Here is a 144,179-nt window from a genome sequence, read left to right on the forward strand (position 1 = left end):
TGCAATAAATAAATTTAAAAAAAATAAAGTAAACATTTAGTATTACAGAAGGATCTTGGGTAGCATGATAATGATAAAACATGAAAGTAGCATAACAAGCAGATATTGTAAGACAATTCTGGATATATGTGGAGGCGTTCACATTTGTTGCTCTTTGTGGTATGCCTTGTTAAAGAGATGGGTCTTCAGTAGTTTGCAACCTAAAAACGATCTATGAAGTTAGTTAGTTCATAGATCGTTTTTAGGTTGCGTGGCAACGCGTTCCAGAATTGAGTGCTCAAGTAGGAAAAGGTTGACGCATTGTATTTTAAACCTTTGCAGTTAAGTTCTGCTGACTAGACCCAGTTAGCACTGGACAAGCGATTTATTTAAAATATTTTTAGCCCATCTAAAACTAGGTGGCAGTGGCGTAGCAATGGCGGTGGGGGCGGTCCGCCCCGGGTGTCAGCTGGTGGGGGGGGGGGAGTGCTCCGCTCCTGCTGCTCCCACCCTACCTTTAAAAACAAATCTGCGATTGAAGCGGCGTGGCAGGCAGCGCCTCGCGTCTGCCTTGCTTTTAAAAGAAGCAAATCTCTCCTCCTCATCGTCGGGCCTTCCCTCACTGGGTCCCGCCCTCCTCTGAGGTAACTTCCTATTTCCGCGAGGGCGGGGCGGGACCCAGTGAGGGAAGGCCCAACAACGACGACGAGGAGAGAGTTGTTTCTTTTACAAGCAGGGCAGACGCGAGGTGCTGCCTGCCACGCTGCTTCAATCGCAGATTTGTTTTTAAAGGCAGGGTGGTGGCAGGAGAAGAGGGCTGGGTCGGGGGGCTCAGATGGGAGAAGGGGGTGGGGAGAGAAGGGGTTCTCAGATGGGAGAAGGGGGTCTCAGATGGGGGTAGGCAGGGGGTTTTCAGGTGGGAGAATGGGTCTGGGGCTGAAAAGGGGGGCCCTAATGCAAGGCATGTGGATGAAGGGGGCTGGAACTGGGGGCTGAAAAGGAGGGTAGGTGGGATAAGGAGGAGTGGCCTAGTGGTTAGGGTGGTGGACTTTGGTCCTGGGGAACTGAGTTCGATTCCCACTTCAGGCACAGGCAGCTCCTTGTGACTCTGGGCAAGTCACTTAACCCTTCATTGCCCCATGTAAGCTGCATTGAGCCTGCCATGAGTGGGAAAGCGTGGGGTACAAATGTAACAAAAATAAATAAATAAATAAATAAGGGGGCTAGTACTGGGACTGGGGGCTGAAAAGGAAAGGGCAGGGGCTGAAACTGTGGGGACTGGGGGCTAAAAAGGAGACAGGGAGATGTGGCTGGGGCTGAAGCTCGGGACTGGTGAGAGAAAAGTGCTGGGGTTGAAACTGGGGGCTGAAAAGGGGACAGGGAGAAGTGGCTGGGGGCTGAAGCTCGGGACTGGTGGGAGAAAAGGGCTGGGGCTGAAACTGGGGACTGGTGGGATAGTGGGGCTGCAACTGGGGGCTGAATAAAAAGGGGCAGAGAGAGGGGACAGATCCTGGATGGAAGGGGAAGCGAGAGGGAGGGCAGACCCTGGATGGATGAGAGAGGGAGGGCAAATGGTGGATTGAAGGGGCAGAGATAGAGGGCAGATGTAGATGGAAGGTGCAGGGAGAGAGGGCAGACACTGGATGGCAGAGAGAGAACAAAGACAGATAGATGCTGGATGGAAGGAAGACAGTGAAAAGAAGATGAGGAAAGCAGAAACCAGAGACAAAAATAAAATATATATTTTTTATTTTTTTGCTTTAGGATAAAGTAGTATTGTAGCTGTGTTAATAAATGTTTATAATAGAACATGTAAACAAGGTAATCTTTTTATTGGACTAATTTTAATACATTTTGGCTAACTTTCGGAGAACAAAACCCCCTTCCTCAGGTCAGGATAGGATACTGTAACAGCACTATATTGTATTGACCTGAGGAAGGATGTTTTGGCCTCTAAAAGCTAAATGTATTAGTCCAATAAAATGGTATTATTTTATTGTCTATATTTGTTTTATTTCTATTTGTTAATTTGTAAAGTGGTGATTGATACTTGTTAGTTTTTTTCAAATTTACATCTGCTGTCTTTATATTTTGCACAGTACTAGGGGACATTTTCTGTTTCTGTGGTGTTGCATTGTATGCAGAGTCTGGCATCTTGGGGGTTCAGTTTAATATTTGTCTAAATAGAAAGTTTATTATTACTTATTCTATAGTGGATTAGGGTGTATCTGTGTTTGTGGAAAAAGACATGGCTTTCAGTTGGCATTGACTGTGCAGGATCAATGATCTGTACTATTCTGTCTAGTTTCGTTTTATAGTAGGTGAATTGATGTTCTAGTGCTCACTGTAGTGTTTAAGATGCTTTCCTTTTCCTTATGTGATTTGTAGAAATGACTGCTTATGGTATGGTAGAATTGCTCTATAGGTCCTGAGTGTTTTGTATTCTCGGCTTGCCTAGTACTAGATTTTGGAGGGGGGTGTTAAAAAATGACCGGCCCCGGGTGTCAACTACCCTAGCTACGCCACTGCTAGGTGGGTTACAAAAACACATACATAATAAAAAAAAATACAAAAGGATAAACCATAACAAACAAATGCAACCTGTTCCTAGTCATCACCAAAACATTACACTGTCTGAAAGTCAAACTAAAATTTCCTGTACAAACAAATGTGCGCCTTCACTTACCTTTTAAATTTAGAAAAATTAGCAAGCAATCTCAGATATCCTGGCAATCCATTCCACAAAAAAGGGCCCTACAATTGATAACCCACATACCATCTTCCCCCCAACACAAACCACACTGTATAGGTACAGACCTTAAAGCCACGGTAGGCCCAAGAAAGTGTACTAAATCCCCATATCGCCCCCCTCACAGCACCACTTCAGTCAGGTTTATCCCACCGAATTCCGGGCAGGTTTGGGTTGTTCTTTCCATCAGTCACTAAAAAAAAATAATCATCTTGTATTTTCCGTGTGATCGAATGCATGATGCAGAGTGTTTTCTTTTCTATCATTTTATGTAATTCCTTTCTTTATGTATTTAGTGTGTACACTGCTTTGTCCTGCTGGTCAGTTAAAGTGTTATAGTAAATTCCAAATAAATAAATCTGAGACATCTCCAAATTCCCCCTACTGCTCTCCCAGTACACCCCAAGTCCATCCTAAGGAGCATCTTAGTTGCAATCATGTCATCGGGACAAAGTGCGCGCACAGCACCTCTGCAATGTGTCCTGCACTAAAGAAGCTGCACACCCATTTCTGCCTGTTTAAATCACTTTGAATATCCAGCTTGGAGAAAAGACAGCTGAGGGGAGATATAATAGAGGTATATAAAATACTGAGTGGAGTGGAACGAGTAGATGTGAATCGCTTGTTTACTCTTTCCAAAAATACTAGGACATGGGGCAAGCAATGAAGTTACAAAGTAGTAAATTAAAATGAATTGGAGAAAATATTTCTTCACTCAACGTGTAATTAAACTCTGGAATTCGTTGCAAAAGCAGTTAACTTAGCGGGGCTTAAAAAAAAGGTTTGGCTAGCTTCTTAAAAGAAAAGTCCATAAGCCATTATTAAAATGGACTTGGGAAAATTCAGTGCTTATTTCTAGGATAAGCAGCATAAAATGTATTGTACTGTTTCGGGATCTTGCCAGGTACTTGTGACATGGATTGGCCACTGTTGGAAACAGGATGCTGGGCTTGATGGACCTTCGGTCTGTCCCAGTATGGCATCACTTAAATTATGTAAATAAAAACCTAGATTTTAAATTCTCTTGCTGTTTTCCTATGAAACCCTCTTGTCCTCCTCAGCTAGTGTGAAGGCTTTGGCTGGTGCAGGAGAGATGGGATAGCTTCAGGTCCTGCAGTCAGAAGCATAAGGGCTTGGGCCTGTCCTCTTTTGTCTCAGGGCCACTCAGCAGCAGTGTGCCATTGATGTATCTGGTAAGGAGCCTAAGCTCCACCAGCTGAAGACATTTGCAGCCCACTGAAGCACAAAACTCCAGTCAGAAAACTGCAGCAGTCAGTGGTGGTGGTGGTCTGAGCTGCCGACAGTGGCACACCATGCAGAGTATATACCAACCCCATTAGCATGTGCTAACCTTTAATAAATATCCCCTTTTATATATCATTTTTAGTATTTTTGCAACATTTCCTGACTTTTAGCTATCTCTAACATCATCAAAACTGATCAGTTTCAAAATATTCTTAGTTGACACTGATGTTAAAGCATTAAGGTGTTCTTTTTGCATTGCTGTGGGCTCCTGATGGCAGCAACTCTTGTCCAACCGGTCCTTCTGGCTATCAGAATGGATCTACTCTTTGGGATCCTGATAGATACCGGTGACCCATATTGGCCTCTTTTGGAGACAGGAATGCTAGGCTTGATAGATCCTTGATCTGACCCAGTATGGCATATATTATCCTATATAATAATTCTCACCTGGAACATTCTGAAGCTCACTCTGTGGGAGGGAAACACTGAAGGCTAGGCTGCCAGCAACACTCACTCTCACTCATGCACCACACTCACTGTCACTCAGGACCCGCCCTCAGCCATGCCCCTTCCGGATATAATTTGCAACCCCAACGTTCTAAATGAAGCCTCAAAAGCCCCTCTAAACCGGAACAGTGAGGTGCCAGAGATATTCTGTTTGCCCATGCCTGCAAATCGGAAGTTTGAACTGTGAAGCGCCATATGCCCCGCCCTCATGTCACAACGTCATGACGACGAGGGTGGACCACACTGCAGGAGAGAAACGCGATCTGCAAATCGCAAGTCTTAACACTGAAGCACCGTATGCCCCGCCCTCGCGTCACAACATCATGATGACGAGGGCGGACCACACTGCAGGAGACAAACGCGATCTGCAGCGCCCCACACTTCACAAAAGTAATGCGCCATCTCAACGGAAACACCATCATGGAGCTTGCAGGTGCCTCAAGGGGGGTTGGGGGACAGCTGCCTCCATGATGGCCGGGGGGGGGGGGGGTTGGGGGACAACTGCCTCGCTGACGGCCGATCGCGAAGCTCCAAACACTATCTCCCCGTGCCTGCAGGGTGCTTCGGGGACAGCTGGCTCGCTGAACATGCCTCTACAGGCTGCAAACCCCATCTCCCCCTGCCCCAAAACCTTGCTAGTGCCCGTTTCATCTCTCCCAGAAACGGGCCTTTCTTACTAGTGTTCTCATATTTCAGACAGCCCTAGTGCTATGATGAGAGTAGTTTGGGGCGTACCTAGGTTGTCCCCTACTTGGTTGCTATTGTCACAACTCCATTGACTACCAGTGGCAATACATTTGTGTTTTAAGCTAATGGAAGTGACTTTTTAAGTATTGCAAGATAAATGCCCTGATTATTTGAGAGAGAGGATCGAATGGTATTCCCAGGGAAGGCACAGACATCGAGTCATGGTCTGCTGCTTGGAGACACCTCCAATAAAGAAATGAAGGGGGTGCATTGTTAGAACATTTCTTGCTTACCTTTTGTAGTCCTAGGTGGAAAATGTGTCTCCCTCACGCCATCATGGAATGATGTGGCAGGTGGAGAAGGGTGATTAGCAGTGGGGAGACATTGGCAGATATTTGTGCCAATGTCAGTGTTGAAAAAGTAGGGGCTGGCCTGACCAGGTTGCATTGACAAAATCACGCAGATAGCTTGCACATCTCATTCGGCACTGTGTCTGGCTCTTATTAATGCTATTTATCATTTTCATGTACTTTAAAACTAGCAACACAAAAAAGACATATTTATTTTTATCCTTCACTTTTTTTGAGTTCTATCACATCATTTGTACTGTGTATATTTATTTGTTTGTTACATTTGTACCCCACATTTTCCCACCTATATAAGGAGAGCAATGCCAATTAATTAGAATCTACATACCCTTTGCATTTGATAGGTGCATACTCTAATCAAGTTTAATTTCCTTTAACTACTAACGAATGCTCTCATCTCTTGTCCTCGGTCACGGTGAGTCTGTCAGTAGAATAGCTTAGACCGGACTCTTTTTCTGCTGTGTCATCGTTTTTATAAGAAGAAAGAATGGAAATGCATGAAAAGCAGCATGGACAGGGCTTTCGCATGCATTAGATCTCCTCAGCTGACAGCCTTAATTGCCCATTTACTGATGGATGACCCCAGGAAACATTCTGAAAACTGGAATCAAACCAGTCCTCTGAAAACACGGATATATCATAAGATACCTCGGATCCACATTTGCAGGTAGCCTGTAGGCACTGTTGTTGTCCTTTGGAGTAATAAAACAGTTATCAGAACATACAAACAGCAGCGGTGAGACTAATAATTGGGTATCATCTCATGTAATTAAAATACATGTAGAATGCTGAGATGCCTCTAATTTCCAGTGGGTTGCAGCCATTTTCTCCTCTTCACAGAGGTCCTTTTTCTAAGGTGCGCTAATGGATTTAGTGTGTGCTAAACGATAAGAAGCCCATTATATTCCTATGGGCATCTTATCATTTAGTGCACTAAATCTGTTAGCACACCTTAATAAAAGGACCCCTTAATTGCTCTTTACCTGCTGCTTCCCAAAGGTTTCTGGGATTTGTAGTCTGTTTTATGTCAAATGCAACAAACCTGGGTTTAGTGCATTCTAACATGGAACTTTCTCACACATGTAGCCCAGATTTAGTGTGGCATACTTGTAGGATTTTTTTTTCCAGTGGTCAAAGGAGGGGAGGAGTGGCCTAGTGGTCCGAGCATCTCACTGCTTCTCCTTGTGATCTTGGGCAAGTCACTCAACTCTCCATTGCCTCAGGTACAAAATTAGATTGTGAGCCCTCCAGGGACAGGGAACTACCCAGTGTACCTGAATGCAACTCACCTTGAGCTACTACTGAAAAAGGTGTGAGCAAAATCTAAATAAATAATGTTTCAAAAAACACACAGACAAGTGGGCTGCAAGATCCAGATCAACAGAAAAGAAACGCAGACTCATGTAGTGAGATAAACAGAATTTATTCAGCACGATATATAAAATCAGCATACAACTTTTTTCTAACCTCTCAACATGGCCACGGGTCACCCTGTCAAAGGCTGCGTCAGGGGCTTAACATAAAATTGTAAGATAAACACATAAAAAGCCATCAGATATATTTTTTTAACTACAACTTAATACACCTTAAATGTGTGAAACAACTAAAAGCAACAACTCATTCATAGGTACAAAAAAGCAGCATTACATACCCACCATGAGCAGTCCAATGTTTATATTATTTTTAGGACTAACCAGACAGGGCAAACATTGGACTGCTCCTGGTGGACATGTAACACTACTTTTTTTGTACCTATAAATGAGTTGCTGTTGCTTTTAGTTGTTGCTGATCGATATAGGTCTATGAACTCAGCTTGGAAAGGTGAGTTATGAAATCCAAATTCATATCCTCAACCCTCCCCCATATCTTCTCTCTCTCACACTCATCCCCCTATCCTGCTTTATCTTCTATCAATCCTCCCCTGCTCCACCTCCTCTCTGTCTCTCATCTCCATCCTTTCTCACCATTCTTTTTCAACCCTCTAGCACCCCACCTCCTTTCTGTCTCTCATCTTGCCCCATCATTGTCTTTTAAGCTTCCCCCCACCTATATCTCATATCTCTATCCTACCCTGCTCTTCTCTCTCAGTTCTACTCTGTCCTCAGCTGATCTCTGGAGCTTTGAAGGTCTTATATATCTGCCCCACTGCCCACATGACCTGCTTGGGTCTGGAAAGGTCTCTTTCTCAACCATGCTACTACTTGTGATCCCATGAAGGCTGCTGGAAGAGGTACAAGGACCAGCAGCACACACAGTTTGCTTATTTTCCATGGTCCCTTATATTCACTGCACCAATCAGTTATGCTACTGTTTCCTCATCCTTTCTGCTTGTGTGGACTAATATGAGACTTTGATTTGTCCTATGGGACTTATAGGTCTATGACATCACCTTCAATTTAAAAAATAAAGTATGCTCTTGGGTTGCATGGGAGTCACCACTGGCTCACACACACTTTATAATGATGAAACCTGAAGCAGAGGACATTAGCAGCCAATGTTTCAGGTATGTGAGCTAAGATGTCAAATATCATTACTGACAGGACACTGACCTATATGCTATGGCTTTTACTAAGCATTTTGGGAGTAATTCTATAATCATGTGTCTATATATATAGGTGCCTAGAGAGTGCCTGATCTAGCATAACCAAATATATATGTGTGTGTTGTTTGCGCCTGTTCTTGCTGCGCCCCGGAGTCCAATCAGGCCAGCAGTACTACGCAGACAAATCCTCTCAACTGTTATCTTAGAAACCGGACAGCTGGTTAAGGACTATTTACACTACAACAAGTAAAAACAAAAAGGGAAAAAAACAAGAGAAGCGCTTCTCGGGTAACACTGGTTTATTTCTTTATCCAGAGATTTAGGATAAATAATAAGAAATAGTCATAGATATAGTCTAGAATAGGACAGAAAAGAGAACATATACAGAAATGAAATTACAATGGAAAATGATCAGGGCAGTCCCTCAGTTCTCTGGCGTGAGGCCAAGAGCACTGCACACTGACCAACCTCCTATCCAAGGTTGCCAGCTGGGAAAATTTTCCCAGCCCAAAACCAGCCGTAAACCCGCCTAAAAACAGCCCGCAGCCAACCCCCATCTCCTGCATCACCGAACCCTGCCCCCCGCGTCACCTAACCCCGCCTCCCGCGTCACTAGCCCCGCCCCCGATGTCACCCCTGATGTCAACCCCGCCCCCAAAAGGCTTCTATTGGACCAAATTGGACCAATAAAAGCCCCGGAAAAGCTTCTATTGGATCAAATTGGACTAATAGAAGCCCCGGCAGCGGGAAAACCGGCCAATCGGCGGCCACGAAAACCCACCCAATCCCACACTGCGGCCGCTTGAAAACCCGCCCAAATCCCCGCAACCCAAGCGATAAGAAAATTCCCCGCAGCCGTTTCCGAAAAGCCGCCCAATTCGGCGGCTTAACCGCAACCCTGGCAAGTTTGCTCCTATCTGGCAGAGAAATATTATATAGGGTTTCTTTTCCCTTTTAATACAAAAGGAGCACAAGAAGGAGGAGGGTTTCTCCCTCCCCCTTAATTAGCATCTTACAGTCAGTCAGGATCTCCTGTCAATAAAGAAATACATAGCATCTGTTTACATTTCCTTTGAAGATGCAGTTGGTCTGTTGTCCAAATGTTTTGGATCATTATATCTCTTCTATTCATCTTTACAGCTTTTCTCACACAAGAATATATTTCTCAGAACCTTTGATTCATTGTCTCATCTTTATTCTAATTCTAAGAGGAGGCAAGAGTTAACTACTTTCTTATAGAGGTGATAGATTTCTCTCCTGTCAGCCCAGACCCTGTGTTTATGTCATAACATAGATTTTCTTATGTTCAAAGAGATGCGTAATAGAACTATTGCTGTTGGTCCCGGAGATCTGTCTGTCAGGGAGATATAGTGTTTGATCTTATTGTTCTAGGAGGGAAAGAAGTCTTCTGCAAGGTGTTATGTCCTCTTATAGTTACAACAAAAAGAGTCTTTGAAGTGGCCTTACCTCAAAGGACATGGGGAAAGAACTCTGTCTCCTGAATTCCTTGAGGCCTGACCATATTCAATGGGAGAGATCGTGGGCAATCAGGTTCAATTACCTGACTTGGCAAGAAGAGGGGTAGAGAGTAATTGCTATTCCAGCAAGCTTTTCCCATGATGAGAAGGAAAGAAACCTTCATTTCTCTCTGTCCAAAAATATGAAGAATTAATTCTATATATTAAATAATTGGAAAGCCTTCCGCCTCCTCCAACAACTCCGTCCCGCCCCTGCAATAATAATTACTGCCTCATGCTTCAGTGACCAGGTGCAAAGGGGACTTTTAGAATGCAGAGCCCATGTCTGTAGCTATTGAAAAAATATAGGCACTTCAAGGAGAGAGAGTGCAACCAGAAGAGGAAAATTAATTAATTAAACACAAGCAGAAGGACTCTGTGTATCAGGATCTGTAGTAAGTGTAGTGGTATAAAAGTTTCTTGGAGTATAATTATGTGCAGTATTTGCATAATTTGTGTAAATAGGGGAGATGCAACAGGATTAATACAACAATAACGCATAACAGTCCAATAAAAGAGAGCTGAAAGTACCACATAAATTAGAGAACCAGGAGGTGAAAATATCCCACCAGGACATGTCTAATAGACCTTTGTAATTGTACCTTTCCATTTAGGAGGCAAGGCCTGGTAAGCCCAAGAGCCACAAACCTAATTAGTGTCCCACTAAAAATATAGTAACGTAGTAGATGACGGCAGAGAAAGACCTGCTATGTGTTACTCCATGTGCATACCTGACCTTGATTTGTATCTGCCATTTTCAGGGCACAGACTGTAGAAGTCTGCCCAACATTAGCCCCGCCTCCCAACTCCCAGCCTCTCTACCACCCATCTGGGGTTCATAACCTAGCATGTGCATTAGCTACATAGACAATACAACAGATGTGCATTCATTCCAGAATCTACAGAATAAAGTGCAGACTGTTGGAGGAGGTATACAGCAGGCCTCCAATTATTTGACCATGGAAAGGCCAGGATTGCCAGTACGGACATTGTGCATATTAGAGGCTGCCAAGCAGGCAGTGAGGGGGGGGGGGGGGGGGGTTTAGGTAACTGGAAAAGAAAGCAGAGTGATTAAGAGATGGCTGGGACTGCCACGCACCATTAGGAAGAGGGTGCATCAGACAGACAGGAGTATCAGTATTGCCCAGAGCAGGGCCTGAGCCATTGTTGGTAAAGCAGAAAAGAAAAAAAGAAGCAAAAGAGAACAAATTAAAGGAAGACCAGAACTGAGCATGTTCATACACAGAACCACTATGACATGACATAGAGTGCAAGTAGGGAAAACATCTGTAGAGAGACAACAAGTTAAATTATCAGAGATGGACTAGGAGGCAGGGGGATGGCCAAGTTAGAACTAGGCACCAAGGGTGCACAGCCCACACAATCAGAGAGATGCGCAGGACTGGCCAGGCATGGGATCTATAGGTCATTTTATTCCAAAAGGTAGAGCAGCAAAGGGATAACAAAGGGCAAAGATAAAGGTGAGAATACATGACAGGAGTAGAGGATAATTTGCCTTTTGTTTCTCACATTTAGAGGTAATTCAGTAATTTGCAGGCAAACATAACCTTCCCAGAAAACCAAAATGTAAAACCAGTGAGTGTCCAGAAATTTAAATGTGGCATGAGGGCTGTGCAAGGGAGGTCCACACAGAAATAAATATAACACAGGGCAAAAGAGGCATGAAAAAGGAATGCAGCTACCAGAAAATAAAACTTCAACTGATTCACAGAATATTGTAGCTTAAGAAATACAAAATCAGGCAAAATAGTACTGAGAAGGAAAAGGGCAGTGGTCATTTGAATGAGTCCATTAAGTCCACAAAGAGCAAATAACATTCTGCAGCGGTAGCGTATAAAGTATTTGGTGTAAAATGTCCAAAATGTAAGATCATTCTGGTGCAGGCTGTGCAGCGTGGAAAAGTGGTAGCAAGCATCAGAGTTCTGGACAGCAAAAGGTGTGGACTTGCAGACTTTCAGTGGGCTCTTAAATCAAGTTTAGTTCATAGGCGGGATCGGAGGTTTCTCAGGTAGGCCCGATCCGCAAGTTGGTAGGAACAAATTGGCACCAATGGTATACACACAGAGCTAGTGTTAAGTGCTTGTCCCTTTAACTGGCAGAAATAGGTGAATAACTGCCCATGATCCACTCAGCCTCTATCTATGTGCACGCCTACCTATAAAATACAGGCAAGGTAAAATTATGTCTTACCTGATCATTTTCTTTCCTTTAACACAGCAGATGAATCCAGGAACTAGTGGGTTAAGTCCGCCTACCAGCAGGTGAAGATAGAGATAAACTAAAGGCAGTGATGCCCGACGGCCAGCTCCTTCCTCAGTTAGTATGTCATTCTTAAGCATTTGCCAAGGCCAAAAATATGAAACCAATAACAAAAAGAAACCATCCTCACTATGAAAAACAGAGAGCCAAATAAGAACTTCGAAATAACTGCAACTTGATCCAGAAATCAGAATCCTTTCCATGTTCCCATATCTGTCTGAACTCTGCAAAAGATAACTCAGAAGGAAAAAATAGACACACTGCGCAGAAAATGAAAAAAACGTCGGCTGAACTAGGGAGGGATCCTGGATTCATCTGCTGCGTTAAAGGAAAGAAAATTATCAGGTAAAACATAATTTTACCTTCCTTGTCACTTGCAGCAGATGAATCCAGGAACTAGTGGGATGTACCAAAGCATTCCTTAAGTAGGGTGGGAAGCAGACACTCCCTGCGCCAACACTCCCACCCCAAAACTTGCATCTTCCCGAGCAGACACGTCTAGCCTGTAATGCTTCGCAAAAGTATGATGGGACGCCCAAGTAGCCGCCTGGCAAATCTCTTCCAGAGATAAGGCCGACGCCTCCGCCCAAGAAGCCACCTGTGCCCGAGTAGAATATTCCTTCATGGCCACTAGAGACGCCCACCCTTGTAGCAGATATGCCGTTCCAATGGCTTCCCTAATCCAGCGAGCAATGGAAGCCTTAGAAGCCGCCTCACCTCTTTTTGATCCCAACAAGAGCACAAAGAGATGATCTGAGTGTCGAAACTCGTTAGAGATCTGCAAGTACCGAAACAAGGCTCTCCGCACGTCCAGGAAACATAGCGAGGCAAACTCTCCCGGATAATCCTCTCTTCGAAAAGACAGAAGATAAACTGCCTGATTGAAATGGAAAGCCGAAACCACTTTAGGTAGAAACGACGGCGCCATCCGGATCGACACCCCTGCTTTCGAAAACTGCAAAAAAGGATCTCTGCAAGAAAGCCTGATTTTCAGAAATCCTCCTAGCCGAAACAATGGCCACCAAAAACACTGTCTTAAGTATTAGATCCTTCTCAGAAACCTTATTCGATGGCTCAAATTGTGGTGCCTGGAGGGTTCGCAGTACCACATTCAAATGCCATGCTGGGCACGGCTGCCATAGAGGAGCCGAAGAGCCCCGCATAGGAAACAGACCACATCAGAGTGAGCTGCTAAAGAGGAACCATCCAGTTTGCCCCTAAAACAAGCTAGCGCAGCCACCTGCACTCGAAGGGAATTATATGACAATCCCTTTTGAAGACCATGCTGAAGGAACTTCAGAATAACCGGAATGTCCGCCAGAAAAGGCAATTCAGCACAAAAGCACACCACGCCGAGAAAGCTTTCCACACTCGCACGTATGCTGCTGAAGTAGACTGCTTCCGTGCCCCCAAAAGAGTGGCAATGACTGGTCCTGAAAATCCCTTCTGCCGCCTCTCAATAGCCAGGCTGTAAGACCAAAGTGGGAGGGATTTTCCATCTGAACTGGCCCTTGATGCAGCAGATCGGGAGTCACCGGAAGTCGCAATGGTGGCTCTGAGAGTGCTCGAACGAGATCCGCATACCACGGGCGTCGGGGCCAGTCTGGGGCCACTAGAACAACCATCCCCCGATGCTGCCCTATGCGACAAAGAACTCTCCCTATCAGAGGCCACAGAGGAAAAACATACAGTAGCTGTTGTTCCGGTCATGGCTGGAGAAGAGCGTCCAATCCTGCGGATCCTGGCTGCCGTTTGCTGCTGAAGAACTGAGGAACTTTGGCACTGCAAGCCATGCCCATGAGATCCATTACTGGTCTTCCCCAACATTGACAGATCAGCCAAAAAGTCGAGTCCGACAGCATCCATTCCGCTGCGTCCAAAAGAGTCCGGCTGAGAAAATCCGCTTTAACATTGTCTTGACCCGCAATGTTCGCTACCAATAGACGCTGAACATGCGCTTCCGCCCATATTAGAAGACGAGACGCTTCCACTGCCAAGGGAAGACTGCGAGTGCCCCCCTGCCGACTGATGTAGGCCACCGTTGTGGTGTTGTCCGAGAATACACGAACCGCGTGCCCCTATAGAAGGTCCTGAAAACTCCGCAGTGCATTCACAACTGCTCGCAACTCCAGACAATTTATAGGCCAAGTCGCTTCAAGAGGGGTCCACGAGCCCTGGGCTACTCAATGAAGACAATGGGGTCCCCAGCCTGCAAGGCTGGTATCCGTCACGACTACCACCCAATTGGGAGACGCCAGAGAAACGCCCTTCTGCAAATTGGCTGACCAGAGCCACCACTCGAGACTGTCCCTGGCCCGACTCGACCAAGGAAGGCATCGTTGATAATCCAGCGACGTCGGCGACCATCTGCTCAAAAGGAAATTCTGAAGAGGCCGCATGTAAGCCCTTGCCCATGGAATGACCTCCAAGGTCGCCGTAATGGAACCGAGGAGCTGAACATAGTCCCACACTCGGGTAGCGCGACGACTCAATAAGGTCCGTACCTGAGAAAGCAATTTAATCCTTCGCCCCTCGGGGAGAAACACCTTCCCCCGCTTCGTATCGAATTGCACTCCAAGATACTCCAGACTCTGAGTAGGAACCAGATGACTCTTGTCCATATTGACCATCCAACCTAAGGATTGCAACAGCGCAATCTCTTGGTCGGTGACCACTCAACTCTCCTCTGCTGTCATTGCCCGAATCAGTCAGTCATTGAGATATGGATGCACTCAAATCCCCTCCTTCCGCAGGAACGCCGCCACCACCACCACCACCACCATGAACTTGGAAAAAGTGCGTGGGGCAGTGGCCATTCCGAAAGGAAGGGCCCGAAACTGGAAGTGCTGACCCAGCACCGCAAATCTGAGAAATCTCTGATGGAGCTGCCAAATGGGAATGTGCAGGTAAGCTTCCCTCAAATTGAGAGCTGTCAAAAACTCGCCTGGTTGAACAGCAGCAATAACTGCCCTTAATGTCTCCATGCGGAAGTGACGAACCCGCAAAAACTGGTTTACTTTTCTGAGATCGAGAATAGGCCGAAAAGCCCCTCCCTTCTTTGGAACCACAAAGAAGATGGGAGTACCGACCTGTGTGCCTTTTGAGAGGAGGTACAGGCACGATAGCCCCTATCCCTAGCAGATCTCGCAAACACTGCAGAACCGCTGTCCTCTTGGCCTGCAATATACAGCGGGACTACAGAAAAAAATCTGTGATGGGAGAGAAGAATTCTAGCTTGTAACCTTCTCGCACACCATAGAGGACCCACTGGTCCGAAGTAATTCTGGCCCACTCTGGAAGAAACAGAGAAAGCCGACCACCAATCTGCTCTCCTCCTGAGTGGACCTGCGCCCCATCATTGGGAGACCCGAGAAGGAGCCCCCTGCTGAGAGGGGGGTCTAGCCGGATGCTTCTCTTTGCGAAAGGAAGAACGCTGCCCAAAACGAGGACGCTGAAAGGCTGCATTGGACCGCCCCGGGAGATACCGTCGCATCTCTCTGAAACATGACCTCGAGGCTCCCTGCCTGGAAGTAGACTTGGGTCTATCCTCCAGAAGACGCTGAGATCTGGAATCCCCCGAATCTTTACCAATCTTTTCTAGGTCATCCCCAAAAAGCAATTTCCCTTGGAAAGGCAATTTAATGAGCCGTTGCTTAGAGGCCATATCTGCGGCCTAATGTCGGAGCCATAAAAGACGCCGAGAGGAAACGGTCAAGGCCATGAGTTTGGCCGAAGCACAGACCAAATCATACAAGGCACCTGCCAAGTACGCCAGCCCAATATCCATCAGCGACATCTGAGGAGTTCCCGGCATATCATACTCCGAAATCGAATACATGACAGATTGTAGCCAACTGAGACAAGCTCTAGCCGCATAAGAACTACAAACAGAAGCTTGAAGTGTCAAAGCAGCCACCTCAAAGGCACGTTTTAAAGAGGCCTCTAGCCGTCTGTTTTGCATATCCTTAAGTGCCACACCACCTTCCACTGGAAGAGTAGTCTTAGTGACCGCCGTCACCAGGGCATCCACCTTAGGTAGAGCAAACTGCTCTAAACGGTCCGCTGAAACCGGATACAGCCTGGCCATAGCCCTGGCTACTTTCAGCCCCCCATCCGGATCTGCCCACTGGGCCAAAATCAACTCTTCAATAGCTTCATGTACCGGAAAGGCCTTAGAAGGTTGTCTGGTACTAGCCATCTTGGGGTTGACTGCCTGAGAAGCCACAACCTCAGGGTCCTCTATATTCAGGGCTTCCAGCGCCTGAGAGATAAAGGAGGACAACTCCTCCTTATGGAAAATCCTCATGGCGGAAGAGTCCTCCGGTTGGTCAGTGAGGACACAGTCCTCCAGGTCCTCTACCCCCGTCTGCTCCGAAAGAGCCACCACGGAGGAAGCTGCAGGCGACAGTATGCAGGACCCCTCCTCAGACCCCACAAAAAGCCTAGGCTTTTTAAGGGAGGAGAAATACTCTGGGGAAAAACACAAAATCTCCCCAAGAGGATCAAAGGCCGAAGCTGTCGCAGCCGCGTGAGGAGGGAGCAAGGCCCTTTTCAACAAAAACGCCTGATGGAGTAGCAAAATAAACTCTGGTGAAAACCCATCCCCCGCAACGGAGGTCGCAGCCATGGCACCTGCACCACCGCCCACAGTGCCTGACGGCCCCCCCCCCCGACTCCCCTACCAGCAGAGAAGAAGCTTTGCCCAAAACCGCTACCAGAGCCGGCTCTGTGACTGATCTCAAAATGGCGCGAGAATCGCCAGGCTCCGGGCAGGAAAGCACGCTCTCGGGGGGGGGGGGCTACTGCTCCGTTGAGTCCTGCCAAATCAGCGCACCCTGCGCTGCAAAGGTCCACCGTCGAACGCCGTTCCCCACATCAGGAACAGCATTTTACCGCCTCTGCTGTCATCGCCCGCCCAACAGGAACCCAGCAGGACTTACCCCGGACCGGGAAAGTGCGGAAACTGACAGCTGAGCTGAAGAAAAAAAACTCTCCAACTCCACTTCGAGGCAGCCTCAGACAAGTAGGCAACAGAAAACAGGACTCGGATAGCAGTAACACAAACCTGCTCTCAGCAAAAACACACTTCTCTGTGCTTCTCTGGTTTTTTTTATTGAGGAGGCAGAAACAAACAGGGAAGGAAAGGAACAGGAAAAGCCTGTTCAGAGAGAATTTGAGGTGCAGCAGGGACCCAGTAACTGAGTATGCTGCCAAAGGGGACACCACAAGTCCACCACCCCCGGCTCAAACTGGCCACCGGCCCAGGAGCACTCTCAGAGGCCTTGGGCCCAGGAGCTGGAGAAAAGCCATCCACCACCTGCTGAGATAGAGACATACAGGGGAAGGAGCTGGACGGGCATCACTGCCTTTAGTTTGTTTATCTCTATCTCCACCTGCTGGTAGACGGACTTAACCCACTAGTTCCTGGATTTATCTGCTGCAAGTGACAAAGAATGTAAGATATGCTGTGGATTTTCAGCATATACCATGTCATTGCCAGTGTTCTAAACATTGGTGTGTGTTATCAGCCTGTACCTTTTAGTACCTACTTTATAGAATTATCTCCTTTAGGCATATTTGTAACAGGGGGAGGAGAAGTAAGAAGCAAGTAACTTTTTTCATACATTTTTAGGAGAATTTTGTTGATCTAATGTGCTTATTGCATTTGCTGTGTCTTTCCGTCCATCCATCCATGTATGCATCAGTGCTGCTCGTCGGGAAGATTTGGATGAACTTACTAAGATTTCAGGACTTCTGTTAAATACATCACTAGTGAGCACTCTTAATACCCGTGCAGAAGATCAGGGCCTGGAGGCAGGATGGGGGGGGGGGGGGGGGGGGGGGGGGGGGGTGAGAGAATAGATGAAGGGAGGGGGCTACAGAAATAGTTGAAAAAAGTGATCAAAGATGGGCATTGGGAATAAAGGTAGCACCCAGGAGTGAGAAGGCATGTTTACTTAGATTTAGCTGTGAAAAGGAGAGATGCAAGCTTCCTCAGTAATATGATGAAAGGCAGATGGAACAGCAGACATTTCTCCAACTTGTTCATCTCTGGATACATGTAGGTCTAGGCTAAAGCATGACAGAAACACATCACAAGTGTATACACCTTACTCAACTTCTAGTCCTAAAAACATCAGTAAAGCCCACAACTTACAGAGTCTTGAGCTCTCTACTTTTTATTTGTTGCATTTGTATACCACCTTATGCCACCTCTTTGCAGGCTCAAAGTGGCTTACAATACATCATGAGTAGTGGAAGATTGTTAGTAAATAAACATTTAGTATTGCAGGCTCTTGGTCAGCATGATGATAATAAAACAAGGTAATAGTATACAAGCAGATATTAAGAAGCAGTTCTGAATATAGATGGGCGAGTTGTACATATTCACGTTGGTTGATCTTTGTGGTACACTTTATTAAAGAGATGGGTCTTCAGTAATGAGCGGAAGTTCATTCTTTCGTAGATCGATTTCAAGCTGCGTGGCAGTGCGTTCCATAACTGCGTGCTCAGGTAGGTAAAGTTTGACGCATGCATTAGTTTGTATTTCATTCCTTTGCAGCTGGGGAAGTGCAGATTAAGGAATGTGTGGGACGATCTTTTGGCATTCCTAGGTGGTAGATCTATCAGGTCTAAATGTGGGAGAAGATCCGCCAGAAAAGCGGAGAACTCAAACACCCCACGGTAAAGACAATGTTACAGAAAAAGTGGGAGAGCGACCAAGGATGCCAGAAACTGGAGGATGTTGAATGATAAACAGTTTAATTGATAAATTTGAAGACTCGACACAACGTCGTGTTTTGGCCGTCAGGCCTGCATCAGGAGTCTATAAAAAACATACATTTATATAAGGAAATGGAAACAACAAAATATAATACACGCAAAAAAATATATATATAAAACAATAGATTTGTAAATTAAATAAATTTATAAATTATAAAATTTATATATATAGGTCTTTTCAAATAAATTTTTGAAAAGTGCACACAAATATACAAGCATAAAAACGTACTATATGTAGAATAGTGATATAATAGATGTGTTAAAAAAGCAAAAAACACCATGCAAAAACGCACATAAAATTGAGCGAAGAATAGCAAATAAATATAAAGCAAACGTGTGTTAATTAGAAAAACGAATAAATTAAAACGTCTTGGCATCTTAACATAAAAACTTAGGTGCCATTGTATATGCCGCATGAGAATAACATACATATTAAAACTATTTGATATAAAATACATATGATATGATGTCACTTGAGCGACAAGATACAAAGTTGGTGGGTAAAATTATGTGGAAAATGGCAAATTTAGATATCTAAGATGAGGGTGGCATCAGACAAGAAATAATAGAAATTACAGATCAAAAACACCAAATTTCCATTTAAAGCTAAACTGCTTTGCGCTGTACTGCGTAGCAATGGACCTATTAAAGTTTTACAATTAACTGTCAGAAGATATGAAACATGAAATATAGAAATGAATGACACCTGGTAATTTGATATAAAAGTGGTATGATATTATTAAGAGACACTAACCTCTGGGACAAAATATTACAAAATAACGTTGAAAATAATTGTTCAGACGTAACCATGGGCGTAGACTGGGGGGGGGGCGAGGGGGGGCAATGCCCCCCCAAACGCAGGGCCGGCAACAGGCAGATCTCCCTTCACCCCACCCTCTCCCCGTTCCATCTCCTCCCCCCCTGGCCCCCCCCCGTGAGCCGGCTCTCCTCCCTCCCTCCGTATCCGTCCCTCACTGACCTGATCTTCGAATCCTTTGCCTGCCCGCTAGGCGCTAGCGCTCTCTCCCCTGCTGGTTCGCGCTTTAAAAATGGCCGCCGAGACTTTCAGAGGCGGCTTCGCGAGAAGTCTCGGCGGCCATTTTGAAGCGTGAACCGACAGTGGAGAGTCAGCGCTAGCGGACCGGGCAGGTGAAAAATTTGAAGATCGTTGGTGAGGGACGGATCCGGAGGGAGGGAGGAGAACTGGCTCGCTGGGGGGGGGGGGATTAGGAACGGGGAGAGGGCGGAATGAAGGGAGGGGAGAGGAGGGTCACTGCTGGACTAAGTGGATGGAGGGCAGGGGAAAAGAGGGCCACTGGGTATGGGGGCAGGGGAGAGGAGGGTCACTGCTGGACTGGGTGGATGGAGGGCAGGGGAAAGGAGGGCCACTGGGCATGGGGGCAGGGGAGAGGAGGGTCACTACTGGACTAAGTGGATGGAGGGCAGGGGAAAGGAGGGCCACTGGGTATGGGGGCAGGGGAGAGGAGGGTCACTACTGGACTGAGTGGATGGAGGGCAGGGGAAAAGAGGGCCACTGGGCATGGGGGCAGGGGAGAGGAGGGTCACTACTGGACTAAGTGGATGGAGGGCAGGGGAAAGGAGGGCCACTGGGTATGGGGGCAGGGGAGAGGAGGGTCACTGCTGGACTGAGTGGAAGGAGGGCCACTGGGCATGGGGGCAGGGGAGAGGAGGGTCACTACTGGACTGAGTGGATGGCGGGCAGGGGAAAGGAGGGCCACTGGGTATGGGGACAGGGGAGAGGAGGGTCACTGTTGGACTGGGTGGATGGAGGGCAGGGGAGAGAAAAGAAATGCTGGACATGGATGGAGGGGAGGAAAGAGTGAGGAAGGAGATGAGATGAGGGAAAAGGAAGAGAGGAGAAAAACTGCACATGGATGAAGAAAATAGGCAGAATCTGAGGACCAGAAATGAAGAAGAAAGGAAGAAAGAAATAAATGGAAAGGAAGCCCTGGAAACGGAGTTAAGAGGACAGATAGCAGCAGAATCAGATACTGCACCAGCATGATCAGAAAACAGTCACCAGACAACAAAGGTAGAAAAAAATCATTTTATTTTCATTATAGTGTTTGCAATATGTTCACTTTGAGAATCAGGTGCTCAACATTAAAAGTTTATATTTACTTATTTATACCCCCCCCCCCCCCCCCAGGCTCTCTCCCCGGCTATAGCCAGCTCTGCAATTTGGGGGGGGGGGCGCAGAGGGGGACTGGGGGGAGAGCCTGTTGTTAAACATTTGCCAGCACACCACTGCCTGTCGCCAAACCCGCTGCCTCTCTGATTCAGTGGCTATCCATTGGCAAACGAACACTGGTTATTCCCAAAAAAGCCAGCTCTTGCTCCCTTCCTTCCTCCATATTAGCATAATTTGCATATACATATATGCAAATGAATATGCTAATATGCCCCGCCCCTTCCTTTGCCCCCCCAAATGAAACAGTCAAACTACGCCTATGGACGTAACGTTGTAGTCTGTTGAAAAAAATAGATAAAGGATTATGTGCACAACTGAATGTGCTTAAAAAACAGAGATTGCAAAGGGTTGAGAACCAGGGCACTCAAACGTTGCCAGAAATGTAAGAGAACAGGGACAATGGTTATTTGAGTGCCCTGGTTCTCAACCCTTTGCATTCTCTGTTTTTTTAAGCACATTCAGTTGTGCACATAATCCTTTATCTATTTTTTTCAACAGACTACAACGTTACGTCTGAACAATTATTTTCAACGTTATTTTGTAATATTTTGTCCCAGAGGTTAGTGTCTCTTAATAATATCATACCACTTTTATATCAAATTACCAGGTGTCATTCATTTCTATATTTCATGTTTCATATCTTCTGACAGTTAATTGTAAAACTTTAATAGGTCCATTGCTACGCAGTACAGCGCAAAGCAGTTTAGCTTTAAATGGAAATTTGGTGTTTTTGATCTGTAATTTCTATTATTTCTTGTCTGATGCCACCCTCATCTTAGATATCTAAATTTGCCATTTTCCACATAATTTTACCCACCAACTTTGTATCTTGTCGCTCAAGTGACATCATATCATATGTATTTTATATCAAATAGTTTTAATATGTATGTTATTCTCATGCGGCATATACAATGGCACCTAAGTTTTTATGTTAAGATGCCAAGACGTTTTAATTTATTCGTTTTTCTAATTAACACACGTTTGCTTTATATTTATTTGCTATTCTTCGCTCAATTTTATGTGCGTTTTTGCATGGTGTTTTTTGCTTTTTTAACACATCTATTATATCACTATTCTACATATAGTACGTTTTTATGCTTGTATATTTGTGTGCACTTTTCAAAAATTTATTTGAAAAGACCTATATATATAAATTTTATAATTTATAAATTTATTTAATTTACAAATCTATTGTTTTATATATATATTTTTTTGCGTGTATTATATTTTGTTGTTTCCATTTCCTTATATAAATGTATGTTTTTTATAGACTCCTGATGCAGGCCTGACGGCCGAAACACGACGTTGTGTCGAGTCTTCAAATTTATCAATTAAACTGTTTATCATTCCTCAGGTCTATCAGGTCTGACATGTAAGCTGGTGCGTCTCCATGGATAATTTTGTGAACTAGTGAGCATATTTTGAACGTGATGCGTTCCTTAGGTGGGAGCCAAGGAAACTTATCAATTTATCAAGCTCTTGCTGTCGATAAATTCAAACTGTCTTTGCATTTCCTAACAATCTACAGGTTTTTAAATGAATTAAATGACGCTAATCAACTGCAACTGCTCTATAACCAAATAACTGCTCTGTGATTTTATGGCCCTTCGGGTAGTAAACAGAACTTTCTTCAGAAGTGCGGGAGCTCATGGCTGCAAACACAGAATAATAAGGAAAGTTCAAAGAACAAGTTCAATCTGCGTTTCTAGAGATAAGGCTTTCCTCCCTCTCCCCCCCCCCCCCAATTTATAAAAAATTTCTCAATGCAAATTCCTCTGTGTCCCATGTTCAAATGTACAGCCCTAGTCTAAGCAGAATATTTAAAATAGCCATATGGCAGGACCTGGGTAAGACTTACAGTCCCAGTGAAATGTGAATGATTAGCTAGATCAGGGGTAGGCAACAACCCTGACCTGCCTGCGGCTCTCGAGGACCGGAGTTGCCTACCCCTGAGCTAGATCATGCACTAGAAGAGAAGAGCACCCAGCTAAAGCAGCAGTATCCTGCTCTCTGGAACTTCTGATTGGGCTTGGTGGAGGGATACATGGAAATCTTTTCAAAGATGATCCCTAGTTCTTCTCCTTGCTTCAGCCTCATGTCATCTGAGAGAGTTTGGCTTCTAATCTCACTTTAGTTCCTACCCTTCAGTCCTATGATGATCTGAAGATACTCCTCCTGGAGCAGTTTTCCTCAGGCTGTAAGAAAGTGCATCCTAGAGATTTGGTTTACTGGGGTAGAGATTCATTGCTGTGTATTTTTGCTTATTTCTAAATCTAGCAAAGATTGGACATCTTGACACAAATGTTTGGATCAGCATAAGTTATGGGAAAAGCCTGCAGCTTGAAACACTTGAGGGACAATTTCTGTTGCCTCTAGGGGGTGCAACTACCAGAAGCAATATAAAAACGCGTTCTTAAGTCATTGCATAAGATTCGAAAAGATGCCTTAGCCCACCTTCCCTTCAGCATGTCTCAGGAGTACATTTGATTCTGAATTGATAAAATACTGAAATAGCAATTTTTTTAAATAAATAAAGTGTAAGAGAAAATAAAGTGAGACCCTTTCACTTCTCCTGTGGAAAGTGGAGAATTAACCGCAGTGGGCACGTTATCCTGCGGTAGCTCTTCTAGTCACCAAGAAGAAAGATTCGGAGAGCACTTTAGTGTAGAGAGGATATTCGGCTGAATCTCTGATCTGCATGGTCAGCTCCTTGTGCCATGGACCGTCTGTGTGACTTTGAGCAGGTCACATTTTCAAACTGTTTTGCAGTTTACTCCCTCGTTTGTTCCCTCTCCTTCCCTGCCCATGGATGAGCTTTCATGCAGTTGCCTAGCAAGTACGGCCAAGTTATCCACCTTGGAGAAGGCTGCATGTGTGCTTGACAGGCATGCTATCTTCTGATCACACCATTCCATGAGTGACTCTGGCCATTGCTAAGGTCCCATGAATCTGGCCGTATAGAAGAATGTAGAATCCTTCACCCAACTCCAAACAGGGCAATTTTATAAATTGGTTCCTCAGTTTTGGCATCCCATTGCCATGCATTGAGCACCAATTCTATAATCAGAACCTTGGCATCAAGATGCCATTATAGAATACTAGCAACCATGTTTAAGTGAACCCTCTTATGCTATGTCAATGGTAGACATAAGTTAGCATGTTTAAGTGCACCATGTGGCATGCATAATTTATAGTATTCTATAAACTACAGCTGTAACTGGGAGACGTGCCTGTGGCCCGTCCCTGTACCACCTACATGTACATGCCCTTGAGTTAAGCACTGTGGACCAGATTCCACAGCAAAAAAAAACCATGCTTGGCAGTACTCTATAAACCTTGCCTAAAGTTAGGTGCGATTTGTAGCATACACGTGGTGACCATCCTGCAACTAAAATTTAAGCACATGTATTTACGCCAACTAAAACCTGGTGTAAATGCCCACATCTTATTTAGGCACGGATTGGGAACACCCATGACTTGCCCATGCCTGTGCCCCCTTTTATGAGCCATGCCTTAGAATTTATGTGGGCCACTTTAAAGAATATGCTTAGAAATTTGCGTGTGTAACCAGTGCGTTTTTGCTAGTAAAAAAAGGTGCCAGTACTGAAATGCTAGGCCACTCTTCAGGGGTGGGGTAATCACTGAGGGACCCATTCCACAATAGCCAAGCCCCCTGCAACCGGTCACAGAATGTATGACAAGGCAGAATTGGTGTGTAGAGCCTAAGCTCTTTCATTAAACCTTGGGGTCCATGGGTCAATTTTAGCAGACAACGGAAAAGGCGCCGGTACTCAGTACCCCCTCAAAAAAAGCCCTGTGTGTAACATCAGTGCTGATCAGTACTTGTTATTGGCCAATTATCAGCACTGATCAGCCAGTTAAACAATTAAGTTGTGTGCAGATTTGCATGTTTACTTAGGTCCTAGTGCACAGAGGTGCCTGTCAATTAGTGGCACCTTTGATGCGCGAAAGTAATGCCCACATCTAGGTGCCACTTTATAGAATCACCCCTAACGTCTTCCACATCTTGTCTTTTTCTCCTCCCTCATTTCTATTTTATTTTTCTACTAGCCGTTAAGCCCGTTAAAACGGGCGCGTATTGGAATGTTTTTTTTCCCAAGGCCCCCCTCCCGTTGCAGCTGCAAGGCCCCCTGCCATCCTCCTTCCCTGCCAGCTCCAAGGACCCCTCTGTCCCTCCATCCCAGCTCCAAGGCTCCAGTCCTCCCCCCTTCCCAGCTGCAAGGCCCCCTGCCCGCCCTCCCTCCTTCCCAGTTCCAAGGCCCCAGGCCCTCCCCCCCAGCTCCCAAGGCCCCCTTCCCTCCCTCCCAGTTCCAAGGCCCCCTGCTCTCCCTCACAACTGTAAGGGGCCCCCTGCCTGCCTGCCCGCCCTCCCTCCCAGTTCCAAGGCCCCCCACCCCACCCCCGTGCCTTCTTCCCAGCCAGCTGGAAGGCCCCCTTCAGTCCAGCCCTCCCAGCTCCAAGGCCCCCCCTCCTTCTGAGACCTCCCATGTCCCCCCCCCCAAGGTAGCCGCTACCGCCCCCCCACCCCGGAGTCGCCCCCCCTTCACCCGGCCCGGGCCCTCTCTTCGTTATTCAACTTACAGCAGCGCCAAAACAGCAGCAAGCAGCAGCTCCCGTTGGCCTTCCTTCACTGCCTGTGCCTCGCCCTCGTGTGACATCACGTCGGCGAGGGCGGGGCACAGGCAGGGAAGGAAGGCCGACGGGAGCTGAAGCTGAGCTGCTTGCTGCTGTTTTCGGCGCTGCTGTAAGTTGAATAACGAAGAGAGGGCCCGGGCCGGGTGAAGGGGGGGTGGTGGCGACTCCAGGGGGGGGGGGGCGGTAGCGGCTACCTTGGGGGGGGAGCGGTAGCGACGTCAGCGGTTCCCTCCCTCCACTTCCGCGCAGTTTCCCTCTCTGTCCCGCCCCCCTCCCCTCGTCATCACGTCTTGACGCGGGGGCGGGACAGAGAGGGAAGTCTCTACTGCGCATTTGCAAGTGAGTAAGGTCACTTGCCTTTTATATGTTTGATAATTTCTCCGTTACTATGTCAGCGGAGGAAGTCAAGAAAATAGCACATTCCAAAAAATAGTTAAACATGAGGTAAGTTTAGAATGTCATTTTAATGCATATACAGCCACATCTGAGAATTCATAACCTCACCTAGAATGCCAACTGGCAAAAAAAAAGGTATGCAATATCACAGGGTGATGTGTAGTTGCTGGTTGGTGTGTATAGAAGAAGGGTTTTGGGTGGGCTATGGGTAGAGTTGGGGCCCGATATTCCGCTGGACAGCACTTTTGCTGTCTGCTGCTACCAGATCTTCAAAGCCAGACTATTTCTCTGTATGTATTTGCAGCTGTCCACACCTACATGGGAGGTGAGATTGCTGTTGTGTGTGTGCTAGTGCATTGGTTCCCAAACCTGGTCCTGGAGGCTGCATGCAAATCTATCTCATGAATATTAATTGTGGGTATCCTGAAACCTTGATTGGCTGGGGTGTGTTTTAAAAACTAGGTACAGTTATAAGATTACATTAATAAAGTATATGTACACATACACATATAGAATTATAAATAAATATACAACTACAAAATGGCAAATGGTGAAGGACTGTTTAGCACATTTATTCAACGAAGCTTTTTCTCAATTCATATCCCTGAAGGTGTTGGGTCATGTTGCTTCTTAAGTAGAGGCACTTTGAGACTGGGTGACCATCAGAGCCACCCCTGGTAAAGCAAGGTGATGGTAAAAGGTATTAATAGCTAATCTGTTTGTTTTTATTGGGCATTTCACTGCCTATTGTAGTAACTGATGTACTTATAGATTCTATATGTGTTTTTTGTAGAGTATGTGAACTGTAAATGTTTTAAATATATTAATGGGCAGCAGTTAACAGTTTTACCAGCAAATGCCTTCTCTGACAGGTCAGTCCATGCTCCTTGCACCAATGTGTCCTTTGCCAGCATAGCCCTGGCTGCATGGTTATGTTCAGAGGTGTGATACACATGGCCTGTCCCCCATTCTGCTTCCATATATATAAAAAAAAGCTTAGTACCTTCAAAAGGTAAAACCATTGCTTGAAATTTAAAAGAAAAATGAGCGATTGGTTTGGGGCAATGCTGTGCTTTGGCTAGGTAGGCAAATTCTTACATGTATTGTGCTCCCTCTTTACAACAAAAATCCGAGAGTGAAGAAAAGAGAAATTATATTGAAATGTCACTGCTGCAGCAGAGGACAATGTGGAAGGACTTGCTATGGAGGGCAAATGACACCTTACATTTTACAAATGGAACAAAAAAAGTGATATTAAAGCATGTTTCTCAAGATAAAAGCCCCATTCTGTGGACAGAAGGTTCCTTTGCTCTGTTACTTTTATACTGCAGAGTACAAAGCTTGCTAAAGAAAACATGGATGTTATCATTGATACTGGGGCATAATTGACCCATTCAACTGACAGCAAGGGTAGCTTCCGGTTATTCTATGAACTTAATGGTGACATTAGGACAAATAACACCCGACTGATTTATCTCAAGTCTATAATATAGGAGAAGCAGAGGGACTTTCTTTAAGAAATACACATAACACCAAGGCTCATTGGCAGCAAAATTGACATAAAAAAATAAAAACCACGACCGAAAGTGTAAACAATAGGGTCATCTTAAAATAGAAACTAGAAAAGAATTGCCTTTTGTACTTGGAGCATATCATATACTGTTTTCCCAGAAATAGTACATATTTTGACTATTTTTCTCTTTGCAGAGGTGAGCACACATGAGTAAATTCCCTTGAAGCCACAAGGTGAAACAGGAAACCAATTGGGATTTACCAAGGTTAAGTGGACGATACCATAAAAGATAAAAAAAAAAGAAAAAAAGGGGGGAAAAAAAGGTGATGACCAAATTAAAACACTAAATGTTGAAAATTGGGAGGTTTTTGGCCAATGACTGTATACATTTGTTGTGACTATAGCTATCTGTGAAAGATACCACAGACCATTTTTCGAGGCCTTTTCCTCCTGTTTTCATTAAGATTTTGAACAGGTTTTGATTCAGAATGTTATTAATATTAATTCAACAAGTCTAGTAAGTATCATAGAGTGAACCAAGGATTGATAAGTCTTGTATATTTTATTTCTTTATTATGGCATTTGTATCCCGCATTATCCCAGAGTTTAGGTTCAATGTGGCTTACAATCTAATTATAAGCAGGTACTGTCTCAGTCTATAAAGGGCTCACAATCTTGGTTTTTGTACCCGAGGCAGTATATTGCATGTAGTGGATGCAGCAAGGTAGAAAGGATGGAAACATCTGGATGTCATCTTTATTGCTTTTAACTTTTATTGTTTTTTTTTCCTCTTGCTCCAGCCACAAATGTCACAAAACATGTATAAAAGTTGAAAGTGGGGGGACTGGGAACCAGCCCTGTGATGATATAGAGAATTCCAGGATATACTTAACATGCTACAGACCCTAAAACAAAATTCCACAGTGGTTAATTACCAATCAGTTCAACTCACAACTATAAAGACTTTTATAAACTATTTATTCTTATAAAATCCAGCAACCAAACAGCTTCCACACTATACAGATACATACATAGTAACATAGTAAGCAACAGCAGATAAAGACTTGAATGGTCCATCCAGTCTGCCCAACAGTCACATTGAAACTCGCAGAAAGTTTGCAGTTAACATATATAAACCTGAAATACAAACTGCACATCATTCCCTCCATCCATCAAGATCAATACCAAGGAAAAAGAGGGGTTATCAATCTTGTATGAGTGTCTTGCAAACAGAGAATTACTCACAACAGCACGGAGTTCCTACTTTGCCCAGGATGCATGGTGGCTCGTCATATGCCATTCCTCCAAATTCCTTAATCAAGGGTGAACAGGTAGTTATTTGTCTTCTGCTCCCTCCCTTCCCTTGGTCCAGTGCCAGGATGCAACAGAGTGATCAATGCACAGCTACAGCTGGTTGAAGGGGACCAAATCCATTCAACAGTTGATCTGGTTCCATTTTACCAGCTTAAGCAAAGCATTTTCTTCAGGGGAGCAGAAAGCTCCATTGGTTCCTTGGTGTGAGTAGCTTCACTACAGCTGTCACCTTCTCTCTTGGCATTTCAGGACACAGGCTACATTCGTAGAGCTTTGATTCAATGGACGTCATTCTCAGGCTTCTAGGATTTGAGGGTTTAATATGTATTTGTTTGTTTTATTTTTGACTTGCATTGCTCATTGCTCACAGACTCATCCTGTCCTAATTCTTTCAGACTCACATGTCTCTATTTCCATTTCACACTTACATGGATTCATGTCTAAACCTTATTCCCATGCAGACTTACTCTGGGAACCTCTTCTGCTGCTCTGAGTTTTGGTTCTTTGTCTCCCACTTGCTTCCATCTCATCCTGATTAATACAGCATATAAACTCCGAGAATCACCGCACCCCTTTGCGATTTGCGTGCAAATCTCAGCTTTGTAAACTGCTTATGCAAGATAAATGTTTAAGTACTGCTTTCTGCGCATATCAAAACGTGAATAGGGCTTGGAAAATGAGGGCCGATGTCAGTTGGTGACCCCTGAATTCTCAAGGGTCTGAAAATAGGATGCTTTAATAGTACTAGAACAAATAAAAAACACATCAAAATAAGGTAATGCAGTTGTCAGTTGCTAAATTAAAAAAAAAAGTCGATTGCTTTTACTATCCTTATTTTTATTTTATTCCCGAGAAGAAACATGATTCTAAAAACATTTTTTTATTTTTAAATGTTTTGCACCTAGACACTCCCATCATTCTTACTCCAATCAAATCTTGGGGTGAGGCTATACTGATCAGTCGTAAGCCAGTCAGTCGTGGCATGACACAAGTGATGCAGGATGAGAGATGAGAGATAACAACCCTGGTGTTAAACTCCAAATGTACCTGAACATATGATCAAAAGGAGAATGAACATTAAGCAGTATGCAGGCTGGTATTTTACTTAAGTATATAAGTATTGCCATACTGGGAAAGACCAAAGGTCCATCAAGCCCAGCATCCTCTTTCCAACAGTGGCCAATCCAGGTCACAAATACCTGGCAAGATCCCAAAAAAGTACAAAACATTTTATACTGCTTATCCCAGAAATAGTGGATTTCCCCCAAGTCCATTTAATAATGGTCTATGGACTTTTTCTTTAGGAAGCCGTCCAAACCTTTTTTAAACTCCGCTAAGTTAACCGCCTTTACCACATTCTCCGGCAACGAATTCCAGAGTTCAATTACACGTTTGCTGTTTACATATGAGAACATTTCATACAGTAAGTCATTACTGCCTTTAAAAGGTAAAAATGCTCTCATTTCTTCATTCACTGATTTTTTTCCCATGCTGAATAAATCTATAAGAAACCTCAGAATGGATACTAAAATGTGAATGGCAGTGTCTGTGCCATGCTGTAATTAGATACCAATGTATGTTCCGAGAATGGCTTAGGGGTCCTTTTACTAAGCTATGGTAGAAAGTGGCCTCAATGCACCCTTATGAAGGTCTTTCCCACATGCTAAGGCCATTTTTACTGCAGCTGTAAAATGGACAATTTTTTATATTAATGGTTATGTGCTAATGTTGCTATTAGCATGCAGCCATTTTTAAAAATTACCACATGAATGCTTACTGCCATCCATTTTGTAGGTGGTAAGGGCTCACTTAGTATTCCTGCGCTAACCAGTTAGAACATGCTAATGTAGATGCACTGTTTCGCGCAGGAACGTCCACTCTCCACCTCAGACATGCTCCCCTCAAAATAAATATTTTTTACCACGCAGGTTAGCACACACACATTTGGTAGATACCACAGAACGCCTGAGCGCATCCCCCGGTTAGCCATTTTAAGCTGCATTAGGCACCTAACACAGCACTGTAAAAGAGCCACTAAGGGGGGGGGGGGGGGGAATTCATCAAGGTTCAGTAAAATGTTTGCCTTTTACTGCATCTTGATTTCCCATGGGATTCAGCAACTTGCAGGATCCCAATTCCGCAGGTTGCTGAATCCTACCTTACAAGAATAACGCTGCTTTGCAAACACCGTTATTCCCATGGCCCAGAAGCCGATGCTCCTGGGCTTCCAGATCTTCCAGCCCTCCCCGCCTTAAGATGCGCCCCCTGACTTCAGCCCCCTCACCCCCAAAGGGGTAACCTTCATAAATCCTTAGTGGTCCAGATCACCTGCATGTCACAAATCAGCGCCAAAGATATTTAGTGTTATTTGCTGAAACAGTTAACAGCCTAACTCTTTTTAGTGTGGGAGAAACTAGGCCAGATCCACTTCCTAGTAAAGGCCTCTTCAATTTATCACCATGCAGATGCTACCAGTGAGAAAAAGAATTCATCATTATTTGTCAATAATCCTGATGAACTGAATGATTCAGCAAGTGACTGAGTTATCCAACACTGAGCCAACCAGATGATAGCAACTTCTGTGGACCCCAAGCTCTGCAACTAAAGGAATGAACAAACACATCTGGCACCCTAGCCAGCTGTTCACTGGCAGTGGAGGGTATAAGAGGAGCTAGAAATAGGACTGGGACCTTTTCACCCTCTGAATGAGAAGATCAACGTTACATGGAGGTCTATTACCAATTTCTGGTTCTAAAACTCTGTCCAAATTAACTCAAGAATACAACAAATTAATTTATTAGAGCCTTATCATGATGAAATGCACTTTCCCGTAAGTAGCTTAATTTGTTTTCACTCAAATCAATGTGTAATGTGATTTCCATCTATTGCCAAATACTAATTCTACCCTGTAAAACCCTCCCCCAACACACACACACACACAAATTCCATACTACATGATTAAGTCCATACTGCACAGAAAAAGACAATTCATTTGCTGATCAGCAGCAACAGGTCCAAACATAAGAACATAAGCGTTGCCATACTGGGACAAACCAAAGGTCCATCAAGCCCTGTATCCTGTTTCCAACAGCGGCCAATCCAGGTCACAAGTACCAGGCAAGATCCCTAAAAAGTAGCACAGATTTTATGCTGGTTGTGCTGGTACCGATCCTTCCTGCACCAGCTGAACTGCAAGAAATCATCAATAAAGAGAAGATGCAGTTTGGAGATTCACAGAATCCTAACGGGATATGAGACCATTTACCCCCCCCTTCCATACCCAGATCAATCAATACCTTAGGACCTTACTTACTGTATATGCACATATAAGAAAATATCAGAGCAGACAAGTGGGGTGGAGTAAATCAGGCCACAGCTTCATTTATTGGTAAACATTGACCCGAGCTACAACATGGCAAAAATTTTATATGGCAATCCAAAGTGGACTACCTGCCATCAGCAGCTGGGAGTCCAAGAGTCATAATAACAGGAACTTATCTAAACAATACCATAACAGCTAGACGGACCTAATGATAGGCAAGGATATCCATGCTTGAGTTCCAGAGCATGGGCCTAACATTCACCACTTGGTGAATATTAAAAGCCCTGTTCTAAAAGACCTCCTGCAGAACATACTCTTAGCTCGGGTACCCCTGCACCCCTAGCTACGACTAGAGAATCACTGAGAAAAAAAAAATCAGACCATCACAAAGCATCGATCATCTGAGAAAAGAGGGGGGGTAAGTGATCCACCTCTGAGGAATAGGAAGGATCCTGAGCCTCAGAGGTGCTTACATAAATATAACAGCCTGAAAGTCCTCTCCAGGGAAAAAGGAAACGCTCCTCATTGGGAGAGGATTTCCCGCCAATGTAACTTAAAAGTAAGGGCTAATCCTCTCCTTTCTCGTGTCTTGAGCTGTCCTGACCCCCCCCCCCCCCCCAACCTCCTTTTCCGGTAACTAGCCAGCTAGGCTCATGGGATGGGCCTGCCATAGCCACCATTGCCTTTACTAGCAGCAGAGGGGGTGGCTCATACCCCCAGTAAAATCATGCTCAGGACAAGCCATCACCCTCAGACACAAAGAGCAGCAATTAGGCAGTGGCAGCAGGTTCTCAGCTAATTGACTTCACTGGAGAAAACCAGGTAATGAGTTTCCCAGTTTGCTTCAAAGAGGTTTTATCAAACTGGGTATTCTCAAATTACTCTGAAGGGTATTTTTTATTATTATTTTTTTAAACGTGTTTTTCTTCAGTTTCTTAAATAACTGTTTGTTTTATGGTAGAGATGCTATAATTCAGCGCCCGCTGCACAGTGAGTACAATGTTGACCTATACAAGGGAGGGGGAAGCAAACAGGACACCTAACTCTAAATGAAGCCAGACTGGAGTTTCATCCTATGGCTGGTTCTGGACCTGACCTGAAGGATTATCCCACACAGACTGTGTAATTCAATTACCCGCCCAAGGAAATTTAGCACATCTGAGAATTTTCACCTTTCAGGTATTTAGCCTTTCCAACACTAAAGACACATTAGCAGCTTCAGATGTGACTGTTTGTTTTGGTTTGAACTAAACCCTTGTCATATTAAGTCATTTTTGTATCAAAAATCTTAATTTATGTTGACTTTTTAAATCTTTTGTAGAGACAATGGGGAAACCCACTGGCAGACACACCATGTGGCATCTTATAGGCACCAACATTTCAAAATGATTGGGGATGTCAAACACAATACAAAATTAACCCTTCTGTAGACACAATGAAGGAACTCAATATTGGCGTTGCTCCACTGGCTCCCACAGAGCTAGCTCCTGTCTACCAACATGAATTATTTTCATGAGTTATGAATGATCATCACTCTGGAGTTATTCATAACAAGTTAAATAAAATGCATCTAATTCTCAAAACAAAATCCAGCTAGGAGTAGGACTTTATGATATAATTGGATAGACTGTACAGATTTTCCCAGGTTATTAAAAATAGATACATGTTTTTAAGACCCATGTCCTATGAAAACTACAAACATCTTTAAAAAGAAAAACACATTTATATAAGGAAAATTGACTGATTGCCCATGCCATCTTTTGTGATTTTTCAGATGGACTGCTCTTCTGCTAAATACTCAGATGTGCTTCCCACTCTTTATGTGCCTGTGACCCCATGATTGCAGCCAAATAAAAAACTGTGTGACTCCCTGGAGGTGCAGAACAATGACACACCTATGGAAAGCCCACCTAGGTCGTGACCTCAAAGGCAGGTTTTCTGACCCTTTGGGGTCCTGACCCATAGTTTGGGAAGATGAGTTAGAGGCTGTTCACCGACACAATTTTGAGCATTTTTTGACACAAACGAATCCATCAGTTGCATTCCCTACTCCACCCCCACATAGAGACATATCCTAGTCATTGTAATAATACCCAACAGTGCCAAACTCCAGCCAGCCTGTTAAAATCTATACAGACTAACAATGCTATGAAAACACGATTTGTATCCAATTCTTTATAACTGGAGCAAATTGTGATGTAGATAAAATCCCAGAGTGAGATGGATTTGCCTGGGAAGCTTACCGCTTCCATGCTGCGTTTTGCAGTATTGGCAGGCCTTGTGTCTGAGGTCCCTGAATCCTATAACATGAATGATGATCCAGCTCAAACACAGATGTTACCTGTTATCTCATTATGGGTTTGGCACTAAGCCTGACTGCACTAGTGTGTATAGTGAAAAATGATTCTCAGCCCCTCCAAACCTACACCCCTTCCATCCCCTCTACTGCACTTGACAAACTATTCCAGGAAATCCATGTATAAAAATTAACCAGGTCTTAAATAATTGTAAATCCCCAACCTGCGTTTACTGCTACCCTATAGTTGTAGATCTATGTATAAGGAGATAACTGCATACAGGCTTTCTAAAAGACATCCTTGCGGTTTTTGTAAAAGGAGCAGTTTGTGCTGCAGGGTCTTGGTGCATTTGATTTACGCTAGGCTTGTTTTCTAATCACATGCTTTTCTTTTTTCAAAGAAGATAGAGTGACTTTCTCTGAATCCTATAGGCAAGTACTTGGGGACAGCAAGGTAGTAAAGCTTCAAACCAAATTCCATGGTAAGATTACAGAGCGAGACAGCACATATGATATGATAATGTTACAGTGATTCACAGCCACAATGGACCCCAGTGGATGAAGACAAAAAAAGAGAAGGGGACATGGTCCAAATAAAGGATTTCAGGTCTTAGGTATAGGACTGCTTTTCCATCTTCCTTTCCTCCTAAGAGATCCAACAGTGTCACTCTACTCCTGCAGCCAGGGGACTTCCAACTTAGGCCTCCTTTTACTAACCAGCAGTAAGCCCAATGCGAGCTTACTGCTCGCTATACAGAAAGTACCGCAGGGCTACCACAGCAGCCCGGCGGTACTTCACACCCATAGCACTCTGTCATTTCCGGCACTACAAAAATGTATTTGTAGCACTGAAGTGTACCAGGCAGTAATCAGGCAGTGCTGCGAGCTGCCCGGTTACCGCGGGAGCCCTTACTGACACCTTAATGGGTGCGGTAAGGTCTCTCTCCCCCTCCTCCCCCTGAAATGGCCAAGAGGCAAGTGCTTTACTTGCCGCATGGCCATTTCCTGCAGGAAGGCGAGACTTCCCTTTTACCAGCTGCGGTAAAAGGAAGGCTCGGCGCGCGTATAAAACACGTGCTGACACCAGCACCGGCCCCCTTTTGCCACAGCTTGGTAAAAGGGGCCCAGTGATTAGGACACTCCTTCAGCATTCTGCCATCTGCTGGAAACTCCATGAACTTCAAGCACTGCATCCTAAGGCGCGCTAGTGTTTTTAGTGTGCGCTAAATGCTAAACATGCCCATGGACATCTGAAGTGTTTAGCACGTGCTAAAAACACTAGCGCATCTTTGTAAAAGACCCTCTAGGTAAGTGTCAGTCCTGCAGCAGCCCTGGGTAGGAGGAATTGGAGCTGGTATTTTGAATGGAGGTTGTCCATACAAAACGTCACAGGATTACTTTGCAGTGAAATGTTCTTGAACTATAATTTATTTTACAATCTAACACCTTAGCTATATTTGTCCAAAGCTCACTGAATCTGTAATTTTATAGCAAAATTTAAATCATTTTGAAAAGTTTGCAAATAGAATAATATTGTAGTTCTCACCCTTATCCACTTGGATATTTATTTGTTTTGTTACATTTGTACCCCATGCTTTCCCACTCATGGCAGGCTCAATGTGGTGGGCAATGGAGGGTTAAGTGACTTGCCCAGAGTCACAAGGAACTGCCTATGCTGGGATTTGAACTCAGTTCCTCAGGACCAAAGTCCACCGCCCTAACCACTAGGCCACTCGTCCACTCCACAAAGACCAACAAACAACTTGTGGGTGACACTTTTGTAGTCGACTAAATAAATGTGACAATAGTCTTTTGAGGGCTGTGCTCCCTTAAAAGGAGGCAGAGAGTACAATTTGTCTTGGATGATTTTGTTGTTCATCTTTACCTGTCCAGGTCTGAAGCCACAGGGGACCCCGTCTAATAGAACATATTTTGTGGTGGGTGAGGATTTAGTCTGTTAGGTGAGAAATCAGATAGAATATTTTTTAAATGAATTTCAATGCAGTTACCCCATGGGATATGTAACTGATAAATGGTTTGTCTGGCTTTGGCAGCCCTTCACTGGGCATATCATGTTTTAAAAGTAGATCTCTCAACAGCTAGTTACAAATATACATCAATCTAGCGTAAAAGTATTGTCCATAAGTTGTCTGTTGGCCTTCATGAGAACATGATGCATACAGAATTAAAGAGGAGAGATGGTTTCTAGCTGCCCTTCAGCAGTTGGTCATTAGCTGTGAAAAACAATCCAGGGTTTACATTTATTTACACTCGACATCAAATGTGCCACAGCAGCAGTGGGCAACCATGAGGGCCACAACCCAGTTGGGTTTTTCAAGATTTCCACAACGAATATGTAGATTGTAAGCTCTTTGAGCAGGGACTGTCTTTCTTCTATGTTTGTGCAGCGCTGCGTACGCCTTGTAGCGCTATAGAAATGCTAAATAGTAGTAGTAGTAGATCTATTTGTACAAAATCTTCCATCTCATGCATATTCATTGTGGAAATTTTGAAAACCCAACTGGATTGTTGCCCTCAAGGACTGTGGTTGCCCACCCCTGTTCTCCAGGAAACATTCTCAGTACAGCTATGCCAGGGTTTTTTTTTTGTTTTGTTTTTTTAATGTTATTGGCCTTAGCACTTTGAGTTGTATGAAATTAGAAGGCCTTACTCAGAAAAGTCCTTCCCCCATTTTGTACCTAGGGGAAAAAAATCTATATTGCATAGGACCCAGTGGTCTCCTAAGGATGCCTTAAATCTCCTAAGGATACTGTACTTATGAGTAACATTCTTGTGTGCATTTTATGCTGACTCAGGAAGCTGTGGCAGAGGAGACGAAGACTGTATCATTCTTCACCAGTGATAAAAGTTTAATGCATAGTTATGAATGTGCTTAGTAAATGTGTCAACTAAAGAGCAAAGCAAATTGATGGGGATCTTCTCAGGAAATAATTCCTGCTTCGGAAACAGCAAAAAAATGGCCAGGATAGAAACCAAAAGAGAAAGAAAAAGGAATCCAGAGCAAATGAGCAATTTTGCTACCCTTTTCAAAAACTGCGAGGCAGATTTCTGTGCATTATGACTAGAAAGATAGGAGCAGAGGCAATTTCATTTCAGTGTAGAAAGTTAGCCCCGACGTGGATAATGAAAAAAAAGAAAAGACAAGGAATTCCATATATTCAATTAATGGTGACTGCAATATTCTTGGAAAATAAAGTGTCAGATGAGTTCTGTAGCAACTTTGAATATGAATTCTCTCTAGTGATTAATTCCCAAGCTGCATTCATTAGTGGCTTGTATAGCATTGAGAAGAATCATGTCATTCCTGAATTTCAGGGAAATGTAGGAGCAGCGAAGCCTCACAAGTGAGCAACAGCAGTTAACAAAAAAAGTGAGGTCCAAAAGAATTGAGGAATCCAAGATGTAAAACAATGTCATTCATTAGAAGGGCTCAAGAAGACTCACAGCCGTGTTTCGGCGGTTGCACCTACCTCAGGAGCCTAGAAATCTAACCAATTGATATGCCTTCATGAAATGTAACCGATTTTACATCTGGATGTGTCGATGGGCAAATATGCCGCTCTGACTAGCAACAACTTTGTTGCTTCAAAGTACCTTACCTGATTTATACCTACTTGTCAGAGTGGCACATTTTCCTATTTTGATACATCCAGGTGAGAATCTGTTACATTTCATGAAGGCATAAACAATTTGATTTGTAGACTCCTGATGCAGGTGTGACCACCGAAACACGGCCGTGTAGAGTCTTCTTGAGCCTTCCTAACAAACAACATTGTTTTACATCTTGGATTCTTCAGTTCTTTTGGACCTTTCATAGATGAGAACATAAGTGCCAAGCTGAGTCAGACGAATGGTCCATAGGTCCTGACAGAGGCCAATCCAGATCACTTGGAAATACCCATCAGATCCCAGTAGGAAAGTCGTATTCAATATCTTTAGTGATAACCCTGGCAGCCACGAACTCCCGCCCTTTCTCCACCACAATCATTGAGCAACATAAGGTTGCAGCTTTATTGATCCATACGGTGATATAATCTGAACCAGTTCCAGTTCTTATTGGCCATTCTCATACTAGTCCTCAATCTACCAGCCAGATCAGCCAGGCTGATGCTATTAGTGGTGCAGCCTGCACCCCTCCTGACTATATTTAGCATAATAGTTGCTCTAATGTGTCAGACCAAGGGCCCATCTAGCCCAATATCCCGAATCCAACAGTGGCCAGTCCAGGTCACAAGTACCTGGCAAAGTCCAAAAAGTAGCAAGATTCTATGCTACTTAACTCCACAGATAAGCAGTTGCTTTCCCTAGGTCTACCTTAATAGCAGTTTATGGAGTTTTCCTCCAGGGATTGTCCAAACCTTTTTTTAAACCCATCTACATTGACTGCTTTTACCACTTGCTCCAGCAATCAGGTCCAGAGCAACTATATGCTAACTAAAAAAAATAATTTTCTTCTATATGGAATGTACCCTAGTCTTTCTACTTTTTGAAAGAGTAAACAAATCGATTTGTGTTTATCCGTTCCACTCCATTCGGCATTTTAAAGACCTCTGGCATATCTCCCTTGAGCCGTCTCTTTTCCAGGCTGAAAAGATCTAACCTCTTTAGCCTTTCTTCATTTTGGTTGCTCTTCTTTATATATTTTTGAGTTTCACTTCATCTTTTTTGATAAGTGGCAATAAGAATTGCACACAATACTCAAGGTGTAGTCGTCTCACCTTTGAGCAATAGAGAGGTAGATATTCACATCCCCAAAAGCTGCAACAACCTCCTCTTCTCCTTCCATGTCACTGCCCCCATCAGGCAAGGGCAGATGGGTAGAGGCAGAAATGGGAAAGACATCATCACCTGGCTCACTTCTTTTAACCCCTATTAGCCCACCCCTTCCATCGGCCCGATTCCTTGGCCTTCCTCTTGCCTAGGTTGGTCAGTGCCCAGTAACCACATATCCCACTTCCAAGAAGGAAGGTAGCAAAGGGGAAACATTCCCCATTTTTTCTTCCTTGCCCCCCCTTCCAGGAGGGTCAGTGATGCCTGGTCACCATCACCTCTGGCCCAAGAGCTTCCTCTTACTGGCCTAGACCAATGTAATTGTCTGCGTGGACCTGCCTGCTTCAGCACTGATATGGTTCAAAATACTGCAGCCTCAGGACTAACATGAAAAAGGACACAATGGGATGAGGACATAACACCTACCTAATATACTTTACACCGGAGAATCAATTTTAAAATCTTGACTCTGATCCATAAAGTGTTATGCAGTGAACTGCCATTGTGTATTAGCTCCGTGTTAAAAATATACCAAACCCCATGTACTTTACATTATCAGGATTGAACGTGCTGGACCTTGCAACTACTGCACCTTGCTGAGACCCATGCACAAAGTTTTTCCCAGTATGGAACTCCCTTCCAGAGGAAGAGAGAGTGGCAACTCGTAACACTACCTTCAGGAAAAATCTTAAAGTGCGGCTTTGGAAGCAAACATTTAGCCCGTTATGGGGGCCTTTTACAAAGCATCGGTAAGCCCAACGTGGGCTTACCAAACACTGTCGGGATGACCACTGGCCCAACTCGGCCACCGGTGGCAGTTCCATCCTCAGTGCATGCCATTTCCCGGGGAAAAAGAAAACCCCCAGAAATGGCTTGCACGGCTGTAACCCAGCAGTAACCTGGAATTGCCGTGTGCTGCCCAGTTACCACTGAGTTACCGAGGGAGCCCTTATCGCCACTTCAATCACAACCACAAGGCCACGTGTTCTCTTACCGCATGGACATGTTTGTCCGGGGGCCTTTTACCCACTGCGGTGCACAAGAAAAAAACGGCCCCAGCTGCTAATGCAAGGCCCTTTTTCCTGCAGCTTGGTAAAAGGACCCCTATGCTTTTAAGATCTGATTCTAGACAAGACTGATATTTATATTATCCATTGCACTTGAAATTTTATAGAACCAGCCCCCAAGTACAACACATGAAATACAAGACTGATTGAATGGTTGCTGTATGACTATTACATATGTTATTGTTAATTTATTTGTATTATTATGTGAATTGTACCACACCTAAAATGGCAGATAGCGTGGAATATGGAATATAAATGTTTAAAGTAAATAATGTTAATAGATCTGTCCTTTTAGAAACGTATCTAAATATTCTAGGGGTCGTTTTACGAAGCTGCAGCAAATAGTGGTCTTAGCACACCCTTGCACAGGTTTTTCTCATGCATTAAGGTCACTTTTACCACAGCAGTAAAAACAGCCTTTTTCTATCTTTTTGTATTAATGGCCAAGCGCTTATGTGATTCAAAAATAACAACAGGGTTATCGTAGAATACAGCACAGGTGTGTGTGTATAACTGGAGGAAAAAGCCTCGAGATAACTCCTCTTGTATGCAAACAAATGCTTTAAACGTGTGAGAGTGATGCGTTATACTGATGGCATTTATTGATATATAATGTATTCGATTTTCAGAATATTTGGTCTGTGATCCTGATGCAGAGAGGATTCGAAACGCTGGCCGCGTAGATCACAGCCAACGTTCAAAGCCTATGTCTACAGACGCGGAGGTTAAGACCATTGAAGGACACTAAAAGCTAAGCTGAAAAGCTTATTGTTTAACCTGTAACACCTGGAGGTTTTTTCAGCCGTTGATGAGGAAGTCCAACTCCGTTTAAAGCATTTGTTTGCATACAAGAGGAGCTCTCTTGAGGCTTTTTCCTCCAGTTATATACACACACCTGTGCCGTATTATACGATAACCCTGTTGTTATTTTTGAATCGTTTGAACTGATACAGTGGTTGAACCGATTTGAATTTTGGATCAAGCGCTTATGTGGCCATCGAAAACATTTGCATGTGAACACTTACTGTTACCCATTTTGTAGGTGGTAATGACTCAAGCGCTATTCCTGCGCTAACCAGTTAGGGTGCAGTATTAGTACAGAATGCCCACTCTTTGCCCAGACATGCCACCATAAAATATTTTTTAGCACGTGATTAGTGCATGCACATTTGGCACTTATCACAGGATGCCTGAGCATGTCCTGCAGTAGGGCCATTTTAAGCTGCATTAGGTGTGAATCAGTGCCTAATGCAGCTTAGTAAAAGGGCCCCTCAGAAACTAGATAAGGACTAATCTTGTCCACATTCTCTAGCAGCAAATTCCATAGTTCCTTTTCAAAAAGAAATACTTAAAAAAATCTATTTTAAATCTGTTGTTAATTTCATAGGGTATCCCCTAGCCCTGGAACTGTTGGAGAGACCAAAAAAATAAAAAAAAAACCATTCCCTACCATTTTGTTCCTGATCAGTCATGATTTTATAAACCTCTATCATGTCTCCTCCAAGCTAATGATCCATAACCTAAGTCTTTCTGCATAAGAGAACCATTCCCACTTTATCCATTTTTGTCTCCCTTCTCTGAACCTTTTCTAGAAGAGCACATAGAACTCAAGGTGCAGTTGCAGCATGCAGAGTAATTACAATTTTCTCCATTTTATTCCTTTCCAAGCCATTCCAAGCGGAGGAGTAGCCTAGTGGTTAGTGCAGCGGACTTTGATCCTGGGGAATAGGGTTCTATTCCCACGGCAGCTCCTTGTGACTCTGGACAAGTCACTTAACCCTTTATTGTCCCAGGTACAAATAAGTACCTGCATTTACAATGTAAACCACTTTGAATGTAGTTGCAAAAACCACAGAAAAGGCAGTATATTAAGTCCCATTCCCTTTTCCTAGTATTCTTCTTGCATTGTAACTGCAGCCACACACTAAGTTGAGGATTTCAGTGACTCCAAGATCTATTTGCTTAATGGGGGCTCCTAGTATAGGAGCCAGCATTGTGCATCTATAGGTTACACTTTTCTTTAACCTCTATATCCTTCCCATTTTACTTGTCCATGTTAAATTTTCTGCCATGAAGGCAGGATGGATGAATGGAAAAACACTGTAGAGGAGCATCCTGGACAGAGAAATGCATTATAGCTAGATGTGGTTTTTTTTTAATCTCTTTTTTTGACTCCTCCCCTCCCTTGATACTTTAAATCAATCTCTAGGTGTGAATCTGTATATTTTTGGATCAAGTATAAGGTGCTTATTCTAGCCTTTGAAAATTGGTCAACCAGTTGGGTTGTTTAGTGCTCATTTTCAAAGAAGATGGATTTTTTTTTTTAAATGCCAAAAAAAGTTCATTTGCTAAAAATCCTGCATTTGGATGTTTTTGTCCAAATTGCAAGGAAAGGTTTGGGCAGGACTAGGGAGGGTCCAAAAGTAGGACATCCAACAGGGATTTTCGAATGGGATGAAACATCCAGGTCTAAAAAGGGCATTTTTATCTAGACCTGTTTCAGTTATATCTAAGTTACAAAAAATTGCTCTTAACTGAGCAACTGACAACTAGGGGGATTAAGGCATGACCCCTCCTTAATCCACTAGTAGTTGCTGTCCCCTTCCCTCTCCCCTGAAAGTGAAATCAGGCTCTATATCAGCTGCAGGTATTAGGGCCATTCTGAACAAATAGTAAAGAGGTCAGAGGTGTAGCCTAGTGGTTTGTGTAGTAGATTGTAAAACCAAGGGACCCAGGTTGAAGTCCCACTTCTACTCTTTTTAAATTATGAGCTTTCCAGAAACAGAAAGATGCCGATTGTACCTAAATATATAAGACATCTGCAAGCCTGAAGGCTATTGACGTGGTGTACATTCAGGTATAGTAGATATCCTGCAGGGATCATATTTACAAAAAAAAAAAAAAAAAAAATTAAAGTAGGATTCAAATCCATCTCCTTTGGTTTACCATCCACTGCATTAATCATTTGGACTACTCCTCTGTTTTGTTGGGATATCTGTGTGGTCTTATTTTTGAAAATGATACCAGACAGACATTCATGTCCTTGGTTTTTTGCCATTCAAAAGTTGAAGTTTCACTTTGGAAAATGGCTATTAATTTTGGATGCTTTTGCATTGAAAATGTTCATTTCACAGCCATCGAACAGGAAATCCAGACATTTGTTTCTGTTATTATGGCTGTGAGATGGACATTTTTTGGATGTTATGAGCAGGACTTTATTTTTTGGACAAGACTTTTTTTAAATGCCCCTCTTAATATATTTATTCCGCATGTTCTTTCCCACACCTTTCATTCTCACAATGAAAATCGTTTATTTATTCTGCCTCCTTCTACAGCTCATCATAAATCTACATGTATACGCTGGAAGAGAGGAGACATGATAGAGACATTTAAATATCTCAAGGGCATTTGTGTACAGGAAATGAGCCTTTTTCAACTGAAGAAGAGCTCTGGAACGAGGGGGCATACAGTGAAGTTAAGAGGGAATAGGCTTAGGAGTAATCTAAGAAAGTATTATTTCACGGAAAGGGTGGTGGAGGTATGGAATGGCCTCCCGGTGGAGGTCGTGGAGTCGAGGACTGTGTCAAAATTTTTAAAGGCATGGGATAAGCATGTGGGATCGCTTAGGAATAGGAAGAGTTAGGGGTTACAGAGGATGGGCATTTGATGGGCCATATGGCCTTTATCTGCTATCATGTTTCTATGTTTCTATGCAATTCTATATTTTAGCTCCATTGCTTTGGAATTCATTACGTAAATATCTCTGTATGAAGTAATTGTTGGCCTTTTAGAATGTTACTACAGGGGGTCCTGATTGTGCACAAAATTAGTGTTTATCTGTCTATGTGTGTTTGTTTTCTCTGGTTTTAATTATGAATTGTAAACTGCTTTGCTAAGTATAGTTGCTTGTTATTTATGGATTGTGAACTGCTCTGATTTAAGTATTGTATTAAACTAGACTAAACTAAGCTAAGACAACTTTCTTGAATTCTGAATTAAGACTAAAAGAGGGCCATTCTCAGGAATTCTGTCTTTCAACGTGCAGGCTGGACAACTGGCCATTGTCTATCCTGAACACGTGTTTTTGAGTGCTCTGAGGTCATGGCCACCCTAGTCCTGTGGTTTAGCCCCTGAAATGCTTCAGTGTCTTACCTAAAGTAGACCTTATGGTTATGTTTTAGCACTGCCAAGGCCTCGATCATTTGCTGCTTCTGGATATTATTAGCCTCCTATCTGGTTATCATCTGAGTCCAATTTCACAGCTGAGAATGAGGAATATTTTTGTCAGCTGTGTCATGGCCCCTTTGGATTCATCAGGCTGCCGAAGGGTTTTCTTAGGTAGCAGCACTGTCACATACTGGCCATATCTGGGCATGGTGGTCACTTAGAAACACAGCACATGGTTCCTAGACCTCCTTCTCCCTTCCCCCACTCCTCACCTGTTCAATGTGTACCAGCCCAGTCATGTCCTCCATTGTAATCACTATCAACAAATGCTCCAATGACATGTCCTCTATACATATGGATCCTTGGAAAGATTCGCTTTTAAAATTTTAAATGGGACAGAGTTAGCCCTGCCAATTTTAGAGTTGTTTCTCAGCTTGGGTCATAAATGGGCTCTTCCTGCAGCCTCTCATATGGGTTTCCACCAGATAAAAGAAATCACTTCATCTGACTCTACAGACAGAAAATTCCCCTAAAGCAGTGGTGCTTCTTTCGCTAAAGTACAACTTCTCTGAAAACCTCTCAGAAGCTGCATAACATGGAATCCATACCTTACCAACAGCACTATGGATCATAAGGTCATGACTTTTCTGGATAAGTAACTTTAAAGATTTCCATATACGGGCTTAAATTTTTCCTGATGTATCCTGAGCAACACAATTCAGGTGCAAGATTTTTTTAGCGCCAAAACCAAGAGCTTTGGGAGCTACTTTCTTTTTGAAATTCCAATGCAAGTGTGTTATACCCATACAGGGCAAGCAATTTTTATTTATGGGATGCCATACAACTGGAGCAATATTTGAAAGGCTATGAGAAGTAACCACTGTATTTAGCTGAAGTACATATGTTAGTATTAGGACGAATAATGTTTAGGGCAGTGGTTCCCAAAACCTGGTCCTGGAGGCACCCCAGCCAGTCAAGTTTTCAGGATATCCACAATGAATATTCATGAGAGAGATTTGCTTGCACTGCTTCCAGTGCATGCAAATCTCTCTCATGAATATTCATTGTGGATATACTGAAAACTTGACTGGCTGGGGTGCCTCTGGTTTAAGGTTTTTGTGATACCCTAATGATTTCTTTTTCTTTCTATTAAGAAAATAGGTTTTAGTCAACTGCCATGACATGGTCTTGTTGGTTTACTTCATTTTGGTTTCTTCTTTTTGTTGCTAATGTGATATTTCAATTTTCTTGTACTTAACCACAGATTTTCGGCAGCACTTAACCAGTTACTGCTGCTTAATATCTGCTACGTTGAAATTGGCTAATGTGTGGTCAGTCTGTGGGCGGTCAGATATTTAGTGCTTAACTGTATAAATAGGACCACATAAAACGCAGTCCAAATCTTTATGCAGGTCACCTTATCTGGTTAGGTGCTGAATGTTGCACTTAACCACAGAAGTGATAGCCGGCTGCATATGCCCAGCATTGAGTATCAGGGGAGACTGCCAGTGGTGGCCAAAAAAGCACTGACCATTGCTGGCTGAATATTTTACTCCTATGAAAAGATGCACTTGCTCAGAAATACAAGATGGTCCAAGAATTAGATGACACACACAATTTATGCTTTTTTTTTTGGGGGGGGGGGGGGGTGGAATTCTCCACAGACCACCTGAACACTTAAGAAGCAGGGCTAACCTTGGCCTGTATCAGCTGGTAAATAACACAGCCACAGCTATGGACCAAGTGCGTGATGTAATTAGAGAAACTTTTTTTTCTCCATTTTTTAATTTTTTGTTACATTTGTACCCCGCGCTTTCCCACTCATGGCAGGCTCAATGCGGCTTACATGGGGCAATGGAGGGTTAAGTGACTTGCCCAGAGTCACAAGGAGCTGCCTTAAGATGTACTGCTTGTTTTACAAGGTTCAGAAAGGGGTTTTGTTGTCATTTCTGGATATCAAAGGTAAAACAAGCAAACGAAAAAACAAAAATCTGACCACACTGCTGAATACAGCAGAAGATCAAAGGTGCCACCATTTATTCTTACCAGTTCCTGATGACCTGCTGTAACTCATATGCGGCTTTGCTTTTCACAGGTACTTGTAAATTAATGGTTCAGCCATGGACAATAATTAGTGACGAATAAATTATCTTAAGCCAGCCTGTAAAATGCCATTATTCTCTGTTCTATATTCCTCATAAATTTCTTTGGAAGTCCCCCAGCCCCTCCCCCAGTTGGTCTTATTCATATCAGAATAGCAATATTACCACCTCTGGGGTTCACACTCAAAACAATGGGGTAAAACATTGCTAAGTTTTGTCCCTGTGCTAATTAGCAGCTTAATTAATATTTTAATTCAGTAAACAGTCTAAACTTTAACAGCTTCTCAGTTATCTGCCGTAGGCATTATTATGATATTATCTATATAAGAAGGCAGAAAATGGTCAGTTCACCCATTCACAAAAAAACAAAACCCAAAGCTAAAGGTGAAAAACCCCTATGTATACTCCAAGAGAAAATCAAAGGGGTGGACCAAAAGGTCTTCACAGCCAGATGTAAAATTATAATGAACTTCATTCAGCACCATTTGTATACCTGATCTGACACAGGCTGTGTTTTGACGGGACCCAGCCATCTGCTTCAGGGGGTCTTCCACTTACAGTTGTAACACAGAAATTGTAAGTGCAAAACAATTTGAAAAACCGCTAAACCACGGTGAATTCCAGCAATTTTTGGCAGGCTCAACAGCTTCTGACTGGAATTCACTGTGGTTTAGCGGTTTTTCAAATACAAGTTTCATTGTTCTACACCTACAATTTCTGTGTTCCAAGTGTAAGACCCCTGAACCAGAAGGGTGGGTCCTGTCAAAACACGGCCCTGTGTTGGGTCAGGTACACAAGTGGTACTGAATAAAGTTTGTTAGAATTTTACTGGCTGTGAAGATCTTTTGGTCCACCCCTAGTACTTGGATTTTCTCTATTCACCCATTCTATAGCATTTTTGTCATTAAAGCACATTTTCTGTTAAAGAGAGAAGTTGATGAATGTAGTAAAAGATACAGTTTTTCTGTTTTCCATTTTTTTCCATCACAAAGTTTTGCCACTAGTTGGCATGTACAAAGCATGAACTCCCCCTAAAATCAGAAATTTTGGGATACTGATAGACTAACCACCTGCTTTAACCCCACAAATTCAAACAGCCTTTAAAAACTGCTTCTATCATCCGTGACAACTTTGAAATCTCTATATACCGAAAAGAGAAGTCTCAGCACAGTGGTCCATGTGATGGTAATGTCATGACTGGACTACCATAATGCCCCGTATATTTGTCAAACCATTTTTTTTGTAATCAGCACAAACAAATTCAGAATGCTGCAGCACAACTGATAGAGAGCTGCAAATGGCTTGACCACATCATACCCTTCTTACAAAAACTGCACTGGCTACCAGTACCCCTACATGATCAAATTGAAAGCTCTGTGTTCGATTTTCAAGGCTCTCAGACAAAATGGGCCAGAATACCTAAATAAGGGCCCCTTTTACCAAGCTGCGGCAAAAGGGGGCCGGCGTGTGTTTTACACGCGCACCGAGGCCCCTTTTTACCGCAGCTGGTAAAAGGGAAGTCTCGCTTTCCTACAGGAAATGGCCGGGCGGCAAGTAAAGCACTTGTTGCACGGCCATTTCGGCGGGGAGCCCTTACTGCCACCCATTGAGGTGGCGGTAAGGGCTCCCACATTAACCTGGCAGTAACTGGGCAGCGAGCAGCACTGCCCAATTACCGCCATGTACACTCTGATTATACAAAAATTAATACATTTTTGTAGTGCCAGAAATGACAGCGCGCTAGGGGTGGGAAGTACCTCTGGGGGATCCTCAGAAGCTTAGCGGAGATTGGGTAGCAGAGCCGGTGGTGTGGGGCAGGGCAGGCTTCTATGGTTTGTGCCGTGAAAGTGGCAGATACTAATCGGGGTCGGGTGTACACAAAGAGTGGCATATGTGAGTTGTTTTGTTGGGCAGACTGGATGGACCGTGCAGGTCTTTCTCTGCCGTCATCTACTACGTTACTATGCACTTTTGTACAGCGAGCAGTAAGCCCACATTGGCTTATCACTGCTTAGTAAAAAGAGCCCTAAATGGGTTCTCTACATGCCCTCAGGCCTCTGAGATTCTCTCAAGGAGCATCACTATCTGTAACGTAACTCACTTCGAGCTGCAACTGAAAAATGTGTGGACCGCATCCTAATACCATCATCAAAAGAAATTGCATAATGTGACACCCGACAGTCAATCTTCTCAAGAGTAGTCCAGTCATAACTCACTCCCAGAGGGCTACACCTAACTCCCGCACACCCTGTAACTAAGACCAGTTCCACATATCATAGTCAACTATATACATAATTTACCTTCAATTTAGCTGCCCCATCTATTGATCCAAAAAACTTTGTCCTATATAAGAACATAAGTATTGTTTATCCAGAAAAGCAAGGCTCCTACTTTCCAGCATGCTATACCTTGTACCCTCTGCACTGTCTATTGACCCCCCCCCCCCCCTCAATCTGTAAGTAGAAATGGAGAAAGCAACTCAGATTTTGTGTTCTAAGCTTCGGGATACCGGACAAAGAGGAGCACTTAACACAGGGTGAATCTGAAAGTTCCAGGGAACAGGCTGGGGGTTTTAAGTCCTGTACCAAGAAAAGCCCTGCACTTGAGCTGGAGAGGTGTGGTTATTGTATGAGGCTGTGAAACAAAGTGTCATCTAGCACACAATGGCAAATCAGTTTTGTTAAGGAATACCATGGTTTAGTTTCTTTTTAGGTTTGGTTTTTACTTGACCAGAAGACTTGTGCAGTCCATACTGTTTTCTCATTATTACTTCATTTTCTATTAATGCCTCTTAGTCCACACTACATTCTTGGATATGCATTCCTTCCTTTAACAGTGAAAAGCCCTGCACTGGAACAAAGTTATCAAAAAAGAGTAAACTAAACTGGCTTGAAGAACTCCTCCTGAAACTCCACTTCTTGTTGTAATGTGCTTTAACTCCGATTCATTGTATAAGGACCATAACTCAGACTCAGTTTCAGGATTTTGACAACTGATATGCAGAAGATTATTTGCAATACACTACTTCTATTGTATGCAAAGATATTCTGTGAATATCCACTGTGGAAGTCAAGAAAAACAGCCTTGGATTTGGAAACCTAGTTTGTATCTAACTCTGGAGGTAATATGACTTATCCAAAGGTCACAAGGAGGATCAGTCAGATAGGCAAGATTTGAACCAGCGTCCGTTTCTCAGGTTGATGCTCTAAGCACTAGGAAAACCTCCACTCCTGTATCACTTTTGAAATAGCAAACAGGCCCATTTCTGCCCCTTAAGGGTTACAACAGATTCTACAACTGTCCCCTGCCCCCCCCCCCCACCCAAGTCACCTTGCAAGTATTTGAACCAACTTTGTGGAGGAGTAGCCTAATGGTTAGTGCAATGAGCTTTGATCCTGGCAACCTGGGTTCAATTCCCACTGCAGCTCCTTGTGACCTAGGGCAAGTCGCTTAACCCTCCACTGTCCCAGGTACAAAAAATAAAACTTAGCTTGTGAGCCCCCTAGGGACAGAAAAAGTACCTGTACATAATGCATACATCTAGTAGTGCTATAGAAATGATTATTATTAGTAATAGTAGTACTTTGAATGGCTGCACATCCTGGAATGTGCACTTAGGAGGTACGTTAGCAAGTGGGCTACTGTTAAGATGGGTTATTTTATCGCAAGTCATGCTGTTTTAGCACAGGTCCCATTGTATGCAACAAGATCCTATGCTAAAACAGCACGACCTGCAATAAAATAATCTGACTTAACAGTAAGGGAAAGGGGATGGGGATTTTATATACTGCCTTTCTATGGCTACAATCAAGTAGCTCACATTGATAACTTCCCCCTTAAAGAAAAAAAATAATCACTGCTGTATGTAATAAAAGAGAGCCAGGTAATAGACAATCAAGCCATTGTGACATCACTGATGAAGTTGGCTCTTAGACATTTGTGGAATGAGGCATTATGACATCATAATATCAGCTCGGGTTACCAGAGCCTGAAACACCTCACATTAATGGGGGAAGTTATCAACGTTGGCTATCGTTAAGATGTGTTATTTTACCACTAACTCATGCTATTTTAGCACAGGTCTCATTTTATGCAATGAGACCTGGTTACTAATACATGGGATAAATAGTAAAATAACACATCTTAATGGTAGCCCACTTTGAAAATGTCCCCTCTAAATCTTTCCTTATTAAGAAAGTGGGGCACAAGTCCTAGAACATCCTGACATAGGAATGAAAATTAACAGCCACCCACATGAATGTGGTCAGATGTTTAGGGATGATTTTACACTTATTTATTCTTTACAAAGCTACCTATGTTCTGTTTGTTAGTTTTCAGGGTCATTTCTTGCTCTGGGCCCTGCCCAGCCCTGGGAGGCCCTGCCCAGCCCTGCTGCTGCTGCTCTTACTGCTGCTGAAGACAGTGGGAGAAGCTGCAGTGCAGTGGTGCCTTTTTTTTCCCTGCAAACGAACGTGCACAGTCCAGAGCCTGAGTCAGCACACTTCTGTTTTTTGATTGGTTTATCTGAGGGTATAATATTTTCAATGTATGCTAAAGTGGCAGCAATTAATATATTTATTCACCTTTCCCTCTCTGCAAAAAAAAAAAGAAAGAAAGAAAGAAAAAAAACTGGTCTGGAATCAAATGTGAAAATCACATTTTACAATAGCTCAAACTTGCATCTTAAATATTCTGTGGCTTTTTCATTTTTAATTTAAAGCATTTAGAGAAAAAATGCAATTCTAGCAATGCATACTTTGATTGACTTGTGCTACAGCAGCTAAAATATCCGTGCTCTAGGTCACTCTAATCATCCTTTTAATAGCAGTTTACCTTTCAATGCTACATTTTTCATGTTGGGTCGACAGTTTTAGATGAGATTTCTGATGTACCACCTTACTGAAACTCCTACCAGGGCCGATTCACACTTTGAAATTTTAAGACAATAAAATGCTTTATTGGGCTTGATTAATGTATTATGTTTGAATTGTCAACCACCTTTTTTGTTATTTTGGAGAGATAGGTGGATGTGCAAGTTTATATGATAAATAGAAAATAATGCTGACTTATTCCTATCCAATTTAAAGTCAGGAATATAATGGGCACCTCAGTGTTTAGCGCGTGTTTAAAAAAAAAGAAAAAAAAACTACTGCACCCTTAGAAAAAACCTCCTAGGTGTCTTTGAAAAAACAGTTTAGCTTTTATAGAGGCTGTGTTCAGCCATGTAGAAGAATCGGAAAGTTGAATGAACCAAGTTACTCTTAGCCTAAAGTTACAGTGGAAATGACTGTATGGCACTAAGTTTCACTTATCTGGTTTGCCTAGTAGAACCTAAGTTTCCACTAAAAATGTGAGAATTTCACTTCAAGCAAATAAATAAAATACTACAAAATTTTAGCAGATAATAGAAGGTTGTCAGATTATCCCATGAACAGGTATAGTTAGGAATGTAATTGATGCATCCATTGACCTAACGCTTACTTATTTTCACGAAAGCAAATACCTCCAGAAGGTGATCTCTCCATAGGAGAAATGAGAGTCAAATAAATGAACAGTGGATCCAAAAAAGAAATCCTCTCACAGATGGTGTTTCCTAAACAAGGTCTTTATTCACATCAAATCAATAAAAACGACCCGACACGAATCGTGTTTTGGCCATAGCGGTCTGCCTCAGGGGTCTATTGATCTTTGATGCAAAAAAACTGATAAAACCGATGACTCACAATCAAATGTATTCAAAATAGAGATATCACATGCAATTCGCCACTACACAAACCTCTGTCAGTTCTAATATCCCAAATGAAATCGCCGGCATCAAAGATCAATAGACCCCTGAGGCAGGCCGCTACGGCCAAAACACGATTCGTGTCGGGTTGTTTTTATTGATTTGATGTGAATAAAGACCTTGTTTAGGAAACACCATCTGTGAGAGCATTAGTTATTTTCACACCATTGTTGACGAGGAAGGGGATGGAAATACCGCCTTTCTGTGGTTTCAATCAAAACGGTTTACATATTATATATACGTGCATGGTCTTGTTAAGATATAAAAATACATAAGTATTGCCATACTGGGACAGACCAAAGGTCCATCAAGCCCAGCATCCTGTTTCCAACAGTGGCCAATCCAGGTCACAAATACCTGGCAAGATCCCCAAAACAGTTAAACTCCGCTAAGCTAACCGCCTTTACCACATTCTCTGGCAACAAATTCCACCCAGTTTGCTTTTTGGTTCTGTGGACAGTGCTACTCAGTGAGGCTGAATACAGTGTTAGGGGGAAAGAGAAGAGAACATGGCCGTTGACTACTTTATAGTAGGAGCAGTTACTGACTACAGATGACCGACAGACACTGCACATTCCTTGAAAACCTTCAGGTAACCTTGATCAGCTATTTTGGCTAACTTACGAGTTAATGCACTAATAGATTAGCACACACTAAGGGGGAAATTCTATAAATGGTGCTCAGAAAAGACGTGATCCTGTAAAGGGCGCACACCCTATATAGAATCATGCTTAGTGCCGATTACCATGCCCAAAATGTTAGGCACCAGACGTGCCTGCTGAAACCTGGTATAAAAACCTGGTATAAATGCTGGTCAGTATTCTATAACTACACACGTAACTTTCTGGGACACCCCTGATATGCCCATGCCCATCCCATGGCCACACCCTCTTGAGATAGGCATTATGGGAGGTAGGCACACTGCCTTACAGAATAGCAAGCAGAGGTGCGTGTGCAAATTTTATTGCATGCCAATTATCAATAATTGGTTGTTAGCACCCAATTATTGATGGATGAGCTCATTGGTCAATTAATTTGCGCACACATTCCGGGAGTGCACGCAAATCTGGGCGCCATATATAGAATCTGGGGGTAAGAGAGGAATTCTATAAATAGTATTCAAAAATGGGCGATGAATAAAATAAGTGCTAAGTGCAATTCTATAAACAGCATGCACCTTTTTAGAATCACAGCACCAATTCCTGAACCCTGCACCCAAATGTTAGGCGTCAAGACTTACAGTACGCCTGCTGAAACCTGGTGTAAATTCTGGTACCCAAGTTGGGCACGCTGACCCATCATTTTATAACTATGCATATAACTTTTTGGAATTTCCCTGACACGCCCATGCCCCTCCCATGACCATGCCCCCTTTTGAGATACGTGCTATAGGGTTAGGCGCCTTGCCTTACAGAATAGCATTCAGCAAAATGTGTATTAAATTTTATTGGAAACCAATTAATAATTGATGGTTAACAGCACGTTTAGTCAATTTGCACATGCAAATCTGAGCAGCCTATATAGAATCAGGGGGTAAAAGATGAATGCAAATGCATGCCAAGCAGATCATTAATATTAAAATGGTTAACAAGATCCACAGTAATGCCTGCTAATTGTCTCAGCCTCCTATCCTCTGAAGATCTTCTCCACAGATTAATCCCACTCTCCCACAGTATGCCAAAGACATATCTGTCCCCATAGGAGCTGACTCTGTGGGTGCTGTGGGTGCTTGAGCACCCCCAATATTGCGAAAATTCCTTGTATGTGTCCAAGGAAGGGTTATTTCCACTGGGCTTAGCACTCCTAATAATTTTGAAATGTTGGCTCTTATGTCTGTCCCCACTAATCCTATTTCCCCCCCCCCCAAAAGAAACCTCACCCCACCACTCTGTCCATAAACCCCAGCATTTCAAAAAAGGTTCCCATTTGTGAACCCTCTAACCCCCTAACTCTCCTTTATCTGATGACAGCCTCACATATTAGAACAAGGAAGGCCTATGGAGGATGCAAGGCCATATGCAGAAGCTCTTTGTGGGGCCTCATTTAAATAAATATTTGCATAAGTTAGTAGTGGAAAAGTGTGCAAACAACAAAATAACTCATACATAAGGGCTAACCTTGATGGGAGGGGAAGGAGCAATGCCCAATAATGACTGATCCACCAGTGACAAAATCCAAAAAGGTGCTGCCTGCTCTGGAGGTTTTCCTTTGCTGCACAGGTGATTGCGATGCGTTTGCATCAACAATTTCAGCATTTAACCTGCATTAACCATTAGCACAACTTAGTAAATGGGCTCCTAGTATCAGATATTAGTACACTGGTTCTTAAGATTTTACAGCAGAAGCCTCAGTTGTTATTCATATCCCAGCATGCTGTAATCTCAGCCTAAGCTTTATAGTTCTGTAATTTTATGCACATTGCATGACACTAACTGGTTCTCACTGGGGCTCTTCAGGCAAGACGGCCATTAACTTAATATATACGAGATAGAGATTCTATTTGATGAGCTAAAGGTTTATTTGAAGCGAGGCACAGAGACACCCCCATAGGAAACCTAAGGTGTCTCTTTCCACTGTGCTCTGCTCACAACAGCAATGCCAAAATCTAAGGACAAAGCTAGCAGTATTGTAAACACTTTCAACCACACAATTGCTATCCTGGGTATAATTGTTAACTAGCTACTTGGATGAAGAGGGAGGAAAGGCTGGGATAAGCTGAATTCCTCTGGTCCTCTCTAAAACTGCACAGGGTTAAGCAACATAAAGCAGACTTCTCAACAGAAGATGACCAAGTCACATTCCCCTTCCTTTTACAGGACTATCCTCCTTTCCTCCCTCAGGACTGCAAGTTAGCCCTTTGGAGCAGGAAAGCTATGTCTGGATTTTCTAAGGCATGTGAGATCATACGAGAATGGCTGCGAATAACATGGCAGATATCGCCAGTCACCACGTTACGTGACACTCAGCCACATCAGGCAGCTCAGACAAGGATTCCAATGCACATAACTGCTAACCTGGTACCCAGTGAGCCAACAGGAGGCAGTGTCACTGCATTGGCAGCACTCTCAATCCCTCCACTGGGGCCTGCAGCTGAAGCCTCCAAGATGACAGCGGCTAAGGTGACTACTGGACAGACACAACTGCAAGGGAAAGAAAGCGGCAAAGCAGCACCACACTAGAAGCAGACACTCAAAGCCCTCAAGTTTCACCTCTATTGAAGCTCTTCAGTGCCCAGCCTCAGTGAGATCTTAGGAAGATGGGCACATATATAATAAAATATCTATGAAGTTTCCTTCCCCTTTAAGATTCTACCTAGCCTGCTCCAGCCTGAATAATACCTTCAAGCTCAGAATAAAAGGGGGCTTCACAGAGCTTCCTCCAGCCTTCTCTTTGTGAAGGTAGCTTTTATTTGTAATACCAATTACCATCTGCCTCATCAAGATCTTATCAGCGCTTCACACTTCTGTGCACTGAAGCGTCCACTGAGCCATAGGAGGGAGAATCTCCGGCCTTGGACCCAGGGATGCAGTGACGTCACCCACTGCCTGACCTTGAGCTGAGGGATGGGTGAAGCACGGAAAGGCCCTTTGCTGGTGGTAAGTAACGAGAGACAGCAAGTCTATCCTAAAATCAAGGATGCCCACGAAGCCATTTTGTTCCTGTATATTTCCTTCCTTATGACCGAGAGGGATTGAACCTTGAATAAAATACACGAGGTCCACTATAGCAAATTGGACTAAAGGGAGAGTCTCACTGGACCACTCCAGGGGGGGGAAAAAACCCCCACTACTTACCGACTCCAACCTGCTCTGCTGCTGAACCGCTATGAAGTTCTTGGTTCAGTTTGCAAACGCAGCTTAAGTTATTAAGGGCGACGACAGGCTCGTCTGGAGTCCGCCTTTAACGGGTGGGGTGACCTTCACCCCGACGCAGAACTTGGTATCAAGGCGATTCCCCGGCCAGGTCTTGCTTACCGGTGTCACATTGCCAGGAAAGTGGAGAGTCGAGTGCTTGCTTACTGTGCAGTGCAGGTGAAGTCTCGAGAGGTTTCCCTAGCTTCAACCTGCTTTGTTGTGATTGGTGGGGGAGAGAACATTTTTTTTGAATAGGAGCCTCCCCCCCTCCCCTCCCCTCCTTTTTGCTATGAATGAGGGGCAAATGCCGGTTTTCTTTTGCTTTCTTTAAGCTCAGGCTCCTCCCAGGCTCAAACGGAAACTTTCCTTCCTGCTCCTCGGAGGTGTCTGGCTTACCTACCCCACCCACCCGTTCAGAGGTTGTTCAATTGTCGCAACTTGGGCGGGAGGGGGTACCCGAGGAAGGGTGCATTCAAAGGAGGTCCTTTGAACATGCCTCAATTTTCACCCGGTAGTGAAGATAAGGCCTAAACACGTAAACTCAGTCCTGGCCTTGTTCTTGCTATTTTTTTTTTTTTTATTACATTTGTACCCCGCGCTTTCCCACTCATGGCAGGCCCAATGCGGCTTACATATTATCTACAGGGTCAGAAGGAGCTGCCTGTGCCTGCAGTGGGAATCGAACCCAGTTCCCCAGGACCAAAGTCCACCACTCGGCCACTCCTCCCTTTATTTATCGTTGTAGTCCTTTGTTAATTTAAAAAAAAAAAAGATTAATATCGCTCAAGTTAAATTATGGCTCCTCACCAATAAACGAAGCTGCGGCCCGTTTTATACCACTTTCTTGTCGGACAGGTTCTTAAGCTAAATATGTCTTTTCAATGCTTTGCTAGTTATCTGAATGCTAATTGGGTAAGAGACCAGGGGGGGGGGGGGTATATTGTCTCAATCCCTTGTTCCCCGTAAAAGTGGAGCACGGTTGCTGCAATTTTGAACTTTTTATCTGTACAATCAGGAGGCAGCACCTTTCTCCAGTTTTTCTCCTTAGGACTCCTCCAGCCATCTGATCTTCTCGTACCAGTACAACCAAAGAAAGTTAATAAATGGTTCTCCAAAGTTTCTGGATGAAATGTCCTGGGTGTGAAGATGAAAATGTTCCCTATGCGACACAATGCATTGTTTACTATAGAATTATGACACTCTCCTATCGTTAATTTTATCATCAGTGGTAGCAAAGAAGTGTTAAATTAAAAAAAAAAAAACAGTTATATGACGAACTACTTTTAAAACTCGAGGTCTTAGAATTAATTTAATTTATGTACCAATCCGCACCTTTCATGCAGGCCATATAACTGTCCTCCCTCCTCTCTCTCTGCCGCCCAAGTTTATGAGCTCATCCTTTTATTCCGTTCTAGTGGATCTAAAGATTAGCTTACTGCTCTCATTTGGGTCCACAGTACTCTCCATGGCAGAAGGGGCTAAAACCAGAGGAAAGCCTTTGGATAAGCAGCAAAGTAGCCAGCCAGGGGGCTGGTGGTGCTGCCGCAGTCAGCATGCTGAATATTTAATGTCTGGACCAGCAGTTGCACCTGCTGACATAGGCAAAGTGACTGAACAATACATATGCGCTGGAACAACACCGTCAATTGACTCTGCAGTCACTCTGCCGTGTCAAACGTCTCTCTCTCTCTCTCATGTCAATGCAGAGAGCGAAGGGTGAGGGGCTGGGAGATAACACTCTGCGGGGAAAGATCCCGACCTGAAATACATACTTCTTTACATTCCACAGCTTGTCAGGTTCATATGGACATATAAGGAAGTATGTCCCTCAAGCAGGAAGTTTGACGCCTTGTGGGGGTGTCTCTTTTGGGTTAGGTGCATTCACCAAAGAGAATTAGCCAGTTGATCCGGAATTCGTGGTCCCCATGACGATCGGCTACACTAGATTCCGTTTAAAGCAGTCTCCCTGTCTCATCTGCAATATTTTGATATTAGTCATTCAACACGGAAGGAAACGATGCACAAGTTATACGTTTCTGACGTGTTCAGTTTTCACAGACAGCATTTAGCAGTTTAAAACAATTATATCACCACGTGGAACGTGTCCTTGTGTCATTCGACTCCTGAAACTTCTCACTAGATAAAAAGTCACAGATGAACTAATTTCTGCAGGGTTTTTTTGTTCTTCATCTGAAGCCATCAGGAAAGGTAAAATTCAGACTAGCGAACAAAATTTGGGAACTGTTCTTGCTTTTAAGTGGCTCTTCCATCAATCCAAGATTTTGTTTCCGTATATTTTATATATATTGTATTACTACAGATAAAAGACGCATGTTAACAACTTGAACATTCGCATAACATTAGCTATGGATATCAGGCTGTTTCAGTAAAGACAGATATGTCTCCAGTCAGTTAGTTAATCCGCTAGGAGAGAAATAACAGATCTTACCTACGACGTCCGGAGATTCCAATCTCTGCAGGTGACTGCAAATGAAGCTGCTTTGCAGATCACAGCCAGCAACTGAAGGGTGTGCCTTTAACATATTTTAAAATGGGTCCAGTTGAACTCTACAGCATTTGGAGGACAGCTGAGGTGTGCCTGCAGATATCTGTAACAGAAGACAAATTAGAACAGGCGAAGATATCTGCAGCATAGGCCAAAGTGCAAATCCGAGATCCTGATTTGTGTGTGTCTGCATCAGTCCTTCCTCCCACCCCCCACCCCCATTCCCATTCATTTCATCATAGCCACCATTAGCTATACCCCCCCCCCCCCCCCACCTGCGCACACACACTGTCACACAAGGTGGTCTGCCACCGCTGAAAATGACACTCATACTGAATAGATAAGACCGTCGTTGGAAGGAATTGGGGAGCCAAGAGGTCACAGGCGGCAGCAATGCTCGGCGAGCTATAATGGTATGCTTAGCTTGTTCCCTCACCTGCCTCGTTGGGCTGATACCCCCATCCGGAGCTCAGCAGATCAATACCAATTTACAGGCATGTGTGAAAAGACTGCCTCGCTGTTAATGAATTTTACCGTCTCTCAGCAGTGTTCTAATGAACCCTTTAAAGAGAGTTTAAGTAAACTAAAGAAGCTAACTAAAATACTCAGCTGCATCGACGTCTTCTTACTGCGTTCTTACACTCCCCTACCCACCCCTCACTGTCGACCCCAAAATGAAAAGAAGATGCTTGAATTTGAGTGTCCACTCACTGCGTTTGAGCCTTGGAGCGACTTCACATGTGCTCTAGACTAGCATTCTCTGATCTAGTCCAGTCTGCCTGCAATGTCATTAAGGGACAGGGAGCACTGGGTGGCCTTTACACCACCAGCCTCAGTCCAAAGTGCCAGTCCTGGAAATCCGGGCAGCAGATCTGATTGCAGGTTTTTGCAGGGCTAAGAAATTGCGATTGGCTGGATTATTTTTAAAAGACTGTCTAATTTTAGAAGAATAAGTGGGATTTTATATTTTCTCCTTTGACTGACTTGCTACCTAAAGTATCTCCGATTACAAGTTCAAATGCCACTAAAAGTAGGCCTGGGGATTATTTCTTAGTGAAAACTAGCTCGAATTAAATTAGGGCTCTTCCTGTATCGTATCAAATGGACTAGCCATCCCTAACAAAGCAAGCGCTTTGTAAAATAGGTATTAAAGAAAACTTAGGGTACTTTGAATTTCTTGATTAAAATGAAAACACCAAAGGTTTCATTCACTTTTTAGTAGAATTTTCTGTGGTTCTTATGATGATATTAAAGAACACATAAGCGATCCCATTTGCTGTTTATTTAAAATACCCTATTACACGTCAAAGCATCGGAATGGACGGGTAGAGAGGTGTCTCTTTTTAAATTCAGGACAAAAGAATGGGGGGGGGGGGGGGGGTTGCATGCCCTGTTTACAACAGACGGTCTTGTATGGTTTTCCTCCATATAATGAGAAAAAAAGGGGTAACCCTCTTCAATGTGCACAGTCCCCCTCCCCCCCCCCGAAAATAATACAACTTCTGGCTGCCTCTGAGGTGATTTAACTGCCTATGTCACTGAGGGAAAAATCGCTTGATAATGTGGAAGTGAAAAGGTAAGAGGGAATCTCACATTTCCAGCATCAACTGAGAACTGAGGAGGAATGACGAAAGCCATAGATGCACCCAGAGCTCATCTCACATGGACGAAGCTGCGGAAGGTGAGGGTGGGCAGGGTCTGCGCACTCCAGCCCTCCCCTAGGAGCCTCTCCGCTGCTGCAGGCTGCTGCATTTCTGCTGGAGAGAGATCAAGGATAGAAAGCGGGCAGCCTTCTTCGTCATCAGAAAAAAAAAAGTTGTAAAGGCTATAGAAGTTTGTGTTAGTTCCAGAAGCCCCGCAAGTTTAAAGAAGCCCATTCCACGGCATGGGGATGTAATGTAGCTGGGGGAGGGGGGCGGGGAGGAGAGAAACCAATATCCTCTGATGAAAGTCAGTTCACAACTAACACACATTACTACTGCAGCCTAAGTTGTCCGTTCATTGCAGGATTTCCTGCAGTAGGAGCATAAGACGTTACGGAGTAGGGTCCCTAAATCCGAAAAATGTAAATTCAGTTCTGCCCAGTATTGTCTGAATTTCTAATCTACACGTATACATGCCGTAATCCTAGCACTGGACATTCCTGTGATGCAAGGTTGAGAGTATGTATGTGTGTATGTATGAGATAGATATACATTATCGAAAAACCTAGAAATAAAACCCCATTTATAGTTAGAAATGTAAGCTGCATTTTCGTACTTTATTCATGTAACTTTTCTAAGGAAACTCTATGTGTATTATACATTTATGCAGAATAGTTACATACATCACGACTTCCTTATGCTACATTTCATTAGGTCAATACCTTGCAACTTAGGCTGCATGACCCGTACACTTCACAGCCACTAATTACATCCTTCGATACACAAGCAGAAAATTATGGCCAGTGCCCCCCCCCCCCCCCCCCCCCCACGCAATTCCAAGGTTCTGCTTTCTCTGCGGGGTTTTGTTCTGTAGTGCAGACATGCGACAGGACACGGGGAAACATTCTATCCCACCCACATATTAAGATACAGACATTCAAACGTCTCTATTCGCAGTCACACACGAAGTGATCGGGTAAGTTTGGCTGAACAGGCGGCGTCCTGCACTAGCCTAAAGCGAGCGGATGCAGTTAAGAGGCAGAAGGATAAGACAGAGCTAGCGAGAAAAGACCTACCCAGTTAGAAGATTCTGCTGCAGCAGTGGAGTCACCAGAGCACTAGCTGAAAGCTGAATCAGCTTTCCAGAGTTAGGGATGCACAGAGGAGGGTCACAGAATCACAAGGTAGCAATGCGCTTCATGCTGCAGCCGTCAGCCGTCTCCCAGAGCCAATCTCTAAAGCAGGAAGGGAAGAAGAGAGCAGGCCCGTTGATGACATTAGTCCTCACTTGAGAGGGAAGGGAGAGAGGAAGAGAGCCCACTCTGGCTAACACACACACATACACACACACTCCCTCATCATAACCACAACCACAACTCACTGTATCTTCTGCTGCATCGCAGGCTTAGCATGAGGAGAAAGGATGGGAGTGTCTGAGAGCTTGCAGCTGAGAGAGAGAGAGAGATCGTTGAAGAGCACCGACAAGGACAGAGGGCAACGCACAAGTTAAGAAGTGGGGTTTCTTTGCTTGGGCTTTCACACACCTTGATGCGAAAAAAAAAATGATCACCCTTTCCCCCTTATCCGCCATAGGGCTAGGTTTATCGAAGTCTCTCTCCTTGGCCCGAATCAGCTGGAGACAAAGGTCAGGGTGCATCAGCGAGCAATGAAAGAAACAGAAACCAGTCACCTCCAAGGACATCAACCACCAAAGCAGCCCAACCAGCAGAGAATAGGGGAGGGGGCTTTAGAGAGTCAGTCAGAAGGAATGGGGTGGGGGAAAAGAGCCCTCTAATCAGAAACTGAGTCCACCTTTCTAGTGCTTATATACACAGCTAAGCATCTGAAACACGTATCCTACAGGGCAAGTGGCTCCTATTCATGCCATCCCTTCCTTGACCTTATTTAGTAAACCTGGCAATAAATAGCCTGCCAGCTGCAGACTGCCGAGCAGGGCAATTCAGAGCTCAATCGCTTCTCTCAGCTATCGACTACTTGTCCTGCAGAGTCCTGACTTGGCCTTTTTCCCTCCCTCTCCCTCCTAACCCCCTCCCATGGTTCCCCTGGCTATTTTTAGCTAAGCCACATACAGAGGTGTCTCATTCTCTCCCACTCTCTCCTTGACCCAGGTTACACCATGTTGCTACTATGTATGGTAAACCCTGACCACTGGGGACAAGATTTTGATAGAAACTGGCCTGGCCTGGGAGAGCATCAGAATACCTCTTTGATTGACAGAAAAAAAAAAGACCTGCCAACCCCTGATTTCTGGTGTAATGTCTAGACTTAATATCATTTATTTTTTGCATACATTTTTCAAATAATACACCTGGCAAGTAATTTTATAACAGAGCCTCTAGGCTATCAAAGTACATAGGCATAGTTTGCTCACACCTTTTTCAGTAGTAGCTCAAGGTGAGTTACATTCAGGTCACTGGAGGGCTCACAATCTAACACCTGTGTTTACTAAGGTGCACTATGGGTGCTTTAGTGTTTTTAATGCGTTTACGTGCGTTAAACGCTAATGCGCCCATAGAAATGTATAGGCATGTTAGTGTTTAATGCGCCTTAAATTTAAAGGTGCATTAGAAATGCTATTGCACCTTAGTGAACATACCCCTAATGTTGTACCTGAGGTAATAGAGGGTTAAGTGACTTGCCCAAGATCAGCTGTGGGATTTGAACTGGCTACCTCTGGATGTCAAGACCAGTGCCCTAACCACCAGGACACTCCTCCACTATACTTTGTATGCCTCTGCACCTTTATAGAATTATGTCAGTAGGCATAACACATTTACATGTGCGCCAAGACAGGCATATTACTGTAAGTATGCCAGGAAGAATATGTGCATATTTTATAAAGTACATGCATAAGCACCAATCCTACCCCGACTCTGCTTATTTTCCAACCCTGGCAATGACCAATTATATATCATGTAAATATAGGAGTTATCCCCCTAATTCTAAAAAGATTCTCGCCCAAATTTTCAACCAGTGCTTGGTAATCTAGTACGTCAGGCAGTTACACACATGGGTTATAGAATACTTGCATTTATGCACCTAACTGTCTTTTACTTTTTGGCACCTGCAACTTGGAATTCCTCCCTTTTGAAATCCATTGTGAACTATCTCTTCCTAGATTTAAAATGGCTATTAAGACCTGGCTTTTCAAGCAGGCTTTTGATGCCTAGCGATTGTGGTCCTACTAGCCTGTTTACACCTTCCCTTTTTTTTCCTACCCTTTCCTTTTGTGCTCCTTATGTTTCCTTTCCTTTGGTTGTTACAAGTCTGTTAGTCTTTTCCTTCTTCCTTGCTATCCTTTCTGAGATAATATTTAACCATCACTCTGAGGGCGGGACCAGAGGCAGAGCTGAGACAGAAGGGAAGGCAGGCTGAAGCGCCGTGCCTGCTTGACTTTCACTGCTGCCGCAGGACCACGAGGTAACAAGTTTTAAATTACAACCGGCACTTAGGAAGGCGAGGGGCAGGTGGAGGACAGGTCGTGCTTGCACTCGGAGGGGAGCGAGAGAGAGGGAGGGAGGCACGGGGGTCCGGAGGAGGGGCATGGAACTCGGAGTGGAAGGGAGGTGCGGGTGTCTGAAACTCGGAGGCATTTAGAGCCGGCACTTAGGAAGGCGAGGGGCAGGCGGAGGACTAAGAGAAGAGGGCGGGCAGCGCAGGGGAGGCGTGGGTGTCTGAAACTCGGAGGCACTTACAGCCAGCACTTAGGAAGGCGAGGGGCAGGCGGAGGACTAAGAGAAGAGGGCAGCCAATGCAGGTTGGGCTGCCACTCGGAAGGGGCAGAGAGAGAGGGGGGAGGGAGGCACGGGTGTCTGGAACTCGGAGGAGAGTAGGGGCATGGAACTTGGAGGGAAGGGGAGGAGAGGGAGGGAGGGAGGGGGCATGGAACTTGGAATGGCCGCGAGGCAGGGACTCGAGACACAACTGGCCGTTCACGTACAGACTCCTGTGCCGCTCAAACTGCATCGAAACAAGCAGGGTGCCGGAAAACGGGCAAGTGCAGAGCTCGCACCACAACTTGCCGCTGACCTCCTGACTCCTGCACTCACTGTCTGGCTCTCACATACACTCTCTCACACACACTCTCTCACACACACACTCTCACACAACCACTCTCTAACACACACTGTCTCTCTCAGACACACACACTCTCACACACTGTCTCTATCTCACACACTCTCTAAAACACACTCTCTCTCACACTCTCTCTCACACATACACACTCGCACACAGTCTAATTCTCACACACACATTATCTCTCACACACACTCACACACTCTAACACACACAATCTGTCTCTCTCACACACACACTCTATCTCTCTCAAACACACTCTCTCTCTCTGTCTCACATACACACATTCTAATTCTCACACACACACACTCTCTCTCACACACTCACTCTCTCAGAGGAGAGAGAGCAGAGCCTGGAACTTGGATGAGAGGGGGGAGGGAGGGGGCCAAGCTGGAACTCGGAGGATAACCTTGCTAGCGCCCATTTCATTTCTGTGAGAAACTGGCCTGTTTTACTAGTTTTATATAAATAGCTAACTGCACTGTTTACTAAACCATGCTAGCGACTGCCGAGCGCTAATGCCGACACAGCCCTTTCACTTTGAATGAGCTATGTCGACATTGCTGCGTGGCAGTTGCCAGCATGACTTAGTAAATGGGGGGGGGGGGGGGGGGGGAGAGGGCTGGGGTAAATAAATAAATAATGCTTTTCCATCTGTACTGAACAAAATACAAAGATATTTGATGTGTATTCTAAAAGCTGTCATATTCCAATCACAAAATTAAAATAAGATGCTTTTTTCCTATCTTTAGAAACATAGAATGATTGCAGATAAGGGCCAAATGGCTCCTACAGTCTGCCCATCCTCAGTAACCACTAACTCTTCCTTTTCCTAAGGGATCCCCTTTCCTGTCCCGTGCTTTCTTAAATTCTGACATAGTCCTTGTCTCCACGACCTCCACCGGGAGGCCATTTCACGCATCCTCCACTCTTTCCACGAAAGAGAATTTTCTTAGATTCCTCCTAAGCCTATTTCCTCCTAACTTCATCGTATGCCCCCTCAGAGTTTTCCTTCATATGCTGTTTGAAGGAGGTTTTTTCTAATCGCTTTATTCTTCCACTTTCTGCTTTATCTCTCTTCTAATTCTTTTTCCACAATCTCCTTTCCATTTACCTTTTCTTCTCTTTCCTTCTATATTAATAACTTGCCTACCTTTGTCTCTGTTTTTGCTCTTTCCCTTTCATTTCTTTTCTCAATGTATCTCTTTTCTGCTTCTTTATCCACTTATAGCTAAATTTCCCCTTTCTTTCCCCCACTCCCCAGTATCCCTTTTTCATCTTTACCTACTTACCAAACAGCTTTCCATCTCCTACTCTCACCCCTTCCCAAACCATTTCTCTGCTATCTCACACAATCCCATTCCCCCATCTCTCTCCCCTTCATCAATATCCTATTTATGCCTGTCATTCTAGGCCCCTGTTTCCACCCTCTATTCACCTCCTCCACAGCTTTCATCTATTTATCCACTCACCAGTCCCAGATGGCCATCCCCTGTTGCTATCACATCCCTTGCCATCAGCCCTTCTGTCTGTCTCTTAGCCCTTGTATAACCTTCCATTAGCCCTCCTTTACCACCTCTGCAAAACAATTTCCACTCTCTTATCCCCTCCCCTCCCCCAGTAACATTTAAAAAAAAAAATCAGTATGGGACCATGAGCTGGCATTTACTCATAGGGCCTTGCAGTAGTCCCACACCTTTACCCCTGCAGGCTTTCTGTTACCATGGCTCACAAGCTCTGCGCTGAACTTTTAAATATATTTCTCACACAAGCTGAGCATTTGTGCTGTTTTCCTGCCCAGTCAGTGTAACAGCCAAAAAGCTGGTTTTCTTACACCCCTGGTAGCTCATCCTATTCTGCCTTTAGATTTGGAGTCTTTGTGGTTTCACTATTTTCTTTCTTCTGGAAGGAATAACTTAGGAAAGGCAATTGAAAGTGGTAGCAAGTGAGGAAGCTGAAAAGCCATGACACTGATTTTTTTTTCCAATAATATTGGTGAGCTAAATGTAGCACAGCCATGTTGCAGAAGGTTCCAAATTAGAATTTGTCAACCCTTTGTTCATTCAGAACTTGTTATCCTTCTCTTTCAACCCCCTCCATAATACACTGAGCAGTATTAGGCTCTGCTTAGTTAAATTAGTGGAAGGTATTAAAAAAGATTCTTCCTAGTCAGTATTGTTTCAAAACGAAATAAGTAGTGAAAGGAAGTTTTATTACACTGCACTTTCTCTGCAGTTCATTAGAATAAACCAGTTTACAAACTCCAGTGACGAAGATGACAACTTTATTTATTGGGATTTATTAACCGCCTTTATGAAGAGATTCACCCAAGACAGGTGCACAGCAGGTACAGTTTAACATAAAATTTACAATTTTCTTAACAGCATAACAATAGTAAAATGACCAAATATAACCATAAGTACTATAAATGAGGTAAACTTGAAAACAGCGAATTGAAACCTAATAATAAGACTACCATGAAACAGGGTAAAAATATACATATTTAACAGCACCGAAATTCAAATACCAGAGATATAACACGATGTTAACATAATACTAATGATACACCTAATAAGCACGCATTAGAACATTCAACTAACATATATTTATTTATTTATTTATTTATTTATTTATTTTTCCCACCTCTTTGCAGGCTGAATGTGGCTAATTCTTTTCTACAGTACAGCTTACCATATAGCTGGGGGACCAAATGCAGATGTATAGATGGGGACAAGATGCATGGTACAGAGTCCATTGGGATGAAAAGATGGTTGGCTAAACTCAAGGCAAGTTGTTTGTACAGTTAAGCAAAATATAACAAACTGATCCAAGTTACAGTGCGTGTAGTCAGCTAGTCCAGGTGCAGAATGAGTGTATAGTCGCTCACCCTATGTCTTAAAGGCTTGGGAGAAGAGTCAGGCTTTCACCTGCTTCCTAAAGTAGAGGTAGTCTCAAATTATATGTAGCCCCTCTGGGAGTAAATTTCAAAGCGTGGGGGCTGCTCTGAGAAGGCTTGCAGGTAGGTGGATATCACATCGTACAATTTCTTTTGATGAGGGGACAGATAGTGATGATCCTTGAGAGGAACTTAGGGGTTCTCAATCTGGCTTCAATCGCTTCAATCTGGCTTTCGTCCACTACACTCGACAGAAACGGCACTATCTAAAGTCTGCAATGACCTGTTCCTCGCCAAATCCAAAGGTCATTACTCCGTCCTCATCCTCCTCAACCTATCCGCAACTTTTGACACTGTCAATCACAACCTACTTCTCGACACACTGTCCTCTTTTGGGTTCCAGGGCTCCATCCTCTCCTGGTTCTCCTCTTATCTCCCATCGTACCTTCAGAGTTCACTCTCATGGTTCGTCCTCCACCCCTATCCCGCTCTCTGTTGGAGTCCCTCAGGGATCTGTCCTTGGACCCCTTCTTTTTTCAATCTACACCTCTTCCCTGGGCTCCCTGATCTCATCTCATGGCTTCCACTATCATCTGTATGCTGACGACACCCAGCTTTATCTCTCCACACCAGACATCACTGTGGAAAACCAGGCCAAAGTATCGGCCTGCTTATCCGACATTGCTGCCTGGATGTCCAACCGCCACCTGAAACTGAACATGGCCAAGACTGAACTTCTTGTCTTCCCACCCAAACCCACTTCTCCTCTACCTCCACTCTCTATCTCAGTTGATAACACCCTCATCGTCCCCGTCTCATCTGCCCGCAACCTCAGTGTCATCTTCGACTCCTCCCTCTCCTTCTCTGCGCATATCCAGCAGATAGCCAAGACCTGTCGCTTCTTCCTCTATAACATTAGCAAAAATCGCCCTTTCCTCTCTGAGCACACCACCCGAACTCTCATCCACTCTCTCATTACCTCTCGCTTTGACTACTGCAACCTACTCCTCACTGGTCTCCCACTTAGCCATCTATCCCCCCTTCAGTCCGTTCAGAACTCTGCTGCACGTCTTATCTTCCGCCTGGACCGATATACTCATATCACCCCTCTCCTCAAGTCACTTCACTGGCTTCCAATCAGGTACTGCATACAGTTCAAGCTTCTGCTACTAACCTACAAATGCACTCGATCTGCAGCCCCTCCTTACCTCTCAACCCTCATCTCCCCTTACGTTCCTACCCGTAACCTCCGCTCTCAAGACAAATCCCTCCTTTCAGTACCCTTCTCCACCACCGCCAACTCCAGGCTCCGCCCATTCTGCCTCGCCTCACCCCATGCGTGGAACAAACTCCTTGAGCCCATACGCCAGGCCCCCTCCCTGCCCATCTTCAAATCATTGCTCAAAGCCCACCTCTTCAATGTCGCCTTCGGCACCTAACCACTACACCTCTACTCAGGAAATCTAGACTGCCCCAACTTGACATTTCGTCCTTTAGATTGTAAGCTCCTTTGAGCAGGGACCGTCCTTCCTTGTTAATTTGTACAGCGCTGCGTAACCCTAGTAGCGCTCTAGAAATGTTAAGTAGTAGTAGTAGTGTGTAAGTACTGTGGCCCATTTTGTCTGAGGACCTTGAAAATCAAACATAGAGTTTTAAATTTAGCCCTGTAAGGTACTGGTATCCAGTGTAGTTTATGCAGGAAGGATGTGATGTGGTCATGCCACTTGCAGTCTTCTGTTAGTCGTGCTGCAGCGTTCTGAATTAGTTGGAGCTGATGCAAACTCTTCTTGGTTTGACCAGTGTACAGGACATTACGATAATCTAGCCTGATGTTCTCATGGCACGGACCGCTGTGGTCAGACTTGTCTTTTCAATATATGGAGAGAGATTTCACAGCTGCTGTAGGTGATGGATACAATTTTTAACGGTCGTTCAAATTTGTGGGATCAGAGTGAGTGATCAGTCTAGCAGTATCCTAAGATTCCTGACCTGTGATTTTGGGGGGAGTTCATACTTCCCAAAAAGTATTTTGAAGTCAAGTATTTGTCCACTTGTGTTAGGTATCCAAAGAATCTCTGTTGTGCTTGGGTTCAGGCAGAGTTTGTTGTTGTTTGCCCATTCCTGAATTGCAGTTAGGCAGGCAGGCAGGCAGTTTACTCAGAGATGTGGATAAATCTGGTTCAGTGGGTATGAGTAGTTGCCAGTGCCATAGAGAGGGCGGCTGACACCCGGGGCGGGTTGCCGCTGCAACCCCCCCTCGGGTGCAGCACGGTGCACCCCCCCTCGGTGCGCACCCCTTCAGAGCGCATTCTTACTGCCATACGAAAGCGGGGGGCGGGCGGGAACGCCGATCCGCCCTGAGTGCATGTCGCTGGAAGCTGCGTCGGCTCCGCTGGTTCCCTGCTCTCTCTGCTCCGGAACAGGAAGTAACCTGTTCTGGGGCAGAGGGAGCAGGGAACCAGCGGAGCCGACACCCCCCCCCCCCCAGCGGCATGCACCCGGGGCGGACTGCCCCACCGCCCCCCCTTCCTACGTCACTGGTAGTTGCACATTATCAGCATAGATGTAGAATTTTGTGTCCATCGACTGAAGCAGCTCAGTCAGAGATTTGAGGTAGATATTAAGTAAAATGGGAGACAGTATGGATCCCTGTGGCACCCCACCATTCAGTGTCCAAGGTCATGATGAGCTGTTGCTGAACAGAACCGATTGTTGTCTGTCTGACAAATAGGATTTGAACCAGTCTTAACATTTGGAGACCAAAATCCACTTCTGTCCATTAACAATTATTTTCGGTGAGTCTTAAATTAATTTTCTTTGGATGCATATTTTGACAGATTACAGAAACATTTGGGTTCTAACCTATTTTATCCAATAACCCATTTTATTTTTGTTCTGTTGATACTTAGGGGGAGGTTTGAAGCTGGAGAATTAATGCTGCTTATAGCTGCTAAAAAGCTAAGTTATAATTGTTTATTTAAAGTTTACTATCTGAGAAGTTTACTATCTAAGAAAATATTAATAATAATGGAAAAATAAAAAAGAAAATGGGTTGAATTATGACGAGTTAAACAGCACCATCATTATATTGAAGAATGATTTTTTGGATGGTTGCGCTGTTAAAGATTCTGAATATCCCCGATTAGTTATATTAATGAATGTATAAATGAGTACACTGCGATAGGATCGATTATATATAAGAATGATTTAACATTAGGTGTTTGGGATATTTTGATTATTGGACTATGTTTTAATCCCCACACAAATAAATACGTGGTCCCTTTAAATTAGATTGTTCACATATTTCTATGGGCATCTTTAGAGTTTAGTATATGCTAATCATTAGCGCATACTAAAAACGCTAGCACGCCTATGTAAAAGGACTGCCAATCACCTTTTTCTGCTGAGATGTGCGGAATTCCACCATAAGGGTTTGTACAGCAATATTGCGGTCCTATCTCACAGGACAGGTAAGTTCTGTGGGAATCCTTGGGTCCTACCTGCCCTGCACCACCTCCAATGGTAGGAATGTGAGTGGTGGACTTGTGTGCAATGTGCATCTTAGATGGAATGTTGATGAACAGACCTGGCAATTGCACTGGCTTTAAGTAACACAGAATGTGCTGGGCAGATGGTTTAGTCTAGTATAAAGGTTTCATAATATAACATAAGAGTAGCCATACTGGGTCAGACCAATGGTCCATCTAGCCCAGAATCCTGTTTTCTAAACAGTGGCCAAGCCAGGTCACAAGTACCTGGCAGAAATCCAAATCATGGCAACACGCCATACTACAAATCCAAGGGCAAGCAGTTGCTTCCCATCTCTGTCTCAATAGCAGACTATGGACTTTTCCTCCAGGAATTCGTCCAAACCTTTTTTTAAAACCAGATACGCTAACTGCTGTTACCACATCCTCTATAAGAACATAATAACCTACAGTTGGTTTCTTGGTCTTTATTCCTATGCAACCACGAAATTATGTACTCATAAGATCATATCTCACCCCCCCCCCCCCCCCACAGTATTAAAAAAACAAAAACAAAACAGTTCCTAAATTTATGCGCCTAAGTTCAGGTTCTAGTTTTGTACCCTATACTCAGCCAAACTTAGAAGCATAAGTTGTTAGATGAAAATTCCTTTAAATTTAGGCCTGCTGATCATCTACTGAGATATGGGATCCTAATTTAGGTGCCTACAGTAGAATATCTGTTCCCTTAAGCCATTTCTGTTTTTTACCTACTTTTATGTTCCTAAATTTAGGAGTTTAGCGAAATTTTGAACTAAATGTAGGAACTCATTTCTAGTACATTTTCAAAGAGGCCAATTTAGGATCCTAACAAAGAAACCCAAACTCTTTGAATGTCAGCCTCAATAAGTACAATTCAATTACAGAGGGTCATAAAGAAACTTCAGATGATGGCAGGAAGCTCAATACTATGGCCAATTTCTAGCTTTACCTTCACATCCTCACAGATAAGGATTCCCTTTGCTTTTGAATTTTGCTCAGCTTATGGCTTCCACCGACTCTTCTGTGAAACTATTCCATGTATGCTCCACCTTATCCACAAGGACATGTAATCTGCCCTGAAATTAAGAGGTTTTTACATAGGAGAGAGTTTTTATTTAATCCAGTAAATGATTCTACCAGTCAGATGTCTTTAATGAATTGGTGTTAAATATAGATTTTGTGGGTTTCTGATATGTGGAGTATGTTGTATACACATCTTCTCAGTGTCTGAAGGGTGTGTGTACAACTAACTCAGACTTCCTGCCCTGGAGAGATGAAGTCAGAAGCTTATTGCCAGGGGTTTGATGAAGAGTAGCCAAGGGGGAGACCGTAGCCTAGGGGTTAGGGCAGTAGCCTGAGAACCTGGAGAACTGGGTTCATTTTCTCCTGCAGCTCCCTGTGACTCTGAACAAGTCGCTTAGGGCCCCTTTTACTAAGCCACGTAGGCGCCTACACACGCCCAATGTTCATCAAATTGGAGTTACTGCCTGGTTACCGCATGGCCCTTGTGGTCATTTCAATTTTGGCACATGTCCACTACGCATGCCTGAAAAATATTTTTTATTTTCTTTTGCGCATAGTGAATGTTGGCCAAGTGGCATTTGATGCACGTGGGTCATTACCGCCCAAATTCTTTACCGTTAGGTCTATGGCTGGCGGTAAAGTCTCAGACCCAAAATGGACGTGCGGCAATTTTGATTTTGCCACTCTTCCATTTTCGGCAAAAAAAGGCATTTTTTACAGGTGCGCTGAAAAATGATACTGTGCACCCAAAACCCGCGCCTACACTACCACAGGCCATTTTCATCACGCCTTTGTAAAAGGACCCTTAACCCTCTGCCTCAGATACAACATAAGTATCAAGTCCCATGTGCCACAGAGCTACTAAATGCCTCATTGCTCAAAAATAGCCATACAAATCATATCACAAATACCTGAATCATCCCCAAGAGGAAACGGGCAGAGTTTGAAGACTTTGTGGTCTCATTAGTACATTATTGGTACTGCTTTTGGCTTCTATTGAAATGATTTTGGATATCTCTTAATAGAAGTAGTCAGGAAAATGACCATCTGTTTACATTGCAATGTTTCACACCATTTAACATTCTCAATTTAAAAGGATTTGTAGAATCAATGCTGTTATTGATGGGATGTTAGAAAAGTTACAGCCTGACTCTTATTGCAGTCTTTCATGTGGAGAAAAAAAATGATTTATTTTTACGCATTGAGCTATCAACTTAGAGGCATTTTACTCAGGAAAACGCAGCTGCAGCGTTACCATATCCCCAGCACATCAGAAAATCCTTGCTACAGGAAAAGCAGTAGATCTCCAGAAGATTTCTGGAAAACACCTCAGTTTTTCAGGACTAAATTTTAATTTAGTCTGTGAAAAGTGCACAGTGAAAGAGAATCCTAGCTTTAGATACCCAGGGGTCCTTTCACTAAGGTGCACCAAAAAATGGCCTGAGTTGTTGTAGGCGCGTGTATCGGACGTGCGTGGGTTCATTTTCCGGCACACCTGCAAAAAAGGCCTTTATTTGGCCGAAGATGGACGTGTGGCAAAATTAAAAATTGGCGCACATCCATTTTAGGCCTGAGACCTTACTGCCACCTGTTGACTTAGCGGTAAGGTCTCACATGTTACTGCCAATTACCACCCAGTTAGCGCCATGCGGTAGAAAATAAAAAATAGTTTCAGATGTGCATATTGGACACAAGTAAAAAATGGAATTATCGCCCGGGGCTCGCGGTAGCCAGGCGGCCGTTCCAAATTGACACGCGTTGGACACGCATAGGTGCCTATCCGCCTTATTTTCGAAAGAGAAAGACGCCCATATTTCGACCCAAATCGGGAGATGGGCATCTTTCTCCTATGGGTGCCCAAATCGGTATAATCGAAAGCCAATTTTGGGCGTCTTCAACTGCAATCTGTTGCCGAAACGGTCAAAGTTGACGGAGGTGTGTCGGAGGCGTGGTGAAGGCGGGACTGGGGCGTGTTTATCGGCCAAGGAGAGATGGGCATCCTCAGCTGATAATCGAAAAAAGAAAGGCGTTTTTAGTGCAAATTTGGGTCACTTTTTTTGGAAGCCTTTTTTTCATGAACAAGTCTCAAAAAAAGTGCCCTAAGTGACCAGATGACCACCGGAGGGATTTGGGGATGACCACCCCTGGCTCCCCCAGTGGTCACTAACCCCCTCCCAGCAAAAAAAAAAAAAAAAAAACAACTTTAACAACTTTTTTTTCCAGCCTGTATGCCAGCCTCAAATGTCATACCCAGCTCCATCACAGCAGTATGCAGGTCCCTGGAACAGTTGTTAGTGGGTGCAGTGGACTTCAGCCAGGTAGACCCAGGCCCATCCCCCCCTACCTGTTACACTTGTGGTGGTAAATGGGAGCCCTCCAAACCGCCCCCAAAACCCACTGTACCCACATCTAGGTGCCTCCCTTCAGCCATAGGTGCTATGGTAATGGTGTAGAGTTGTGGGGAGTGGGTTTTGGGGGGGATTTGGGGGGCTCAGCACCCAAGGGAAGGGAGCTATGGACTTCAGAGGTAGTTAACTTTAGTTTTTTTAATTGTTACAAGTGCCCCCTAGGGTGCGCGGTTGGTGTCCTGGCATGTGAGGGGGGCCAGTGCACTACGAATCCTGGCCTCTCCCACGACCCAATGCCTTGGATTTGGTCGTTTTCGAGCTGGGCGCCTTCGGTTTCCATTATTGCTGAAAAACAATACCGCCCAGTTCAAATCCACACAACTCCGATGCATTTGGCTGGCACAAACCGTAGTATCGGAAAAAAGATGGACGGCCATTTTTTTCCAAAATATGGTTTGCCCTGCCCCTTCACGTACCCATTCTCGGAGATAGACGCCCATGGAGATGGGCATTCGCATTTGATTATGCCCCTCTATACGCGCCTTAGTAAAATGGCCTGTCAATGCTGGGTTCCATTTCAGGAGTCATCACCTCTGAAAAGAATCTTGGAGGAGTCATTGTGGATAACACAGAGAAATCTTCACCTCCAGCTGCAGCAGTAGTCAAACAATCAAATAGAATGTTAGATATGATTTGGGAAGTAATAGATAATGATACAGAGAACATCATACTATTTCCATTTTGTGAATTTTATTTCTGTTTCATCACACTGAGTGGCACTTTGTGGAGATCTTTGTATTGATGGTGCCACTGCAGTAACTGCACCAAGGATATTGTGTTCAGTTCTGGTCACTGCATCTCAGATAAAAGATAATGAAAGGACAAAAGGAACAGAGAAGGACAACCAAAATGGTAAAGGGGATGGAACAGCTCCCTCATGGAGAAAATCCAGACAGATTAGGACTCTTTAGCTTTAGGAATGTGCTTTGTTGGGAAGAAAACATTTCCTTTCATTAAAAAAAAAAAAAGAATTTTGTTCTAATAAAAATCAATTTGTTCATTTTCCTTTCATTTTTAAAAACATTAGCATGGGGCTGGAATGCTTTTCAGTCACTCATAAGTACATAAGTATTGCCATACTGGGAAAGACCAAAGGTCCATCAAGCCCAGCATCCTGTTTCCAACAGTGGCCAATCCAGGTCAGAAATACCCGGCAAGATCCCAAAAATGTACAAAATATTTTATACTGCTTATCCCAGAAATAGTGGTTTTTTCCCCAAGCCCATTTAATAACGGTCTATGGACTTTTCCTTTAGGAAGCCGTCCTACCTTCTCATACCTTATCAATGCACGAAATGGCGCCAGCAGGCACAGTTATGGAAAGTTCAGTATGACAAGAATGGCACCAGCCTTGGGTTAGCTGGCATCATTTTCTGCACTGACAGGGCAGCAGTGTGTGAAGAGTGCTCCTGCCCCATGATTGGGCAACGGGTGGGATAAGAGATTGGGGTGGGGCTAATAGAGAGAGGGCCTGGGAGGTTTTTCCTTCTGCCTTTTTCACAGTGGCTGGTGCTAACATTTTAAAATTTAGATTTGTTTTTAAAATTTTATGTGCATGTGAATGCCAAAATTCTACCTAATGCTATTTTGTAACTATGTGGGTCTTACATAGCATGTAGTACTATTAATTATTTCTATAGCATTCCTGGACATATACAGCATTGTACACACTATATGTAGGTACTTGTTTTGTCCCTAGTGGACTCACAATCTAAGTTTTTGTATCTGGGGCAATGGAGGGTTAAGTGACTTGCCCTGGGTCACTAGGAACTGCCGTGGGAATTGAACCCAGTTCTCCAGCTCACTGCACTAATCATTAGGCTACATGTAAACAGAGTCTGAGCAGGACTCAAACTTACATATAGAATGACACAAAAACATATTTACAGAAGTTTGGCATTCATGTGCTTATGTGCCTACTTTATTTTATAAAGTGACACCCTCTGAGTACCTTTATAAAATTACCCCCTTAGTGCACAGGCTTCGCAGTCACCTTACAGTAATTTGACCAATTAAGGGATAATTTTCTAAGGAGTCACTTAGTTTTAGGTGCCGATGGCAGTATTTTAATCATTCACGCATGTAAATGGGCACTTTTGTGCATAAATGACTCCAAAAAATATCGACTAGTGTAGACGTACACACAGTGTTTGCATAGTGCATTCTTTCACTGTGAGCCTGCACGTGGGCAGAGCTTGGGCAGAGCATGAGCAGTGTGACCAAGTACATGTGTCAGTTATGAAATATGATAATGTATGCACACCAGTGGCATTCCTAGCCTGTTCGCCACCCAGGGCAGGTCACATCACCAGACCTTTCTTTCCAGCAAGGGGGTGCGTGGAGCAGGCACATGGCTATTGGCTCTGCTGATCCCCTGCCCCAGAGCAGAAAGTAACGTTAGAGGGGGCAGGGGACCAGCAGAGCCGACAGCCATGCACCTGCTCCACATACCGCCTTGCTGTCTACACCTGGGGCTGACCACTCCCACCATTACGCTCTTGGTATGCTACTGATGCGTATACTTGCAAAATGTAGGTATGGTCATTTTCAACTGCTCTAGGGTTGGTGTAAGTGAAATCATCTTAAATTAAGGCATGTTTTTAGTCATTTATGCAGGTATTTTATAATGAAAAATAGGTGTCTATTTTTTTTTATAAAATAGGCTTAAGGTGCATTTTAGTTGCCCTAAACTAGGTGACTGGCTATAAAATTACCCGCTTACCCCCGGATTCTTTATTAGTCACCAAAATTTGGGCACCCAGATCTGCGTGCAAACTAATTAGTTCATGAAGCATTAACAATCACTAATTGGTGTTAGTTGGCTTTCATTTGGTTTTACATGCAGATCTGTCCTGTGCCCTGTTCTATAAAATGCATGTCTAAATTTTATGGTGTGTAACTCAAAAGGAGGTGTGGCCCAGGGGTGTAGCCAAACCTCAGATGGAGGGGGGGTCCAGAGCCTGAGGTGAGGGGGCATATTTTGGCCTCCCCCCCGGCGCCGCCGACCCCACCCCATGCTGCCACCCCTCCCCCGCCACTTTCAACCCCCCCTCAACCACTGACCCTCCCCCACCACCAGGTACCTTTGCTGGCGGGGGTCCCCAATCCCCGCCAGCTGAAGTCCTCTTCAGCGCCGGTCTCCAGCATGTTCGCTGATCTTTCTGTGAGTCTTCTTGACTCTTGACGTCAGGAGTCAAGGAGACTCACAGAAACAGATCAGCGAATGCGCTGGAGACTGGTGCTGAAGAGGACTTCGGCTGGCAGGGGTTAGGGACTCCAACTGCAAAGATTCCTGGAGGTGGCGGTGGCAGGAGGGGGGTCTAAAGTGGCAGGGGAGGATCGGCAGTGTCGGGGGGGGGGTTGAAAGTAGAGGGGGTCAGGGCTAATTCTGTGGGGGCCCATGCCCCCATGGCCCCACCTAGCTATGCCCCTGGTGTGGCCTTGGGAGGGGTATGGGTGGGTCAGGAGAGTTTCCAGAAATGAGGTGCAATGTTATAAAATAGGGTCATTTACGCACCCAACTGCTATTAGTTGCTCACCAGTATTTACAGCAGGTTTTCAGCAGACGTAAGGGCTGTGCTCAAAGTTAAACACTAGTATGCCATAAGGGGTGCCCCATGCAGAGCGCCCTTTGTAGAATACTAGTTTAGCATGGATCTTCCTGTCACCTAACTTTGGACTCCATCTATAGAATTCCTCTTGTATTGTGCAGTAAGTGCAAAACTTTATCACACCATAGTCTTCCATGATGAAACTATTTTATGATTTTGAAGTATTTTGAAACAAATTAAATGAGCATCCCAGAGTATTCTACCACTTCTGTGAGTTAGTGTAAATGACACCAGAAAGACTGTCGGAAAATACAAAGGATTCATCTCACACACAAAAACTTGATTTCTCCTCTCCCTCCCTGATCCTCATCCTCATCAGAGCCCACTTGCCTTTTGTGCTGAATATTTAGCTGTTTCCCAATGGGCTGCAACAATAAGTGTGAAAATCCAGTGAGTGGAATGAGCTTCTGCAAGTTTTTATATATGGAGAACATACATCTTATTGTGCAGTATTATACTAGCAAAGAATCACACCACTTGAGTGAAAAAGACCCACTCTAGTTTCCTGATAGAACTGTTATCACAACCCGAAGATCTTTTACTGTCAAAATAGCCTTCAGGTTTCTGGCTTCTAAGCATGGTGTAGAAAGTTTTGTTTCATTTATATATTTATTCAGTTTGTCTGAACACCACCTCATTCAAGAGAAAACTTGCACTTTTGAATTTCCCCACTCCCTCTCTGCCCCTTAGGCATGGTTCCTTCTGCTTGAGGCTGACTTGGGGCCCCCAGTGGCATGGGGACCCAGAACAGTTCCCATAGTGGCCATCCTTAATGTTGGCCCTGGGTACTCTTTGCATTCACTGTACCCAGAGAGCTTGCTCCTATGTTTGTGTCTGTGATCTTTTTCACTAATGATCAGTCTGTTGAAGTCAGGTATTGGGTAACTCCTTTCTGGAATCCTTTTTTCCCCACAAACTCTTTCTGACTCTTAAGGGAAGGATTTCCCCACAATGTCTTCTATTGTAGTTAAGCTCCTGGTAGTTGCTTTTCTCACTCCTTTCTCTCTTCAGTTTGTGGCTCAAGCTCTCCAGTTCACTGGTTGGATTCTTGCAGCCAGGCGAGGGATTCAAGAAAGACAATGCCCAAAGGCTGAGACCAAAGCACAAGCAGTATAGTGCCACACCAGCATCACCAATCCATCACTAGGGGTCTCTGATTAGAGAATGACATGGGGACGGGGACAGAGCTGTGGGGACAAAGCCTGCAGGGGATGGGGCAGAGACAGGGAAAGAGCCCATGGGGACAGGGACAGACTTTGTCCCCATGTCATTCTCTACTTTGACGGCTATTAATGAATTTGGACAGTTATTTATGTTCAAGTGATGCAGACCATGTTTTCATTATTTGGAAAAACAAACAAAAGTGCTGGCCACAACTGGCAAAATTTGCGCAGGGGACCAGCAGGTCTTCTGACAAGACATTTCTATTGCAGGGAGGACTGTGGAAGACAGGAGAGCTAAACAGAATCCTGATAGTTGATGATTTATTATTAATTCACAGATTAAAAAATCATAACAGTGCTTCCTATGGCATATTTCTCCCCCGCTAGGGCATACAGTGGGTTGTATTTTGTACCCCTGTACATTTTAATAGGGTGGACTAGGGTTCCTTGAGGTAGTAGAAGTCAGCTATTCTTGGGGTTGGAAGGGTGGGGAGGAGTTATTTTAATTGCTTGTTGTTATTATTGTTTTCTATTTGTGATTTATAAACAACAGTTGCACAGAATATTGTTCCTTTTTATACTTTAATAAAAAGATTTAAATATAAAATCATAAGTGTTTGAGGCTTCTGCAGATGAGGACAGAACCCGCAGGGATGGGGTGGAGACAGAAACAGAGCTCGCATGGACGGGGACAGAGCCCACAGGAACGGGGCAGTGTCGGGGACAAATATCTTACTTATATATGGGCAAGGGGAGCGAATTGCTGATGGCCTGGTTTAAATGTCTGGGTCTAAATTAGCTGGAGGCAGTCAGTGTTTATAAAAACAGGACTGCTGCCAGCAAAATATTGACCTGTCAATTTTTTATCACTACGAGCCATTCCACTGTCTGCCACCTTCTAATCAGTCTAATGCACCAATCCTGCCCCCTTTACCATATCTGATCTCTTCCTCCGTCCTGCATTCACTGCAATGCATTTTATGATTCTCTTCTATTTTCTGCTCATTCTGGTTTTGGACCTGAAGAAGGAGTGTTAATTCCAGAGAGCTACGCAGGAAATGAATTACTTTAGTCAAAGAAAAACGTATCACTTTGTGCGTTTTACAGGAACCCAGAAGAATTTTGCATCTGTCCCAGTCTTGAAACATTTCCACATCTGGAGTGTATGAGAGTAGTTTGCTGGACATAGTAAAGCCACTGCACTCCCTGCCCTGATGGGCTGAAGTTCTGCTGGATACCTGTCAACCACTTCTGAGCCCTGCAGCTCTTTCTTCAGTGAATGAACTGAATCATTCCCATCTCAACCATCAACTACTATGGACAGATGTGGCTAGCAGCTCTCTTTTCTCCCTCTTCTATACCCTTACCCCTCCCTGCCTCTAGATTTCTCGTTGTCCCTCCCTCAACGCACATATATTGCCTCATCCTCCATGCATCTTCTACCTGTCTTGCCACTCTTTCCTACTTGTTTCTTCTTGCTCCACCTTTTGTCATCTCTTTTATGTGCTCTCCTTCACTCCTCACGTCTTTGTTAATTGCTATAGATACCTCTCCAAAGTATTTTTAAAACCTCACTCAGCTGGTTAACCCCTCTTATATAACTCCTAATGCCATCCACTGTCCACTCTCTTCTCTACTCTGTCTTCCTTCCCTTTCTGGCACTCACAGTCCTGGCAGAGAGGTCTTAGAAGCCCCATGTGCCCACGGATATAAACAGCACAGAGTTGGCCCAGGGAAGGGCTACTAGAAGGGTGCAAAGTCTGTACCAAAAATCCCAGGGTATCCAATTTAAGGACCTGAATACGTATCTGTAAAGTTTCTATATATAAGTGTTTATTTTTCAGTTAATTAGAACAGAAACAAAGCCAGGTTTTGATGTCAGGGGGGCAGACCTTTTGTAAAACAGATGTCAGTGTGATGCTGAAGGGCTGATCTGCATAGGCACCATTTGGTGCTCCCCTTGCAGCCCACCTAGCTACACCTCTAAATTAGGGGGGGGGGGTTCTTTGAGAGCACACAATATCACTGCTTATGGGTGCTTTCCTGGTAGAATCAAGTAGAGTGGAGGAGTAGCCTAGTGGTTAGTGCAGTGGACTTTGATCCTGGGGAACTGAGTTCAATTCCCACTACAGCTCCTTGTGACTCTGGGCAAGTCACTTAACCCTCCATTGCCCCAGGTACAAAATAAGTACCTGAATATATGTAAACCGCTTTGAATGTAGTTGCAAAAATCCCAGACAGGCAGTATATCAAGTCCCCTTTCCCTATGTTTGTGCCACTTAGGACTTGTCTGCACAGCAAAGTCACACAAATGAGTGGAATACGTAAGACAAGCCAGGGGAGGGGTGAGAGAGTACAAGAAAAACTGGAGGTTTCCAATAAACCTCAAGAAACAACTCTCTGTGATAAGGGTAAAGAATCATGGATTTGATATGCCACCTTTTTGTTGTATAACCAAAATGGTTTACATATATTATATACAGCTGCTTTCTCTGTCCCTAGTGGGCTCATAGTGTAAGGGGCCATTTTACTAAGCCACGTAGGCACCTATGTGTGCCCAATGTGCGCCAAATTGGAGTTACAACCCGGTTACTGCGTGACCCTTGTGGTAATTTCAATTTTGGCGCGCGTTCACTACGCACGTCTGAAAAATATTTTTCATTTTCTGGCGTGCGACAACTATGCGCATCAAGTGGCATTTGATGTGCATAGACCATTACCACCCGGTTACCGCGTGAGACCTTACTGCTAGGTCAATGGCTTGTGGTAAGGTCTCAGACCCAAAACAGACGCGCGGCAATTTTTATTTTGCTGCACATCCGTTTTCGGGCCAAAAAAGGCATTTTTTGTAGGTGCGCTAAAAAATAATTCTGCGCGCACCCAAAACACATGTCTACACTCCTGCAGGCCATTTTTCAGTGCACCTTAGTGAAAGGACCCCTACGTTTTTGTACCTGGGGCAATGGAGGGTTAAATGACTGGATCAGAGTGACAGGGACCCACAGTTATTATTATTATTTATTGCATTTGTATCCCACATTTTCCCACCTCTTTGCAGGCTCAATGTGGCTTACAATACATCATGGATAGTGGAAATGAGAAGGGAATAGACATTTGATGTTACAGAAGGATTTTGGAATGCATGGTAATGGAATACATGATAGTAATATAACAGAAGACATAGTAGGAATCAAACCCAATTCCTCAGGTTCTCAGCTTACTGCACTATTAGGCTATTCCTCCACTCTGAAGGAAGGGAGTCCTAATTTTCCTGTCCTTGTTGTATGTTAATGAATCAGAAGGGCTCTATTTGGACTGCCGTCATTTTGAAGTTTGAATGGGTCCTCTCCAAGTAGTAAGGGGACAGAGTGGTGCATACAATGACTAAGGGTGGAAATTTCAAAGACCCAGCAGTGGTATCTAGTAACAAAAAGGGCAGGAGGGCCAAGTATGACATATCAATGTCTTCATGTGTCCGGTCAACTAAAACCAGCTCGGGATCACTGAGCTTAAGATAAAACAGAAATCAACAGGCTGGCAATAGAGCAATTGAATCCAACTGAGGTGTGCTGTAGGCAATCAGAGACTCAATGCAGCAGGGATCTTCAAGAGAATTGAACACAGGTAATTGTAATTAATGACTTTCTCGTCCAGTGAAACTCAATGACATGACAACAAATAAAGTACTTTCCCCAATGTGTGTGGATGTGATAGCACACAACTCTCATTCTGTTCTCCCAGTCCAGAACATACAAATCCATCACAGGGGATCTGCGAGGGGAACACAGATACATTTTCAGGGAAAAGAAGTTAGGAGACTTTAGCCAAGAGGAATTATCATATTCTATGTTACAATTAAAACCTGGCACAGAGGCCCCTGTCCAGATATGTGAAATAGTTCTCCTGATGTTAGTAACATCTGGATTTCTGAAGAAGAAGCCCCCTCAGAACACTGCCATCATAACTTTAGCTGAAACCAAAAGTCTGAGGATTTGAGGAGGTAAATAAAACGTTTGTATATATTAGATGTTTGTGAGCATATGGGTGAATGATGTAGAGAGGGTTAATCTAGTGCTTGTGGTGGTCCCTCCTACTATGAAACTAAAATATCTTTTTTTCTGGTAAGACAAATGCTAATAGAATGATATTTAAATATTGCTAAGTGCCTAATTTTAGGAAACTAAGGGACTCTTTTACTAAGTTGTGGTAAGTACTAATGCATGCTTACTGCTGGCTAAAACGTACTACTACAGGGCACGATCAGGTGCCCCAGTGGTGTACCGAGGGCAGGGCGGTGGGGGTGGTCTGCCCCGGGTGCACACTGCTGGGGGGGTAGGGGGGGAGCAGAAAGCAGCCACGCAGCTGTCAGCTCAGCTGGTTCCCTGCTCCCTCTGCCATTAATAGTGCACCTCTTTCAAAAGAATATGCATTGTTCCCATCGAAGCAATGAGCTCCCTTCAGTATTATTCTTAGACCATCTTTAGGATTCTGGTCCCTATCTCCACTACATTTCAGTGTCCTGTTTATCCAGTCTGTCTTTCAGGTTGTTTTTTGTTCTTTATATTGTGAAGGAAATGAATGAACAAGTAATCCTTATTTTTACAGTACCTTATATATAGGAAAGTTGGAGATAAATCCTTACTCTGCACTGTATAGTTTAATGTACTTGACCATAACATTTGATTTTTAATATTTTATTTATTGTTAGGATAAAATGCATACCAGATATTTGATAAGTACTATACATTTTTAATATCTGTCCCTATATAATATAGATCTTGCACATTAGAGCTGTACCGAATACAAATAATGAAAAATATTATTTTCGGAATACAAATATCAAATACAAATAATGGGCATTGAGCGTTAACATAAAAAAATAATAAAAGAAGCTACATGAAATCAGAGATCAGATCTTTATTTCAGTAGGATTTAGCACAGTAGAGCCCTGGAATATCCGTATTTGAATTTAAATCACTATTCAGCCGAATACGAATAATGTATTCAGGGCTAAATTGAATATTAGGTATAGCCCTATTTCATAGATCATTTTTTCATGCAGAAGGGGAAAGGGAAATGGGACTTCATATACCACCTTTCTGAGGTTTTTGCAACTATATTCAAAGCGGTTTACATATATATTCAGGTACTTATTTTGTACCAGGGCCAATGGAGGGTTAAGTGACTTGCCCAGAGTCACAAGGAGCAGCAGTGGGAATCGAACTTCCCCAGGATCAAAGTCCACTGCACTAACCACTAGGCTACTCCTCTGCATAATATGTAAAATGAAGACTTTCCCATACTTGGTAGCAGGTGTTTCCACAAAGAACACAGAATTTAAGCATCCTCAAAGCCAGATAAAATGAATTCATGTTTGAATTAGACACTTTTATGCATTGGTTTTGGCTGGGAAAGTACAGCCACAGACACACCTTGAGTCCTCTCACTGAAAAATTCTTCAGTTACAAAATGGCAAATATCTGAATTTACTGAGGGGGTCCTTTCCTAAAGATTAGCTCAAGTAATCTGCAGCAGGGCCCTTAGGAGTAAAATTGGACCTGTAGCAGATAACTCAAGCCAACCTTTAGTAAAAGACCCCCTGAGCCTTCTTGGTGCAAGAAGAATATTTCAACTACCCCCCCAGGGAATATTTGGCTTCATCCCACAATAATTCAATACATGGCTTTTTTCTTGCATTATTGATATTTTGCAGAAGTGACCCCTAAAAGATTGATTTTGGGAGGCAGATAACAAGGTTTCTGCTACTGTAATAAAAATTCAGTTGGTTTGGAAACAAAAAGAAAGTCAAGTTTATGTAAAGTGGAGCTGGCCCAGTGAATGTGCAATACCAGTAAATATTGTGATTGTTTACTGTGCTTTTCTACAATACCATACATATTCTCAGAAGAGCTTCAGTCAGAGAAGAGGATTTCCCATTCCATGCTTAAATAAAAAACTTTGTCTAGGGCACTAAAGATCCCTGGGAAACCCTCTGCTCTAACAATGAAATGGTGCCTGCATGCTTCAAATCAGGCCCCAGTGCTCAGTGATATATGAGCTCAGAAGCAGCTGCCTTCCATCTGAGATGAATCAGCTGACATTTCTAGTGCACAGTATCAAATGCTAGATTACACAGAGAATATAGCACATGGCTTTATTGCAAATGACTGGTGCTCTGCAAGTTAACCAGGTCTTCCCTGATACCATACTTGCCTATCATAGGCGCCCCGTATAAGAGGTTTGGGGAGGCTAAGCCTCCCCAGCCCAATGGTCGACTTCCGGGTGTTGCGCCCGCCCTACCCGCCCCCCTCGCGCGTGTGGTCATTGACGTCGCTTCAAGGAGAATACGGAGGTCAGCTCCGCCCTCTTGGCAGCGACGCGATATCATTGACGTCGCTATGGAGGTAAGCTCCGCCCCTCCACCCCCCTTGGCAGCGACGCAACGTCATTGACGTCGCCACGGAGGTAAGCTCCGCCCCTCCACCCCCTTGGCAGCGACGTGACGTCATTGACGTCGCCACGGAGGCAAGCTCCGCCCCCTTTAGCCTCTCCAAAACAGTTGGCTACTGACCGTCTATGTTGCCTATAGCTGTAAGATCAGTTCATTCCTACAGCTCTTGAAAACATAAGAAGAACATAAGAGTCGCCATACTGGGTCAGACTAATGGTCCATCTAGCCCAGTATCCTGTTTTCCAAACAGTGGCCAAGCCAGGTCACAAGTACCTGACAGAAACCCAAATTGTGGCAACATTCCAGGCTACAAATCCCAGGGCAAGCAGTTGCTTCCCATGTCTGTCTCAATAGCAGACTATGGACTTTTCCTCCAGGAATTTAACCACACCTTTTTCAAACCCAGATACGCTAACCACTGTTACCACATCCTTCGGCAAAGAGTGCCAGAGCTTAACTATTCGTTGACTGAAAATATATTTCCTCCTATTTGTTTTAAAATATTTCCATGTAACTTCCTTGAGTGTCCCCTAGGTCTTTGTACTTTTGGAACGAGTAAAAAATCAATTTACTTCTACTTGTTCTACACCACTCAGGATTTTGTAGACCTCAATCATATCTCCCCTCATCTGTCTCTTTTCCAAGCTGAAGAGCCCTAACCAGCCTTTCCTCATACGAGAGGAGTTCCATCCTCTTTATCATTTTGGTCGCTCTTCTTTGAACCTTTTCTAATTCCACTATATCTTTTTTGAGATACGGCGACCAGAACTGAACTGAATTTGTTGCATCACTGATTCTGGGATTAGCAACACTTAAAGTTGTGGTACTTTGTATTAAACCTATTTCCCCCTAATAGTTCATTTGGAGATGTCCTTTTGGACACTTTAATGCAATGTAAGAAAGGCCCGCCTCCCTGTCATAAGCATGAATATTAGGATTTCATGATTGCTCCCTAGAAGATAAATAAATGCGTATGGAGAGTAATGGGTTTGGTAACATTTGAATATGAAGTCATTGTAAATTGCAGTGGGGTCCATATTCAAAAGATTTGTCCAGACAAATCTCAACTTTTGAAACTTTTCATCCCACCAATCATGGGAAAAGCACCTCATTTTTATGAATAAAAGCTGACTGGTTAAATATAGGAAGATGAGGAAACGTACAGGGGGGTGTGATTTAACTTTAACCAGAGAGCACCAAAATCCAGCACTATCTGGTTAAACATTACCAATTTAATTTGGTTGAGACAAAAGATCCATCCTAAAGATAACTGGATACATTTTACAATTCACTTTAAATATGTATAGTCAAAACCAGCAACTTAAGTAGTAGTTATCTTTTGATTTTCTTATTTAATTCAAATCAGTTCTTGTGTACCGTTAATACCCCCTTTCCAGGGTTCAGTGCAGTTTACATTCTAGGTGAGACAAAAACAAATACTGTTAGTGTGAGGTATGAAAAATATTAGTTAACTGGAAAATATTCAATTAACTTTAACTGTTTAAGTGGCATGTGGATTTAGAAATGGAAAGCTAACCTAGGGCTGGAGGAACATAAAAATGTGTGGGACCCTGGGGGGGGGGGGGGGGGGTGGAGGTACATGAAGATGTGGAGTAACCTACATGGTAATTATAAAAAAAAAAAAAACAGCAGTGATATGATTGCATCACATTTCCAAGAAAGCATCCAGGTAACATGCATAGAGCAACAGTTATGGCAGCAGTATCAGGCTTTCAAGAAGCCTGAGATGATCTGTGCAATCAGTGATTTTCAACCTTTTTCATCTTGTGGCACACTTACAAGGTGCAAACATTATCGAGGCACACCACTGTAATCTAACCCGCCTGTCCCTGCTAAGATCCATTCCATCCCCACCCATACCTGTAACCTTCAGAAGTAGTTATTTCATTTAAATATGCTTCTGAAATACATTACAGCACCAATATACCTGTTACTGGGCAACTGAAACAAGCTGCAAGTACAGAACGAACATGCAAACACAAACTGAAAGCAGAGATACAGGACTCTGCATGTCATGCAATACCAGAGAAACAAAGAAATGCATGTCCTCCTGTACGGTGCAAAATAAAACAGACACATGCAAATTCTCAACACTGACATAATTCAATCACTAAACTGAAAATAAAATCATTTTTCCTACTTTTCTAGTCTGGTGATTTTATTATTCCAATCATCTTGTTCCCAATCTTTGGTTCTGCTTTCCTCTGTCTGTGCTTTTAACTCAGTTTCCAGGGCCTCCTTTCCATTTGCAATGTTTTTTCTCACTTCCTGCCCTATATCTGTTTGGCACTGATCTTTCGCATTCAGCTTTCTTCAATTTCTCTGCCTCCTTCTCAAATTTATCTCGTCTCCCCTCTTCCCTTCCGTTCATGTGGTTTTAATGCCCCTGTATAAGTAGTTGGTGAGGCCCTACCTGGAGTATTGTGTTCAGTTTTGGAGGCCGTATCTTGCTAAGGATGTAAAAAGAATTGAAGCGGTGGAAAGAAAAGTTACAAGAATGGTATGGGATTTGCGTTACAAGATGTATGAGGAGAGACTTGCTGACCTGAACATGTATACCCTGGAGGAAAGGAGAAACAGGTGTGATATGATACAGACGTTCAAATATTTGAAAGGTATTAATCCGCAAACTAACCTTTTCCAGAAATGGGAAGGCGGTAGAACTAGAGAACATGAAATGAGATTGAAGGGGGGCAGACTCAAGAAAAATGTCAGGAAGTATTTTTTCACAGAGAGAGTGGTGGATACTTGGAATGCCCTCCCGCAGGAGGTGGTGGAGATGAAAACGGTAACGGAATTCAAACATGTGTGGGATAAACATAAAGGAATCCTGTTCAGAAGGAATGGATCCTCAGAAGCTTAGCCGAGATTGGGTGGCAGAGCCGGTGGTGGAAGGCGGGGCTAGTGCTGGGCAGACTTCTACGGTCTGTGCCCTGAAAATGGCAGATACAAATCAAGGTAAAAGTAGCACATATGAGTTTTTCTTGTTGGGCAGACTGGATGGACCGTGCAGGTCTTTTTCTGCCATCATTTACTATGTACTGGACCCTGAAGGGGGGTGGGTATAAAATCACAAAAGTAGTGACAGCACGAATACAAATTTTTATCTTAAAAATATCATTTAGTATGTAACATATAGGGTCTATTCAGAGTAAAGATTTGTATACTAGAAAAACACTTGCACTGAGTGACTAAAGAGAGACTTCAGCTACTCACAGGCACTTCACATAGTACAAATTTTTCAGTCACCGGCAATGGTCTCTACCATATAAGGGGGTGAGTGCACTGCCTGATGTCCCTACTTTCTTCTTTATAGCTAGATATCAAAGATAAAGAGGTATCTTCATGACTCGAGATCAGGGGTTAAAGAGATATCAGCAAGCTCAAATTCAATTTTATTTTTGATATACCTCTATGCATACGTAAGACATCTAAGTGGTTTACAATTCAAATCAGTAATAATGGGGTTGGAGGTACATGAAAATAAAAGAACAAAACAAAGCAAAAATTAAACCAATACATAATAGACATGGAGGGGCATTTTCGATATGATGTCTAAGTCCGACTTTGGACATTTTGCAAAACAAATGTCCAAAATCTGAATAGGAAGGAAGGTCATTTTCAAAAAAGAAAAATGCCTATCATTTAAAAAAAAAAAAAAAATACTGTTTAGAACAAGGTTTTGTGATTTGGACGTTTTGTTTTTTGGTCCATTAAAAAAAAAAAAAGGTCCAAGTGCAAAACACACAAAATCAAGCCATTGGGTTGTAGAAGGAGCCAGCATTTTTAGTAGACTGGTCCCTCTGACATCCCAGAAAAGCAATAGAGCACCCTAGGGGGCACTGCAGTGGACTTCATAAAATACTCCCAGGTACACATTTCACCATTGCTCCCTTATCTTGTCTGCTGAGCCCCCCGCAAACCCACTACCCCCAACAGTACACCACTACCATAGCCCTTACAGGTGAAGGGGCACCTATATGTGGGTATAGTGGGTTTCTGATGAGTTTTGGAAGGCTCGCAGTTTCCTCCACAAGTGTAACAGGTAGGGGGAGGTATGGGTCTGGGTCCACCTGTCTGCAGTACACTGCACCAACCACTACTTCAGGGACCTGCATGCTGCTCTAATGGACCTGAGTATTACATCTGAAGCTGGCATAGAAGCTGGTAAGTAATGTTTTAAATCACATTTTTTAGGTGTGGGAGGGGGTTAGAGACCACTGGGGGAGTAAGGAAAGGTCATTCCTGATTCCCTCCAGTGGTCATCTGGTCATTCAGGGCACCATTTTGTGCTTTATTCATTATAAAAACAGGTCTAATCCAAAATGTCTTAGTTTTAGTCCCGGACAGTTTTATTTTGTTCCATTATGGCTGAAAAACGTCCAAGTGTTAGGAATGCCCAGACCCGCCCTTAACATGCCCATGACACACCCCCTTGTGATTTGAATGTATTTCTGACCAACGTCATAGAAAAACATGTAAAATTTGGTTTTGGAAATATCAATTTGGACCTTTTGTTTCGAAAAAAACATCCAGATGCAGACATGCCAGTTTTTGGATGTTTTTCTTTTTTGAAAATGAGCTCCAGAGTAAACAAAAAGCAGTTGAACAAGGGAAAGATACATGGGGAGAACCACAATAGGAGAAAGTAGTATTACAACAGCCAAAAGGGTTATATGGAGAGAGATATAGAGGACAAAACAGCAGAAGAAAAACAGGAAGAACAGGACTGCAACTTACAAAGACTGACTGGAGACCAGGGGATGAAGAGGTACCAGTGTGACTGGAGATCAGGAGATGAAAAGGTACCAGCATAACTGGCGATCAGGGGATGAAGAGATATCAACATGACTGGAGATCAGGGGATGAAGTGAAGAGGTAACTGCATGACTGGAGATCACGGGATGAAGAGATACTAGCCTGATTGAAGATAATGAATGAAGAAACTCTAATGTCACTGGAGATCAGGAAATGAAAAGGAACTAGCATGCCTGAAGATCAGGAGATGAAAAGCTACTAGTGTGGTGAAACATCAGTGGGTAGGAATGTACTAACAGGGCTGGAGCTTGGGAACTCCGAGATAAGAGAGTGTGGAGGTGTCAGCATGGTAAGAGTGCCACAACAACAGTCATCTCCCCCTTTCTGAATCCTAAGAACATAAGCATTACCATACTGGGACAGACTGAAGATCTGTCAAGTCCAGTTTCCTGTTTCCTGCAGTGGCAAATCCAGGTCACAAGTACCTAACAAGATCCCATGATTAAAACAGATTGTATGCTGCTTATCCTAGAAATATGCAATGGATTTTCCCAAGTCCATCTTCCTGAGAATGGCAAGGACAAATCAAACTTGGGTACACACATAAAGTATCACAGACCATGTAAAATGAGTTTCTTGTTGGGCAGACTGGATGGACCATACAGGTCTTTATCTGCCATCATGTATTATGTTACTATTGGGCTCATTTTTGAAAGAGAAGGGCGCCCATCTTTTGACACAAATCTGGAAATGGGCGTCCTTCTCCCAGGGTCGCCCAAATCGGCAATATCGAAAGCCGATTTTGGGTGCCCTCAACTGCTTTCCGACGCAGGGATGACCAAAGTTCCCAGGGCGTGTCGGAAGCGTAGCGAAGGTGGGACTGGGGCATGCTTAACACATGGGCGTCCTCGGCTGATAATGGAAAAAAGAAGGGCGTCCCTGACGAACACTTGGCCGACTTTACTTGGTCCTTTTTTTTTCACAGAACTCAAAGAGCAACAACCTTACCTGTGAAAAGGCAGCACTGTAAACATTATACTGTGCCTAAAATACCAATATAAAGAACACACCATCTAGTGAGAAAGCAGAACAAACGGGACTGCTCCAAATCTCTTCACAAAAGCTATATGGTAGCAGAATACTGCACCTTGCTCACACAGGCAAAAAACAGACAGACCCTCAACAAATATAAAACAAAGAACTACAAATCAGTAATAGAAATATGAAGGCAAAAAACTAAACTGGAAACCTCAAGGAGTCAGACTCTGCATGTATAGAAATACCAGAGAAACAAATGGAAATGCACATTTCCCAAAGCTGACATGGTGCAATTATTAAATTCAAAATAAACTATTTTCCCCCTAGCTTTGTAGTTTGAGCATTTTTTCCATCCAATTTGGTCTGTGTCTCTTCTGCTTTTCCTGCCTTTTCAGGTTCTCCTGTCTATTTGAAATTTCTTCCCTTTCCATGTCTGCCATCCATCTTTTCTCTGTCCCTATCTGTCCTGTCCGGCTTCTTTCCTCTGTGTCCATATTCCTATCTTACCACCATGTTCAGCATCTTCCCTCTTATTGTCCCTGTCCTTCCCTTATATTTTCAATCTCTTAAGAAAGAAGAGTGTTTTGTACAGCTTAAGGACTTTTGGTATAATTTTGTCACCTGCTGAGTCTTTTTCTGTTTCCCACTTCCTTGTCTCCTCCCCTTATATTCAGCATTTCCCCTCTGTGTCCCTATCCTTACCCCTGTGATCAACAATTCTTTGATTCTATCCCACCCTTTTTCCAGTATCACCCTGAGTCCATTCATACTCCATGCCCAGCATCTTTTGTTTGTGCCCTGTCCCTCTCTCTTCCTTTCCTCCCACACCCTGGGTTCAGCATCTCTCCCTCGCTCTTCTCTGCCCTCCATCGTGTGGCATAACTTCCTCTCTCCGTCTGAGGGTCTGCTGTCTCTCCTCCTCTGTTCTACCCTCCCAACATGGTCTCTGTCTCTTCTCTCCCATGTCCCCTCCCTAGGAGGTCCAGCACATCTCCATGTCCCTTCAGCTTCCCTCCAGGTTCCAGAACATCTTCATGTCCTTCCAGCCCATCGCCTAGGTCCAGCAAATCTTCATGTCCATTCAGCACCCCCCAGGTCCTATGTCTCTCCAGCACCACTCCAGGGTCCAGCACATCTTTTTATCCCTCCAGCAACCCCCCCCCCCAACCAGGTGCAGCACACCTTCATGTCCCTCCAGCCCCCTCCCCAGGTCCAGCACATCTTCATGTCCCTCTAGCCTCCACCCTCAAATCCAACACATCTTCATGTCCCTCTAGCCCCCCCTCCATGGTCCAGCACATTTCCATGTCCCTTCAGATCTCCCCCATGGTCCAGCACATCTCTATGTCCCTCCAACCTCCCCTCAAGGACCCTGCAAATCTTTATGTCCCTCTAGCACCCCTCCCCAGGTCCAGCACTGCATGTTCCCCCAGACCCTTCCCAGGTCCAGCACATCTTCATATCTCTCCAACTTCCCCCAGGTCCAACACATCTTCATATCTCTCCAACTTCCCCCCGGAACAGCACGTCTTCATCTCCCTCCAGGCCCCCATCACTTCCAACATATCTTCATGTCCCTCTAGCCCTCCCCAGGTCCAGCACATCTTCATTTCCTTCCACCCTCCCCCCAGACCAGCACATCTTCATGTCCCTCCAGCCCTCACTGGGTTCAGCACATTTTCATGACCCTCCATCTCCCCGCCCCCCCCAAGGTCCAGTACATCTCTATGTCCCTTCATACCCCTCCCTAAGGTCCAGCACATCTCCATGTCCCTTTAGACCCCTCCTAGGATCCAGCACATCTCCTTCTCCATAGCCCTCTTCTTTCTTTCTTTCCTTCCTTCCTTCCTCCTGGTTCCAGCCAGTACCTCTCTCCCTCATCCCCCCCCCACCTCGAGTCCAGCATCTTTTTCTCCCTCGCTCACACACTCACCTCCTGAGTCTTCTAACCTAGCTTGCTTGCTGGCAGTGATTAAGACATACTGCTCTGGCTGGCATTGGAGCCTTCCCTCTGCCAGGTCCCACCTGTATGAAAGCAGGAAGTTACCTCACAGATCCCTGGGGAACCCCACTATCTCCATTGAGAATACTGACCATTTAACCCTATTCTTTGTTTTCTGTCTTTTAACCTGTTCTAAATCCACAATAGTACACTACCTCCTATCCCATGACTTTCTAATTTCCTCAGAAGTCATTCTTGAGGTACTTTGTCAAATGCCTTTTGAAAATCCAGATACATAATATCGACCGGTTCACATTTATCCATATGTTTATTCACCCCTTCAAAGAAATGTAATGGATTGGTGAGGCAAGATTTCCCTTGACTAAATCCATATTGGCTTTGTCTCATTAATCTGTGCTTAGTAATTTTGTTTTTTATAACAGTCGCTACCATTTTGCCCAGCACCGACATCAGGCTCACTGATCTATAATTTCCCAGATCACCACTGGAGCTCTTTTTAAAAATTGGCATTACATTGGCCACTCTCCAATCTTCCAGTACCATACTTTATTTGCATAGTTCATTTTCATTTCTACCAATACTCTGGGATGTATACTATCCGGTCCAGGTGATTTGCTACTCTTTATTTTATCTTCCAGTTTTACAGAGATTTATTTCAGTTTCTCTGACTCATCAGCATTGAATACCATTTCTGGCACTGGTATCTCTCCCACATCTTCCTCAGTGAAAACTGAAGCAAAGAATTCATTTAATCTCTCCACTAAGGGCTTGTCTTCCCTGAGTGCCCCTTTTACCCCTTGGTCAGCTAGTGGTCCAACTGATTCTTTTACTGGTTTCCTGCTTCTAATATACCTAAAAGAGTTATATTATGTGTTTTTGCCTCCAATGTAATCTTCTTTTCAAAGTATCTGTTTGCCTTTCTTATCAACGCTTTGCATTTGACTTGCCATTCCTTATGCTGTTTCCTGTTATTTTCAGTCAGATCCTTCTTACATTTTCTGAAAGATGCTCTTTTAGCTCTAATAGCTTCCTTCACCTCACTTTTAACCATGTTCGCTGTCATTTGACCTTCCTTCCACCTTTTTTAATACTTGGAATATATATAGTCTGGGCTTCCAGGACAGTATTTTTGAAAAACATCCATGCCTGATGTAAATTTTCGCCCCTTGCTGCTGCTCCTCTAAGATTTTTTTTTTTTTACCATTCTTCTAATTTTATCATAGCCTCCCCTGAAAGTTAAAGGCTAATGCATTGGATTTCCTGTGTGTACTTACGCTAGATATTATATAAAATCTGATCATCTTATGATCACTGTTATCAAGTGGCCCCAGCACCATTACCTCCTGCACCAGATCATGTGCTCCTGCTCCACTAAGTATTAGGTCTAGAATTGTTCCCCTTCTTGTTGGTTCCTTAACCAGCTGCTCCATAAAGCAGTCCTTGATTTCATCTAGGAACTTTATCTCCCTAGCATGCCCTGATGTTACATTTATCCAGTGCTTTTTTTTGTAGAAAAAAAGGTACTGGTACTCATTATGGGCAGGGGTCACCACATATGGTTCCACCCCTATGATAGCCACACCCACATTAGCCACACCCCTTACACCAGCCATGGCGCATATAAACAGACACCATTGAAATATTATACTAGTATAGGAGAAAAAAATAACGTGATTTTTTTTCATTATAAATCATTTCTGTAAGCTGTTACAGCTTCAGTATACCCAGTGCAAATAAGACAGCAGATGTAAATTCTCAAATTGGACATATTCCAAACACTAAAATGAAAATAAAATGATTTTTTTCTACCTTTGTTCTCTGGTGACATTGTTTTTCTATCCTTATTGGTCCCAGTCTCTGATTTTGCTGCTCTCTATCTGTTCTCTTAACTCCGTTTCCAGGGCTTCCTTTCCATTTATTTCTTTACTTTCCTCCTTTCTTCTTCATTTCTTGCCTTACATCCATAAGTAAAAGCTGTGTCTTCCTCCGTGGAATTGACTGGAGGAGGTATAACGTGGATCCAGCTTTTGCCTATTTTCTTCATCCATGTGCAGTTTTTCTCCTCTCTTCCCTTTCCCTCATCTCCATCCATGTGCATCTTCTTCTTTTTTCTTTCCTCCTTTCCATCCATGTCTAGCACTTCTCCTCTTTCCACCTCCATCCAAGTCCAGCATTTCTCCTCTCTCCCCCCAAACCCCTCCATCCATCCATGTCCAGCAATTCTCCTCTATCTCCTGCTCTCCTCTCCATCCATTTCCAGCATTTCTTCTCTCTTCCATGCCCTCCCCTCCCATCCATGTGCATCTCCTTCCTGTCTTCCCTCCCCTCCATCCATGTCCAGCATGTCTCCTCTCTCCCCTGCCCTCCTCTCCCATCCATGTCCAGCAATTCTTCTCTGCCCCCTATCCTCCTCTGCCATCCATGTCCAGCGATTCTCCTCTCTCCCCTGCCCTCTCCTCCCATCGATGTCCAGTGATTCTCATCTCCCCCCTGCCCTCTCCTCCCATCCATGTCCAGTGATTCTCTCTTCCCTGCCCTCCCCTTACATCGATGTCCAGCGATTCTCCTCTCTCCTCTGCCTTCCCCTCCCATCGATGTCCAGCAATTCTCCTCTCTCCTCTGCCTTCCCCTCCCTTTGATGTCCAGCAATTCTCCTCTCTCCCCTGCCCTCCCCTCCCATCCATGTCCAGCGATTCTCTCTTCCCTGCCCTCCCCTTCCATCGATGTCCAGCGATTCTCCTCTCCCCTGCCCTCCCCTTCCATTGATGTCCAGCAATTCTCCTCTCTCCCCTGCCCTCCCCTCCCATCCATGTCCAGTGACCATCCTCTCTCCCCTCCCATCCATGTCCAGTGATTCTCACTTCCCTGCCCTCCCCTCCCATCCATGTCCAGCGATTCTCATCTGTCCGCTGCCCTCCCCTCCCATCCATGTCCAGCGATTCTCTCTTCCCTGCCCTCCCCTTCCATTGATGTCCAGCGATTCTCCTCTCTCCCCTGCCCTCCCCTCCCATCCATGTTCAGCGATTCTCCTCTCTCCCCTGCCCTCCCCTTACATCGATGTCCAGTGATTCTCCTCTCTCCCCTCCCCTTCTATCGATTCTTCTTTCCCCAGCCCGTCCTCCTTCTCCACTGCCTGCCTGCCTGCCTGCTAAGAAGCAATAAAGGCAGCGCGAACAGTGCAGGCAGCGATTGAGAGAGGCTGGCAGCGTCGGAGCTTCCCTCTGCGAGTCCCGCCTACTTTGTTTCAACTTCCTGTTTCCGCATAGGCGGGACTCACAGAGGGAAGCTCCGACGCTGTCAACCTCTCTTAATCGCTGCCTGCACCGTTCGCGCTGCCGAGTCCTAGAAAAAAACAGTAAGTAGGAGAGTGAGAGAAAGGGTGCAGGACTCGCCGGGGGAAAAAAGGTGCCAGTACGCCGTACCAGTGCGTACCGGCACAAAAAAAGCCCTGCATTTATCCAGTCAATATCGTGATAATTGGAATCATCCATTATTATTGTGTCATCTAGTTTGTTAAGCCTCCCCAATTTCTGAGAACATTTCTATATCCATCTGTTCATCCTGGCCATGTGGATGGTAGTACACTCCAGGGATGTAGCTACATGGAGCCACAGGGGCATGGGCCCCCATAGATTTGGACCTGCCCCCACCCCACTGCCAATCCCTTCGACCCCCCTCTCCTGCTGCCAATCCTCCGTTGCCACCGTCGGGTACCTTTGCTGGCGGGGGTCCCCAACCCCCGCCAGCCGAAGTCCTCTTCTCCGGCGCGGCCACATTGCTGATCTGCAAGGCTTCTGTTTCTGTGAGTCTGGATGTCAGACTCACAGAAACAGAAGCCTTGCAGATCAGCAACGCGGCCGCGCCGGAGAAGAGGACTTTGGCTGGCGGGGTTGGGGACCCCTGCCAGCAAAGGTACCTGACGGTGATGATGGCAGCGGCGGGGAGGGGTTGGCGGCATTGGGAAGGGGGTCAAGTGCCGGGGGGGTCAAACGGCGGTGGGGTGGGGGGTCAAAAATGGCAGGGAGGGTAAAAAAATGGCGGGGGAGTCGGTGGCACCGGGGGGGGGGGGCTAAAATGTGCCCCCTCACCTCGGGCTCTGGACCCCCCTCCTGCCGAAGTCTGGCTATGCCCCTGGTACACTCCTATCACTATCCTTTGTAACCAATATATTAAAACCGGGATGAATCTGAGCTCTAAGCTCTTCTCACCCCTCCCTTGCAAGATGAAGACAATTTTGCATAAGAGTTTTTTGTACTAACTGGACATTTAATCAAAACCTGAGTACTCGTTCTAATATTTTATCAAGAAATCTGGAGAAAAAAAGACCTTGTCACTAAAAATGCAAAACTCTGATACATTCACTGTTCAATTTGTGTCTTAACAGTTTGACCTATTTACATTTTTCTGCACCTTCCTCTGTGTGATGCCTAATCACTAAACCTCTCAGACCATTTGCACAAGAAGGTTTAGTGGCAAAAGGCTAAATGTTATTTTATAGAGCAGGCTGAACAGTGAGATTCTGTACCGGTGGCAGACCCTACATCTCTGGAGAACAAATAGACTGCTTAACCTTTATTCCGCCCCATTTTTTAAAATCTCCATATCAGAGGACAGACCTAGGATACTATGGAGATTGTTTTAGTAGCCTTATTTGCAATTTCCATGTGGAAAGTCTGGCATTTACACATGGCAATGACATCCATGTGTAAAGGCCAATTTTAGAAAAAAAAACTCAAAGCCCACCTCTTTACCACTGCTTTTGACTCCTAACTCACTTGCCCTGTCCTTTATCCTCACCTCTTTATTCTCTTACCCTTAATTGTTCTGTCTGTTTACCTGTCTTATCTAGACTGTAAGCTCTTTGAGCAGGGACTGTCTTTTGTGTATGATGTACAGCGCTGCGTATGCCTTGTAGCGCTATAGAAATGATAAGTAGTAGTAGTAGAAAGTGCTCCGTTTACACATGGATGTCCTCACAATGTAGAGATTGCAGATGGGCATGTTCAGAGTGTGATTTAGATGGGGTCTGGACAGGTCGAAAATCTACCTGTGTATTTCTCATTTCATAAAGCGAATGGACCAGTAGGACCTGGTAGTTTCACCTGGGGCTTTACAGCTGCTCCTGGCATCATCCTTAATCCTCTGTTTAGTTTCCCCTCCAAATTGAAAATAAAGATTGTGGCTTCCAGGGCCAGCTCAAGGGACTGTGGCACCCTGAGTCAACTTTTGGTTTGGTACCCTCCCATTGGTGTGCCCCCCCCATTGGCACGCCACCCCTGGCCTAGCTTTAAAAACAGTTTTCCCTCCTGAATATGACAGTTTTTCACCTAATGCTACCCGTATTGACCCCTGCATCTTCCCTCTGCTGTGCCCCTATGGGAAAAGGAAGTTATGTCAAAGGAGGGGCTGAGGTGCAGCAGAAGGAAGATACTGGGGTTGATGTGGGTAGCATTAGGTGAAACACTGTGTTTGGGAGGGAAAATTGTCTTTAAAGGTAGATGGGGAAGGTGGTCTGAGAAACAAAAAGGAAGGGGGTTGCCAGCTCTTCTTTTTTTCCCTGCATTTGCAACACCTCCAGGTAAACTCAGGGCCAGCTTAACCTATAGAGCCAGTGACATCAAAGGTTCAGGCATTTGGTGCCTTCTATCTCCGATGCCCTGGGCCAGAGCCTCATCTGGTCCATAGGTTAAGCCAGCCCTGGTGGCTTCTGTATTTAAGTAATTGCATTCACATGTATAGTTTGCAAAATGGCTGACATATACATACATGTAAGTGCCAACACCTATACATGTGAGTTGAAAAGTATCCGCCATTGAATTATCTTATGTTAATCTTTGTAAAATGGCTTCTCCTGCTGTACATAAACTAGCAAATACATGTGCTCTCCCAGCTCTACATCATCAGATTCTTTTCTAAAATACCACCAGAACTGGGCATATCCCGACCTAGACACCTCAGTGGCGATCTCTATGTTTTATGTAAAGTGGGGCTCGGCACATTGCAGGACCGAGCCATCCAACATTCGCCTTTCAGTCTGCATTGAAAGGGCATCAGATTTCTTCTCCAGCATGAGCTCGAATTTATCCAACAGAAGAGGAGGAGCCTCACAGCTGGGCTGAGAACTAGGGGGAGAATTCTGTATAGGGCACCCAATCACTGAAGACCCATCTTTTTAAAAAGGCATACCACATAGAATAACAAATATAAATGAATACAGCTCCCACACCTTTACTCAGAACTATTTTATAATATCTGCTATTACTTTTATAATATCTGCTTATGTTATTCAATATCTCTATGTAACAATAAGTGATTACGTTCTAATCTATTACCACCAACAACGTTACATTGTAAGCCGCATTGAGCCTGCAAATAGGTGGGATAATGTGGGATACAAATGCAATAAATAAATAAATAAATAAAATGGCACTAACTCTATAAAGGCAGCTCTGTGCATAACTATCTTTATAAAATACTAGCTTAAGTCATTTTCATGCCTAACTTTAAAGACGAGTATTTATGCCTGCCAAAGGCTGGTCTAGCTACTGTCAGTTAGACATGGAAATGGAAGTATTCTCTAACTCCACCCTTGACCTGCCAATGTCTCTCCCTTGGCCATGCCCCCTTTGGAATTGTATGCAAGATGAATTAGGCGTGCGGGTTATAGATGCAGAGCAGATACGCATGTAACCACTAATTTGTTGCCAATTAGCTCTTGTTAAGGCCAATTATTGATTGCTACCGCCATGTTAGCTAATTACTTTACACACATATTTCTGATCCATAGCCAAAATTGCACGCCTACCTGTGGGTGACCTATTCAGAATTTAGGGTAAGGGTGTACAGACCACAAATGGTCATGTTGTGTTCTTTCCCATGTTGTTTCATTTTGTTTGGGGTTTTTCCCTAGCTTTTTGTTGTGGGAGCAATATTGTTAAGAGTGTGCAAACTTATACAAAGAGCGTGAAAAGTGTTGCACTATTTGTGAAAAGTGTGCAGTATTTGCAAACAAAGTGCACTCTTTCCTGATAGCGTGCACATATGAATCTTATATGAATCTTATCTTTCATACCCCAATAAAACATTTTGTACTTATCCCGTACTGGAATGGTGAATGCCTTCACGGTAAAATGTAAGCCACATTGAGCCCGCAAATATGTGGGAAAATGTGGGATACAAATGTAACAAATAAATAAATTAATATGCACATTAGTGACAAATGTATATTGGTTTAAGCCTGCGTGCACTATTAGGAAAGAGTGTGCACTCTGTCCAAAACAGTGCACTGTCTTTGCATGTAGTGCACTCTCTTTATAAATAAGTAGCCGTTGAGCCCGTTAAAACGGGCTACTATTGGAATGGGGGTTTTCCAAGGCCCCAACCTGAGGTCGCTGCTGCCCCCTCCCCCCCCGAGGTCGCCGCTACCGGTAACCCCCCCCCCCCAGAGTCGCCGCCGCTGCCACCCCTCTACCCGGCCCGGGCCCTCTGTTCGCTATTAATTCAACTTACATCGCCGCAGCATGCAGATCAGCTGAGTCGGCCTGGCCTTCCTTCTCTGCCTGTGTCCCGCCCTTGTGTGACGTACCATCAGCGAGGGCGGGACACAGGCAGGGAAGGAAGGCCAACCGGAGCTCAGCTGATCTGCGTGCTGCGGCGATGTAAGTTGAATTAATTGCAATCAGAGGGCCCGGGCCGGGTGGAGGGGGGGGGGGTTACCAGTGGCGGCGATCTCAGGGGGGGGAGCGCAGTTTCCCTCTCTGTCCCGCCCCCGTCATCACGTATTGACGCGGGGGCGGGACAGAGAGGGAAGTCTCTACTGCGCATTTGCGAGTGAGTTCGGTCACTCGCCATTTATATGTTTGATGTGCACTCTGAGAAAAGTATGCACTCTTTTGGAAGAGTGTGCACTATTAATGACTTGAAAAAAAAACAACATTTTTTTGGGGGGGAAGAGTCCTGTTGTTTCAGGGGAAAAAATTATATGAAGCAACATGGAAAAATCAAGGTTCATATTCTGCTTTGCAATTTACTCTCCTGGGCATCTCGGCGTTTATCACCAGCTGATTTCTACTGCGAGCTAAAAATGCTACCGTGGCTTAGTAAAAGATCCCCTTAGTCAGGGCACTCCACTCTCCATTGGAAAATGGTAACACAACAGAGTCTCAGGTCATCAAAAGAGCTGCTGTAATTATTGAGAGTTTAATTTAATCATTCCTTCATTTGTATTTGAACATTATTAATACAAAAATAATGAATGCTATGCTTCGAGTGAGTTTTCCCAGATCAGCTTAATGTAGCCAGCCCTTTGCTTCAGAGACTGACTGCTTATCTCCTTTCACATTTAAGCCACAGTCTTCTCATCTGATGACAGACCACCAGCCATTTTTATTTTCCTTCAATAATAGTCACATTTTATTTTATTTTTTAACAGGTTGAAAGATGGACACTTTGGGGCTCGTTTTCAAAAGAGAAAATTATCTAAAAAGTGGCATAAATAGCATTTGGACATTTTTCCTCACAAAAACATTCAAATCAGTATTTTCAAAACCTATTTTTTAGACATTTTTCTATGCTGTTTGTTTGCAGTGCATCCAAATCTCAAGAGGGTGTGCCAGGGGCGTGTTAAGGGTGGGATTTGGACGTTCCTAAGACTTAGAAGGTTTTCAGTCATAATGGAACGAAACAAAACTAAAACTAAGATGTTTTGAGCTAGAGCTGTTTTTATTTATTTATTTATTTTATTTATTACATTTGTACCCCGCGCTTTCCCACACAATGCAGGCTCAATGCGGCTTACATAGTAATTTCAAATACAAAGAGGGGCATAATCTAACGAAAACGTCTATCTCCATGGGCGTTTATCTCCGAGAACGGGTCCGTGAAGGGGCACAATCGAACCGTATTTTCGAAAAAAATAGACGTCCATGTTTTATTCGACAATTTGTGAGCTGGGCGTTTTTGTTTTTCAGCGATAATGGAAAATGAAAGCGCCCAGCTCAAAAACGAATAAATCCAAGGCATTTGTTCGTGGGAGGGGTCAGGATTCATAGTGCACTGGTCCCCCTCACATGCCAGGACACCAACCGGGCACCCTAGGGGGCACTTTTACAAAAAAAAAAAAAAAGGTAAAAGAGCTTCCAGGTGCATAGCATCCTTCCCTTGTGTGTTGAGCCCCCCCAAATCCCCCTCAAAACCCACTGCCCACAAGTCTACACCATTACTATAGCCCTAAGGGGTGAAGGGGGGCACCTACATGTGGGTACAGTGGGTTTGGGGGGGTTGGACAACTAAGCATTAAGCAGCACAATTGTAACAGGTAGGGGGGGATGGGCCTGGGTCCACCTGCCTGAAGTCCACTGCACCCCCTAACAACTGCTCCAGGGACCTGCATACTGCTGCCAGGGAGGTGGGTATGACATTTGAGGGTGGAAATAAAAAGTTGTGAAACATCATTTTTTTGTGGTGGGAGGGGGTTAGTGACCACTGGGGGAGCACTTTTTTGGGACCTGTTCGTGTGAAAAAAGGGTCCAACAAAAGTGTCCTAAATGTTCGCTAAAAACGCCTTTATTTTTTCGATTTTCGCCCTAACGGGTACATCTCTCCTCAGCCGATAACCACGCCCCAGTTCCACCTTCGCCACACCTCTGACACGCCCCCATCAACTTTGTCCGCATCTGCAACGGAGTGCAGTTGAAAACGTCCAAAATCGGCTTTCGATTATACCGATTTATTCGTTTTTGTGAGATAAACGTCTATCTCCCGATTTGGGTCGAAATCTAGGCGTTTTTCTCTTTCGATTATAAGATGGAAAGTCATATAATAGAAATTTCAAAACATTATAAGTTGAACTTGATAGTGTATGATTAGTGTAAGAGAGGGTAGACAGGATAGGATAGCATAATTTGGGAGTAAAGGGGTAAGGAGGGATAAAATAAAGGGGAGATGGAGAAGAGAATAAGCACAAAAGGGTGCCCTAAATGAACAGATGACCACTGGAGGAATCAGGGATTACCCCCCAATTACGCCCTAGTGGTTACTGACCCCCTTCCACCCCCCCAAAACATGAATAAAAATATGACTAACTAGCCTCTATGACAGCCTCAGATGTTAAAGTCAGGTCTATTAGCATGCAGGTCCCTGGAGTAGTGTAGTGGTCAGTGCAGTACACTATGGAGCGGGGGACTTGAGTCCCTATCTCCCTCTATCTGTCACACTTGTGGTGGAAACTGTGACCCCTCCCAAAGTCACTAAACCCCTACTGTACCCACATATAGGTTCCCCATTCACCCATAAGGGCTATTGTAGTGGCATACAGTGTGGGGGAGGGGGGCAGGGGGTGTTCAGTGGGTTTTAGAGGGCTCAGGGGACTTGATAAGGAAGCAAGGGTGAGATGTGTACCTGGGAGCATTTTTATGAAGCCCATAGAAGTGCCCCCTAGGATGACCCATTGCTTTCCTGGGATGTCAGGTAAAAGTGTTGGCTCCTCCTATATCCCAATGGCTTGATTTTCTATGTTTTGCACTTCTTCTTCTTTTTTTTTTTTTTTTCGAACATGGATGAAACGTTGAAACCTTCTGCTGAGTGTGCTGCGGAGGCTAAGAAAGCAAATAGAATGTTAGGTATTATTAGGAAAGGAATAGAAAACAAAAATGAGGACATTAGAATGGCTTTGTATTGCTCCATGGTGCAACCGCACCTTAAATATTGTGTTCAATTCTGGTCACCGCATCTCAAAAAAGATATAGTGGAATTAGAAAAGGTGCAGAGAAGGGCAACAAAAATGATAAGGGATGGGATGACTTCCCTATGAGTAAAGGCTAAAGCGGCTGGGGCTCTTCAGCTTGGAGAAAAGACTGCGGAGGGGAGATATGATAGAGGTCTATAAAATAATGAGTGGAGTGGAAAGGATAGATGTGAAGCGTCTGTATATTCTTTCCAAAAATACTAGTAGTAGGGGGCATTCGTTGAAGCTACAAAGTAGTAAATTTAAAATGAATCAGAGGAAATTTTTCTTCACTCAACGTGTAATTAAACTCTGGAATTCATTGCCAGAGAATGTGGTAAAGGCAGTTAGCTTAGCAGGGTTTAAAAAAAAGGTTTGGATGGCTTCCTAAAGGAAAAGTCCATAGACCATTATTAAAATGGACTTGGGGAAACTCCACTGCTTATTTCTGGGATAAGCATCATAAAATGTTTTGTACTTTTTGAGATCTTGCCAGGTATTTGTGACCTGGATTGGCCACTGTTGGAAGCAGGATGCTGGGCTTGACGGACCTTTGGTCTGTCCCAGTATTTTTATTTGTAGCATTCATATCCCACATTTTCCCACCAATTTGCAGGCTACATAAGATTGGCAATACTTATGTACTTAACATAATATCCAAAGCACAAAACCTTGTTCAAAACAATAGTCTTGAAAAAAAAAAGATAAATGTTTTTATTTTTCGAAAATGACGTTCTTTCCTATTCAGATTTTGGACATTTTGTACAAAATGTCCAAAGTCGGACTTAGACGTCATATCGAAAATGATCCTCCATGTCAACTATCTAAACTAAAAAAATACTAATGGTGTTCCTATATGGAGAGAAGGCAGCTTGTGACAGGATTGTTCTGTCTGCCAGAAGCAAACCTCAGCTGGGCTAGGGTCCCAGTGAATATGGCATGCTGGATCCCACGATTCTCTTGACAGCCCTGTTTCTGACAGATCACCACTTAATGACCTTCTCCAAAACCTTCCAAGTTATCCAAAAAATGACAGTGTTACAACTAGCAATGTCTTTTGTGGCTCCAGTTTCTGCTTTGTCACAGATAACAGCACCCTTACTGATCCTTGTTGAAGAGGTCACTTCGGACTGTACAACAGACATTTAAACATAGGCTGACTCAAGGCAGCAAACACAAACCCCCTTCTCTGCTGTCTTCTGTCACACTGCTAATTACTCTCAAGCACCATTACAAGGATAACTGTGCAGGATTACTGCCTGATGGTCAGCAGTGAGTTGAGATCCTGGGGAACCAGGTTCAATTCCCTCTGCGGCTCTGGGTGACCCTGGGCAAGTCACTTAACCCTCTGTTGCCCCAGGTACAACTGTATAATGTACTACTTAGATTGTGAGCCCTCTAGGGACAGACCCAGTACCTGTAAAATGAAACTGTAAACCACTTAGGTCTAAGTGGTATATAAATACTGAAATGAATGAATGATATCTCTACCTGGAGCTCTCTGCTTTGCATGGACTTGTACCCATTGATTCTTGTGTCTCTGGCTGCTGTCTGCCTCCTGGCAGGCTTATCTGGGCAGTCTTCTAACTCAGCAAAAACTCTGCTCTAATTAGCTTCGCAGGTATTCTCTAATGCTGTCTCCTACTCAGTGCGTTTTTTTCTAGCGAAAACGTTGCTGGTATTCAAATGCCAGGCCACCCTTCAGGCATGGGGGTGATCACTGAGGGACCCACCCCACAATAGCCAGGCCTCCAGCAACCAGTCACCGAATCTATGACAAGGCAGAATTGATGTGTTTTAGAGCCTGACCTCTTTCGTTAAAACTTGGGGACCATGGGTCAATTTTAGCGGACAATGGAAAAGGTGCAGGTACTCAGTACCCCCCAAGTACCCCCTCAAAAAAGTCCTGCTCCCAGTGGAGTACCAAGGGGGGTGGTCCGCCCCGGGTGAACGCCGCTGGGGGGGTGCCGTGCGTCTGTCAGCTCTTCGTTTTCATGCTCCCTCTGCCCCGGAACAGGTTACTTCCTGTTCCGGGGCAGAGGGAGCATGAAAACGAAGAGCCGGCAGGCGCACGGCGCACAGCGCACCCCCCCCCCCAGCGGCGTGCACCCGGGGGGGTTCTTTCGCCGGGGGATCGGGGGTTCTTTTGCCGGGGGGGGGGGGGCGCTGCACCCGGGGGGGCGGGGCGCATCGGCGATCCGCCCCGGGTGTCAGCCCCTCTAGAAACGCCACTGCCTATTCCTACTCCCAGCACCCTCTTGTTCTTTCTTAATGTAGCCTTACCTCAGGTATTCTTTTCACAGCACCCTGGCTCTGTTTTCTTCATTGCTGGGTTGTTCTTGGCTGTGTGAGATTCCCACCTCATCATACCAGGCTGTTCACCTTTTCTCAAAAATAACAGCACATGTATAGAGGAATCCAGTCACATGAAGTGTGCTCGCACTCGGAGTCATCAGGAATCAGATCACATCCAGGATTTCTAATTCCACATGCAGGGATCTATTCACAAATAGGGAGCAAAGAGCAGAGAACGTTCTTTGGTCATATATAGAAGAGACTGATCAGAAATGATCTTTTTGACATATCTGTTCCCTGAAACATTTTACATGAAACTGAACTTTATAGATTGAAGATTTCCCAGTAATCTTGATTAACAGTCAATCCCACATTCTCTTTGCAACTGGGGAATCTCATTTTTGGTATCTTTAGACAAGCTGTATTTAATTTGTTTGCTAGAAATCATGTATTAAAATCATCAAAACATTTCATATGCCCTTTAAGACAATGCAAACCACACCAGTGTGCACTGCACAAAGTAAACCTGGGCAGGGTCCAAGGAGAGAAGATGGCTAAATCTTCATTCACTTTCTTACATTTAATTTTAAGCATTTTTGAGCATTATTTTGCTATATTTTACCTTGGCATCATTTAGTCTTGCATTGTGCCTGACCAAAATTACTAAAAAAATCTTGACAATTGCTCTGCCTATGAAAGGTGCAGAGAAGCAGAAAAAAAGGATTCTTTCTCTCTCTCCATCTCCCCCTTAAAGGAGTCACACATATGATTTCAAAGTTATATTAAGGACTAATGTGGGATCAAGTGGGATCAACATGCCATGTAACCAGATAAGCGCCCATTTCAATGGGTCCCAGCTGTCAGCCTGCCATTCTACAGGCCTCGGGTTACAGAAACCTTCAGCACAAAGTCTACAGTACACCCTGAAGGATGAAGTGCAAAGCAGTGGCGACATCTGTCTTTGCAGTTTACTGTTGAGGCAGTGTGAAAGTGATCTGGCTGTAGAGGTGCTTTCCATAGGGAGAGGCTGACTGTCTTCCTGTAGCATGTGAAAACCTAGCACACTAGACTCTGAAAGTGCCATCAGAGTTTTCAATGAATGCTATTAACTATTGATGTACACAGGGAATGTATGGAAAACGCTTATTACAAACCAGTGATTATGGGGAGTCTAGAATTTAGATATGAGCAGGGCAATATTTGAAAGCACTTATTTGGATAAGAGCATCTACTATTCAGATAAGTGCTGCTGACCAGGATATTCAAAAGCGTTGCCTGGATAGTACCTCTGAGTATCCTCACAGACCAGTTCTGCACTATCCGGATAGTACCTTCAAATATCCTTACAGACTGCTTCAGCAGTATCTGGATAGAACCAGGGTGGAGAATGGGCAGAGCCAGGGGTTTGGTACAATTTGGCTGACAATTTGCCTAATAAAAATTGGTCTAAGGATACAATTCGTCTAAAGACCTATTCGTCCAAAGAGACAATTCATCTAATAGTTCATTCGTCTAATAGACAATTGGTCTGAAAATGAAAGAAGTCATAAATATATCATGTGGCAGATTAATTTTTTAAAGTCAATATGAGAATATGCCAAATGCCTTAATCTAATCAAGAAATTAACACTACATGGCATTGCCAACCTGTGCTTTTAAAATAGCTAGTGTGTGCCTTGCATGATGCCCATATAACTGGAACAGTAACAACAACTTGAACAGCAGCCGAAAAGTGGCCTTGACTGCAGTCTTCCCCCCCTCTCCCCATGTCCTGCTGGGGATTTTCTTTCCTGGGACAATCCCATGCCCATGCTATTCTCACAGGCAAGCCTCCCTGCCCCTTCCCAGTACAGAGAAGTGGTCCAGAGCCCTCCATTGTGCTGTTCTCACCAGCAAGTCTTCCAGCTCTACCCCCTGGCCTCTCTCTCATCCCAGCCAATGCTACCATTGGAGCTTTGCTGCTATTTTTTTTTTTTTGTTACATTTGTACCCCGCATTAGGCCCTTTACTGCAGGAGCCAGATGTCGGCCATGATGGGTGGCTGCTGCACTGGCCCAATCAAAGCCAGGAAACATCCTCTGGGGCATACTCATCGCTTCAGCGCTGACGTCAGCACCAATGTCATCTTCCTGACCACACCCCCTGGAGTCAAGAAAGGAATCCCTACCAGTGCAAGACCTCAACCTCTCACCTGTGCCAGAGTTGTGCCTGCCACACACCCACAGCACAGAGCAGCAGATGAAAGCTTCATGGAAACTGCAGGCTCTCATCGGGACCTGAGGCAGCAGAAGGAGCACAGCTGACTTTACCCTGGACACCAGACAACAAATAGGAGACACAGCAGTCAGCAGGGACAGAAGAGCCCACACAAGGATTTACATCATGCCTCTTCTTCACACTCCACCTTACAACAAGTCCTGACACAGACACCATGGGCACCAATAGTCCCATGATTGGGAACACCACCATAGCAGCACCTCTGGAACCATGTGCTCTTGCAGACTCAAGTACCCCTCCAACAGCTTGTCTTCTGCCTTCTCGCCCCCCAGGAAGCAACCCAGCCATCACATCTCGGACTGTCCATCCCACCACTCCTCCTGCACCCTCAATTCAGCAGAACACAGCGCCTTATCTAGCTCTCAGATCCACCTAAGCAACCCCCCACCGACCTCCACAACTCACAATGGAGATGAATAACAGCATCAACAACTGCTGTTCCTTGATGAGTAGCAGGCACTGCCACAGCCCGCCCCTCAAGGGCAGACTAAGCAAAGCCAGGAAAAAGGTGGGTCAATAATGAGAATATGCCACATGCTTTAATCTAATCCAAGCCATTACCCCTAGGTGGCATTGCCCACAATCTGCGCTTTTAGAACAACATTGACAATCTTTCATGCTTTTTAATTTTCTCGTATTAACTTTCTACCTGTATCCTGCTGTAGTTTTTACTTGCAAAATGACACTGATTTTTGCATCAGTGTCCTGTCTCCTCTTTTCTTTAGACCAACTGAGCCATTAGACCAATTGTACCATTTGACCAAGTGTCTTGTAGACCAACTGATCCATTAGATGAACTGTCATTAGAGCAATTGTTGGGGACCCAAGTCCAGATAATTATAAGGGTTGGATATTCAGTGCCACCCACTACACAGAAAGTGCCACTGAATATTCGGATATTTTTTGACTGCCGCATCTGGTGTTTAAAGAACCGCTGACTGCAGCAGTTGAATATTGAACATATATTTATTAATGATTTCCTTCTTGGGGATAAGAGGCGTGCTATAGGAGCAATTACTTTTTCCACTATCTCCCTAATTCTATAAACTTGAGGGCACTGTTTGATGCTTAGCTCACAAAGTTGCACACACAAGTTATAGAATAGTGTCAGTGTTTCTTTATTTGCATTTAATATACCGCTTTGATTGATGCGCAGAACTAAGTGGGTTCCAGACTAAAAGAAAATAGTGAGGAGCAGAAAAGGAACTACAATTTCAGATAGGAAAGCGGGAACAGAGAAAACACCAATCATTCAACAATCAAAGGAAAAAACATGAGATAACAATTGGGAGGGGATGGATAAAAGGAAGGGAAGGCGGAAAACATCAACACAACTTAACCACTATTGAAGGCATGGAAAGCCTGCCTAAAAAACCAGGCCTTAATAGTTGATTTGAATTTAGGAAGGGATAGCTCTCTACGAATATCTAAAGGAAGAATATTCCAAGCTGCTGGCACTAGATAATAGAAGGCTAGATAATGTATGCTCATATTTAGACAGTCTAAGCCCTGGAACCACCATTCGGTGATCATTAATGGAGCGAAGACAGGAGAGTAAGGTATTGTAAGAGATGAAAGATATGATGGACATCCAAACTGAAAAGACTTACAGGCAAGTAAGAGAACTTTCTATTGGATACGGAAAGGTACGGGCAGCCAGTGATGGTCACTAAGAAGTGGTGAATCAGAATCATATTTCTTTGCATGGCAAATTAGAGTTTGTAGCTTTTTTTAATGCAGCTTGTGCTAAACCTGCAAAAATAATATTGCAACAGTCAGTTTTGGAAATAAGTAAAGAGAAAACAAGGGCATGAAAAGAATCATAATCAAAAAATGTATGCACACTGTCAGTGCTGGGTAAAATAGTGGATACTATTATAAAGAATAAAATTACGGAACACACAGAAAAATGGGAGAGTCAGCATGTAATGGCAGCAATGCTTAGTGAGATTCATAGCCACATTGATCAACATAGACTAATCCTGGTTGTCTCCCTTGATTTTAGTGCAGCCTTTGATCTCGTCAATCACTCTTTGCTACTCTTCCATCTTGTCTTGCTCGGTATCTCAGGTGAAGTCTTTGCTTGGCTTCAATCATTTCTTTCACATCGTACCTTTCAGGCTCATGCATCTTCGTCCACTTCAACTACCAAGAAGCTCCACTGTGGCGTCCCCCAGGGCTCAATTCTTTCCCCTCTTCTATTTAACCTATTTTTAAGCCTTCTTGTCACCCTTATCCAGTCTTATGGGATTTTGTCCTATTATTATGCAGATGACATCCTTCTCATTTATCCCACTTATTTGAGTTCTCCTACCTTTCTGGTGATTAGTCCCCTCTAGACTTGTGTAGATAACATTGCCCTTTGGTTGAAAGACCATCTCTTAGTCCTAAACCTAGAAAAAAAACAATTGCCTGCTGGTTCACAGGCTACTTCACACATCCCTCCATGTCCCTCGCTCTGTTTGGAACTCAAATTATCCCAGTCACCATTTTCAGATATCTGGGTATCATTTGGAATTCTGCCCTCTCTTTTAAATCTCACATAGCACATTTAGCTAAGACATCTTTTTTCACCGTTCGTCAACTCCAAATTGTGCATCACTATTTTAGTCAGAAAGATTTCCATATGGTATTGCTTTCCTTTTTTCTTGATTTCTTGATTGGATTATTACAACATTGTATATGCAGGTTTACCTCAATCTTCACTGAAAAAATTACAAACACTTCATAATACTGCAATTAGAATATTATGCTATGCCCATTTATCAAATCATATTACTCCTTTTTTGAAACAGTATCATTGGTTACCCATCAAGCAGTGCATTATTTATAAAATAGCTATTCTCAAGTTCCATGCCTTTTGCTCTGGACTTCCCAATTTACCTTACCTGCCTCACAATCCCTTATTCTCCTCCTCATTTTCATCGTTCTCTGAATGACCATCTTCTGGTCCTCCCCAGTCTAAAAATTGCCCACTATGAATCCACTAGATGCAGGGAAGTCTTGCCTCACCAATTTGCATCATTTCCTTGAAGGCATGAATAAATATGTCGATAAAGGTGAGACTTGTCAGAAAGCTTTTGTCAAAGTGCCTCATGAGAGACTCCTGAGAAAATTAAAATGTCATGGGATAGGAGGCAATGTTCTGTTGTGGATTAGGAATTGGTTATTGGACAGAAAACAGAGGGTAAGATTAAATAGTAATTTCTCCCAATGGAGGAGGGTGAGTAGTAGAGTGCCACTGGGATCTGTATGGGACCACTACTATTTAACATATTTATAGATGATCTGGAAATTGGAACAACAAGTGAGGTGATTAAATTTGCAGATGATACAAAACTATTCAAGGTTGTTAAAACACACGCTGACTGTGAAAAAATTGCAGGAAGGCCTGAAGAAATTGGAAGACTGGGCATCCAAATGGCAAATGAAATTTAATGTGGACAAATGGAAAGTAATGCACATTGGGAAGAACAATCCAAATCATAGTTACGTGATGCTAGGGTTCATCTTGGCATTCAGCACCCAAGAAAAGGATCTAGGTGTTATTGTAGGTAATACGCCGAAATCTTCTGCCCAGTGTGTGGCGGCGGCCAAAGAAGTAAACAGGATGCTAGAAATTATTACAAAAGGGGTTTTGAAAGATTCAAGATGGCGTCCGAGCAGGACGTGTAGTAAAGACGCTCCCAGAATTTGTCTTTTTTTAAAATAATATTTCCTCTTAAACATGCCGAAAAGGAAAGGAAAGCTAAGGGGACCGCCTCTCCCAAAGCAGAATCCTACCTTGCCTGGGCAGCAAACTTTGACTGCATTTCTGGCATCTACTCCGATCGCGAACGTTTCCGTTAGCGAGGCAGGGAGGAGCCCCGCTCAGGAGAGCGAACTTTCGCTCAGTCCGTTAGGACCTTCAACCCCGACGCTTTCGCATGTTTCCGGAAGGGCTGTACCAAATCAAACTGGAAGTGAAGATTCGAAGGAGCGGCGCCCTCAGGAACTGACTGCGAAGCCTGGAGAAAACTTGGGATTAGCCAAGGGAGTCCAGCGGACGCTAGAAACATCTATAGGGGAAACTATGGAGGCATTGCCTGTAACAACGACGCCAGAAGAAATTTCTGCTTGCATATCGGCGAATCAACCCCTAGTAAAGCCCGCAGTAGTGTCACTGGAATCAATCTGGACAGCATTGGAATCCCTCCACAAGGTCTGTACCTCTTTTATAACATTATCCTTGAATAATGCTTCACAGATAAACTCTATCAAAGGACAAATGGAGGGGATAATATTAAAGCAAACTAACTTACAGACGCGAATTGGGGAAATATCGCAACAACAGACCCACATGTTGGGAGACTGTGTTTCTCTTCAAAGGAAAATAGAAAATATGGAAAACTTGTCAAAAAATTTGAATCTACAACTGCTAAATTTTCCTAAGTCTCAGTTTGTTGCTCCGAAGGACATGTTTGCTAAATTTCTCAAAGAGATATATAACTATTCAGATCAATCAATCCCCCCTCTTCAAAAAATTTATTATTTGGAAATGAAACCCTCCCTTTCTACTTCTAAACAAGACACTTCTCCTGAAAAGTTGGATTTGTCGAACTTTTTAGAGCGGTCTGTCGACAATACAGAGACTAGAGCAACTCTAATTATATCATTTGTTTTTTTTGCAAGATAAGGAATTTTTATTGAGACTTTATTTTAAAAAGATCCATCCTGATTTTAAAGGAGGCAAGGTCTCTATGTTCCCAGACATAGCTCGATGGACTCAACAAAGGCGGAAAAATTTCCTGCTCATGAAACAAGAATCCTTAAATGCTGGGGCAGTTTTTCAGTTACGTTTTCCTTGTAAATGTTTTTTGATATTCAAGGATACAAAATATGTATTCTTTGATCCTGAACAATTGAGGTCATTCCTTGATAAGAGAAGGGAACCATGTTAATTCCATATTGGTTTTGGGTTTTGTAATTTAGGAGTGCCACTGCTTGATATTCCTCTGTTTCTAATTAGTAATACCAGCTTCCGATGGTTTTGTTTAATCTTGAATCTCATTTTAGAGGACTGTAGTAACCAAATTAAGAGTATATTTGATTATTTACTATATCTCTAAGAGCGAATTGTTTGTATTTGGTGTATCTTTTCAAAGAAGTTTATTCTTTGTATAATTATTAAAATAATAAATAAAAATTAAAAAAAAAAGAAATTATTACAAAAGGGATGATAAATAAGACTGAGAAATCTATGATGCTTCTGTATAGCTCCATGGTGCAACCTCGTCTAGAGTATTGTGTTCAGTTCTGGTTGCTGTATTTAAAAAAAAAAAAGATATAGCAGAATTAGAGACGGCTCGAAGAAGTGCGACCAGAATGATAAAGGGGATGGAACTCCTCTCATATGAGAAAAAGCTAAAGAGGTTAGGGCTCTTCAGCTTGGAAAAGAGATGGCTGAGGAGAGATATGATTGAGGTCTACAAAATCCTGACTGGTATAGAATGAGTAAAAGTGAATCAATGTTTTACTCTTTCAAAAACTATAAAGACTAGGGGACACTCAATGAAGATACATGGAAATACTTTTAAAACAAGTATGAGGAAATATTTTTTCACTCAAAGTCTTTGCCAGAAGATGTAATAACAGCAGTTAGCATATCTGGGTTTAAAAAATGTTTGGCCAAGCTCCTGGAGGAAAGGTCCGTAGTCTGCTATGGAGACAGACACGGGGAAGCCACTGCCTGCCCTGGGATTGGTAGAAGGGTATGTTGCAACTATTTGGGTTTCTGCCAGGTCCTTGAGATCTGGATTGGTGACTGTTGGGAAACAGGACAGTGGGCTAGATGGATCATTGGTCTGACCCAGTATGGCTATTCTTATGTTCTTGTGTAACTGTCTAAGCACAAAGAAACCTGATTGAAGGGAGGAGATATGAGGTGTAAATGTGTGTAACTTAATAATGAGCTTCTAATTGGTGCTAGCAACCAATTATTAGCTGTAATTGGGGCTAATTGGCAGCTATGCTTATAAGTGCCCTTATTTATTTAGATTTTGCTCACACCTTTTTCAGTAGTAGCTCAAGGTGAGTTACATTCAGGTACACTGGATATTTCTCTCCAGGAGGGCTCACAATCTAAGTTTGTACCTGAGACAATGGAGGGTTAAGTGACTTGCCCAAGATCACAAGGAGCAGCAGTAGAATTTGAACCGGCCACTTCTGGATTGCAAGACTGGTGCTCTAACCACTAGACCACTCCTAAGATAATAGAAGAAGATAATATTATTCTATTATTAAGATAATAGAAGAAGAGGTGAAAGAACCTGTCATAGAAAGGGAAAAGAAACAATTATCCAAGAAAGAGCAGAACCAGATATCCCTATAGAAATGCTAATGCACCTTAGTGAACATACCCCTAATGTTGTACCTGAGGTAATGAAGGGTTAAGTGACTTGCCCAAGATCACAAGTAGCAGCAGTGGGATTTGAACGGGCCACCTCTGGATTGCAAGACCAGTGCTCTAACCACTAGGCCACTCCTCCACTTGTCAGGGTTCTATTAAATGTGCATGAAAAATCCATAGCATGCAACTGCAATGCAGCATAGACCTGGAAGGGGCATGGGTGGGTTTGGGGCATGCCTAGCACGTACACATGTGGGCTTTAGAATACTATAAGTTACATAGCTACCTGTCTACAGTTAGGCACGAGCATTTACACACCAGCATTTGAGCTAGTGTAAGTGCTTGAGCCTAGTGTAAGTCTGTAACTGCAGACTTACACTAGTATTCTATAATGGCAAGTATGTGCATAGTTGTAGATATAGAATTTGTGCTTAGTGCTCATCACCCCTGCACCTATCTGTAGGTGACACCTTGACAGTTATCCCCTATATGACCATAGCTGTGCTGGCATGAATATATAGCTGTGCAAAAGAACCAAGGTCTCAATTCTGTGATATTTGAAAGTGTATGAAACATTCCACACGGAGAAGAAATGTCTGTTCAAAAGAAAAAAAAGAGCTTCAGGCTCAAGGTCTCCAGAAAGCCAATGATTTTCCCAGCCCCTCAGGTTCCTTCTTTGATTAAGTGAAATTAAATATGACCAAAACCGAACTTCTCATTTTTCCCCCTAAACCCACCTCCCCGCTCCCCCCGTTTTCTATTTCTGTTGATGGATCTCTCATTCTCCCTGTCTCCTCAGCTCGAATCCTTGGGGTCATCTTTGACTCTTCTCTCTCCTTCTCTACTCATATCCAGCAGATTGCCAAGACCTGTCGTTTCTTTCTTTACAACATCCGTAAAATCCGCCCCTTTCTTTCTGAGCACTCTACCAAAACCCTCATCCACACCCTTGTCACCTCTCATTTAGACTACTGCAATCTGCTTCTTGCTGGCCCCCCACTTAGTCACCTCTCCTCTCTCCAGTCAGTTCAAAACTCTACTGTCTGTCTCGTCTTCCGCCAGGGTCGCTTTACTCATACTACCCCTCTCCTCAAGTCGCTTCACTGGCTCCCTATCCGTTTTCGCATCCTGTTCAAACTTCTTCTACTGACCTATAAATGTACTCACTTTGCTGCTCCCCAGTATCTCTCCACACTCATCCTCCCATACACTCCTTCCCGTGCACTCCGTTCCATGGATAAATCCTTCTTATCTGTTCCCTTCTCCACTACTGCCAACTCCAGACTTCGCTCCTTCTGTCTCGCTGCACCCTACGCCTGGAATAGACTTCCTGAGCCCCTACGTCTTGCCCCATCCTTGACCATCTTTAAATCTAGATTGAAAGCCCACCTCTTTAATATTGCTTTGTAACCACTCGCCCCACCTACCCTCCTCTCCTCTTTCCTCTACACATTAATTGATTTGCTTACTTTATTTTTGTCTATTAGATTGTAAGCTGTTTGAGCAGGGACTGTCTTTCTTCTATGTTTGTGCAGCGCTGCGTACGCTTTGTAGCGCTATAGAAATGCTAAATAGTAATAGTAGTAGTAGTATTAAGTGGTTGAATAAGTTGTGGTATATCTGTGAAATGGAAAGATTGAGGGCTATTCATTGTAAAACTTTATCTAAATGGGAGGTGGTCTGGGAGCCTTTTATTTCACATTGTTCGTTTTGAGTACAGAAGCTTAAGGGGAGATGGGATGGTAGGGTTTTTTTTTTTTAATAGGGTTGGGGTCTTGTTTCATAAAACTTGTTATAAACTATGGAAGTTACTAGTTTGTGTTATTTCAAGTATTTAAGGGACTTTTGAATTGTTGCTATTTTCTTGCTGTTTATTAATGCTTGCATATGTTGATGTAATTGTTTTCCTCTCTGTTTATGCATTGTCTCTAATTGTTTAATAAAGGCTTCTTTAAATTTCAAAAATATATATGGCCTTATGTTAGTTGATGTAGAAATTATTATACATCCGAGCAGATGAGTGAAACTTATTGCGTGAGAAAGGGAAAGGGGGGGGGGGGGGGGGGGTGTTGAAAAAACGATGTACATATCTTTTATCTTTTGTTACTGGTTTCTGAATTTAGAGTTCCAAATTCCCAGTGCAAAGAGTTATTAATGTGACGCATAAAGTTTAAAGATAAGTTGACTTACTTGTACTGTGATCTTGTAGTGGCGCTGCAGCGTCTCTTGGCTGGAACCGCTACGCCGATCTTCTCTAAGGTGCCTTCTTCAACTAGACTGCTGAGACTTCCACAGCCGGCCTTGCAAAAAATCAGTTACAGCATCGCGAAACTTCAATAGCAGTCTCGTAAGACTTCCACTACAACTCTGGAAACCAGCATTAAAAAATTGCGAACAAGACAAACAATGCCCCGACAAGATAAAAAAAAAAGAGATGAACCTTTCCACCCCGAAACAAACATTGGACCACCACCACACGTCGAGGTATGTGACCGGAAACCACCCTACACCTGAAAAAAGAAGATACTCTCTAAAAAAACAAAGTAAATGGGCTATGTTGTCGGAATCTATAATGACTGGAGCCTTTATGTAGGAGGGCATTTTTGACACATGCCGATATTGTCGGGAACTCAATTCACACAGTCTTTTTTGAAACAAGTTATTTTGTCGGGGCTATATTGTCTCTTGGCTATTTTGACGGGGCTTTAATGACGAAACTATTTAGACGGGACTCATTTGACCGGGTACCGTATGTATTATATATGTATGTCTGGATGTGTGAATGAGTGGATGAATGGATGGATGTTTGTATGGCTAGATGGATGTGTGGATTGTCGGAAGTATATATGGATGGATGGATGGATGGATGGATGAATACAGACACTAAGGTCTTTTGAATGATTCTGTGTCAGCATTAATTGACAAGGAACACTATGATGGCAATTCTATAAACTGGCACCATAAATAGGCTTCACAAAAAATCTGCACTTAGCCCCAATTCTATAATGAAGCTTAGGTGCACCAAAACTGTAGTAGAATACAGGCATAAGGCAGCACTGGTGCACCAAAATATACATGCGGCCACTTATGTCAATTCAATGGCAGGAGTAAGGGGGTGCCTAAGTGTCAACTGCACAATTTATATAATTCTATGTTTTGTGCATCTCGGTAGGTGAAATGTCCATGACACACTCATATTCCACCACATGAATGCCCCCATGCAGCTACATGCTAAGGGACTTATCCACACACTTTATAGAATAACGCCTAGTGCTTATGTGTGTAACTGCCAATTGGTGCCAATCACACACGTAAGTGCTATTATTCTATAAATATGTGCACATTATTAGCACCTAAGTTTAGGTGCACCTTCTAGAATTGCCCTTCACGTGTAACAACAGATGTCCCTCCACCTGTAAGATAACCAGGTGCAGGACTGTGCCTAGGGTCTCTGGTGCCCCCCTGCAGACTGAAAAAACAACAAAACGGAAGAATACAAAAGAACCAGGCTCAAAAAATATATGAAAAGCCAAATTTATTTGCACAGGACCCTACACGGTCCGTGTTTCGGCCAGAAAGGCCTTCCTCAGGGGTCTAAAAACAAAACATACAGTATATCATAAAATTTATCAAAATGCAAACATATAAATATAAAATAAAAACATATATTACATAAGGAACAAGATAAACCGCAATAAATTAACATATAGCTATAAAGGTAACATATTGCTGTAAGGGTAAGATTGAAAACATATTAATATAATAATATAGTCATGAAGGCATAAGCATATAAAAACATATGTAAATAAGTAGTAAAGGGACAAGATAGTGCGTTCAAGGATATATGGAATAGATTATGATAAATATGACAATGAATATGCGTAGATTAATTCAAGATATGGAATTTATAACATACCTATAAATTGGCTTATACAAATATTCATATATGTATCCAAAAATACATTCAAATTCGGACAGATCTAAATAGAGATGAAAAAATATATATATATAAATAAACATGTAAATATATAGGAAAAAGATATGACTGGACAACAACAAAAATGTATATATTATAGCCCCGAAAAGAGAAAACAAGTTGAGTTGTTACCACATACATGTTATACACAATATATAGATTGCTACAAGGAGAACATGATATAGGGATTAACTATCCTAAAAGGGATAATATTCACGAAATCTTAAATGAACAATGAAAACTAAATGATTTTATAATAAGAACAGAATAAATATGTTAAAATGTTTAAATATATATATGAAATATACTTTTAATTATACTATAATTTTGATTACAAAAATGACATACTCCATTGATATGAGCAGACACTTATCCTGTAGGTGTATACTATCCCAATTAATATGTAAGTAAAAAAATATGTAAGTAAAAAGCAGACTAGAGACACTTCTGCCGGTCAAAATCAACAGTTAGTGGAAATTGATGAGGAGCAATTGTTTAATGACAGCACAACTTGCAGACTATCAGTTGGCGCCCCCCCCCGTGTGGCACAAGATGGCAAGGCTTACAAGCCTTTCTTGCGAAATACTTGATCGCAAATAATTTTTTATGATTTTTAACCGTGAAAATGATTGCACACCACTTGCCACACTGACAGGAATTGTCAGCAATATTCTTAGAAAACAAATTGCTATACATTGCAAAATAAGATAGCAAATGTAAATTCTCAAAGTGGACATATTCCAAACACTAAAATGAAAATAAAATGATTTTTTCTACCTTTGTTGTCTGGTGACTTTGTTTTTCTATCCGTATCTATAAGTCTCTGATTCTGCTGCTCTCTATCTGTTCTCTTAACTCCGTTTCCAGGGCTTCCTTTCCATTTATTTCGTTACTTTCCTCCTTTCTTCTTCATTTCTTGCCCTACATCCATAAGTAAAAGCTGTGTCCTCCTCTGTGGAATTGACTGGAGGAGGTATAATGTGGATCCAGCTTTTGCCTATTTTCTCCATCCATGTGCAATTTTTCTCCTCTCTTCCCTTTCCCTCATCTCCATCCATGTGCAGTTTTTCTCCTCTCTTCCCTTTCCCTCATCTCCATCCATATGCATCTTCTTCTTTTTTCTTTCCTCACCTCCATCCATGTCCAGCACTTCTCCTCTCTCATCCCCTCCATCCATGTTCAGCATTTCTCCTCTCTTGTCCCTCCCCTGTATCCATATAAAGCAATAATTCTCTCTCCCCTCTCCTCCATCCAAGACCAGCATTTTTCCTCTCTCCCGCCAACTCCTCCATCCATCCATGTCCAGAGAATCTCTCTTCTCTGCCCTCCCCTCTCATCCATGTCCAGCGATTCTCCTCTCTCCCCTGCCCTCCCCTTTCATCCATGTCCAGTGATTCTCCTCTCTCCCTTGCCCTTCATGTCCAGCAAATCTCTCTTCGCTGACCTCCCCTCCCCTCCATGTCCAGTATGTCTCCTCTGCCCCCTGCCCTCCCCTCTCATCCATGTCCAGCAATTCTCTCTTCCCTGCCCTCCTCTCCCCTCCCCTCCATGACCAGCATGGAGAGGAGAGGGGAGGGCAGGGGAGAGAGAATTGCTGGACATGGAGGGGAGGGCAGGGGAGAGAGGAGAATCGTGACTCCCAGTAAAAGAGTTTGGAGCGCGAGAGCAGAAACAGAAGGGAGTGGGCAAGTGAGCTGGACCTCAGGAAAAAGGTGCCAGTACGCTGTATCGGTGCGTACCGGCACAAAAAAAGCACTGTATGTATCCCTCATTGATAAGTCTCTGATTCTAAAGTTTAGCAATTTCATTAAAGCAAAATGTATTTTCACATATCACAAACTCTTCCTATCCATGCAGAATGTTTTATATTTATTTATTTATTGTATTTGTATCCCACATTTTCCCACCTCTTTGCAGGCTCAATGTGGCTTACAATACATCCTGAATGGTGGAGATATACAAGAAATAAACATTTAGTAATTACACACAAAAAAGCAATCAGATTTTCACTTACCAGCTCTTCAACACAGCTAAACTTCCTCTTTGAACCTACTGTTTGAACCATCAGCCATTGAAATGGCTTTTAGCTGTAGCTATCTCAGGTTACCTGATAATTATGCACACATCATTGCAGTCATGCCCTCCTCTCAGTGTACATGCTCAGAAAAAAACAACAACTTTGAACCACTTACAGATTTTAACAAACAATTACACTATTTATTTTTTATTTCTCCCCAGTCTCACTTGCACACCTCCCTCCAAACCTTTTCTCTTTAATTTGAATGTTGTTCAAGCTCACCCTGAATGAGGAGTTCTTCCCACACCAAAGACATATATAGCAGGGGCGTAGCCAGACTTGCGTGGGAGGGGGGTCCACAGCTCAAGGGGAGGGGCACATTTTAGCCCCCCCTGCTGCCACCCCCCTCCCACCGCCATTGTCGCCCCCCCGTCTCTGCCGACCCCCCTCCTGCCGCGAACCCTCCCCCGCCGCCGCCTACCTTCCATTTTGCTGGCGGGGGACCCCACTCCCCGCCAGCCGATGTCCTCTCTCGTAGAACGCAGCGGCACTGTCTGGCAGAGAAAAGTCTTCTTCCTTGCATGCTGACGTCCTGCACGTTGTACGTGCAGGACGTCAGGCTCAGAGAACAGAACTGTTCTCTGAGTCTGACGTCCTGCACGTACAACGTGCAGGACGTCAGCATGCAAGGAAGAAGACTTTTCTCTGCCAGTGCCACTGCGCTCTACGGGAGAGGACGTCGGCTGGCGGGGAGTGGGGTCCCCTGCCAGCAAAACGGAATGTAGGCGGCGGCGGGGGCGGGTTCGCCGGGAGGGGGGTCCCCACTGAAATCTATGGGGGCCCAGGCCCCCTCAGGCCCCACGTAGCTACACCACTGATATATAGCTCTGGTTGTACTCTTTGAAGCAACTTTAGCAGAGCGTGTCTGCCTCAGTTAACACTGCTGGGCTGCCTTTACTTCCTGATGCGGAGAGGAAAGGGCAGGGGAGAGAGGAGAATCACAACTTCAGGTAAAAGATTTTGCAAGTGAGCAGACCTGGGCGGCGCCCTCCAGAGATCGGCGCCCCCCTGCGGTGCTTACCCCACTTACTGTGTTGGCACGGCCCTGACCAGGTGCTTATCTGACTAGAGCCCTTTCAGGCCTTGTTATATTTCTAAAGTGGCATCAACATTAATTTCTCAGATGGATACATCAAAAATGTCTTTCTTGCATTTTTTAATGCAGATTAATTCAGGTCACTGTCATGTCATTGAGGGTTTTTTTTCTGACCATTCTGATTAATATCCTTTTCCTGAAATCTTTATTCCAAGCACAGATCAAAGTCAGCATATTGTAGGCCTCAGGTTCTACATTAGTCATTCTTGGAGCCCAGCAGACATTCCAGGATTTTTTTTACAAGTTTCTTTATATTTGTTGATGTCCAGGTGATGTGGAAGGAACTGAGGAGCCGAAGCTCAACAGTACCACAAGCATTAACAGGCTTTTAACGCTGAGTTTGCATGCAGGCTAGACAGGGTAGCATGCACAAATGATTTCAGAATGGGTGCTGAAATCATTACCACAAAGCACATTTAAATGCACTCAACTATGCTGCAGTTATGCAGGTCTGGGGTGGTGTTGGAAGGGTTGGTTGAGAGAAGAGGTGTCTAGCAGCACCCCTTCTCTTCTTCCAACCAGTCCACCCTGCCCCAGATGGGCTTCCCCTAACAAAAAAGCCTGGTGGTCTAATGGTCCCCTCTCCCAAGCATTGGCCTTGGTCCTGGGCTCCACTAAACCTTAATAAATGCCATGGTGGTCCAGTGCCCTCCCCCAGCCCTCTCCTCCCATCACAAAATAGCATGGTGGTCCAGTGGCCCCCCCCCCCCAGCCAGACCCGGTGAAGCCAAGCCCAACCCAGCTGATGCTCCCCCCCAGCTAGACCAGGCCAGGCCCAGCCTGCCCAGTGTTCTCCCCCCACCCCAGGCCCTCACCAGGCCTTTACATTCATCTTGGCCTGGTGATCAAGTGAGGCTCAACTCACTCTCCAGACCCCCGTACCTTGAAGGAAGCAGGAGTGATACCCACTCACTCCTACTTCTCTGGGCCACCATCGTCAAAATGGTAGCACTCCGCCCAGTGCAGTGCATCTTGGGATTCACTTACTGGGGACTAGCTACCATATAAGAAAGGTTCTCCCTTATATGGTAGCTAGACCCTGCCCAGTGCATCCTAGGATGTACTATGCTGAGTGGGGCACCACCATTTTGAATATGGTATCCTGGTGAAGCAGGAGCAAGTGAGCATCACTCCTACCTCTTTCAAGGTACAAGGGTCTGGGGGGTGTTTGGGCCTCATTAGACTATCAGGCTAAGGTGACTGAGAGGGCCAAGTCTGGCCTGGCTGCCAGGGAGAGGGGCACTGGACCACCAGGGGAGAACTTGTGATGGATGGGCAGACGGGAGGGACGGAGGGAAGGAGAGGCAATCGGGGCATTTTTTTAAAGGCTGGGATATGGGGGGGGGGGGGGCAGGTCTGGCTGGGTGCTGCTAGACACCAGAGATATGTTTGTGGGGATGGGAAGAGGTCTTGAGTGTTGGATTTGGGGTAAGGGATGCTGTGACATTTTCTTTTTTTTTTTCTAATGTCCACTTTCCTGTCAGTGCCTGAGCGAATCACCGCTCAGGCACTGAAAGAAATATTAGTGCTGAACAACAAATTACCTCCATGATTTTTACATGGCTTTAATATGCATACTCATTGCTCTGAGCATGCTGTGGCAATTTTTCTGTGCTAGGTTTGTGGTTGAGTTTCATTCTACTGTGAATTTTTGAGCATCAGCCCTTGAGAGTTCACTGTCCAGCTTTTTTATAATCTCTATTGCCTGTGACTCATTGTCTTCTTGAGAAACTTAGATACTCTTCCCAATATTCAGCCAGCAGCAGGTAGTGCGGTTAGCTGCTGCCTCTGGTGCTGACCCCGGATATTCAAGTAAATAGCGGTTAAAGATAGGCCTGCTATTTAAGCGGCCTATCTTAACCACTCAACTTTGCTGGTTTAGTGCTGAATATTTGCGCTTAGCTGGCTAAGTTGCATGACAAACCCGATTATTCAGTGGAGATAACCGGCTATCTCATGCTGAATATTAGTACTTAGCCGGAGCTGTTCCTGTCCGATTAAATAGAGTTGAATATTGGGCCCACTGAATTTTGGGTACAAGCAGGACCGTACATCAGTGGCTTAGTAAGGGATGAAGGCGCCTTGGGCAAAGAGGGAGGACAGTGCCCAAACCCCCTTAGTATGCCACTGTAATCACCTCTGCTCTCCCCCCAGCATGAATCACATACCTGAACTGATGGGGTCCCCAAGCCCCACCAGTGGAAGCCCTCCTGCCCACACACCACGCCATCCACTCCCCCTGCCCGCACAGTGCTGAGTTTTTGTACAACTGAGTATGTGTGAGGGAGACCCCCCTCTCCACACACACATGCATGAAAACTGCATACATGGATGGTAGGCTCAATCATTCATACTTGCAGGCTTATTTTCGAAAGAGAAGGGTGCCCATCTTTCGGCACAAATCGGGAGATGGGCGTCCTTCTTTCAGGGTCGCCCAAATTGGCATAATCGAAAGCTGATTTTGGGCATCCTCAACTGCTTTCCATCGCGGGGATGACCAAAGTTCCTGGGGGCGTGTCAGAAGCATAGCGAAGGCGGGACTGGGGCGTGCTTAACACATGGGCGTCCTCGGCCGATAATGGAAAAAAGAAGGACGTCCCTGACGAGCACTTGGCCGACTTTACTTGGTCCATTTTTTCTTGCGATCAAGCCTCAAAAAGGTGCCCAAACTGACCAGATGACTACCGGAGGGAATCGGGGATGACCTCCCCTTACTTCCCCAGTGGTCACTAACCCCCTCTCACCCTCAAAAAAAACCTTTTAAAATATTTTTTGCCAGCGTCTATGCCAGCGTCAGATGTCATACCTAGCTCCATGACAGCAGTATGTAGGTCCCTGGAGCAGTTTTAGTGGATGCAGTGCACTTCAGGCAGGCGGACCCAGGCCCATTCCCCCCCCCCCCCCCACCTGTTACACTTGTGGTGGTAAATGTGAGCCCTTCAAAACCCACCACAAATCCACTGTACCCACATCTAGGTGCCCCCCTTCACCCCTTAGGGCTATGGTAGTGTTGTACAGTTGTGGATAGTGGGTTTTGGGGGGGCGGGTTGAGAGGCTCAGCACCCAAGGTAAGGGGGGCTCAGCACCTGGGAGCAATTTCTGAAGTCCACTGCAGTGCCCCCTAGGGTGCCCGGTTGGTGTCCTGGCATGTGAGGGGGATCAGTGCACTATGAATGCTGGCTCCTCTCCTTCTATAGGTTAATTAAAACATGACTGTTTCAGCAAACTTTCAGCCATATTATAAGCTGTGCTGTACTGTAAGTTTACAGTTAACTTTTTCCTAACGAATTAGTGTGTGTTAAGTGCCAAGCATCCCATAGGTATACAATGGGCTGCACAGCATTTAGTGCATCTTAGTAAAAGGTCCCTATAGGTAGATACTGCTTAGTTTATTATGTGCTTAAATATTGATTTAAATGGTTACTGGTTTAATGCATTCATGTACCCATATTTATATTAACAGTGAAAGGAAATTTATTATATTAGTGACTGTATGGTTGTTGGTTCAAATTTCTGGGGAAGAAATAGTGTGTGTTCAAAAAATTTGATTTTATTGAATGATCTTACTTATGTAGTATCCCCCTCCCCCCACCCACCCCCTAATAGTTGAACACTGTGGTCAGTATTAGCTTCAAATGCTAACCTTGACATTACTTATAAAAGGTAAACTCAAGCCAATCATTGCCAATTAAACACGGATATAAAACAGCAAAGTGGGATGTATAACATGCAGGAAGGGCTTAGTCTGAACACCTTAGGCTAGACCCCAAAACCTTATGTAAATAAAATAAGGGGGAGAGGAGTGAAAGGGAAGATGGATTGCTGGGTCAGGCCTGCAGTGTCCCACGGTCCTGCTGTATAACCTTCACTTTGTTCTGGAGTTTGCTTCAGAGCTCAGATCCGCAGTGCAGCAGTCTATCAGGTCTCCCCCCCCCCCCCCCCTTCACACACAACTCCCACCCCGTTTGCTCCCACGATTTCTGGTCTGTACTGTGTTGGTACGAGATGTTTGTAAAGATAGCAAAGAGCTTAGAAAAGAAATGAGAGACTCTGAAGGGAAGGGGGTGAAAAGCAGGTTAAAAGAGCACCCACCCTGCTGCTTCTTTCACATACTTAGGTTGTGCAGGTGAAAAATGATCATTTCCAGGCATGTTTTCAGCATCTTTCAGCTTACATACTCCAGAAAAAGGGATGTTTTAATTGAAAACTCTGTTATATAACAAAGTCAGGAGGCAGAGCCTGGACAGGACTATTGCCTTCTCATCCTGGTTCTCCTACTGTCTGTTACAGAATAATAATCATTGAATAATTTGTAAACCACCTTTCCAAACCACGTCATGATAAGGCAGCATATAAATAAAAATAATACAATGTGGTAGAAAGAACCCAGATGACAATGATAAAAAAAAAAGTCATGACCAGTAACAAAAGAGTAGAAATAAAGAGATAGCAGCAAATAGGCAAGGTTTCAGATCTTTCTTAAACCACCATATTCCCCCCCCCCCCCCCCAAGTATGTACCTGCTAGATTGCTAGATATCTTACTGTGTTTAGGTGTTAAATTAGTTTTGGGGTTTGGAAAGACAACTCTCTGGTGTGTCTGTGAACAATTGGTGGAATCTAGTATGTCTAATGAATAGATGTGGAAAAGTAGCAGTGATGTGAAAAGGTACCTTCAAGGTTTGTAAAGCCATTTGGTCCAAATTAGGGGACTATTTTATGTTCTCATGCACGATTCGAGAAGTTAGAGAACAGTATATGTGCTACTTTTTTGTGTATACCCTACTTTGATTTGTACCTGTCCTCTTAAGGGCATAGACCGTATAAGTCTGCCCAGCACTATCCCCGCCTCCCAACCACCAGTCCCGCCTCCCACCACCGGCTATTAAACAGCAATACTCAAGAGATAATAACAGGTAATTAGTGTCCTTGGATCTTATTAATGGTAAATGTTAATTCAAATTAAGTTGAACCTGGGGAATAAGCCTTCTTAATACTGATTTCAATAATTTTCTGAATTTTAGGTAGTTCTGGGTAGATTTTACTGATTTGGGTAAAACATTCCACAGTTGAGTGCCTATGTATGCAAACTTGGGAGGCGGGCATAGTGCTGGGCAGACTTATATGGTCTGTGCCAGAGCAGGTGGTGGGAGGCGGGGCTGGTGGTTGGGAGGCAGGGATAGTGCTGGGCAGACTTGTATGGTCTGTGCCCTGAAAATGACAGTTACAAATCAAGGTAAGATATACACAAAAAGTAGCACATATGAGTTTGTCTTGTTGGGCAGACTGGATGGACCGTGCAGGTCTTTTTCTGCCGTCATCTACTATGTTACCATGTTGCTATGTATTGTGGGACGGTATTATTGTTATATATTTTTTTCTGTGTGATTGTTAAATTTCACTAAAGATATCTGAACTTAAACACAAGCTACAATATTCAATTTGCATAATAATGAAGTGCTTTGCACAATTTTGCATGCTTTTCATCTCATTATTTTGCTTGCATTGAGCTGTCAAAAGGTGCAATAAGGACAAATCGAGGGTAATTCTATAAAAAGGTGCCTATTTTTAGACACTAAACAAAGGAAAGTAGGCATTTACTTTCCTTTGTAGAACATTAACATAGCAGCACAAACAGTATGCTGAACCACTTACTTTGTTAATGATTATGCCATTGCAACATAATGTAAGCCACATTGAGCCTGCAAATGGGTGGGAAAATATGGGACACAAATGCAGCAAAATAAATAAATATATAGGTATAATTTAGACAGAACACACCTGATACTTAAAACTATCTAACTGGCCAGGAACGGCTCCTGGCTGGTTATGGCACTTAATCAGCTATCTGGCAATATTCAGCGGGACATACCGGCTATCGCTCATTGAATATTGCCAGTTAGCACTTAATGGGCAACCAGTTATATCGCACAATATAATTGGCTATTCACTAATATTCAGTGCATCGCCAGCTAAGTTTGGTGGGCAAATTAGGCCGCCAAAAATAGCAGGCCTATCTTAGGCTGGTTTCAAGTTAACTGGCCAGTGCAGAATAATGACTTGGCTGGTTAAGTTGAAACTGGACAAAAATAAACCGGATATTCAATGTCAGTCACCAGAAACGGCCTGGCATTGAATATCTGGGTTCAGTGCCGACCAGTTACCTCCGCAGTTTGAATATCGGCCTCAACCACTTATAGCAGCCATACAGCCATGTTCACAACTAGATTGCTGAAATATTGTAAATTATGCTATCATTTACATATGTACAAAAGTACATAAGTATATAAGCACTGCCATACTGGAAAAAGACCAAGGGTCCATCAAGCCCAGCATCCTGTCTCCGACAGCGGCCAATCCAGGCTTCAAGAACCCGGCAACCCCCCCCCCCCCCCAAAAAAAAAAAAAAATTAATAATGTTCAATGGACTTTTCCCTCAGGAATCTGTCCAAACCCCCCTTAAACTCCGTAAGGCCAGCTGCTGTCACTACATTGTCCGGCAACGAGTTCCAGAGTCCAACTACACGCTGAGTAAAGAAAAACTTTCTCCTATTTGTTTTAAATCTACCATATTCTAGCTTCATCTTGTGTCCCCTGGTTTTGTTGTTGTTTGAAAGTGTAAACAAACGCTTCACATCTGTCCGCTCTACTCTGTTCATTATCTTGTAGACTTCTATCATATCACCCCTCAGCCACCTTTTCTCCAAGCTGAAGAGCCCTAACCTTCTCAGCCTTTCCTCATAGGGAAGTCGTTCCATTCCCTTTATCATTTTTGTCGCCCTTCTCTGCACCTTTTCTAATTCCTTTATATCTTTTTTGAGCTGCGGTGACCAGAATTGGACACAATACTCGAGGTGTGGTCGCGGCATGGAGCGATACAACGGCATTATAACATCCTCGTGTACCTGCCTATGCTCTACCCAGACTCTGCCCACCTTCAAACTAAGTACCATTGCATTTAGGCATCATCTGCAGTTGGTGTATCAGTTTTGGCATTTCTTTTCCCCAGAGAATTTTCATACTTTGCTGAAGTGTTATGTGCTGCCCCCTTTTGACTATTGTAATGCTCTGTTGTGTGGTCTTCCACGCTCAACGTTACGGGCTTTACAGATGCAACAGAACTCTGTGGCACGGCTTCTTATGGGTTGGATTAGGGAGGTTCACATCACGTCTCAGGTGAAGATCTTGCATTGGTTATCTGTAGTGCAGCATATTGAGTTTAAGCTCTTGTTGTTGGTGTTTCACGCTCGCCAGGGCATTGCTCCATTGGCATTGGTGCAGTGTTTGCAGACCTATTGTCCTACAAGACTGTTGCGGTCTCAAGATTTGGATTTGTTGGTTGTTCCTTCGTTTCATTAGGTGCGCCTGGAGGAAATTCGAAACCAAGTCTTTGTGGTTGCAGGCCTGCGTCTGTGGCATTCTTTTCCTGTGGCCATGCACCAGCTTTCTTCTGTGTCCCAGTTTAAGAAGCAGTTGAAAACCTGGTTGTTTTGTAAGGCATTTTCTTGAGGGGAGGGTTCTCAGGTTCTTTTGGGTCTTTGGGTATCTGTATGTTTTATTGCCTTGTTTCACTGTAAAGTTTTAGCTGTTATTTTACGAGCGTTTTATTGTACTCCGTTTAGATGTTTGGATAGGTGAGTTATAAATGTGTTAAATAAATAAATCTTCTAATGTAGCGTGTAGCTGAACTACTGGCATTTACACATACACCCATATATGCTAATATTCTAGTAATTTACACATGTTCTTGGCATTTAAATGTTGGCACCATCTTTATACAATGACCTCCGTAATGCACGATTTTGCCATTTGTCACACTTTGGAACCCTTTTACTAAGCTGTGATAATTACTAATGCGTGTTTACCACAGGTTAAAAAGCAATACCATGGGTTGTGCTCAGGTGTCCTGCGGTAATTTTGGGATTGGCACATGCTTCCCAAATGCTAAAAAAATATATTTTATTTTTAGCGCAGGAGGTGTGCCTGGGAGCGGAGAGTAGGCATGTACTGTGCTAATTGGTTAGCTTAGCTATATCACTGTGCACTGATTAGCTCGTGGTTAGCACATGAGCCCTTACCACCTAGAAAATAGGTATCAGCAACTGCTCATGCACTAATGGGAAAAATATCACATGGCCATTAATGGGAAAAATGGAAAATCGGCCATTTTACTGCCGTGCTAAAAATGGCCTCAGCATGTGGGAAGGACCCATGCTGGGGATAGCGCAGGCCACTTTTTTTTTAGCACAGTTTAGTAAAAGGGCCCCTGTGTTTGGAGGAGTAACCCAAAGTTAGAGCAGCAACCTGAGAAACAGGGAAGCCAGAGTTCAAATCCTGCTTCTTCCACTAACTCTTCAGGTGACCTTGAGCGAGTCACTTCACCCTCCATTGCTTCAGGTCTATTTGCATAAGGGAAACAGCTTGTGTATCTGCATATATAACTCATTACATTAAACTCATTACAATGATTGCCTGAGGATATTGTAAAAACAGTTAGTGTAGCTAAATTTCTAAAAAGGATTCAACACCTTCCTGGTGGAAAAGTTCACATGTCATTATTAAGGTAGACTTGAGGAAAGCCACATCTTATTCTTTGATATAAGAAGCATGGCATCTGGATCCGGCCAGGTACTCCTGATCTACAAAATACTGGGCTTAATGGACTCTTGGGCTGACTGAGAAGGTTAATTCTTAAGTTTTTACCTAGGTAACTAACCATCTACCTGGGTAAATGGCTTTTGGAAATTGCTCTCATTTGTGTGTATGGGGAAGGGGGAATGTAACCTCCTACAGTTTCTTGCCCTTTTCCCAGCAACCCCTTTGAATTTATTTAGTCATTATATGTATGCATTACTATTACACAACATTTAATTATCTTAAGCTATGTTGATGTTACTGACATTTTAGCGTTACTACCTAGCGATTTTTGTGCGTTACAAATGTTCACGCTAAAACAGAGTAAAATAACGTCATTCAAATGATACTATTAATAATTTTGCAGTCACCGTGAATGTTAAAAGTGTCCATCCCCAGCTTTAACACAGGCCTTCAGTTGCTTTGGGACGTTCTTAACAGCCTTGCCAGTCGGTCCCTGTGGCAGGCTGTCTCAGATCATCTGCAGCGATTCCTTGAGTTTGGCGATTATTTACGACTTTGGTGGAGTTTGACATAGGCCTCCAACATTACTCCCCAGACAAAAGTCTGGTACCCCGTTTTTAGTCCCCAAATAACGGTACTTTTACAGTACAAACATTTTTGGATGTGTGAAATTTGTTGGGTGGTCACGATAAAAAGTCTGTAACTTCACTGTGTTTAAAGATAATCTCATTCCTCTTGGCACATAAACATAGATAGTAACAACAAATAAATCTTTAAAATTTCATGTTGAAATTCCAAATGGTTGCTGAGAAAACTGCAAAAACACTCTAGGGGGTTAATTTTTTTTTTGCCTCACCCTGTGTAACTGTAGATGGATATAGATATAATAAAATATACGGAAAAATACTATTACTATGTAGTATTATTATCATCATGTTGACCAAAATCCTTCTGTAATACTAAATGTTTATTTTCTAGCATTCTTCTACTACTCATGATGTATTGTAAGCCACATAGAGCCTGCAAAGAGGTGGGAAAAATGTGGGATACAAATGCAACAAATAAATAAATAAATAAATAGATCTCATCGATATTTAAACACTGTGGTCAGTATTAGCTCCAAATGCTGACCATGGCATTTCAATTTATACATGGTAAATGCCATTTAATATTTAAAAGTTTGATGTCTAATTCTGCATTTTTAGAGGATCTTTATGGGAGGGGTGATACTGAGGTCATTATGATTGTTGAGTTTAATTATTAAAATTTTGGGCCCAGAGCTGAAGGTTGTATAATAGTCTTGCACTGTCCCTGCTTGTTGTTTTCTCTTTTAAAATGAGTTCTTTTGATCTCGGGTACTTTGCTTTAACTACCAAAATCTTGATACCACTCACATTGCAGATATCACTGGAGCCCAATTCTAGTATAAACTGCTTTAGTGATTGTGCAGGGGCTGCAGGACATGTGAACCCCGGAGGACATTGGCACTTAGTGCTGCTTTTTCTCAATGCTGCCCTCTGCTGACAGATCACTGAATTTCATTACCTGACAGTGGATGGATTCTCTTAAGTAACAGGAGAGAGGTAAGCCCAAGGCTTGTCGGGCTCAGGCTGCATCTTTTCCTCCCCCTCTTCTCCTCCACCAAGTTTTAAACCAATCAATAGCTTTTCACAGATGTTATCGTTCTTCCAGAAAGATAGGCAGATTGAAATCAGGGCTCTAGTGTTTTCAGCACTGATTGAAAAACATTAATAGGATATCTGGCTTTGGACAAATTAAAGGAAGCACCCTCAGTGCTGTTTACAATTAAAGACATAGCAGTAGCAGTTTCTGTAATAGACAAATAGCAGGGTTTTTTGGGGGAAAGGGGGATGGTGAAAAGGAACTTTTATTTGGCTAACATCCTACCCATCTCCCCACTGAGCTATTGGAAAGTGAGAGGCCACAGAGTAATGCTCTGCATTCTGAAGGGCAATTCCAGGTCAGCAATTCCATATATATATATAAAAAAGAGCAATTATTTGATTTTAGCTGAAGTCACAGCAGCAGCTGATTTATTGGAAAGTAATAACGTCCTTTTCACGCCCACTAGTGCTGGGTAATGTACTAATTACTACACGTTACTGGTAGTTATCCGGATATCTGAAGCACATCTTAGCAGTTCAGCTCCCCTTTTCCTAGGGCAGAGGGAAGACTGCTGTGCTGCTGACAGGTATCTGTCTCTCACCGTCACTGCTGTTCCTCTTTACAAGTTAATTACTGGGATTTATTAATTGCTTTTATGAAGACCTTCATTCAAGCCACTTGTTGGTGTTAGAAGCTGAGCATCCCTTTGGTTCTTTATGTTAATTTTGCTGTAGGAATTGGAGCTTGCCCCCCCCCCCCCCCCCCCAGCAGGTCTGTCTATCCTAACTCCTTATCCAACAAGTGGGGAAAGTATGGAAGTACTGCCTAGCTTAGAGGTCCTTTTACAAAGCTGTGGTAAAAAAAGGCCTGCAGTACTGTGCAAGCATCTTTTAGGTGCATGCTGGGCTATTTTTTTAACCACGGCTGGGAAAAAGGCTATTTTTTAATGGGCCTGCGCTAATATTAAAACTAGTGCGTGCCTATTTATGGCCTGAGCTCTTACTGCCACCCACTGACCTAGCGTTAAGAGTTCACATGCTACCAGGGACGTAGCTGCTATGCGGCCACGGGGCCTGGGCCCCCATAAATTTGGCCATGGACCCCCCTACCGATGCCCCTCTCAACCCCCCCACCAACCCGCCGTCGCCGTCTATACCTTTGCTGGCGGGGGGCCCCAACCCCCACCAGCCGAAGTCTTCTTCCTGCATTTGGTTTCTTCTGAGTCTGACGTCCTGCTTGCGATCTGCAGGGCTTCATTCTGTTTCTGTGAGTCTGACGTCCTTCACGTTGTACGTGCAGCAGGACATCAGACTCAGAAGAAACCAAACGCAGGAAGAAGACTTCGGCTGGTACAGACAGCGATGGATGGCGGGCGGGCGGGTCGAGGGGGGTCAAACTTGTTGGAGGTGGTGCTGGCGGTGGCAGGGGGTGTCGGCAATGGTGGTGGTGGGGTGGCAGCGATGGCAGTGGGGGGTGTCAGTGATGGCAGCAGGGGGTGGCAGCGATGGCGGCTGGGGGGGGGGGTCGGCGGCGCCGGGGGGGGGGGGGGCTAAAATGTGCCCCCTCACCTCGGCTATGCCCCCCCTACCACTGAAGTCCAGATACTCCCCTGCATGCTACCCATGCGATAACCATGCAGAATGTGCCAATATGGGCACACTGCCAGTTACTGCCAGGACCAACACCACAGTAGGAACACTAAACTCGGAATTACCGCCGGGGGCACCCCAGCAGTAGTGTCGATTGGGCATGTGCTACCCACACGTTAGTCCTCCCACACCTTTGTAAAAGGGCCCCCTAACTCCTTGCCCAACAAGTGGGGAAAGCATTCAGAGCATGGCTCACGGAAGTACTGCCTACCCTAACTCCTTGTCCAACAATATGCAGCATCTAAAGCAACAGCAGCTGCTGGCAAAAATTACTGGTATTATTTTTCTTACTAATGACATACCGTGCTGGGTAACAGTATTCGGGCAATGGAAGGAGGGAGGACAGAGGTTTGTAAACCACAAAACGTTTTGAAATTTTCAGGACATTTCTTTTTTTTAATCAAATAGAGTTTAGAACATTCTGATGTAAACTGCCTCAGAGGGATCGTGCGTTACAAACCAAAAGGATTGAGGTGAGTCCAAGGAGGATTTCAAAAAGTCTTTAATGTAAACAGCATAATAATGACCCGACACGGCCATGTTTCGGCACAAAGGCCTGCCTCAGGGGTCAGGTAGATCTCTTGTGTTATGGTGAAAAGCTTAACATAAGAGTAAATTCAAGATCCTTGCTGTTGAAACTCTGCTAAATGCTCAGTAAAAACGCTGAGCAACAAACACCGTCTGTCCGGCAAACCATTGGTGACGTCAATAATGGATTGGCCACTGTTGGAAGCAGGATACTGAGCTAAATGGGTCATTGGTCTGACCCAGTATGGCTATTCTTATGAAGATTTATAGTATAAGTGAAAGAAACAGTGGTTCAGACCAGGGCTATAGAAGTGATACAGCGCCTGCAACACAATCCCTACACAGAGAAACTTGAGACACTCAAAAGGTGCTCACTGGAGGAAAGAAGAGATTGGGGAATATGATAAGTAGAGGAGTGTGGTAGCCGTGTTAGTCCACTCTTAAGGTTATCAATAGAAATCAAGCAAAATAAAACATGGAAAAGAAAATAAGATGATACCTTTTTTATTGGACATAACTTAATACATTTCATGATTAGCTTTCGAAGGTTGCCCTTCTTCCTCAGATCGGAAATAAGCAAATGTGCTAGCTGACAGTGTATATAAGTGAAAACATTCAGGCATTATGATATGATAAAATGCCTAATGGGTAGAGTAAAAGGCTGAGAACGGCAAAGCCAAGATTTGAATTTCGCTGAAATTTTTTGTGACTTTGGACAAGTCACTTCATCCTGCAATGCCTCAGGGACAAACTGAACCCCCCCCCCCCCTTTTAGTAATCCACAGTCAAATGATTCATTTGCCCACTATTTTACAACAGGATTCACTAACCAGCAGTGCTCAGTACTGCAGATTAGTGAAGAATGTGCAATTTATTGAGCATTGTTGTGTTCAGGAATATCAATTCCTCCAGAAATAGTGAGTAGTAGCAAAAGACAACTGACCTCCGGGAATATCACTATAGTCACTGTAAATATGACAAGCCTGTGTCTTGCAAGAAGTGAAAAGAAATTCTCAAAAACTGGTATTTCACCCTGTCTCCCACATATGCTATCATGGTTCATTAACCTACAAAGGCATCGCTGTGAAAATGCTTTAGCTGCAATCCTTCTCATTTGCACTCAGGGATAACAGAAGCAGCCTTAATATTCTGCTGTCGGAGAAAAATGTTTGTAAGTCATCTGGTGACAAGGTACATTGACACTTTTTAACCTGCTCTCTTTCAGCTTACATATACATGGGCACACGGGATAGACCTCCCCCCATTATTTTTGCGGCAATTAAACAGTGTACGTAGATTGAAAATTCAGTTCTACACATGCAGTGTTTCCCCCCTACCCCAAAGTAATCACACCCTTGGCAATGCCTATTTATTAACGCCAGCATAAAGTATAGACATTTCAAATGAAGATGCCCCTTTGAAAATTCTTCTCCTAGGGCCCTCAGTGTAAGATATGTAAACCAGCATTGCTAACCATCAGTCTGCATGATATGTGGCGGCATCATGTGTCTGCATGACATGTGACAGCATCATGTGTGTGACGGCCAGAGAGATATTACTATATTCTATGTGAATGCATGTTGACACCCAACAGTCAGAATTTCAGCACTGGAGATGAAACAAGATGGCTGCCGGGTAGGTCGAGCTGCTATTTCTCTCCTGGCAGCGCTGGGAAATTTTTCTTTTTACCTTTGTTTTGTGCCTGTTTCTGTGATGCATAAGAGGAGGGCTAAGCTGTGGATTCCTGCCAGTCTGCAGACTGCGGGGCAGTTTCACCAGATGGTGACTACTGGCTTTCTCTCAGCTGTTATGGGCGAACCAGCAGGTCAGGGTGTAAGGAAGAGCCCTGACCTCGGGAGCAATGTATGGTTCAGCCCAGCTGGTCCAGTTCCACCTCCTGCACCAAGCGGCAGAGTAGTGAGGCGCAGGGGAAACACATAACCAAAGAGTTGTCACCTGACCCTGCGGACAGGGCCCAGCCTCTGGAGCTTGTGTCAGGAATCCCGACACTAGGGTTACCATATGGCTCCAGAAAAAGGAGGACAGATTGAGCCAGCCGGGTTTTACTTCCATTGCTTTGCAATGGAAGTAAAACCTGGCTGGCTCAATTACTCGAAGAACAATGGTGTTTGACTCTCTGCTTTCGCAGAATGTCTCATCTAAAGTGACAAAGGAGTCATCAATCAGGGGAATGAGGCATTGTCCCCACCCTCATTGGAAAGACCTGTTATATTACTTTGGAAGCGATATGGACCTCACTAGATTCTATATATAAGGTATTGAAGTTGGAGTGCTCTCTAACTCAAACTAATATTAAGATTGAGAATATTTCTTCTCAAGTAAATCAACTAAAGCAGTCTCAGTCGTCTGTTCACCAAGATAGATCGATGTTTCAGAGGAAACTTGAAAACTTGGATAATTATACTCATCAATTAAATGTGAGAATTTTGAATTTTCCTAAAGTCTTAACAAGTCCTCCTAAAGACTTGTTTTATCAATTCCTCAAAGATTGCTTGAAATATTCCGAATCTGATTATCCATCTCTCCATCAGATCTATTTAGTTCCTGTAAAATGCCAAGGAGGATCACATGAGCTGGAGAATGTTTCATCAGATACTCTTGATATTTCTGCTGTATTGGAAAGTTCAGTCGAAGAACCTGTTGAGGGATGTCATAGGCGTAGACTGGGGGGGGCGAGGGGGGGCAGTGCCCCCCCAAACGACGCGAGGCGCTGCCGCGCCATTAGTTAAAAAAAAAAAAAAAACACATGCAGGCACGCGCTCCTCTCCGTCCGATTGGCTTCCCTGCCCTCTCTATCTGCGTCCCGCCTTCCTCTGACGTCATTTCCTTTCGGCGGGACGCAGACAGAGAGGGCAGGGAAGCCAAGCTGACGGAGAGGAGCGTCTCCGTGTACTCCTCTCTCTTCCTCCCTCCCTCCGGCGCAGGCAGCAGTCTTTTCCAGCGTTCCTGGCAGCGGTAGCGTTGTACACGCTGCCTTTGGCTCTGCCCTGAAGCCTTCTCTTCAAGTTCCTGTTCCCGCATAGGTGGGAACAGGAACTTGAAGAGAAGGCTTCCGGGGCAGACCGAAGGCAGCGTGTATATCGCTACAGCTGCCAGGAACGCTGGAAAAGACTGCTGCCTGCGCCGGAGGGAGGGAGGGAGGAAGAGAGGGGGTAAACGGAGTCACCATCTTGGACCTCGCGCGGGGGGGAGGGGTGGGGAGCAGAGGGAAGATGGATAGTACTGGGAGGGGTGGGGAGCAGAGGGAAGGAGCAAGAGATGGATGGGACTGGGAGGGTGGGAAGCAGTGGGAAGGAGCAGGAGATGGATGGGACTGGGAGGGTGGGAAGGAGCAGGAGATGGATGGGACTGGGAGGGGTGGGAAGGAGCAAGAGATGGATGGGACTGGGAGGGGTGGGTGGGGAGCAGAGGGAAGGACCAGGAATTGGATTGGACTGGGAAAGGAGGTGAGCGGAGGGAAGGAGCAGGAGATGGATGGGACTGGGAGGGGTGGGGAGCAGCGGGAAGGAGCAAGAGATGGTTGGGACTGGGAGGGGTGGGGAGCAGAGGGAAGGAGCAAGAGATGGATGGGACTGGGAGGGGTGGGGAGCAGAGGGATGGACCAGGAGATGGATGGGATTTGGAGAGGTCAGGCACAGCAGAGGGAAGGAGCAAGAGATGGATGGGACGGAGGGATGGTGAGCAGAGGGAAGGAACAGAAGATGGATGGGACTGGGAGGGGTGGGGAGCAGAGGGAAGGAGCAAGAGATGGATGGGACTGGAAGGGTGGGGAGCAGAGGGAAGCCTACTGGAAAGAAGACACTGCATAAACAGAAGACACTGGGATCAAAGCGAATAGAAAAACTACATGATCAGACAACAAAGGTAAATAAAAGTTTATTTTATTCATAATTTATTAATTGAAATGTCAGCTTTTTGAAATGTGCATCTGTGATATTTTGCCTGTAAATTTCATTTCCTTCCTCCATATTAGCATATTCATTTGCATATGTATATATGCAAATGATATGCTAATATGCTCCGCCCATTTTTTTGCCCCCCCAAATGAAACAGTCAAACTACGCCTATGAGGGATGTATTCTGATTGTCTCTTTTGTTTTTATGCAAGACAAAGAAGCCCTACTTCGGTTATTCTTCCGTGTTGGTGGATGTGATTTTATGGGTGGAAAGATTTCGATCTTCCCAGCAGTGGCGTAGCTATGGGTGGGCCTGGGTGGGCCCAGGCCCACCCATTCGCGGCTCAGGCCCACCCAGCAGCACCACCACACTGCTCTCTCCCCTCTTTCCTCTGCGGCATCCCAGCATCTGCGCTTCTGTCTCTGAACCCCTTCTTCCCCAGTGTACCACACAGGCATCTTCAGCGCCTGCAGCAATTCATTCTCGCTGCTTGTGCCAGCACCACAGACTTCCATCTGCCATGTCCCGACAGACAGGAAACAGGCAACGACATCGGTGAAGGTGGGATATGAGCACGCAGGAGATGGAAGACTGCAGGGCCAGCACAAGCAGCAAGAATAAATCGCTGCAGGTGTCGAGGATGCCTGTATGATACATCGGGGAAGGACGGGGTTCAGAGACAGAAACACAGATGCCGCGGAGAAGAGATGCGGGGTAGATGACAAAAAAATCTGTATTTTAAAAAATATCTCCGGGAAGATATTTGAAGGGGGGTGGAAGGGCCCGTCCAAGTTACCTCTGGGCCCATCTAAAATACTGAGTCTGGCTACGCCTCTGCTTCTCAGATATTTGAAGATAGACCAGGAGAGTAAGATTTCTGTCTTATCGCCCCCAAGTCCTTTCTTTGGAAGCGAAGTTTCAATTACGTTACCCCTGTAAATGTATTCTTTTCTCAGATAATGTTAAATATGTTTTTAAATATCCTTCACAGCTTCTTTTCTTTTTGGAGGATTTAGACCAACTTCTTTTGCTAGATTGATCTCGTTTTCTCTCCAGTGTGGTCTAATTTTTTTCAGGTAGGAATGCTAATTAATTCTTGAATTTTATTATTTCTTTGTATTTCTTAATTCATTCTCTTGTTTTCCCTGATACTAATTGCTATAATTGAAATATTTTTTTGCAAAAAAAAAAAAAGAATTTCAGCACAGTGTTTCTACTTCTGACTGAGTTTCCTGCACTCTGCCAGGCCCCCAGCCGTCCTGGAGGGAATTTTTTTTTTTTTTTTTTTTTTTTTTTTTACCCTTGGAGTGCCCTAATTATAAAGCACATTGATTTTACAATGCTTCCTTAGATTGATTATCCTGCCATGCTCCTCCCACAGAAAAGAGCTTCATGGTAGCGCTTTTTGATCTCCCTCCCCCTACTCCAGGATTCCCCATGGTGCTTGTATCTCCTCTTCTTTCTTTTTCATGGGGTGGGGCACTCAGGATGTATCTGGAGATTGTAGCTTTGCTCTTCACAGCCCTCCTATGTGAAAGAAAGACCGGTCTGTGACTAATTTAGAAAAGGAAGAGAGAAGAAGCAGAAGTAAATCTCGATTTCATTAAAAAAAAACATTTATATCACATCAAATATAGTCTCCAAAGATGAGTAGGATTGTATGTATGCTGCTAGTCCACCCCCCCACCCCCCATCCCAGCCCATTCTATGATCCTCAGTGAAACCTGCAGAGACAGTCATCTGAATCACTGGTAGCAATCTACACTGTGCTATTCTCTTGGGACATCATGCTGCACACACTAAAATAAAGTCATCATATGGCCTCCTAGAACAAAACTGAGAATAATCTCCAATGTGTAAGATAACGCTGCTCAATTTCTCAAGTTTCAAATAATACTTCAGGTAGTGAGAGCATAACCTCAGTTCCCACTTAGACAATCTAGGTACTAGGGCCTCGATGCTCAAAACTCCGATGCTCAGTGACAGTCCTAGGTCGGCTGCCACAAGGGGCGGATCGCCGATGCGCACACCCCCCCCCAGGTGCAGCACAACATCCCCCCCCTCCGGGTACATTCTTAGCTGCGTGGTTCTCAGCTCCGCTGGCTCCCTGCTCCCTCTGCCCCGGAACAGGAAGCCGGGAACCAGCAGAGCCGACAGGCGCGCGGCTGCTCTCTGCACCCCTTCAGCGGCATGCACCCGGGGCGGACCGGACCCACCGCCCTGCCCTTGGTACGCCACTGCCGGTGCTGTATGAAGCAATGCTGGGAAATAATGCTGGAACAGCGCCGTAAAAAAGCTTCCTAATGCTCAGTGCTAATATCATGCAAATCATCTGCACGCTATTAGTATTGAGCGTTAGGAAGTAAAAGGGGAGGATTGTGCCTGGGGCATGCACACAAGCACACTGCTGATGATCAACAGCCCCGTGCTAAAAATAGCACTGGAACAGCGCAGGGTTTTACCGCACCTATGATCAGAGATAATTGCATGCAAATTTAAGCACGCAATTGTCTCATCATGGGGTAGAAGTGCGGGAGGATTGTGCCAGAGCATGTTTGACAGGTCTGGGCTGTCCAGTGGCGTACCAAGGGGGGAGGCGGTGGGGGTGGTCCGCCCTGGGTGCAAGCCGCTGGGGGGGTGCCGCGCGCCTGTCTGCTCCACTCGTTCCGTGCTCCTTCTGCCCCGGAACAGGTTACTTCCTGTTCCGGGGCAGAGGGAGAGTGGAACGAGTGAAGCAGACAGGCGCGCGGCACCCCCCCCCCCCCCCCCCAAGCAGGTAAAAATGCACCTGGGGGTGGCCTTTCGCTGGGGGTGGGGGGTCGCGCTGCACCCGGGGGGGGGGCGCATCGGCGATCCGCCTTGGGTGTCAGCCACCAAAGGAACACCACTGGGGCTGTCAAAAGCCCAGACCTGTCAAACACAGGGACTGGAGGTCCATGAGACCCCAACTACCCCTGCCCCAAGCAAGGCAAAATGGGGGCTGGAGCTGCAGTGGACCTCCGGTACCCCTAACACCCCCCGCCCCAGAATTCATAACAAGTCCCTGGTGGTCCAGAGGGCCGTGGTCAACGGCTGCAAAATGGTGGCACCCAGTCCTGCCCAGTGTATCCTGGGATGCGCTGGGTGGGGCTTCACACCATATAAAGGAGAAACTGGGCAGGGTTGGGCGCTGCCATTTTGCAGACGGCGCCAAAGGAAGAGGAGAGAGGCCACCTCCCTCCTCCAACCTAAGGTAGGGGGTGGGGAGATTGACCGTGGCCCACTGGGCCACCAGGGACTCCTTACGAATGCTGGGGGGAAGGTTAGGGAGACTGGAGACCCAATGGATCTCCAGCCCCCCCCCCCAAACTGTGTCGGGGAGGGGGTTGGGGACCAGAGGTCCGCTAGACCTCAAGCCCCCTGTCATTGGGGGGGGTCGTTGGTTCCTGGGGGGGGGGTCATCAGTTCCTGCGGGGGGGGGGGAGGGTTGCTGCATTGGGGGGAATGGGGGCCTGCTACTATGCAAATGCATGCTGGACAAGGCTCACCATTCCTCCCCAATGGTCTGCAAATACTAACTCCAGCTCCGAGCTGGCATAGGGTTTGCTGCGGACAGCGTGCCAATGTTTGGCGAGCTGCTCGCTGATCATTGGGGAGGAATACATTTAGCATGCATTTGAATGCTACTTGCACTAAGAGCCCTTTTTTGCATGCATTTGCATGCTAGCTGCATTCAGGGCCCGGGAGTGCGTTGTTTCACTTGCTCGGGGGCTCTGATCATGGGGCGGTAGCAAACGCAGGCGCTAGTATGGTGCTAACAGGCTTCTGATCATCGGCCCATTAGTGCAGATTGGAATTTAAAAGAAAGCCTGTGTGGCTGATCTGTGCATTGTTCCCAGCAAGATCTGCAGTGCTGAAGTGTGCAGCAGTCTAGTTCCAGCTGTGCACAAGTGCTGGTGAGGCCAGCGGGCTCCTCTTTCAAAGGTGTTGCATAGCACTTGAAAGTTGTTGCCTCTTCCCAAGCCCCAGAGCAGTAAAGTTTATCCTGAGCAGTCGAAGCCATGAGGTGCCTTTTTGTAGCCGCTGTCCGACCTGCTCTTGTCTGCTGCCAGAGCCTGACTGCAGGTCCCTGCTTAATCGAAGCACATGAACAGGGACGACCCAAGTCCCAAAGCCTGTGTAGACACCCTAATGCCAGCTCTGAGCTGACGTAGGGTGTCCAGCGGTAAGAGTGCCTTTGTCCAGAGCGCTGTTATCTGAGCATTCAGAAAGAATAGGAAATGACCTCATTTACATCATTTTGACTACATTAGTATGCTATTTGCACTGAACATGGGCAAGCTTGTTGTTTCATGTGGTAAGGGTCTGAGTGTTGTGCGCTGGTAAATGTGACTGCTAGTCCAGCGCTAATGGCCTCTAGTGCCCACATTTGCTTCTGAACATTGGGGCATAACATTAGGGAGATGCTGGAAGACAGGGTATGAAAAGTGCCACTTCCCACACAAAAACACACTGACATGCAAACCCTCTTTCTACACTCTGCTCCAACATAGAAATACTCAAAAATACAAAACTCTTCCAGCTATCCTCTAAACTCCAGTTACAAACATATACACTAGTACACTGGCCTTCCTCCCCTTTCCCACCCAGATACACATGTGTGCATGCACATACATACATGCCCCTTCCTTTCACCCCTTTACCATCGTGTCGTATACTGACCCATACACACATACAGTGCGTTCTCACTAGAAGGTATGGTTCATAAAAAATATTGCGAATTTGCAAATACCGAAACAATGTCCATATGGGAAATAGGGGTTAGGTTCTAGCTATACCTATGTTTCCATAAAACCACGGAAAGCAAATAATTATTCCCATGGGAAAAACAGGATTAGGTTCCTGCATGGAACAGCACCTAGTAGGGAGGAGTGGTCTAATGATTAGTGCAGCAGGCTTTGATCCTGACAACATGGGTTCAATTCTCACTGCCACGCAGGCTCATTTTCAAAGCACTTAGCCTCCCAAAGTTCCATAGAAACCTATGGAACTTAGCCTCCCAAAGTGCTTTGAAAATATGCCTCTTGTGACCTTGGGCAAGTCACTTAACCCTCCATTGCCCCAGGTACAAAACTTAGACTGCGAGTCCTCTAGGGACAGAGAAAGTACCTGCATATAATGTGTACAGCACTGCAGACCTCTAATAGCACTATAGAAATGACTATTTGTAGTAGTATTAGTACAAAACTTAACAAAAACCTATACTGAAGTTTTTTTTTTCTGTGCTTGCTGAGAAACCAGAGAGAACATACAGTATGTTGCATACAATTTTTTTTAATTTGCTGTACCACTTACAGTAGTAACATTCTTAAATAAAGAAACTGCACAGAACAGTGCTGGAAAATAAATAAATAAAACCTTGAGTTACTACTGAAACAAAAGGTGTGAGCAAAACCCAAAAATAATATAAAAATTACTGTACACTATTGCACAACAGTAAGTATAATCATCAACCAATGCTGAATACATACCATGATTTTGTCACCGTATTTACAACAAATTATGTACTTGCAGTTGGTAACATTATAAAACATTAAGCCACCGACATTAAAAACAGTGATTGAAAATACAGTAACATATAAAGAATTAGAATGCTACAGATCTGCTTGCTAGGAAGACAGAGAGGTTTGCTCTTCCTGCATAGATGGAGATGATGAAGGCGTCAATTCTGGCAGGTGGACTTCTGTCAGATCGACCTCTGGAGAAGGACAGCCTTGCACTCCAGAATGATAGTAGATGATGAAGACATCAATGCTGGGGGTCGACTTCTGCC

The 144,179-nt window shown here is 44.1% G+C and overlaps 1 long non-coding RNA gene across 4 annotated transcripts; it reads right to left on the reverse strand.

Annotated features, from left to right (window-relative positions):
* Positions 1 to 17,811: 17,811 nt before the first annotated feature.
* On the reverse strand, positions 17,812 to 62,060 carry LOC115476353. 4 transcript variants are annotated; one of them, XR_003943165.1, is made up of 4 exons: positions 61,826 to 62,060; positions 61,663 to 61,728; positions 58,582 to 58,741; positions 29,604 to 29,795 (listed from the first exon to the last, which is right to left on the reverse strand). It is a non-coding gene; the product is annotated as an uncharacterized LOC115476353 (long non-coding RNA). The 4 variants fall into 4 exon arrangements; XR_003943166.1 differs by adding an exon at positions 61,358 to 61,516 and having other exon boundaries at positions 61,663 to 62,060; XR_003943164.1 differs by lacking the exon at positions 29,604 to 29,795 and adding an exon at positions 17,812 to 17,946 and having other exon boundaries at positions 61,663 to 62,060.
* Between the last annotated feature and the right edge of the window lie 82,119 nt (positions 62,061 to 144,179).

The sequence above is a fragment of the Microcaecilia unicolor genome, chromosome 8, assembly GCF_901765095.1.
Source record: "Microcaecilia unicolor chromosome 8, aMicUni1.1, whole genome shotgun sequence".
Classification (NCBI taxonomy): domain Eukaryota; kingdom Metazoa; phylum Chordata; class Amphibia; order Gymnophiona; family Siphonopidae; genus Microcaecilia; species Microcaecilia unicolor.